Consider the following 126,190-nt stretch of genomic DNA (forward strand, 5'->3'; position numbering starts at 1 on the left):
GTATATCACAGTCGAGTCGGATACTAATCTAATAAGAAAGATTTCTAGCCTCAGTAGGAAAACAGGTAAATAACCGATGCTAAAAATATAATGAAATGATATCGATATCATTCATGTTTTTATGTATTAATATATTTGTGGCTCTTATGAATATTTTCTTACTCACAACAGTCTTGAGAAACGTTTCTCTATAATATAGAAATACCATGTTATGAAAGTATAATTTTTATAGTGTAGGAAAACAGGCATACTGTTTCATACTGTAAACTTTCAGTTTACGGGTTTATGTATTATTAGTACGAACTAAAGCATGAGCAATGCTCTCATAATAGAAAATATTTGTGAGAAAAATATCTAAAAATAAAACTTGAAGCATTTATACAAAATTACCATCAACTCAAATATTTATAAAAATTTACCATAATCTACAACCCTCATAAAATTCAGAGAAATACTTAGATAGAGATCAAGGGTAAAAAACGATTTGTGGCCCTTTTTCCCGAAAATGATTGCCAACTGCTGCATTTTGAAAATTACTGTTTCTACAAATTTGTTAGAGATTGGAAAAATAGTTCTCCCTGAGAATTATTACTCGGGAAAAATGGGTCGTGCGGAAGAAAAAATGTCCAGACCACACAAAAAATTCGTCTTTTCTTATTATATTGCTTTTATAGACAAAAACCTGTTCTTTTCCCTTGATTTTCAGTTACATCAAAGATAACTAACAGTAATATTTGAGCCGTGATAGCTCAGGGGATAGAGGGTTTACCTTCCAGTGAGGTGAGCCGGGTTCGAATCCCAGCGATAGCTGGTCGATACGAATTCCGCATACGGCTTGCACCAACCCCCGTGCTGAAGTAGTAGCTAAAACATCCTCAGTTATAGACGGATTATGGGTTAGAGTTCCCTTGTCTTCAGGCTAACCTTGCGAGGTTTTGTGGTTTTCCTCTCCATGTAAAGCAAATGCGGGTTAAATTCATCAAAGAGTCCTCAACGAAGGCAAATTTCTCCTAATACTTGATCCAGGAGTTCCATTGTCTTCTGAATCGGGTTCAAAATTAGAAGGCTACGGAGTAGAACATCAATGGTCGCAATCCCAAGAAATTGGGTTGACTGTTCAACGACGGGTATGAAATAAAATAACAGCAATATTTATGAATATACGGTTTATCTATTTATCACCAAAAATAATTTAACTTTTTAAACATGACAGGCATATATGACGAGAAGATAGTAGAAATTCTTTATTTTTATAAATATTAATTTTAATGTTAATTGAAATTAAACATCAACATAAGAATTTTATGTGATAATTTGGGGCAAAGTAAACATAATTTGGGTAATGAAATTAAAGTTGAAGTAAAAATGTGTATTAAAACTTTCCAAGCAATAGCAGGAATTGCATGTACTGATTTGCTGATTATATTTTGGTCACACACATATTGATTGCTTTCCATTAATGTCCATTTTCAATATATATTTATGATTCTCGTGAACACAAAATTGAAAAAAAAAACAGCATTTTCTTAGGAGGCAAAAAATAAGTTATTAAGAAAAAATTAAAAATTTAAAACATGAAATTTTAAATGAAGTCACAAAGGAGTGATTAAAATAATCTAAAACCAATTTTTTAGGATGACGATTAAAGGTAGTACCTGTTGAAAGAATAAAAAGAAGAATAAAATACAGTTCAAATAAGTAAATAAACAGCTTTCTTATTAATGTTTCTTCCCTTTTTCGAACTTCTCAATACCAATTATGATTGATCATAGTTTGTCAAGGTTTTAATGTTCTTCAGGTCTGTAAACTCAAATAATGTATAGTTTTTTAATCTTTAATATATAAGGACATCAAAAAACCATTAAGGGGGGTTATTACATTACACCATGGAATCACATTACATTAAAAATGTTATTTTAATAAAATGTTATCTCTTTTAAACAATATTTAGAAATGCTTTAAATGTTATAGGAATTTATAATATAAGTGATCCAACATAGGTTTGGAAAACCTGTGTCTCGAGTAAGATTTAGTGTAAGAGTAATAGTAAGTTTGAAAAAGTAAATAATGAAAAAGATAAGATACCTGATTCGTCAATGTCGGAAACGTAAAATGTATTTTGGGTTTTGAAATATTATATAACATTCTGAAGTTATTTTAAGACTAGTATTCCTTTTTCGTCTGTTAGCTTTAGCATGATTCTGTTTTGCTTTTCGCTACCATTCGACAAATTATCTTGTTTTTTTGCTTTTTTTTTCGTTTTTTTTTCTTCAAAAAAATATGATCATTTTTGATTTTTATTAAATATTTTTTTGATATTTTGCTCCATACTTAAGAATTTTTCCAAGAATAAATATTTTTTTAACATTTAAGGACACGTGCTAAAATTAGGGTCCAATTTTTGCGCTCAAAAAATTTGAAAGTTTTTGAAGACAATCAATAAAATTCGACAATCAATAAAATTGAAATCAATAAAATATTTGAGGATGTCTGGTCACCTTTATGTATATTCTTTAGTGAATGTCAAATAAGAACGTGGGGGCCTGGAGAAGCGATTTCCCCTTACGCAAGTACTAAAAGTATTTAAAAAAATGTTTCATTTGTCATGTTTTAAAAAAAAAATCTCAAACTGCCAAATTTATATTTCCAAAAATGGTCAATTATCAGAATGATCGCATACATAAGTTTTTAGAAATGAAAAAAAAAATGTAGTAAAAACTTTTCGATTCTTGGAGTTATTTTTGGAGTTTTGAGTTGCATTTAAGATTATTTGAAACTGTCTATACTTGAAATTAGGAAAAGAAATTTGGTAAGTTAGTTTTTACTAATATTTTCTTTATAATTGTTTTATATATGTTAATGTCATCTCAGATTTAATTTTAAATAAATTTGTAACTGGTCAGCATAAACAGAATGTATTTATGATTGTATAATGTAAGCAAGGACTTCAGCTTGACAATGACTAATTAAAAAATTACAGTATAATAGTTTCTTCTTTCTTTATTAAAAAAATATTAATGGGTTTTGCGATATCAGATTTATAGCATTATGCATGACTTAGAAATGTTGTTTGAATCTAAAATTTGAAATATTGATCAGATTTTTATTATCACAATAAGTATTTTTATTTAGTAATTCATTTTTTACAATGTTACTCTGGTGAAAGACACGGCAACAAAAATTTCGCATTTGCGAAACAAATATGTATTTTGAAGCTTTGCTCTAACCTAATGCAAGCATGGCGCCACCTCTTTTCAGCATTTAGAAATATTTAAAATGTTAAAAAGATAAAACTGTTCTAGGTTTTTCAAAATTCAAGGATTGGTGATTTGCAGCAAATATTACATTAAAGAAAAATATTAAGAATCTCTTCAAATACTTTCCGAGAGAAAAAGCGAGAAACAAAAATTAAATACTAAATTACGAATTAATTCCAGTTCTACAATTTACAAAAACAATTAGATCCTCGAAGAGAAAGAAGTATTAAGTCCAGAAGTAATAAAACGTATATACTATATCGCCATCTCTATGTGTGAGAGGAAACTAAATCTAATCAAAGATTGAGGCTAATTTATAAATTCAGACAAAGACAAAATAAGTAAGTAACATTTAAAATAATAATTCAAAACAGAAAAGAGCTTAAAGCATCTTAATCCAAATTTTTTTTATTTTAATTTATAAAGTCAGAAAAACAATTCTATCAAAAAACGAAAATTATTAAAAATTTTCATAAAAATTTTAATGTACTAAATGCTATAAATGTCATTAAGGCTATTAAAAACATTTAAAAAAAGTCAATCAGTACTTTCTGAAATCCAATAAAGTTTTTCGTTTACAAAAATGTAGTTGTGTATCAATTCCAAAAATTAAACAAGCATTATAATTACTCCATTTTCAATAGTCAATATTAGAAAATAGTTTAAAAATTTTCAACAGTTTAATAGCTCCCAATCCAAAGTTGCGGCTGTAACATTTAGATAAAATAAATTAGCCATTAGCTAAGCTATTTTAGACGATTGGTTTAATTTTTTTTATCAACTTTAATGTTGCAGATATAATTCCGTTGAAAAATAATTTCCACGCGTTGTGGATGTGACATAAACATATTGAAAAATAATTAAAAAAACCAACAACAACGTTGCCTTATAAAACATTGTTGAAATTCATAAAAACTATACAACTCAAATTATATTGAAATTCTAAAAAATTGTATTTCGAGTTTTCATACCATTAAAAATGTTTTCCATGATGGAAATATTAGATCAAAATATCATTCAAGATCAACTGATATAAAACAAAACTTTTCAATGAATTGCTATTTTTCAGAAGTTATTTTAACATAAATAACTTTGTAAAAAAGTATAAAAGTATTTTAATTATTTATTAATTATTTTAAAATTATTTATAATAATTAAAAAATATTGTTCTTAATTATTCAGAACAATAAAATATAGTTCAAGATCAACTGATGTACACCAAAACTTTTAAATTAATTACTATTTTCAAGAATTAATCCTAGCATAAGCGATTTGGTAAAAAAAAAATAAATAAATACAAAAGGTATTCTAATTAATTACTAACTGTTTTAGAATTGTTTAGAATAATTTGAAATATCGTTCATATTTATTTAGAATATAAAAATTTCGTTCAAGACCACCTGATGTGCAGTGTGTAAAAGAGAAAGGGAAAAAAAATGGACCACCCTGAAAAACTTTTGATCTAATGATCACATCTAACTTCTCGTTCTACGACTTAATCTTATGACTATAGAGGGTGACCTCGAATATGCTAATTAATAAGTGCAGATGGTATTTTAAGTTACGAAATCCGCCCTTTCTCTGAATACTTTATATACTTTCGAGCTTGCGAAGCATGCTTTCTTTTAACGGATTCGGATGTATGTTCTCCAAAATATAGGGGGTAGGCGTAATCTGTGAAAAATTGCCCCAATAATTTGGTTTAAATCTAAATCTAAAGTTTTATTAATCTCACTTTCTGAGTATTTCGCTATATCTCGAAGACTTTGTAAGCAAATTGAAAAATTTTTGTATTTAATTATAAAATGAGTTTGTCCAAAGAGAATACCATGCAAAACAATAACCTTTATTAAATATTTATTATTTTTGAATATTTTATTTAATAATGGTCGAGGGTATATCATTTTTCCCATACGAATAAGTTGATTTTTCTCCATTAATTTAGCATTTTAGTGTTCTTACTTACTTTCTTTCTTTTTAACTATATATATATATATATATATATATATATATATATATATATATATATATATATATATATATATATATATATATATATATATATATATATATATATATATATATATATATATATATATATATATATATATATATATATATATATATATATATATATATATATATATATATATATATAGTGATACGTAGTGATACATAAATTCCCGTAGCTGAAATATAGGAAATATGTTCGAAATGCTTTGGCAAGGAGACTGGTCCTAAGTTTGATATATTAATTTCCGGTAAAATATATATATCTCAAATTTTATACTTTGCTTACTTTGCCATATTTCGGGCACTTTTTAATTAAATTGAAACATTTTCTCATACAATTCAAAAATTATTTATCCAAAGATAATTCCATTCGGAAAATAACTTTAAGTGAATAATTATTACTTTCGATTATTTAATATAATTATAGTAGAAAATTTTTCTAAATTGTAAGGCATACAATTTCTTTATCATTTAAAAAAATTTAATTTTATGTTTCAAAATACGAAATTTGAGCAAAATCAATCAAATAGTTCTTTTGAAATCAAATTTCCAAATCACGACTTTTTTTTAAAATTCAAAACAATTTTGTAAAACAGACTACGAAGCGCATAAAGTGCTTAGTGGCAGCAGCAAGTAGGGGTTTGAGTTTTAATATCTAATCGAATAATTTTCCTGATTTAAATTAAATATTAATGTAAAATATATTTTAAATAAATATATTTTTTAAATGTTTATAGAATTTTTAAAAAACATAGTTAAACATTTTTAGGACTTTTATGAAACCTTGCTGTTTTAATATTTCTTCGAACAGATTTTAGAAAAAAATATTGAAAAATGAGTACAGCTTAATTTTAAGACATCAGTAAATCCTTTTTATGGCTCTTCAGCGTGATTAATTATGACAGGAGAATTTTTGGAATTTTCTTTCGTAACTTTATTTGGTGATTACTTTTAAGAAAAATTTATTAACGTTACAGAAATTCTCTTTTCTTTCCCCAAAGTAAAACTTTACAAAAAAAGGCAGCATTATTTTTCCACTAATAAGAAAGCAAATAGTATAAAGCGGTTGTAAAAAAAGAGATAAACAAATGAAAACCAAGAAAATAACGTCGTGGACCTCACCTAATAAAGAACACTTTTTTTTTCTCATGATTAGTCTTTTGTTCAGCATGTTTAAAGCAACAATACTTGTGTTTTTACAGATTATATGAAAATAAATATGGTTTAGTACGCAAAAAAAGATATTTATGCTTTTTTAACACTTGATTTTTGATTAAAGTTAAGTTTTCATGATTTTAATTACAATATTGGAGAACAAATTTTTTGTAGCATTTATACAAATACTTAATCTCATATTAATCGGGTAAGACATTTTTAAATCTGAAATTAGTTTAGCTTCTAAAGCTACTGTTTTTTAAATGACACTTTTGGACCGTTTTATGACGAAAGTTTAAGAACATCACATATTTAAAAGGAGGTTGCAGAAATGATGTGACGAACTTCTAGGGAAACTTCTAAGTTTTTTCTTCGCATTATCAGGATTAATATTGTATGTAAACATATACCCGGATATGTCGTCATACGCAGGTAGAGGTACTTCCTTATTATAACTGTTCAGTGGCCCACAAAGAAATAGTTCATTATAGGGATCACTTCTGATAAGTTTCGACAACATATCCTATGCGATGGAAAACATAAAAATTTTCACCTTTCACAAATTATTTGATTTATAATAAATTGCCACTGGAAATAAATTGTATCGAGTTATTTAAATCCGCGCATATTTGATTCGAATAATCAGAAAAAAGCCAATTTTTTCTCATTTTAAGCTAAATTTTTGGATTTGTGCTGCAATCTCATAGCTATTGTCTCAATAAATAGTAATCGGAGTAAGCAAAAACAGTTGGATTACTGAAACGTTTGGACAAGAATTGCAGAAAATTGTGGGTCATTAAACCAAATATGTAAAAAAAAAAAATTGTTCATGCAATGTTGAGCTTTTTTGTTAAACGAATCGTTCTCATAACCAACCTACTCTCCTAAATTCTTAACTTATAAAGGAGAGTTAAAACTTGATCTTAAAGTACATAACTTGAGCTGAAAACGCTTACGTTTTCTTTACTTAAATTACAGTTAAAGAATACATTTAATACAACTTCTTCCTCACATTGTTTTTGTCTTATTTGTTCTTCTTGAAATGTTTTTCGACCTTAAGGTTTATTTTTTCTTTCTTATGTTTTTTTACATTAGGCTTCATTTTTTTAATTTTCTTTAGTAAGCTCTTGCTTTATTTATTTAAGTTTATTTTATTTATATATTTTTTTTCTTGTAGTTGATTTTACTGTATTTTTGTTTACTACTATTTATTGATTTTTATTTTTCCCACTATTTTTCTCCGTGAAGGTTGTTCCTCTTTAAATCTTTAATGATCCGTTCCAGTTTACTGCAGTTTAAAAAGTTTGAGATTGTGCATTCAACTTTCAGAATTTAGCTAACATGCCTCTAACTGTTTATATTTGTGTTCAACAATTGGTATTCCTCGCTAATCTTTAGGCTTTACTTTAATTATTCAAAATGTTCAAGTTTGTTTACTGTTCTTTTTTCCCATTTAAGTTTAGCAAGATTGTCTCTCTGTTTATATTTTGTGGGTTCGATTTCATGGAGAAAGCGTCAATGTACAACTTTCTTTTGAATTTCTATAACTTAAACTTAGGATTCCGATTTATTACAATGGGTTCACATAAGCAGAGATATTATTTAAATGCAAGCAATTCTTTTGCAAAAAGATGCAAATAACTTCTGCAGTTTAATTTTCTTTTGAGAAACAATTTGAAGGGATAGGGGAGACTATGACGTTTTGTGCGGACACTAAAAGGTAAAAAAATCATATTATTGACTTGAAACAACTTTTAATCAGCTGTCAAATATGCTTTTTTAAAATTGTACTAAATCAAAGAAATTGAAAACAAAAGGTACTTTTGAGTATTTATCGAAAATGTCTTTGGTTTAGTCTAGTAATTTTCTTTCCCTGATTTGTAACTTATCCAGTGTGTTTTCTGCTTTTAGTTTTTTTTAAAATCATTAGTATTTTGCTTCATTTCGCTATACTGCATTTAAGTTTACAGTAGGATTAATTTTATTGAGTGATTAATATTTTTTGCTCCAAATGTGATTTTTTTCCTTCTAAGGTACTCTGGATTGTGGTACTTTTCCCATCCCAGAAGTTCTTCTTCATCATTTTATGCAATTTTTTGTTTTATCCATATTTATAAATATTTTTACGAATAATCTTTAAAACAAAATAAAAAATCTTCCTATTTTAGAAATTTTATAAACTGTTTAAGTTTTAATTTATTTAAATACCATCATGCTATTTTAGGACACATCAATTGTTTTCTTTCAAAATATTCTTAGACAAAAATAAATAAAATGTTTGTCACGAAAATCAACCCACGTGCTCTAACTTTTTAATGTAAACATTTACGGTCAAATGCGCATAAACGCACCATTTTAATAAATATTCTTATTGACTTTGTGATGGATATTTTTCACTAGTTTTATTTTTCTGCTATTTTTACGAATTCTGAAAGCATCAGGGAAACATTAATTATTCAACTAGAGTTAACACACTCTGTTGAGAAATTTTCAAACTACGCTAGTTTTTAACTGGCAAATTCATCGCTTTGAAAATTTATAATTATTTTACTTGAGATTAATCATATATTTTTTTTGATGTATTAAGTTCAAGTTCCGTAAATAAAATAAAAATTAAAACAACGGTAATAAAAAACTAGTGTTCATCGAAACAATTTGTTCATTGATTTGGCTAATGGTGTGCACATGCTCTATTTAATTTATTAAATAATGTATTATTTTTCCTGCACGAAATTGTTCTTGTTTCTTGAAAAATGTAATTTAAACATACATCGATTAAAATAATTCCCCATTTAAAAATTTTTATGCTTGGTCTAAATTGGGTAAATTAACTTTTAGAAAATGGTTTCCACGAGGGAAAATAATTAACATGCAATTTAACATTCCACGAACCGAAACAACGTAAAGTTTCATTAACGTATTGCGAGATATCATTAAAGCTGAAACCAAATAAAGGAAGAATTTAATTAACTGATGTAATATATAGAGCGATTTTAATTTAAATGAATTCCTACTTACTTAAGTCCAGTTTTATAGTTTAATTCAAGTAAGCATATTTGATAAGGATTGCATCCATTCAAATAGTTAAGATAACTGTTTTTGTAGGTACTGTTCTATGCATTTTAAATAAAAGAACATAAATAAACCTAGTCTAACTAATTTATGTAATGGCTTATGTTAATGTTTCTCAACAAGATTTTTAATCAGGATGAATACAATAAGAAACACAGTATTATGCTTTCAGCGAGTTACATAGAAATATAATTTCAATCAGATTTGGGCTGCACTTTTTATTTCTTGACTCCTAAATTTAGACTAGATTGGATTAGAGAAATTACGTTAGCAGGTGAATAACGTCTCATTCAGAACAAAAAAGCTACTGTAAGCTGGACCGGTGTTTAATTCAGACTGTTGTTGAAGAATTGTGTGGAGTACAGTGCTGGAAGAAAGTATAAAATCAATAAACAAAGTGATCAAACGTAAAAATAAATGACTTATGACGTAATAAAATCAAAAGCAAAATTAAATTATAACTAAATACATTATTTTATATGTCATAATAGAATTTAAATACAAGGTAAGTTTAAAAAAGGTTTGAATTCGGTACAATTATTACATCAGTAATCAATGTGAGATCTTCCGTTTTCGATTACATTTTTAAATCTTGCATCCATGGACCTAGTTAGAGTTCGTAAAATGTTAGTATCAATATTGTTCCAAGTCACCTTGATTATAGGCCAAATCTGTAAACGTCTCTTACTAATATCCCCCAAAGAATTTCTACCTGATTCAGATCGGTGATATGAGATGGCCACTCAAGAGATTTAAGCCCATTTCCTTTCATCCAGGCATTTAGTTAGATATGAAGTATGGACCACCGCATTGCCCTGTTGGAAGGTCCATTCTCCAGAGGTTATAACAGGAGCAATAGACAATAAATAAACTCCCAATATATTCTGATGCATAATTGAATTCATTTAGTTTGTATAAATAGAATTGGAGTTGTACCGCCAACTGCAAAAGCTGCCCAAGCCACCAAATTGACGTTTGAAATATAAGTGTGGTTCAGTCCGTAAATCGTACAAGAAATATCGATAGCCATCTGGCCCGTCCAAATTAAACATCTATTCATCAGAAAAGAACATCACCCCAATTCGTTCCTTTCTTAAGATGTTTCTATGCCAATGCTAAACGGGCATCTTTATGTAATTTAGTAAGCAGAGGTTTTCCTTTAATATTTTTGTTCGGATGATTACTAAATTGATTGTTCGGATCATTAGTAAAATAATTTCTAACAGTGCGACTGTTGCATGGTAACTGCATTCCATTTTTAATTTATTGAGATGACATTTTAACGTGACATGCAAGCTTCCAGATTCGTCTTTTTTGACTTGATGACATTTGTTTTCGCCTTCCAATACGCTGATAACTGCCTTTGCTTCTGGTATTCTTGAGGTAACTATTCACAGCAGTCTTGAACCTTTTAATTTTTCTTGCAATCTAGGAATCACTCAAGCCAATTTCTTAAAAAGCACGTTAGCCTTCGGTTAAATGCGCTCCCCTTGGCATTGAGTTGCGAGTGCAAACGACCAAAATCTGTTTTTACGCAACTCGGTTTTGCTTCGTATACTAGAGCAACCCACTTTCTTAAACAATATTCGGAATAGAAATAAAGTTATCATGCAATTAGGCTTTACATTTTTATATTCAGCAAAAACACTGATTTTTCCTATTTGTCGACTTTTTGCTTGGCTTTATACTTTCTTCAGTTACAGTAAGTTCTGAGAATCCATCCATTTGTGATGTGCTTTGTTATTTGCAATTTTACCGGGAGTATCAGTATAGGGGTTCTTTATTTTTGCAATGCTTTATACTCTCCAGTTTTGTTTTGTTTTTTATCATGAAAATCTTTTCATGCTCACTTTAAAGTATGAACTTCTTGGTAGCTCTACATCCAGTTTAAATTCGTTCAGCTGAAATGGTTACCGATAGAAAGCCTATTTAAAATCTTTATACACTAGAAAAGAACATATATTCCACAGAATAATAAATATTTTTAAAAAAAAACTGCTTAGAAATAAATACAGATTTTTTTCTGTTTTTTTTTAAATCGTTATGCGCTTGCTGTAAAAAATTCCGGGTTTTTTTCCACTAACTTTTTTCTTATATTTCCTGATTTAAAGCTGTTTCTCACCAAAAAGTTCTTCCCTGTTTTTCACCCCAATCATAAATAGGTTAAAACTGTCAATTGATATTCTAATTTACACCATACAGTTTTGCTTACCGTAATAATAATTTTTAATTTTTTAAATCATTTTGCGATTATTTTCTGCACTTGCTCTTACTTTTCAGAAATTATTTTATGGTTTTGAACATCGTTTAAATAAAAATGCTGTTTAAATTTACTGTCGAATTGACACTCTACCTGACTGACTGCCTGTCTTTACATATAATATTTCAGTAAGATAAATTACCTGAGATTTTTATGAATGGACCAAAATAGTTTTAAACGTTTTTTGAAACTTAGCACTAGAAAGACGGAAAATTAGTACACACCTATATTGCCTAAAAGCAGTCAAAATGACTAGATTGTAAATGCGTAAATAAATTTGTTTTTAAATTAATTTTTAAAATTTTTTATATTATTTGCAATTATATAACAAGCTATTAGTAAATATTAACTATAAAAAAAAATTTACATTGTACAAAAAGTCACAAAATTCTAAGAAATTGTGTCATTATATACATCATTGTTTTTCTGATTGAAATTAAAAGCAGTCAAAATGACTTCCTTAGGCAATCTAGTGTTAAATATGATTTCAATAAGTAAGATTAAGTTCCATGTGCCGTGGTTCAAGAGTGGCCTCTCCATAAAGTAAACAAGGATTGACTCCCTGCCCTAACTGGCCTTGCAAATTCTACTCTCGGCTGGCCCAGACCTCAATGTTGACATAGTTTTTTTGCTGAGATAACAGAGTTTGTTTGTTAAAATAAAAATACTTCTACTTAAAAGAATAAGCGTCAGGTTTCAAATAACAGTATTTTTCTTTGAAATGAACAGTTTATCCCTGTCACACCAACTGACCGTTTTTTTTCTTCTGTGAATTCTGTAAATCTAAGACAGGAGGAGGAGTATTACAAGACAGGAAAGAATGCATATTTATTATAGCCAAATCACGTGTTCCTAACTCATTCTTGGCGAAGTATTTCATAAGATCGAACTACCACCACTAGTCTTTATGATTTCTTGGAAGCATGGGGGGGGGGTTAGTATGGGGGGAATGAAAGCTCCCCAATTGGAGTTTTCCTTCCCCCCATACTATTAAAGCTTTGTTTCTTAAACCCTAATAATTTTCAACTATTAACGTTATTCTTCATACAATGATGATTGTTGATTAAAAAGATGCAATATACTCTTTATAAATATTAAGCTCCTGCTTACAGTGCTTAGCATGATGAAGTCCATTTATTATACCAGCCGTATTCAAAGGGCTAATTTATTATCCGAAAAAGTTAATTAACTCATGGCAATTTTTAATATTCATTTTTTTGAATTATTTTTGTTTTTATTAAATTTTAAGAAACTAAATTTGCTAAAAAAACAATTCAAAGCTCCTTTTTTTAATCTTATTTTCAATTAATCAATATGGAAAGTAAAGTTGGGGATGAAAAATCTTAACGAAAATCCCTTAAAATTAAATACTTTTTTCAACATGACTATAGAATATGACATACCATCTGTTTTTTAGGTCGTGTAATTTTCCTCATAAGCTCATTTCGCATCAAACTTAAACGTTTAACTTAACAATCTCAAATTTAAAACTTAACATTTGCTTGTTTTATCTATACAATAAATTCAATTATGAGTCGAAATAAAATAAGCAAGTATTTTCAAAATATTCCACGCTCCGTACATCGCATAATCCATGAATCACATTCAGGGAGATATTCTATCATAAATACGCTTAAGTGCATATTAATATATTTCACAAACTCATGCCTGGCGGTACTAGATAGAGACGATAAAGGGAGTATCGTTAATGTGTCAGTCACCTGTCATGGATCACAATTAGCTAATAAGATTTATTTGCTAAGTATACCATTTAGGATTAGTTCTAATCAAAGGAAAACTTCTCTTTGACGAGATTAACACTAGATTGCCTAACGAAGTCATTTTGACTGCTTTTAATTTCAATTAGAAAAACAATGAGGTATATAATGACGCAATTTCTTAGAATTTTGTGACTTTTTGTCCAATGTATAATTTTTTTTATAGTTAATATTTACTAATAGCTTGTTATATAACTGAAAAAATAATATGAAAAATTTTAAAAATTAATTTAAAAACAAATTTATTTACGCATTCACAATCTAGTCATTTTGACTGCTTTTAGGCAATATAGGTATATACTAATTTTCCGTCTTTCTAGAGTTAAATGCAATAGTGAACTATTATATTAATCAAGATTATGCTTAGGTAACATATTTTGAGCCATGATGGATGGAATTTTCACGGACACGGATGGAATTTTCTTTCTAAAATTGTGATAAAATAACGGACATCAGTTTATCCATCCAATTAACCGTAAAGTGTACGATAAAGACTATTTTTTACCTTTACGGTCTTAAAATCCTTTACAACACTCATGTCAAGGATACGGCCCGCGGGCCACATCCGGCCCCCGGTTCGTATCAATACGGCCCGCTATCGCGATGTGTTACAGAATGAAGAATCGTGTTTTTTAGAGCTTTTAGACTTCACTCGATTCCTCTACGGAAGTTTTAAAATGTGCGCACTACATTTATAAGTAATTTCAAGGGCAGCGCGTGCCTAGACAAACGAGAGAGATAGACAGTAACGCCATTTCTTAGCAACAAGCGGAATCTTCGACTGGAATATACTTAGCAGCACAACTACGGATGGCGCTCCTGCCATTTCTGGCAAACATTCGGGCGTTGTAACTAAATTAAAACAGAAAACATCAGGGAATTTTGTGGGAATTCCCTGTATAATTCATCAGGAGTCATTGGCATCAAATCATTTCAAAATGGACCATGTCATGCAACCTATAATTAAAATAATAAATTTTATAAAGAGCAGAGGACTAAATCACCGACAGTTCAGGCAGTTTTTACAAGATTTGGACGAAAATTTTTTTGGATGTCCCTTATTTCCCTGAAGTTCGTTGGCTCAGTCGAGGAGTAGTTTTAGAAAGATTTTTTCATTACGTGACCCTATTCAAGCTTTCATGTTAGAAAAAGGCAACCCAATTGATTATGACAATGACTGATGGATTGATTGTGCCTTTTCGGAAGATATGCGCGCAAGACTTACGAATGAACAATCAATCAATTCTTAAAATAATTATAACAAATATGAAACCGGACATCAATGAGCTTGTCAAAAACAAGAGAAGTCAAGTATCTGGATCCTCGAGATCAAAATAATTACTATCTTTTATAACTTTGATATGATTTTTAATAACCGTATAGTATAAACTATATAGTTAAATAAATAAAATTTTATAATAATTCAGTAAATATTTTTATTTACATCTGGCCCGCCTACATATTCTAAATTTAATATATGGCCCTCTGCAAAATTGAGTTTGACACCTCCTTTACAACTATCATGGTTCAAAAAAACATTAATAACGAACTACTTGGTTTTTCAACCATTTATAAACAGCTGTTTTTAAAAATCTTAAAAAAAGATATTTATCTGGACATTTGAGCTCGGTTTTTCGTAATGGACATTGGTGTTGGCTGAAAACTCTTCAAGTGTTGAAGGGAATGGAGGAAAAATACTGTGGTGTCAGAGCTGGGACTAAAACCCACTTTCTGTTGGTCATGAGAATTGACAGGTTAGCCCTCTCAGCTATAATATATACTGAGCAGCACGAAACTAAGTGGTTTCATTAGGTGGGCCTAATTGATGAGGTAAAATTATGGTTGTTTTACCGTATTAGGTAAAAACAGTTCATGAACATTTTTCCAAACTTAACATTTTATTTATGGTTATTTGACTGTTTTGTTTGAATATAGTTAAATAACAAATAAATAAATTGCTTCTTAAGCATTTTTTCTCAGAAATTTCTAACAGTATCGACTTATAAATAAAAACTGTAACTCGAGAACTATCTATAAATATTACGAACGAATATTAAAATATGTCCGTAAAAAATTATTTTTGGTCAATGCCAAGAAAGATAACTAAAAAATACCTAAAGAAATTAAATTTAATTTGATTTGTTCATTTACGTCGCACTAGAGCTGCACAATGGGCTATTGGCGACGGTCTGAGAAACATCCCTGAGGATGATCCGAAGACATGCCATCACAATTTTGATCCTCAGTAGAGGGCAGGGACTAATATAGGGACTTTATATCTATGGTAGAGAGGATGGCACCAGGGCTGCCTCGAAAGAAGGAGGAGTTACAGTTCAGGGGGCCATGGCACTCCTTTTGTGACGTCACGCATTACGATCCAGATACGTTTTTTCACTTTCTCTTTAGTAGTTTGAGTGTTGTCAAAAAGAAATAGCTTTATTTATAAAATTTCAAGCTCTGCTAGAAAGGGAATCTTCGTTTTAACGAAAACATTGTATTTACTTAGTAATAATTTCAAAAGAATATTAATTTAGTTATTTTTATGTGAAGTAGTGCAGAAAAATAACTTTTTCATCTATCTGCATATTTATAAGTTATCAGTTAAGTTGACTTAAAACGAATTTCAACTAATTTTTAAAAATTTCTCTTCTCCTTAAATTACGTGATATTAATTAGAATTTAATTTATTCTAATTAAACATAATTTATTTAATGCATGTATTCCAGCTTCTTTTGCATCTTAAATTACCAAACCTTTAACCTCATAAAATTTAGAGCAAATGAAATTATCATCAATAAGAAAAGTTGAATCTGAATGTATAGAGAGATAACTAGTCAATTTAATAAATGTTATGAGTTCCGTTAAAACATTTTAATTACAGATGGTAAATATTTCTTCTCCATATTACCTTTTTTTTTCAAATTCAAAAAAATAAAAATGTAATTTAACTATCAAATTGCTTAACAATTATTTATTGCAAATTATATTTTAAATCCACATAAGTTGAACAACCAACTACACTTTTTATGATTCAACTAAATCTTTATTCAATCTATTGATATTTACTAGTAAGAAGTTTTGAACCAAATAATTGGACTACTTTCAGGTAGGAGACTAGTCACATAAAAAAAACATTAATAAGAATTAATTCTTATATTGTAAAAATATTACGTGTTGAACATTTAACAAAACAGGACTATTGAAATAGTATTTAAAAGGCATAAGATTCATATTTTATAAGATACTAAAGATTGAATTTAAGAGGATAAAAAAAATTATATAACGAAATTGAAACTTCAAAAAAAAATTTTTTAAATTAATGTAGGAAAAAAAGCAAACAAGCATTTCGTCAAATGTGTAGGTGAATTTAAATGAGTTATATAAGCTTTGCAGGTACAGAATACCATAAAAATTTTTTATTCGTTCTTCATACAAACAATACTTTTTCATGATTAAACATTAATATAATTATTGATGTAACATTAATATAATTATTTTTACATTTACATTATGTATCAAGATATAAATACAAGAGATTGTCACATTAATCTAAATTATAGAAATGTAGAGGGGAAATATTAACATTGTTACTAAAAGCTAAAATTGTTTTCTTAATGTAATCATACAAAAAATAACCAAATAAGAATACAGACAAGATATGAAAAATTAAAATAACTGGCGGTGAATCATTTGTTCTTATAAATACTATCTTGCAATAATTTTTGTTTAACTAGCAAAACAAAAGAAACTTTCCAAAAGAAAACTTAAACCAGTCATGGTTAAAAACAAATATATATAATAACAAAAGAAAAGTATTAGAAACATATTTTAAGTATTGTACTATTAATAAAATGAGCAAAATTATTATGTACTAGTATTATGTAACCAATTTCATGGGTAACTACAATACTTAAAAATATTTTTTTCTCCCCTAATTGTATAAAAAATACATTGAATTCTTCTACCTAAAGCTTAAAAACTATTTACCAGTAGCATTGCATTTTTGACAATTTTGTACAATTTGTATAATACAAAAAAATAAAAATAAAAAGAAAGAAATAAAAATTACGTTTTGAAATATGTTTCACTAAAATAGCCAAACAGAAGAAATCATTCAAAGGGAAATTTTTAAGCCTGACAGTGTTGTTAGATGCTTTAACCAACTAAAACAAAATATAATTTGTTTTTTCATCACCACTCGTAAAATAACAAATTTTAAATAAGCCTTAGAAGAAATTCCTTAAAATTTTAATGAAAATGCTTAAAATTCCAAAAGCTAATATTTCTATAATTGAATCATATAACAAAGAATAAGAACAAAACACGGACAATTAAAATAATAACTAATAGTGCATTCATTATTTTCTGAAAAAAAAAACACGAAATAAAAAACAATTTTGTTATGTAATCAACACAGCATACAACACAAAGCAGCTGAAACATGGATCGTGATGCATGACGTCAGAGCTGAAGATCATTTTCAGTACCGAGGCCCCCTATTCAACTGTAACTCCTCTTTCTTTCGAGGCGGCCCTGGTGGCACGCCCGACGACCTGCACACGAAGTCGAGTACGTTACGGTAGAACAGTTTAACAAGAACCAATACCGCACACCCTTGGTCCCTATGCAGATTGATCCAAGTGGTCACACACCCGCACACTGACCGTAGCCAGCGATGCTTGACTTCGGTGATCTGCTGGGAACTGTGTCTTAACGATCAGTCTGCTGCGGGACAAATTAAATTTAAAGTAAACATTTTATTAAATAAAATATTGTACTCAGATGGAAGTTAGAGATCTTAAACTAAAATGCAGTTTAGAGATTTGAGATGTAAGAATAACAGTTTGTTATGCTTGCATGCAATAATTGGTTAAAAAATAATTTCCTGCAATATTTATAGGGACTGCATCGATGAATTATTTTTAACCTGCGAAACGTTAAAATTTCAGCACTGTATTATTACCCATTAGCAAAATGGGTCTTTGTTTGGATTTGATGGCGTCCACTCACTTTTTAACTGTGTTCAAGAGTAATAGTAAACAGCGCGCATGCGTCGTCATTGCATGCGTTTCTATGGTAACTGCTGCTGTTTTTCTTTTTTATTTCCACAAGCAGGCATTTTTAGTCCCGCAGTGGACTGATCGTTAAGACACGGTTCCCAGCAGATCACCGAAGTCAAGCATCACTGGCTAATGTCAGTGTGCGGGTGGGTGACCACTTGGATCAGTCTGCGTAGGGACCGAGGGTGTGCGGTATTGGTCCTCGTTAAACTGTGCTACCGTAAAGTGCTCGACTTCGCCCGCAGGTCGTCGGACTACCGAAGCGAGGTTGCCATCCCCTCAGCAGAGGATCAAAATTGTGATGGCATGTCTTCGGACCATCCTCCGGGATGTTTCCCAGACCATCGCCAATAGCCCATTGTGCAGCTCTAGTGCGACGTAAATTAACAACAACAGCAGGCATTTTTAATGTATTTACATAATAATAATTTAAAGTATTTTTATATTCTTTTTATTAATAGCGTATAATTACTGGCTTGGCGGTGATTTCAATATAAATATGAATGCTGAAGAAGGAAAAGTATTTTGTGACGTCTTGGAACACGTACATAGGTAGGATTTGAAAACCAATCCGACGACAAATATCAATTGAGGCAGTTTTTGCGACCCATGATTTGAAGTGTTGTGGCGTTTAACGGAGTCAATCCAGAAAGAAAAAGTGATCGTAATAAAGCGACATTTAATATTTTCAGTTTTACTGTTTTTTTTTTAATGTGGAGTAGTTACAAAATAAATATATTTTGCAGAAAAAATACTTATTTTTTCTTGCTTTCAAAATTGGTCTGTGTATAAAAAGTAACTATTATATGCAAAATGGGTGTTTAATAAGGAAATAATTTGAAAAAAGACGTTCTTTGTAAAGGGGGTTCTCCTTGCTCGCTATACTCACCAATCCCCGTGGTTGCTTTCCTATTTATTATTGTTTCTCTTTCGTATTCTAAAAAAATATTTCATTTATTTTACTTAAAATTACTATATTTTTTAAGTAAGATATTTCTTAATATGTAATTCACTGGAAAAATAAACAACTATAGGGGAGAGTGGGGTCAATTGTAAAATTTTTTGCTTAACTATTTTTAACTAGCAAAAAATCCAATATATTATTAGTATTAATTGACAGACGAGTAAAGTAGACTATCCTCTACTAGAAAAAAAAAATAAATACCTTATTTTAAATGTTATTATATTAGTGATTAACAATTTTTGACAGTCGCGCACTTGTTACAATTGTCCCCACTTACGGGGTCAATTGTAACAGTTCATAAATTCAACTAAAACACAGTTAATTATACATATTATCATAGTTGTGATATATTTTTTTATTGATCAAAATAGTAATGATATTTTAGGAGTAAAAATAATAATGAACAGAGACCTAAAGGGTTAAACGTTTAACTTTAAAGGGTTAAAAATTTTAATTTATGCTGTGAAAGGTGACAAATGAAATAATGCACATGCAACATAATCACTATTGGTGGTTCTTAAAGAGTTAAGTAATGGTTTGTAAACATAAGATTATTTATTTTCAGCTGCTACAGTCGTCCCTTTACTTATTGTTACAATCGTCCCCAAGTCGCCATTTCAGCTTCATTTGTTAAAAACAATGCTTGTTAATTAACAAAACTAATCTTTTTTTTCTTAAAATGTTCTTACATATTCGGTTAATAATTTTTATTTGTTTAAACAAAATTACTATGTTACAATATAATATTCTAACACCAAAAAAAGTACTTACGTAGCGTGAAAATATCTTTTGTGATATAACTCTTTCAAAAGAACATAAAAATGGTTGCCAGCAGGGGTGTACATGTAGATTTATTAAATACACCTAGTGCGCCACGTAGGAACCGAATCTAGAACCCGACACTCGAAATATTTGCTCTGTTACAATCGTACCCTGTTACAATTGATCCCACTCTCCCCTACTAGAAATTTTTTTTAAATTTTGGAAACTATAAGGAGAAAAAATAATGTTAAAAAACAATCTTTTATCGTTATAAGAAATTCGAATTCTAAGCGACTTATATGCCTCTTGAGAGTTTTATATCTCTGTTTTGAAAATTTCCATCTAAATGATAAGATTTATATCTGGCAATGACTAATCTCTCTCTCTCTCTCTCTCATTATTATTATTATTATTTAAAACTTTATTTAATTCTTTTTCTATTACTTTTGTTGTCATCAAGTTAATCACTAGTTTCTAAAATGATGGCCTTGACGGAGATAAACAAGCTATTCTGCAACAAGTAAATAAATAGTCAATTTTACGAAAAGGAAAAAGAAGTGAAATAAACTTCGTGAATAAAGAAGTTAACTTTAGAGCAAATTGGAATTTCGAGGAAAAAAAACTAGCTTCAAGTTCATAGATCAAAATGACCCATTGGGGGATTAAAATTTTACCTCAGTATTTGCATTCAAAATTGAAACATCATTTTTGAGTGAAGTGCATAGTCTCAAAAATGATGAGGAGAAAAAAATATCTGAGAAACCTGCAGAAAAGATTCGATCTAACAAAGTACGGCTTTATAATAGAATGCTCAAAACACCATATTTGTACACCGAAGTTCAAGTTGAATTAGGAAGTTTTATAATGTGTTCTCCGTAATAACAAATCGATGATATACTAATTTCCAATTTCAATTGTAAAATTTAGAAAATATGGTTTCAGTAACTTAATCAAGAGATCGGTAATTTTAATTTCACTTTCCGCTACATCTTAAAAACTTTTAAGTGAATACGCTTTAAGTAGATACAGATACGCACATTGCTCACTCCACCTGACTTTTGAGACTATGCATTTTGCTCAAAAATGCATTTGATGCTGCAATTTTGAATGCATAGCTTTCAAAATGTTTCATTTGCTTCGGAGTTATTTTGACACATCTTTTTTAACAGTGTGTGAATTATTTCTTATACATCATTTTCTGAAATATCAGCACCAATAATATATGTAAATAAATCGAAAACTTAATATTACACCAATTTCAAAATTTTAAATTGTTTTCTGCTACACGTTTTTATTTACAAATCTTTTAATTAAAAAAGTTCTTCAAAAAGTCATTCACAGAGGTTAGCATTTATTAATATTTTATAAATTCAGTTAAATTTCAATATAACATGACATAGCCATCAAAACGTTCTAAAATGATGTTAAAAGTCTTTTTTTAATTACCGTCATTGAACATCCGACCCAATTTTGGGTTTACGACTTGCAATGTTCAACTCCGTAGCCTCGTAATTTTCAACCTAATCCTAAAGACAAGGGAACTCCTGGATCAAGTATTGGAAGAAATTTGCCTTTATGGAGGACTGTTTGATGGAATTAATCTATGTTTGGCGTTATATAGCTATAAAAACCACGAAAATCTCCCACGGTTTGTCTGACTGCAAGAGGATCTAACACATGCTCCATATACCACTATGGATATTTTACACCAGCACTGTGGTCGAAGCAAGCCGAGTGCGAGATTCGTATCGACCAATCATCCCTCGGGTTCGAACTCTGTTCACCTTATTGGAAAGCGAACGCTCTATCCCCTGAGCCCCCACGGTTCTTATCTTCAACTCATAAGGTTTCTTGTTTAGAATAGCAAGCCTAGATTAATTTGAATCAGCATACAAGGTGCGTAGATGGTCAGGATTAAAATGTCTCGGCTCTTTTTATAATATAGGATAATTTGGTTCTTGATAATTGGTCCACTGATGTGGTAAATTTACAAAGGTTGTCAATTTTAATCTATCAATATTATGATTCAACATTGAATGCATCTTTATGAGGGCAAAAAATACACTTTCCACTTAAATTAAATATAAATAGTCAATGATTTTTTCACGCAGTTACATTTCTCACAAACGCAATTGTATACCGATGCAGTCGCATAAGGATACATCTACCTTGTCTAAACAAAACCTTGAATGAACATCTTGGAATGAGCTCTGAATAAACTCAACAAAAATACAATTCAGGTTCACTTGCATACCTAGATAATCTAGTATTTTTCTTAAGGTTTAAAAGATCATTTTCATTAAGATTCCTTTTTCCTATTTTTATACTTTTCTTGAAATAAATAGTTTGACTATCAATGTTTAAATTATTTTTTCAATTTATAAAATTGGAGAACGGTACAGAAATTAAATAAATAACGCAGTTTTAGAAAAATAAAAAATTAGTTGTTGTTGGAAACGAAATCCGAAAGACACTGCAATGACGATTTTTCTTTAAATTGTTTTAAAACATACTTTTAAAGCAAAATAAATTTTTAATAACGTTTTAACAAGTTAATTAAATTGTCATAGATTTCTTAGTATTTATATATTTCTTTAAAGTAACATTGTAAGTGCTGTAAACAGAAGTAAAACTAGTAAAATATTAAAATTAATAGCTTTTTCAAACAAATTTGGGTATTTTGAAACACCTTTCTGCTACTTTAAACTTAAAAACATACCTATAAGAATTATTTTGTTTTTTAAAACTGGAACAAAAATCGTATTCAACTTTAAGTGATGAATAAAAAAAAATAAAAACACGAACAATAGAATATAATTTTCGCCTAATAAAATCCAAGTTAGCCCTGCAGAAAAAAAATTAAAACAAAAAATCGAAAAAAGAATATTACTATTTTAGTCGAAAAACAAAACAATATTAATCTTAGTTTCTGCTTGGATGTAACAGCTATCACCATAACAAAAATATAAGAGTGACACATTTTGCAGTCTTTTGAAAACAAGTCTGTGAAAACATTCTTAATTAAGAAATTGAACGCAGTAAATGTAAGTCTCAGATAAGTAAACGCTACATCATTAAATATCGGATATCTATAAATATACAGATCTATAAATATATGAAGAGAAATATCATTTTTATTTGATACCATAACTTTTACTGCAGTTAATACAATACATATATCTTTTACTAAGCGCTCTGAAATTGCATCGATAAAAGCTTGATAGCATTCTTTAATATATAAATCCTGACAATAAATCGAAAAATAAAAATTATTAAAAAAGAACAATTCTATAGAATCTTTAATTCCTCAAATTTTATTTATCTTTTAATTAATAAAAATTCATTGATTCATATTCCTTATTATTCCTTATTTTATTCTTTTAGTTTTTTTTATCTTCACTTTTTCAGAATACTTAGCCTTTTATTCATTAGAATATTTCATAAATTGAATTCTTCAAATTTTTACAAATCCTCTTTTAACTCTTTAAAATTCTTTAATTTAAAATCTTTTCTTTTATTTCTTTGATTTCAGTTTAAAGAAATTCATAAATTTTTTATTTTTTAGAATTCTCTATCCTTAAAACTTGAAAATTCTGTACTTTTATTTATTTTCTAAAACGATAAAATTCTTAATTCTGAATCAACAAATTCAGAATTAATATATTTTTTTTATATTCGTTAATTACTTGCATATATAATGCGCTAATGGAGTAGGTCTTAAGTAACATGTCATTGAATTTAGAAATGCCATTTTCTTTAAACTTAACAGCATCAAAAATACATTTTTTTCACTGACTATTTTAATAATCCCCCAATATTTGCATACATCAAATCTTGAATATATGAGTTCTGCGAAAGTATTTCAATTTTAGTATACTTGATGTCGAATTGCTCAAACAAGTAATAACATTTTTAGAAGAAGTTTTAAATTTTATTAGATAAAACCGTCTGGTCCCCCTTAACTTGTTTTTGAAGTGCTTTTTGTGGAAAACCAAATTGAACTAAAATTCGGTCTGGAAATTCGAATGAATGGCTTAGTTTGAACATTTCAACAAACAATATATTCCTTTTAACATTAAATTTTTTGCATGAAAACAATGCTTTTCATGAAATGGCTCGAAAACGTCTTCATGTATCGGATGTCGGCTGCAGCATGCACCATAAAAAAAGGATGCTGTGTAAGAAAAATCTTATACAAACGTATGCACATGCAACCATCAGCATAATTTCCACACATGATTACTTATTAGAGAAGTGTTTTAATCATTACAAATTAAATGTCAATGAATAATTTCTATCATGAAAATGAAAATCCAAAAGCCCAAGAGTAAATTTTTTATAAACAAAAATTACATTGCAAGTGTTGTGCAATTTTTTTCTAAAAAAAAAAAAATTTTTCCCTTTAAAATTACGAAGCAAATTAGTTTTTAAATAAGTAATTATTTAACTGAAGAGATGATGAAAAATTTAAAACTCCATGACAAACAGCTGTCTCTTCTAAGCCCTATATAATAGCAAAAAATTGTTGAATATAACAATCACTCAGGTCTCCTCATCCTGAAAGAATGAATTCTGAAGGGAATGGTACTGAGAATTCAATTTTAACAAGTAAGAAAGAACTGTAGCTGAATTTTTTATTAGTTTATTTATTTTTCCCTTAGTTTTGTAATGAAAATTAAAGCATTTTTTTTCCAATTGAGCAAAAAATTAAATATGAAACATATTGCAAATTATTGAGAAAATTTGAAATGCTGTGAGTATTAATGTATCCTTCCGAAAAAAAGGTGAAACATTTTTATTTGAACCACAATATCATTCAAATCGTGTTTCACACTTTTCTAATTTTTGAATAATCAGACCTCGCTGTAGTGAATTATGTGTGGACTGTTAGAAATGTTAGAAATTCCTCTGAAGAAATATTTAAACGACAAATTATTTAATTGTTATTTTACGATATTTAAACAAAACAGTCAAATAACCGTAAATAAAATGGTACTCAAACTGTTAACTGTGAGAAAAACCGTTTGTTTACGGGTTTCACCTAATCAACAGCCAGCTGGTAAACAGCCAGAATTTCATCGTGACAATTAGGCCAACCTACTGAGACCAATTAGTTATTTGCAGCTTTGTACATATTATAGCCGAAAAGTCTAACCTGTCAATCTCATAACCAGCAGAACGGGAGTCCTAGTCCCTGCGTTGACAACACAATATTTCCTCTATTCCTTTCAGCACTTTAAGAGCTTTTAGAGTCCTGCATCCCCCAATTGGTGACTGTGGACTATTAGAATACGATACTCTCAGTCACGCATAGATGGTAACACCAAAAATCTTAACACGAAAAAGTCTAATATTTTCAAACTAGTTCTAAAGGCCTGGTTTCTTAGGACAGGACGCCGTCAGCTGGAAATCAGCGCTAACCTCTGATTGGTTCATTTGTGAGTTTGATAGTATACGTCATCGAACGCTCATCTTGAACTACAATTGCCGTCCAACTCAACTGCAGTTGGATTACAACGTGACGTTAACCACAGAAGCAATGGCGGACAACATCCAACAGCACATTGAAATCAGCCAAGATTTTGATTTTGATATTAAACATAGCTTCTTCATTAAACATAGCACTCTTCATTTAGCTCAGCTATAATGCGTTTTTTCTTGGACAAAGTCATTATTTGTTCTCTAAAGCACTGGTCGACAATAACAAAATCAATACAAATTCAAAATAAATATTTGTTTACGTTATTAACGCATGCGCAATGAGAGATAATGTCTGCGTAGGACCGACTGCTCACGCTGAGCTAACAAAAAAGTATTTTTATGTCGTCAGCTCTACGTCAACTTTCCGCTGACGCCCAGATAAGGCGCCAGTTCTAAGAAACCAGGCCTTGAGCTAACAAACCAGTATTTGTTGGCGTCAACGGGACGTTGACGTCCCGCTGACGCCCAGATAAGGCGCTTGTCCTAAGAAACCAGACCTTAAATGGTAAAAAAAAAGTATAAATTTGTATTCATGATTTTTTAACCACACTAGTAGTAAACGGTTTCAAAACCGTAAAGGTAAACCATCTTCTTTACACTTTACTGACAGCGGATGAACAGACTGCTACCGATTATTTAACAGAAAAAATTAGAATAAAAATTCTAACAGGGTAGATATTGAACCCAGCTATAGTGAACTCTCTGAGGACTCTGCAGTAAGAAACAATTGTTCATTATATCCAAAATCTTTGAAAGTTGTAGTATTATTGGAAATAGTGATTGCAATAGCACTACATAAGTTATTTTATAGATAAGTTGCTTCAGCAAATTTATTTCTTCTCGTGATAAATTTTTAAATCGAAATGCTAAATTACGTTAAAAATATTCTCCATATAACGAATTAAAAACGAACTTTTTGAAGTTTGTCTTTTAACGTTCGCCATTTCCATTTTTTTTTTATTTCTGTCACTTTTAAAGAAAGGAATTTCTGAATCACAATTAAAAATAGGATTCACAATTCAAAAAATAGAATTCACAATTCAAAATAGAAATTTTTTTACAACTAATTCGTTCTAAAATGAGCTTATTTTTGTTACCACTCGCATTTGTAATTAAAAATTAAAATTATACACTTTTGAACTAATCACATTTGCTAAAAATTCTGTTACATTTATTTATATACCCGCCAAAGGAAAATTTAAGTCCACTACAAAGGAACTACCAATTCTCAATTGTTTGCTATAAGAAATAAGATAAATTAAGCTGCAGTTAGGACGGAACAAATAAAAATGCTCGCTGTAACCGAGTGTTCACTACATGCAGAGTTCATTATAGCGGGTTAAGACTGTATAAAGCTTCATTATACACTATACAATACCTATACTTGCATACATATATATATACAATATATATATATATATATATATAATATATATATATATATTATATACAATATATATATTATATATATATATATATATATATACAATATATATATATATATATATTATATATTATATACAATATATATATATATATATATATATATATATATATATATATATATATATATATATATATATATATATATATATATATATATATATATATATATATATATATATATATATATATATATATATATATATATATATATATATATATATATATACGGAAGTAGGGTTCAATTTGGATAACACGTTAATGATTCAAATTGCAGTTTTAAGGGTTCAAAGTTTAACTGATAATTCTGTAAGTGTGTGGTTTTCTTTTGAATAAGTTTACTAATCAGTTTTTTGCGTTTAATAATATTAAAATTGAACAATGCTGCGAATAAAATTGAACAATAAAATTGAACACTCACAAACACAAAGAATTTATTTCGAAACTTTTTTTTCCAATGCCGAAATAGAATATGACCTCTCATCAAGCAGGTATCTTAAAAGCTGATTTGATGGACACTCTTTCAGGGACACCATATTAGGTGGGCCAACGTTGTTCCCACAGTAAGAAAAGGTAGTACAGAGAATGAAAGAACATCCATGCCTTGCCCGGGATTCAAACCCAGAACCTTTCTGATGCAAGGCCAGTTTCCAGACCCCTACACAGGCTGGTCGGCTTTATTACAAAACTAATTCGTAACTTTACACTTTTAAAAAAGAATTTTATGCTTTAATTTTAAACTATATATTATACTAATAAAGGAATAAAAATGAAACTAAAATAATTCAACGAAATTTAGAATTACTTTATTTGCATTTGACCATAGAATAATTTCAAAAATACTTTAATTCTGAATTAAAACTGCAGTTTATTTTTAACACTGAGAAGACATTTATTCAATTGATTTGTGTTTACAATCATAAGCAAAATATAAGTACTTAAATGCAATCACCGCGATTGATGAGCGATACTCACCATACATATATTTCAAACAAATATAAAATGAGAGCAGATATATTTTTCTATCAGTTGATTTTTGAAAGAGATAATGCATTACCATAACTGGAAAGGGAAAACTCGGATTACAAGGAGAAGTAAATATTCGCTAGAGTTAATCAGTTGAAAGAGTTAAAAATAAACACATTACAGGAAATGAACGAGGTTTTATTTTTAAATGTCGGAGTGTGTTGTTGATCGATAGAAAACACGTCATATAAATGAAAATACTTTTAGTGCAAATATTATGCTGGATTTGGCAATTACTTCACTAAAACAATTGCTATCAAATCTTAAGCTCTGTCTGAAACTTCATTTTTTAATTACACTATTTTGCCCGCGTATGTTATATAAATACATCCGGTTTGAATGGATTAACGAGACTTAATAATTAAAAAAAAAATTTTTAGATAAAAATGCAGCAATCTTTTAAAATAAAACATTTAGTATAATCATTAACTATTAACACCTGAACGACCGAATAGGTCAATTTGACCGCAAATCAACTTTGAGAAGCACCAAGTTCTACAATAACTATACTAACTTACTTCACTTTCTTGACTTTTTCCAACTTTTTGTAATCTTTGAAAACATTAAATTAAAATTTTATTAAAATAAATAGCAAACGTATGAAATGACAATTTTCCAAGAGTGACTAATTGTGGTAAAAACGAGAACTTTAGAAATTTGAGTGTATTAATTTGATTTGATTAATTGTGCTGATTTGATTTAATCAGCACAATACAGGGTTATTCATAATTCCCTAAGGGGTTTCGAAGCGTTATAGTAAAAACACGAAGACGAATAGGGCAAAAAAGAACTTATGAAATTATTCCGAAAGTTTTCAAGTTTTAATTTAAGCAGTTGCCGGTAGATGGCAGTAACATGTACCACTGAAGCCAGTTCTAGTAAATAAAAATGGCGTTTACAGGCGAAAGGAATTATGAATAACCCTGTATTGCTCCCCATTGTTTCATGCAAACAGGAATGGTGCCAAACATAAGTCGCTAAGGGACACCCTCAAGTATATTTTTACCCAATACTATATCTACTTGTTCCACTGTAACGTTTTTAACTCGTTGACTTTTTAGCCACTCACTTTTAACTTATTACTTAAATTTTAACTCGGACTTTTCACAGCTTGCCTATTTCTGCATTCGAATTTTCAATTTCTGCTTTGTTTTTAATAGCTTTATTTACACATTTATTTTTAACTACCTCTTATTTTTGGTGTCTTTATTGCTTAATGCTTTATTATGCTTCCTGTTTTTAACAGCCCCTTTATTTCTTAACTTGTGATTTTAAATTTTGATTGATTGGTCGTATTGCCAATCTCACTTTTTTAGCTGGTTTTCTACTGTTACTACTTTAATGTGCTTTACTTTGTTATTGTGATTTATAAGATGACTTTTGTCCGAATTTTAAACTTATCATTATTACTTGTCAACTCTTTGATTTGTTCACCCTAACTTCTTGGTATTTATTCTCAATGTTTGTTATTTAATTTTCCTTTTTGTAAATGGGCTCAATTAGAATGTCTACGGTCAATTATTAGGGTCCTACGAGCTGATTGATAGACCACTGATAGTGTGGGGAATAGACCATTAGACAATGCCAACCTTCATCTATCAAAAGGTACATCAAAATTGAATCAAGTTAGCATGCATACCTGCCAACTGTTCCGGATTTTCCGGAAGATTTTATTTTCATATTTAAAGTGGTGGTAATTCTATACTATTTTTTCTTTTATAATCTTAATTTTTAAATGATATTTATCACCACTATTCTTACAAAAATTAAGCACATATATTAATATGCGTTACTGTCACGGTTGTCAACTTAAGTTTTCTCAAATACAACGTATTTGTTTGCTTAAAATTGAAGTTTTAATTCCATTTTAATACCACTGGGAAAAATAATAATGGAAGGGATTAAAAGTTGGCAGGTATGAGCATGTCTTATATACAAGGGAATTAATGTTAAATAACCGTAGTGGTAGTTACATCACAGATAGTAATAGAGATAGTGATTGTCAATTACATACTCTAAAAAGGGCTTTGATGCTACCATTGACATGTTTTGAAACTTTATGATGTTTTTATTCAATGAATGAAACGGTGGGGGCTTTGCCGGGTCTCTCGCCCGGTATTGCTGGTGGGAACCTGCGCCTAATCTCCTCAAGGGGCGAGGGCTAGCATAGCGACGAGTCGATTTTACTGGGGGGGGGTCAAAATATTTAAATCTTAGTGTGGATGTGTTTCATAAAAATAAACTATTTTATTTTATTTAAAACTGTCGTTGAACAACCGACCCAATTCCTGAGATTAAGACTACTAATATTCAATTCAGTAGTCTGGTTATTTTGAACCGTATACAGTAGACGAGAAGACTCCTGGATCAAGTATTGGAAGAAATTTTGTTTTCGTGGAGGATTTTTTGATGAATTTAACCTGAAGTTTCGTTGCATGGAGAACCACGAAAACCTAACGAGTTAGCCTGACGACAAGGGGACTTTGATACATGATCCGTCTACCACTGAGGATACTTTATGCCAGCACTGTGGTCCGTGTGTGCAATTCATATCAACCAGGCATCTCTGGGATTGGAGCACGGGTCACCTCATTGGAAGGTGTACGCTCTATCGCCTGAGCCATCACGGCTCTCAAATAAGCCAATTGTAAGCAACGGCGATTTCTAGAATTTGAACTATTTCTAGAATTTGGACGATATTAGTTTTGTTAACTTAGTTTGTTTGCTTTGTCAAGTCTGCTAATTTTCCTGATTTTGTTTATAGCGTGTATCTCTTCATTTCTCGAAAGTCCTTTCTTTTGAGCTTTGCCAACTAAATGAGATTGCTAAAATGCAACTCTCCTCCTCCCTCTCTTTTATAATACTAATAAGTAATATTAGTATCAGATATAGTATTTTTCTGATACTAATAAGTAACAAACGCCGTTAATATTCCTTCTGCCGAAGCATGACAAAAAATGATTGTCATACCTGAAACTTATTTGTGAAAAATGCAAAGAAATTATGGTTAGTTGCTTTTATTTCAAATCATGTGTTATTATCTACAATGGTATGTAACTGTAACTGTTTTAAGAAGTTGTTATTTTTCCTAAAAAAAAAAGGCAGTTTTTTGTATGTTACCACCATTAAATATAGACAACACCATTAAATATAAGCTCACCGGACAAAAAATTAGTCTCCCTGGTGCGCAAGCATCGATGAATCGTTAAGTTTGTTAAATGACGCGGTGGTCAAGTGACGTGTTCAACTGCGGGCTCACTGCTTCAACGTGATCAAAGACAAGTAACCATCAGTGAGATATATTTGTTTGAAGCGAAAATTTTGTATAAATATGGGTAAGAGTAAAGATGTGATAGAGTGGCAAAAAGGGGCAATTGTGTTTGGCCGTACCCATGGTCATACGGTAAATGAAGTTGCTGGATTTGTTGGTGTTTCGATGCGGACTGTTCAATGTGTCTACAAGCAGTAGTGTAATACACGTGGTCACAAAAGACGACATCAGAATTGTGGTCGGAAAAAGATCCTGCATGAAAGGGACCAGAGCAGTGTTTCACTACTTGTCATTCAAAATCGTTTCCAAACCAGACAGGAATTGCTTCAGTTTATAAATGAATGTCCATCCCAACCTGTTAGTGAGAGAACACTGTGACGGGAGCTGCATTTGGAGCCTAACAGCTCGTAAAGGGTCATTTCTAACACAGGCACATAAAGCTGCACTACTTCAGTGCGCTAGAAGTCACCTAATGTGGCCAGTTGCAGACTGGCGGGATGTAATATGGTCAGACGAATCATGTTTTTGCCTTTATTCAAAAGACGCGCGTCTACAAGTGCTACGAAGAACAGATGAAGCATTTCATCCTAACTGTGTGCAAGGTCAGGTGTAGGCCAAGGGTGGGTCTGTCACGTTTTGGGTTTTTTTTCTTACTATGGATTGAGCCTCCTCACTGAGGTGCCCACTAACATAAACCAACGTGTTTATTTGAACATTCTGGATGATTAGATGCTGCCTTTCAATCAATATTTTCATAAAAAGTGTGTTATCGATATCCCTATGCTTCAAGATGACTAAACAAAGCTCATCGGGCTGGAAGAATCTGTGACTGGTTTTACGAACACTCAGATACTCAATTACATCTCGACTGGCCTGCAAAATCACCTGACTTGCACTCCATTGAATATATTTGGGATATGCTGGAACAACAGGTAAAACACTGAAATCAGCATCCTCGCAATTGGCGGGATTTGCGCGATCAAATCCTCAACAAGTGGTTTATACTGAATTCAACGTACCTGCAAAGCCTTGTGGATTCACTTCCTAACCGAATTCAGGCGGTTATCGAATCCAGAGGCGGTGTTATATGCAATCAAATGATGATTTTCGTGATTTCTCTAAGGGTGACTAATTTTTTGTCCGGTGTGCTTGCTACATAATGCTAAAATTATTAAAATAATTTTTATAAATTAATTTTCTATTTTTATACTGATATTTGATCCAAAAATCTAATATTTATGCTTATATTCTTATTACAGTCAAAATGACCGCAATGCTCGTTCTAGGTAGTTAAAACTGTTGGTGATTCTTGTGCCTTCGTTCGAGTTTCCATACTTTCAGTGAAACAATGACAACATGACTGACATTGAAATTTCATTTAAAATCAATCAAAGCAAAGTGGATGAAACATAATTTTATTACCAGACAATTGTATTTTTTGCTTTTACTAAAACAATTAAATTATCTTAAAATTTAACAAAGCAGTAAAATTTGAAATAAAGGAGGCACTCTTTTCTCTAAAAGTTTTATTTGTACTCTGAACTGCGCCATATCACGAATAAAACAAAAATCTGAAATGGGCTTGGAATAAAGTTTGAAATAATTTCTTGATTAGAATATTCTTAAGAGGAAGAAAATAGATGCCAAATCTATCATGCTGTATATGTTACTCTCCAGAATACATTTCTGTAAAACCGGTACTTTATTACCTAAGTTTTACTCAGGGGACGTATTCCATTACTGGAGACTAAGAAATATGTCACAAAAATCCTGGCATAAAGATGCCATTCCACAAGTAGAAACAAATGAGTAGAAGTTAAATCTGAGGATTTATATCTTTATATTTTCCACATAAAACTACCTCTCTATGGAAAACTTTAAATCTCATTTACACACACTTTTCCGGTCTTATTCTTCTGAGTATTCTCTCATTTTTTCTTCGCTACGATCATTCCTTTTTAGCGAGTGGTTCTTCAATGAATCTCATTTCTTATATCTTGCGTTTGGTGGTACGTAAGTATTATTTGTTTTTATCAGTCTGATCTCAGGAATTGTTTAGACAAGCCATTAAAAAGTAGAGGCACAACATCAGGAAAAATATGGGTTTCATTCATCACATTTGGGATCAAATATCATCTCATCAGATATAGGATCACGTAAAAGTAGAGAGGCGTAAGACAATAAAGTACAAAATATTCACTGTTTACTCCTAGAGGATTAATTAATATCCTCTAAAAAACTGAAATACATCACTTTTTAAGATAATTGAGAACATTCCAAACTAATCCATGAAGTTTAGAGTCTTTAAACAAAAATTGCTTATAAATGTCCCTATTACTTACTATTGAATGACAAAGGGAAAATCATTTTTATGCAAGTAAGGTTACTGCTGAAAAAGAATAGAAAAACCTCATAACTGTTATTTTTATTTATTTAATTGATGTACTTCAAGAAGAAATAATTATCTGAATAAATATAGGAAGTCACGTTATGTTAAAATATCTGCAGTACATACATCGACAAGAAGGAAAAATCAGTAAGAGAAACACTCCTCAAAATATTATAAAACTTTAAATGTTAAAGCTGATTTCCAATGGCATTTTAAAATATCTCTGGAATTCAGACTAAAAATTTTAAAATTGGTTATGATAATGTTAGGAAAATTCACAAGTATGACACGTTTTAAACTTGTACTGTTAATACTTTCAATATTGTTATCCTGAAAGCAAATAAAAAATACACATGACATCGAAGAAACTAAGTCTAAACTTGACTCTCCGGATTATTATTACTTTTGAGAGTAGAATCAGCCCCTGAAGAACGAATAAGAGTATTATTCTGTATTCTTTGATTATCAGTCACAGAGCTCCGGTTCGAAACCAGTGCCGAACTTGCTTTAGCTACTACCCATCCGATTCTTACCATTTCTCGACGAATATTACTATTCAGCCAACCATAAAGAATGGGATTTGTGATGGATGACGTCATAGCAGTCATGTGGCAAATCGCGAAAGCTAAGTACAGATTTTTGGGCTCCATAATGTTAGGGTGAAACTCAGCAAGCAGGTTTAATCCGTTCCAGGGTAACCAACTTACTGTGAACACTACAGATATGTTCAACAGAACCATGGTGGCTCGTGTGTTCCGCTGTAAGTCCCTCTTGAGCCTTTCGTTGCTCATATTTGACTGATCAATACTGGATGAATCACTGTCTGATTTGATTATTCTTTCATTTAAATGGGTTCGAATGTTAATATGTGTCACTAAAAGTGCGACAGAGGGTATCACGAATTGAAAAATAAGTATAGTGATAGTGTAAACACCTTTAAAAGCCGGACTTGGCCATAGTTCTACACACTTATAATAAAGATGTAATCCAGGCAAGCCAACTGGTACAGTGTCTTGGAATATGCAAATCGGTACAGACAGCAGCAGGGCTGTCAGCCATATGAAAGCAGCATTCAAGCACATTTCTCGTTTACCGTTTTTCGGGAATTGAGGATTGAAATTGATAATTGTGTTGTAACGATCTACAGCAATCGCTAATACTGTAGCAGCAGAAACAAAAATAGTCGAGGCTTGAATGAAGGGAACCATTTTGCAAAGAAAAGCTCCTAAGAACCAGCTTCTTCTAATTATCACCATCAGTGTAAAAGGCATGCAGAAAACACTCAGTATTATATCTGATACGTTAAGGTTAATGACCAAAACATTGCGGGATGATCTGAAACAGAAACAATTTTTTTAGCTTCAAGATTAAAACATTATTGCTTCAATACATCAAATTAGAATCATATTATGTTACAAAATGATGAATTATGTAAGAAACTCTTTGAGGTGGCATGTCTTCTAAACCATATTACCCAAAAAAAAGTACTAGTAAATCTTTTTTTTCCGAGTCAATCACATGTCTTATTTCAGTCACCAGAGCTGAGAACTATGCTAATCATTTATTATTTTAAATCGTTAAGTTTCAGAGGCATATTAAATTAAGATATTAGAAAAGCATTCTTTAATGAAAGATTAGGAAAATTATTAATTAATAAAATTTTGTTTCGAAAGTTTGATATAAATTGTTAATATTCAATATTAAAACTATTGTTAATAAATTAATTATAAATTTTTTTCAATAATTTAATTAATATTACAATTAATTATAATATTAATTATATTAAAGCAATTATATTATAATTATTTTCAATAATAATGATATTGATTGTTATTAATTACAAATTAATTAATATGCCAGAAAAGTTTTGTTTCAGTGTTATTTAAGCATTTCTCCTCTTAAGATCTAGTAAATTTTATATTTCAATTTGTATTGTTGCAGCATATGTTGCATATAGGCTTGTCTTATAAAATTATCCGTCAGAAAGACATTATAATTTTTTTAATATATATTAATTGGTTTTAATAATGTTAATAAATTAATCATAATATTAATTATATTATTATTAATTTATTAACATTATTAATATCATAATAATATTATTAAAATCTTAATTAATCATAATAATAATTATATTAAAGTACTATATTATAATTATTTTCAATAATAATGATATTAATTGTTATTAATTACAAATTAATTAAAATGCCAGAAAAGTTTTGTTTCAGTGTGATTTAAGCATTTCTCCTCTTAGACCTAGTAAATTTTATATTTCCTTTCGTATTGTTGCAGCATATGTTGCATATAGGCTTATCTTATAAAATTATCCATCAGAGAAATATTATAATTTTTTTTAATACATATTAATTGGTTTTAATAATGAATTAGTTACCACTGCTAGAAAAATTTCATTTAAGTTTAACTTAAGCATTTTTCTTCTTAAGAGCTAGTGAATTTTTTGTTTTCTTTTGTATTCTTGCATCTTGTGTTGCATACAAGCTTATCCTAAATATAAGTGTTCATCAGAGGAAAATTAAATTTGGATTTGTACAACATCAATGTATCATTTTTATAAGGAACAAAAGATTAAAGTTTATTATTGAAAGAATAATTAACGCTACACTTTTTTAAACATTGTTTACGTTGTAAGTAATTTTACTACTCACCTGATTTTGGTGTTAGCCAAAATAACGCTACACACTAAAATATTACTGCACAGTCCAACTGACATTAGCAAGGTATAACTTGTTATGATGGCTGTTTCAATTCCAAAACCAAAAATTTTGTCATTGGAGAAATGTTCATCCAGTACATCCAAAGCTTGGGATATGCTGAAGTTGAAAGAAAAATTGAAATTCAATTCTGTTCCATTTAATGGGAATAGAAATCTAGCCATCTTGTAATTTTCACTAGATTGCAAACGTTTCTAGAGAATTAACTTTAGAATTGAAAAACTTGTCCATTTCTTATGTAAATGAATAAAATTCTCCTGAAAAGAGTAATATTCCAAAAAATTACTGACAAATAGGTGAACAGCAAATCGTAATAGTAAATTGTTATAACAGTAAATTAATCAGGGTAATTTGATTAAACTAATAAAGAAAAAATATGATAAGTTGATTACAAAAAGTTGAATATTTTTGATCGAGATATTAGAGTAGTGAACTATTGAAATTACTGTAACGCTAGATGCTAGAATAGTGCACTGAACAGATTTAGTAGATTAGTAAAGACATTTTATCTGCACTAATAAAAATAATAAAACATTAAGTTAACAGATATTTTGAAAAATATAATAACAACAGTAAATTAATAAGATTAATTGGATTGATGAAGTTAATTAGTGAAGCTAATTTATTTGTCAAGTTAAGGGATTAGTAAAAGTAATTTGAATTAGCTGATAAGAACAATCGAAGCATGGTATTAGCTAATTTAAACTGAATATATAATTAATTAGCACTGAATTAAGAGTACAGAATAAGTATATTTATCAAAAATAGAATGTAGTTAGCTGAATAATAATAAAGAATAATGGTCAAGAACTAAATAGATTTCAAAAATAATTGAACAATAAATAAAAATAATAATAGTTTACCACACATGATTAATAATTATAATTAAAATTCAAAAATAAAAATATATTTAAAATAGTTGCTTCCTGAAAGTGACTTAAATGCATCATTTCACTTCATGAAATTAGCAAATTAATAGTTGATGGTTAATAACTGATAGTTGAAAATGGATACAAGTAGATAGTTGATAATTGAATAGATTAATGAATTGAAGAGGAATAACTTGTTTAGATTAGTATATAAAATTGTTTTAATAATAAAAGACGACCAGTTATTTAATGATTAAGTAGATTAATAATAATTTAGAATAAAAGGGATTATGAATATCTGAAGTGAATTGGATAGAAATAGTAAAGGAAATTAATAGAAAAAATCGAAAAGAATTGATAAATTAAAGAAATTGAAATAAAACTTTAAATAAATTTTTTGAATTTAAAATTAATAAATTAAAAGAATTGCATAATTTTTAAGTATTGAATGCGCAAAAATAATTTTGAACTCCATCGTGAACAAAAATCAAATATGAAGCAAAAAACTAAGGCAAAATACAAAATGTAACTTAATTCTTTAAATAAATGAAGAATGTATGACTATGCATATTAAATAAAGAGCTACAATTTTAAATAGAAACTTAAAATAAAATTTGAAGAAATACATGAAAATCATATTGTTATATCAAATAAAAAGAATGGCATTTATTTCACACATTAATAAAACTCACTTATCGGAGCAAACATTTAAGCACTTCGAGGCAAATACATGATATTTTGTTGCATATTGATTGAAAAAAATACATTAAACGCTTTTACTTTCTCTAAATTAGTTATGCTTTTATTTTCATTAAGCAAACACTAAATAAAAATACTGTATCTTCCAGTCATTTTCTGGATTCACACTTAAAAAAATTAAATGCTAATATATTTACATAATAAATATAATAGTAGATATTTTCACTCAAATGATAGGGCTTGATATTTTTTCAGATTGAAATATGATGCTTCAGTTTGCGTTTTAGTTCTTTCTCAGTAGAGATTTTAAATCTAAACATAAAACTTTATTGTCAAATAGTGGAAAATATAAAGTTTTGAAGTAGGAATAGAAATAAAATTTTTGATTCATTTTTCAGAAAAAAAATGCATGCAACAGAAGACTATTATTTTTCTACATCAAATTAAAAGAGTAAAGTATTAAATTTTTTCTTTATTTCATGCTTTATTTGAGGTTCATGTTTATGATATTTTTGTACCATCAACAATAGATTTTTTTTTTAGTTTTAGTATTAATAGATTCCAAGCAATAATAATTCCAGGTATATTAAAAATTAATAAGTAATGAACAAGAAAACATATTTTTCATTAGAAATAAAATGATATACAATAAATAATAACTAATATAAATGGTGATTGATTATAAAGCATTTTGAATTAATATTCTCAATTGAACCCTAAAATTGGCTGACTAAGGCTAAGACTTACGTATTATTTAGAACTTATTTAAGATTAATACTGTATGCATGTAAAAGAAGCCATATGTTTTAAAAAGTGAGGCCATATAAAATCCATACAGTTTTTAAAAGAGATAAGAGATAGCATTATGAAAAAATGTTTAATACTTTTATTTGTAGTGGATGAGAATAAAAGAGGTATAGAATAGTTATTGGTTTATAAATATACACCATTCTCTGAACCAATATTCTCAATTAAATACCAACATTGCCTCACAATGAATAAAATTTAGTCAATATTTAGATCTTTTTAAGCATTATACACTGTTAGAATTTTCATTTTAAAATTATAGTAAAATAACCGGTAGTAGTCTGTTCATCCAATTAAACGGTAAAGAACTATTTTTATCTTCACGGTTTTAAAACTGTTCGCAACTAGTTGAAAAAAAAACATAAATACAAAACTATGCTTTTTTTAACCATTTACTACTAGCATATTTTCAAAATAAAAAAAAGGAATTTAACTGGACATTGCAGATACAATATTTTAACAGCTTTATGATGCTGCCATCGTGAATGAAAGTATCGTGTATGCATGAAGGAAAGTATCATATTCTAATAGTTTGGACACTGTAACTCTTCATGGGTCGAAGGGAATGATGGAAATATTGCGATGTCAACTCTGGGAGTCGAATCTCTGTTCGGTCAGTCATGAGATAGACAGAGTAGCCCTCTCGTCTATAATTTGTACCATACCACAAGGAAATAAGTGACTTCTTTAAGTGATCTTAATTTGTGCTTGAAAATTCTGACTGTTTATCGGTATTATGTGAAAGCTGTCCTGTCAATAAACCATTTTTCTCACAGTAAACAGTCTGAATAACATCTAATTTATGGTTATCTGACTGTTTTGTATGAATATGGTATAATAATAATAAAACAAATTTGTAATTTCACCATTTTTTCCGAGAAATTTCTAACTGTGTACTGTAATCATAACAAAGAAGACAAATGTTCAAAAAAGCAACGTCAAATAAAACTCATAATACGAGCTTTTAAACAGAAGTATGGAACAGTATTTGGAGGGAACAAATGTTACTTTTTTGTAGCCTGATTTTTCTGTTTGCCATTAAAAATTAATTCTCATTGAGACAGTCGTGTTTATAAATCAGCGTTTATAAAAATAAAAAATAAAAATTTTTTATTCGTAAGTGTGATACTAATTAGTGATCATCAGTACGTCTCTTTTCCAAATGCTAAATTAAAAAAAAAAAAAAAACAAGTTCTTATACATTTCTAAACGCGATTAATTTTTAAATTTTCTCTATTAATAAGAAAAATCATTAATAAAATGGTCCGATTGATTTATTTTTATTAGATAATTATCAGAAATACTTAAAACTCATTTCAAATACATTACGAAACGTAATAAAATTTTTCTCAAAAGTAAATTTTTTTAAAACGCATATTGATGCTATTTTATTTATATAGTTAATAACTCTTAAAAAAATGGAGATATTAAAGTAACGAATGACAAAGATTAAACAAATTAATTCCATTTACCCAAAATTTGATCATTAAAAAGTAACATTTGTTAAAAATAGTTTTCGATTATGATATTTTTACAGGAAATATTGATTTTATACTATGTAAAAATTTCCTCATTATTTAACTGAAGCTAAAATTTATTATTATACGAAGTCGCACAAATTGATTTCCCTTTTTGTTCTATCTTTTATTGGACGATCTGGAGTTTTGTGTAATTATAAATTTTTCTCTTGGGATAAAGGCATCTTCTTCAGAAGTACTCTAGAGATTACTTTTGCTTCGTTGCATTCATGTTTGCAATCATTTTGCAACATTAGTTATTTTTCTCTAATGTTTAACTAATTCTACTTTCGCATTTTGACAATTTTCGAAAATCTATTTATATTAGTCTCTAAACAATTTTCATAAATAAAATAATAATAAATTGATTAATTAGGATAATTTAAAACATTTTACAACCTTCGTTAAACGGTCAACCCAATTTTGGGTTTACGACTACCAATCGTCGATAAGCTTCAAATTTGGACATAGCTAGAAATGCGCGTTTTCGAAAATGGAAATAGCTTGAGGAGCGCGTTTTCAAAATGGTCACAACTCGAAACGAGTGTTTACGAAAGTAGACATTGCTTTAAATGCGCGTTTGCGAAAATGAACATAGATAATTACAAAAATGAATACAGCTTAAAACGCGTGTTAGGAAAATGGTTATAGCATTAAATTCCACTTTTTAGACCAGGGTTGAGCGTTGATTACAGTACTCGATTACATCTGTAAATGATTAGAAATTATTACTACTATGTAATTGTTTACTGTAATTGCAGTTACAGGAACCTTCGTTAAACGGTCAACCCAATTTTTGGTTTACGACACCTAATCGTCGATGAGCTTTTAAATTTGGATATAGCTAGAAATGTGCGCTTTCGAAAATGGAAATAGCTTGAGGAGCGCGTTTTCAAAATGGTCACAACTCGAAACGAGTGTTTACGAAAGTAGACATTGCTTGAAATGCGCGTTTGCGAAAATGAACATAGATAATTACAAAAATGAATACAGCTTAAAACGCGTGTTAGGAAAATGGTTATAGCATTAAATTCCACTTTTTAGACCAGGGTTGAGCGTTGATTACAGTACTCGATTACATCTGTAAATGATTAGAAATTATTACTACTATGTAATTGTTTACTGTAATTGCAGTTACAGGAACCTTCGTTAAACGGTCAACCCAATTTTTGGTTTACGACACCTAATCGTCGATGAGCTTTTAAATTTGGATATAGCTAGAAATGTGCGCTTTCGAAAATGGAAATAGCTTGAGGAGCGCGTTTTCAAAATGGTCACAACTCGAAACGAGTGTTTACGAAAGTAGACATTGCTTGAAATGCGCGTTTGCGAAAATGAACATAGATAATTACAAAAATGAACACAGCTTAAAACGCGTCTTAGGAAAATCGATATAGCATTTAATTCCACTTTTTAGACCAGAGTTGAGCGTTGATTACAGTACTCGATTACATCTGTAAATGATTAGAAATTATTACTACTATGTAATCGTTTACTGTAATTGCAGTTACAGGAACCTTCGTTAAACCTTCGTTAAACGGTCAACCCAATTTTTGGTTTACGACTACTAATCGTCGATGAGCTTTTAAATTTGAATATAGCTAGAAATGTGCGTTTTCGAAAATGGAAATAGCTTGAGGAGCGCGTTTTCAAAATGGTCACAACTCGAAACGAGTGTTTACGAAAGTAGACATTGCTTGAAATGCGCGTTTGCGAAAATGAACATAGATAATTACAAAAATGAACACAGCTTAAAACGCGTCTTAGGAAAATCGATATAGCATTTAATTCCACTTTTTAGACCAGAGTTGAGCGCTGATTACAGCACTCGATTACATCCGCAAATGATTGGAAATTATTACTACTATGTAATTGATTACTGTTATTGCAGTTACAGGATATTGTAATTACAGGTATTGATCTACAGCGCTAATATATTTAGAGTTACTAATTCTCAAATAACAAATCAATAAAATAATAAAATATAACCAATAATTACTGTAACTACAATGGAAAATATTATAAAATAATTAATTAATTTAGACCTGCATAAATAAGAGTTTATAAGGAAGGCAGCAGGATTTTAAGATTCCTCTTTTAGACTTATTTTTTTCAGCAGACTCTTAGTTAGACTTTTATTTTTTACAGCTGATTACTGGAAAAGGATTTTTTATAAAACGAAAACATTGATCACTTATTTAAATTTAATTTTAACTAAACATTTCTGTATATAATTTCTAAAAATTTCTGTAGTTCGTATATCTCCATACTTACTTATTCCATCTCTAAAGATAAGAAGATACCAAATCAAAAAATCTGTATGTTTGCGTTCTTATTTGTGAGCCAACGGTAGCCTTACAGCTAAAAATAATTCCACTGTAGTAATTCTTAAAGTTAACACCTCTGAGCGCAGTTTCTGAACATCTAAATTAGCCATTTTATAACTGGATTTCTCTTCTAATTTTCAACATTTCTTACAAGAATATCATTTGACCATCATTGAATTTTAAATAAATATGCTTTAGACTATAAATAATCATATTAAGACACTGTATTTTATGAACCTAGTTGATGATTTAGTGCTCCTATTTTAAAATCGATCAGCAGTCACTAAAAACTGTAAAATATTATTTTTAGAACATTTGAGAAATTGAACATTTTGAATTTTAATCTCTACTTTTTATTTGGATAAGCTGAGCTGATGTTAGGGTTCTATCATTAGATAAAAAGTTATTCAAAGTTCTTACATTTTTTGCACCCGTTACATACAAAAGTAACACAATCAAAGGCAAATGATGATTATATGTAATTGCTGTAATATGTTTGTTTAAAATAATGTATTCTAGCTACTAGGAAATAATGTTTCAGTAGTTATAATTTTGTCAATTTTTTAAAGTCATGACTATCTTTTATTTATATTTTAGTTATATTTAACTTTTTGTTATATTACATGCATTTGTTATATTTGTTATTTATATTGCATGCATAATATTAAAAAATGTTCATTAAAACAAAGTTGAACAATTCCAAGATATCTTTTTTCTTATGTCTCATTAGTAAAAATTTTATATTTTGCAAGAAATACAACTAAAGGCTCTATCAAGAACAGTACTTATATTTTCCTGACTCATAAAGAATATGGTATACATTTAATGAACAGAAAAGGAAAGTTTAAGCAAGTGCATGGGGAGAAAAATTAAGGAAAATATTTGAAAAAAAAAAAACACTTTATAAAATCATGATTTTAATGAACTGAGATCATGTGTAAGTTTCTTTTCTAATGCCTCAAAACTTTTGTTTTTTTTATCATTATTATTATAAATCAAGTGTAACATCAGAGTAAGTTTATCGTTTATAAAATTTGCGTCTGAGGAAAATTATTATACATAACTATTATATCGAAGTTTTTCAAATATTTAACTTTAGACTTTGTGTTTTGTTTTTATTCAATGAGCACTACTTTTATTACTCATTGTCATAAATACATTATTAAAAAATGCTATAACTGTGATGTGAATTTATCATTTTATTTTGAAACAATTCGATTTTATAATTAATACTATTTGTCATGCATAAATATGCATAATATAATTTCTGACATTTAAGAACTAACTTATTTTATCATTTTCTCAATAAATAAAAAACATTAATATAAGTGGTAATCTTTTTATACCACGACCTTGGGTTGAGTGCTGAATAAAATCAAATTTTATAGACTTACCTTACACAAAACCTTAAACATAGGCTACGTAAGGCTAAGAAAAAGGACCTTGGCAATAAATTAAAGTGATTAATAGCCAATACATGCATTCCCTGGAGAAAAAAAATATTCTGACGTATATATGTCACTTGCAGTTTTGATTTCCTGATGGTCAGAGGCGTCCTGTGGGGCTTGGTCCTGCAGCCACATCCTCCGGATCATTTTTAAAATGTATTTTTAATTTTTAAATATACGTGCATTGGAAATGAAGAAGAATTCTTACTTTGATCGAACTCCATATTTGGGAAAATGAAAGATTTTTATTATTTATCATGATTGATTCTTCATTCAAGCAGTCTATGATGCTTAATATATAATTGATAACATTAGTGTGGAATAAAATACGGACAATTCAAATTACATCACCAACATCTTGAATCAACAAACCGTTTCTCATACTATTATTATAATAATTTGCGGAAACCAAGTTTTAAAGAAAACAACTGGATCGCAAACTTCAGTAATAATCTGATTCCGATATTTCAGTCCATATCTTGTACATGGTAAAATGCGTGACATAAAATGCGTGTACATGTTGTGACGTACGCATTGCATAGTGTTATATAATTAGGCTAAGTTGAGGCCTGATAGGCTTACAGGAAAGATAGGAACACCCCGAAAAAGTTCTAGTAGACAAATAAGGTGGCAGAATAGTGATCGTAAAAAAGAACATAAGTTAAACATGGACAAACCAAAATAATAATAAAAAAAACACATGTTAAAGTTACATTTTGCTACAGGCAACATACAAATACAAAAATAATGTAATCTTTATCCATTTTATTCAATTCTAACGACATTAAATAAGTTATAAGCAACAGTGTAATTCTGTGTTGGAAATGTTCTATAAGAAATAAGTCAGACGAAATTTAACGGGACGTGATTTATTTAACTCGCTTGTTGGCAGTCACGTGTTTGTAAATTAACATTTATGACGCAATACATTCAAAAGTACTGTTTGTCGAAAGATGTGCATGGATCTGCTCTTTAACTGAGCCAGTCTCATTCAAAAATAATTCAATTTTACTTTGCCACAGATTGTAACGTCTTACTTGCATGCAAAAGGATTAAAATAAAGTCTCTTTTACTAACAGGAGTCATTGAAGATTTTCAGAAGGAACTTGAATAGAAGATGTTGAAAATTCTGTTGTGATAAAAAAGTAAATCATCAATACGATGCTTTACTTTTTTATCACAACAGAATTTTGCTTGCATAAAATTTGATTTTTCAAAATTGACTTTTGATTTTGTAAAAATCAAAAATTACTCATAGATTTAGCAAGCATAAAAATAGTGACTGTTTTAACTCCTTTTTTACCATTTTTAAAAAACAGGTCTAACAGAGAAAGAGAGAGAGAGAGTTTGAGATCTTGGCATACACAATCAGATGATATTAGTAAATTTTGATCTCCAGGAATGAACCTTTGCAGATAAAACTTTAATGAAAAAAACATTCCATCAACTAAAATAAAGTACTATTTATTATTTGTTCTGTTAAGGAAATAGCAGAAAAGTACTAAAACAGAGCAGAAAGAAAGAAAAAATACTGAATGCCTAATCTAAAATATTCATTAGTTCTATAAACCGTAAGCTCAGGACCAAAGTCACGTGTACCATGACTATCTGCCCTAAAGTAAGTCCATTTAATGACCTTGAGAAATATTCTTTGTTTGTTATGGAAGTAGTAGTTCTTTATATTCAATTCGAAATAATCGTTTACGATAGCATTTCGGCAGATTCGCTAATGGTTTTTATTTTAAGGATATTGATACTCTATAACCATTTTCTCTTATTTTTTTAATTAATTAAACCAAAACACATTTTTAAAAACAATTTCGCAATATTTTGTAAAAAGTCATGATAGAAAAAAAAATTTAGCAAATTTCTCCCGTTTCAGCATCATGATTTCAAATTATGATACTAATCCAACAATAACCTGAATTCTTGGAGATTTAAAGCAAAATATTCGTAATTTACAATTAGTAAATTGTTGGTAATATGAGACTTGGTTAGGTAATATGGGATTGTGTTTTCGTTATATATATTTTTTATTATATTTCTTATTATATCATTATCTATATTTATAATTATATATTTTTAAAATTTTAATTTAATTGCTTTTATTTTAAATTCTTTATAGTAATTTTATATGTTTAGTGTTACATTGCAATAAATGCATTTATTCCTTAATTAAGACCCAATGATATGTTATTGTTTTTTTTTTGATAAATAACAAATAAATAAAAAATAGCCATTCAAGAAGTAAAAAAAAAGACCTTCTGCCTTACTAACTCGGTCATTATAATTTATCAGAGACAAATGCTAGAAAAAAATGCAACAGCCACAAGGATAATGTTGGTAAAAGAAGGGCAATATTGCCATCAGTTTTCTAAAATAGTGTTTAGAAGTGTTGAAGAATAGTATTAAGGAGAATCCAACAAAATTTTGCCTTGAATCATCAATATTTCAAATATTCAAGTAGACCTGACATTACAATTATTAAACTTAAAACATTAAAGACGTGTTGCCATTCCGGAAGAAAAAATTACATAAAAAGAAGATGAAACGAATCTCAAAATATGAACAGTTTCAAAGCAACAATTTTCAGCAGTTTATAACAATTTTACGAATCATAAAACTTCCTATGTTGATTAAATCAGCTTCATATAAAAAAAATAAGACTAAATGTTTCAAACTCAAACATAATTCATATCAGTTGAACTTCTACATGGTATCCGTTTCGAAAGATATAAAGATTCCCTGAAATATTTGATTGCTAAAATTTAACAATAGATATCAATCATAACCTGCATTTTAATTAAAAAATAAAATATTCAGTCTCATAAATTACTAATTTAAATTATGTTTATTTTGGATAATATCATAAACCAAAAATGTTATTTTCATTAAATATTCACGCGAAATTCATTTGCATCTGAATTTTCTTAAATTAAATGACCCATTTTCAAAGTAAATGAATGGAAAATCTCTTTTATGTCAAATAAAAGACTTTCACAAAATTGGACGTCAAGGATTAATAATTACGTTGTTTTCCTTTTATTTTTAATGAAAAATAAAGGAAGTTTCATCCAAGAAATTATTCTTCACGCACTGTTAAATGTAACTAATTCCAAAAGAAATTTGCGACTCCGAAATTTTTCCAGAGAAAATTAACGGTTAAAGTAATTATAATCACGGACGCATTTAAAGCATTAAGTATAAATGCAAAATAAGGATTTTAAAATAAGAGTTGGTTTAAAATTTTCAATTTATCTTGATTAAAAATTAATTATTCAGTACCATTTGTGCCATAGACTTAAATAATTATAATTACTTACATATTTTTAAAATTTTCGATAAGCTTTACTAAGTATTTGATTAAAGAAATAATAAGAAAACTTATCCTGTCTATGTGTCTTTCCAAATGTTATTTTTATTATCTCTGTTACTTGATATTTTTGTTATATCTTTCTTTTACGTGTTGTCTTTTTTTATCCCTGTTATCTGTATGTTCATCTTTTACTTTTTTTGAATCTGTTATCTGTCTGTTTATCTGCTATTTTAGTTATATGTTATTTGTTTTTGTTGTTGTTTCTAATGCCACTTGCCAATACCAGCAAGCCTGTTTGAAACAAATCAAATATAAGAGATTGCTTTACTTATTTTTCAGTGGCGCCATCTATATCCAAGAATACGACTTCAGCCACACACACACACGTAACAGAACGTTTATAGAGCAGAATCGTCCATACATCCACAGATCGTAATTTTTACCTTAACCTTCAATTTAGTACCCACAATTTAGTAAGGTATGATTTGTTATGGGAACATGAAGGACTTTGTGAATCGACAAATTTAACGTTCACCAGCCATCATTTACTACAAGGGGAGTCTTCGGTTAACCTAATTTTGGACATGGGCCCAACATCCCAACAACCAGGCTATCCCGACTGTTATCTTAGTTACCTGATTGCAGTTATTTTTAGAACAAAAGTGTTGCTTACAACTAATCATAAATTAGATGCTAAATAAGAATAAATTAGATGCAGACACTTGTTTGTGCAATAAGTAACTAAATTTTCCAATTTTTTTCAAATTCTTTTTTGTCTGACAAATTTTTTTCTTTGGAATATTATTAACATGGTTTTTTTGAAAATCTGTCGGCAAGGAAAATAAAAAAAACACAGTTTAAATGCCTTATACTCGAAGCAAAGCGGTGATTTTGAACTATATATATGTATATATATATCATCTTGCCGAGAGGGCTATCTATACCTGGGCTATAGAATGGATAAATAACTTAAATATTTTAAATATTATTTAACTTCCTTTAAAAATCGCCGATTTGGCAACATTTTTTCTACCTAGATGAAAATTATCAAAATCTCTGCCTTATTTTAAGTTTTCGCAAATTTTCGTGAGTCCAGATAAAGCAGATAATGCACAGATAATTTAAATATTTTTTTAAAAAAAAACATCACACTTGATTTTCACTTTTACTGTACTATGGCTTTTCTCCATATTAACGTTTTCTTCAATTTTCAGAATAAGACATAGACAGAGCAGCCTTTAGATAACCTGAATTTGCCTTAACAATTATGATTAATTGTAGGAAACTCGCAGCAGTTATGAAAATATAATATTATTAGGAAAAAAGCATAATTTAATCTAGCCAGGGAGACTTCAAAAACAACCTTAATGAATTCAATTAGTTTCAGTACAATTTAAATTATTATTTTTTCAAATTTTTCGAAAAGGGAAACATAAATGTAGAGGATATTGAGATAATTGTTGGAGTTGGAATCTTGATGAATTTTTAAATGCCTTTTAACAATTTGTTATGCTTTTTTTTTGCTTGCTTTTGGGACTATATTGATGAGTTTTTTAGCTATTTCAAATTAAACATTTAATTCGCTTTTGTTTTCAAAGATAAGTCTTAAAACTCTTTCGTTAAAAGCTTCAAACCCTTGAGTTTATGAAAGACAACCAAACACTCAATTAAATACTATAAAATGCAGTATAAGTAATGAGTAACCTCAGTGTTTGCATCCGCTGATTATCAATTACAGGAAATATTATAGTAATAAACATTTATAAACGTAATCCATCGACATTTTCTTTACATTTAAAATAGAATATTATTATGCATAACCTAATTAAGTTTCAAATAGCAGTTACAAAATATTTTATCAGTAAAAATTTTTCTCATTTTATTTTTAAAAAAAACTAATGAAATATAATTACTGAATTTTTTTTCTCTCGATGTGGCACTAGAACAGTGTTTCCCAAAGTGTGGTACGCGTACCCCCAGGGGTACGGGAACAGTTTAAAGGGGGTACGCGTTCTTATGCGAAATATCTTGCAACAAACGAAAATTTCAAAAAATTTAATCTAAAAACAAAGCTAGCCATGAAAATTTACGATTGCGTATTTTTCTATAGGCTATTTTTTGCAGAGTTAACAGTTAATAATGAGTGGTGTCAACAGCCAGTTGTGATTATTGACTTTTGTACAATTTTTTATAGTAAAAAATACTTTCATTCTTTAATTAGTGGTACACAGCAATACGAAAAATTTAGAAGGGGTACACAAAAGTCATAAGTTTGGGAAACACTGCACTAGAACGACCGGAGCGGTCATTTTGACTGCAAATAAACTCTGAGAGGCACTAAGTCCTAGAATAAATATACTAGCGTACTTGAGGTTTCAAGATTTTTCGGAACTTTCTGAGGTCTTCCAAGGTATTAAAGTAAAATTTCATTCGAATTAATATCGAGCGCATGAAATGACGATTTATCTAGAACAGGGGCTTAAAACTCACATGAAGCCGGGGGCCACAATTAAAAACACAAATCAAATGACGGGCCGCAACTTTATCAAAATTTTATGTAGGACTCTTTTATGTTTGAAGGAACATTAAATATTACTGTCACATTTTTACCAAGCTGTACAAAACAAAAGTATTGGATTACAAATTAAAATAAGAAGTATATTTTTAAAAATATTTCATTGCATATTAAAAAATTCCGGCTACAATAACTTTAATGGGCAACCATATTCTAAACAATTAATGTGCAACAGATAGCAAATTGTTCTGATATAAAACTTTGAAAAGGTTGGTATTAAAACTCACATAGTAGCACACAAAATGTTCAATGACAAAATTGAGGTTTGACTGCTGCAACCACCAGAAAATAGATATTTACATATAAAATTTAAAATTTACAAATGTGTGTAAATATTTGCGTCCAAACTTAGTGATTTCAAAAAGTTAAATCGGAGAATTTCTTCGAGAAAATTTCTGATACACGCATGTTAAATTATGTTAACAAAATGCGAAAAATTAAATAAAAAAGAGCAACATACACGATTATTTTTGTATTTGAATAAATATTTTCTTGGAAGCAAAGCCTGAGAAATAATTTTTTTCCTCCGTCGGTATGATAAATTTCACAGAAATGAAGAAATTAGGTTTTTATTAACGAGAAAAGTATTTTAAACCCATACAGATTTTTTACGAAAATTGTCCGCAAGAAAATGACAACTAATATATTTTAGTTCGCGGGCCATAAAAAAAGCTTAGCGGGCCAGATGCGGCCCCCGGGCCGCCAGTTGAAAACCACTGTTCTAGAACGTTCATTGCAGTCAAAAGAACAGCTATAGAGATTTGAGTGTATCACTTGGATTCAGCACACTGTTTCTCCTCCATTGTTCGTCTTTATTTTATTCGAAATTGCACCTGCCTAAATCGACACTGATTTTTTTTTCATTTAAAAAAAAATCCATCTTCTGTTTCTCTCTAATTTCCCTAATCTCCCTTGTAATTCTATATATATATATATATATATATATATATATATATATATATATATATATATATATATATATATATATAAAATCAAGAAGTTAACAAAAGAATTTTAAAAGTAAGTTTGAATGAGTGTGGCGCAAGATATAAATGTTATTAATCTCGCTGAAATTTATCACTCATGCAAAGAAATAATTTCTACTCTAATGCAGTTTTGAAAACTTTTTATAATGTGAAAAACTAACAACGACGACTTTTTGGCACAAAAGAAATGTAACATTACCGATTTTACTTAAAATATATTTTCCGATTCAGTAAATATTGCAAATAATTATTGCACATATTTTCGCAAATTTTATATTTAGTTGTAAGGTAAGTATAATTTTAAAATCTAACTGTTAATAATTCTTTCAAGCTAAAAATAATGTTTCCTACAAATCAATAGTAGCATTGCATGTTAAAACAAGATAGGAATTATTAGTTTTGAAGAGTTCTTGAAAAGAATTCTAGAGGTTTTCTAACAGTTTCTTCGAGTATTTAATTAAAATCTATGTTGTTTAATAAATAAAACTTAATTTTAAGGATGTTCTTATATATTAATGTTTCCTCCGTAGATTTTCAAATAACATGAAATTCAATTTATAAATGAAGAAATACAAAATATAATCAAGAGTAAAATTTTAAATTTACGGAATAAATTGATTAAGTTTTGCCAGTAAATTTATGTAGGAAAAAATAAAAGTTGTAAATTTATATAAACAATATTCTCTTCTTTTAAGTTTAATTTAAACTAAACTAACGTAATAAGTTTGCAAGTTAACAAGTAAAAACTAACGTAGATAACTTTTATTTCCATTCAAGACTAGCATTTAATTAAGCTAAGAAAGTTGTTCTTTCATTTAATATCTTATTTAAAACTAAACGAATTCCGATGGTTAGAACGATTTCATTTTAGCCAAGCATTTTCTTAATTTGATGTTATTTACTAGATGAAGAGTTATTTAAAAGTTGCTTATTTTATTTTCTCAATTTTCTCTACATTTTTGTTATCAATATTTTTTATTATAAATTTTATTTTTCTTCTTATGCTTTTTAAATATTTCAAAATTCAATTTAGAAAATACTGTATTTATGCACAAAAAAATGAAATTTAATTATAACAAATTCATGAGTAAAAATAACTCTTGATTTTGTTATTGCTTTCCTTCTATTAAAAATTGGCTTATAAAACCATTTTCGTATCGCTTCACTGTGGATGATATGCACAAAGAGGTCATAGCTCCTCAATATCGTAACCAATGACATGCTTATTTCTTTTATAATTTTATAACCGTTGTTGTACAGCCGACCCAATTTTTGGGTTTACGACTACTAATATACAACTACGTAGCCTTGCAATTTTGTACCCAATCTAGAAGGCACGGGAACATCTGGATCAAGTATTGGGAGAAATTTACCATTGTGGAGGACTTTCTGATGTAACTAACCCACTTTTGCGTTACACGAGGAGGAAGACCACGAGAACCTCTCACGGTTAGCTTAAGGGCAAGGGGAATCTAACCCTTTATCCGTGTACCCCTGAGGATATTTCACGTCAGCACTGTGGTCGGTGTAAGCCGGATTGGGCTTATTATCGACCTGCCATCGCAGGGATTCGAACCCGAATCACCTCATAGGAAGACGAATGTTCTATCCCCTGAGTCATCGCTGCTCATGTTGTTAGCATTTCTCGCAAGCTGTCTTTACGTTGTAGACAAGAAGGGCCGGTAAAAGGTAGAAGATCAGCCGAAGCGCCAAGTAAGGGTGGGCGCACGATACCCAGATTTAATGTTCAGTAAATTATTTATTTTCTCCTTTTCTAAAGTATTTCTTGCTTTAAGAATATATTTATAGGTCATTTTTTATTTAATATATATACATAAATAATTTTTTTTAATGATTAAAGTTCTCTAAGTAACAGTTTTACTAAAGATGGAAAGAAGAGTATGCAGCAGAAAAACCCCTGGTTCGACATTGTACAGAATGAGTTTCGTATTTTCAAGGACGAATCTTTTCAGAACAGATATTTATGGTCCAGAAAACCATTTAACTAACAAATCATTGTTCTCAAGAGAAGAGAAAAACAAGGAAAGACAAGAGTAGAACAAGAGGAGGATTGATCTTTGAGAATGACCACAATCTCAAATCTGTGTCAATTGATCATGTGTGTCAAACTTTCTCTCAATATAATGAGAATTTGCTGATGCAAATCTTATTACTTTATATAGAACACATTTCTGATTCATCTCAAAATGTAATTTAATTTTAAGGCTTTCATCTAAATCTCGGCGAATGTTTTGAGAAATTGAGACAATTTAGAAAAACAAAACCAAGAGTTTAATTTCCAAGATAATTAGATAATTAAACTAAAAACTCAACGGCGTGACAGCCCAAAGAGAGCCAAGGCCTACTGTTCCCATCTCTGTTTTCTTGACCTTGGGCTCTGGGGTGCAGGAGCAGATGTTACGGTCAGGTGGTCAGTCGAGCGCGGAACCCCCAGTGTTTAGTTCCCAAGCATACTTGGTACTCATTCATCGACCCACTGAAGGGATGAAAGGCTGAGTCAACCTTGCCCGGCCCGAGGATCGAACCAGGGACCTGTGGCACGACAGCGCGATAAATAGATAATTACCGGGATAATTATCAGGGTCTCAATAATCTATGAGTTAACAAGAAACATGCACACACTTTAGCATAATTTTAAATAACTTGTTCTTTGATATTTATTTGAAATAATTATTAAAAGATTTCTCTGGGAGTCTTTTTTCTTCTCTAGAAATATTTGATAATAGCGGACTCGATAGCATCTTTATTCATCCGATTATCTAAACGTTTATAATTGATGTATTCAGTGTTGCACGTAAGTTTTTATTCATTTATTTTTACTAATGATTTTATAAACCAATATTAGTCTGAGTAGAGAATATCTAATCTTTTCTGAAGGTTATTTGGAGCCGTGGTGGTTCAGGGGATAGAGCGTTCGCTTTCCAATAAGGTGCACCGGCTTCGAATCCCATGAATCTCTGGGCGATATGAATTCCGCACTCGATTTACACCTACCATAGTGCTGACATAAAATATCCTCCGTGGAAGCGGATCATGTGGTTAGTTTCCCCATTGTCCCGGAAAGTTTGGTGGTTTTTCTCTCCATGTAACGCAATCGCGGATTACATGGAGTTATTTCTCCCAATACTTGATCCAGAAACCCGAAATTGGATGGTCTGTTCAATGACGGTTACAAAATGAAAAATAAAATGTAAAAGATACTTGATAAGGATATTAATTTAATATATTAATATTACAATGACGACTGTCAGTTCTTTTAATAATTTGTTTTATATAATTACATTTTTAATTTATTTCAAATAGTTATTTTTCAAATAATAAATTCAATTATTAATTTATTACGAGTACGCTTTTCGCTTCGTCCTAAAAACTGTATTTATGAAAAATTTCAGGTACAGAGAGGGAATAAATTATGAATGATAAATGAAAATATAACAATCAATGAATCAGTGAATTGGGGAATTAATACAAGTCATCATTTATTAGCAGGGAATTTGATCATAGGTGAATCATTGAAGGAGACTTTAGTGAATAGCCGGATGAATAAGTTTATAAATGCATAAAAAAATTTATAAATCTATAAATAGATTTACGGTAATTGATAACAAATATTTTTCTTTCCATAATAATTTTTGGCAGAATGACGACATACTTAATAAAAACTACTACAATAATGTATAACGAAAATGAAACCGCAAAAACAACTGGTCTATAAAACTGTTTCCGACAGCTAAAGCACGAAAAAAAAAAGATTTTAATGTTTATATTCGTGTGTCATTAGAGATTATGCTCATTAGAAATATTACCTACATTAAATATTAATTCTAGATTTCTTGAGGTGATATTCTCATTAATTAAACTAACGACCCTCTTTTTTAAGTTTGAATGCATTGTTGTCATTTTAATCTTCTACACATGCTTTCCAAAATCAACATTTATGGTTGATATAGATTTTATAATTCTCTGATAAAAATATTATCATTTAAAATTTAAAAGCATTTCTTTACACACTGTTAAAATTTTCATTCTAAAATTATAGTAAAATAACTGGCAGCTGTCTGTCTATCCAATTAACCATAAAGTTTACGGTAAAAAACATTTTTTTCCTTTATGGTTTTGAAACCATTTGCAAAAAGTATGGTCATAAAACGATTAATATAAAATTATATGGTTTTTTAACCATTTACAACTAGCGTTTTTCAAAAACGCAAAAAAATTTTTTTTATCCAACTAGGCATAGGAGCTCGGTTTTTCGTAAGATAATTGTAATTAGAGAGTGCCGAACACTGCAAATTCTCCATGTGGTGCAGGAAATTGAAGAAATATTGTGCTGTCAAAACTAGGACTCGAACTCCAGCTCAGCCGGTGATGAGATTGCCAGATAAGCCCGCTCGGCTATGATATGTACGCCGTAGCATAGAACTAAGTAGCCTCATTAGGTGGTTCTAATTGGTGAGATAAAATTCAGGTTGTTTAACCGTATTAGGTGAACTCAGTCAATAAACAGTTTTTCTCAAACTTAACAGTTTAATTACCATTTTATTTATGGTAATTAGACTGTTTTGATTAAATATGGTAAAATAACCATTCAATAAATTGTTATTTAACCGTTTTTTCCGTGAAATTTCTAACAGTGCAGCATTATGACTACACTAGCAAGCCAATTCAATAAATTTTTTTAAAAAAATTATTTTTTGTGAAATTAAGTTATAGAGCTGTTTTCAGTGTCGCAGGGGGAGACATAACATCTTTATCTTCGCCAGCATTGTAGACAAGCTGGCCACCATCGATCTAAAGGCTGGGTGAGATCATAGCAACCACTGAGGAATCAAATTTAATGCTTCATAAGAACAGTTCAGTGCTGTCAAGCTAACTAACATTATTCTTTTATTCAATACATTATTTCAAACTAAATGGGAATTCTGTCAGTTCTAATTGTTTAATTTTACACTGAATATGAAAAAATGCTTGACCAAAACTACCAGGGCAAGGTAAAGTTTATCACGCTTCAGGCTGTATGGGAACAGAAGAAAGTTCAAGTAATTTTTACTGAAGCTCTTTGGTAAGGATTTTGGTAAAATTAAAGACAAAATAAAGTCTTTTATTATGAGAAATAGTTTGGTCAGAGAGGGTAGGGAAGCATATAGGAATTGTGAAAACTGTCCAGATGCACAGTTGACACCATGCCACTTCTTTGAGTGTCCAGCAATAAGTGCTAATCTGAGAGAAATAGGAGTCTTGCCGTCATTTATTGACCTTTATGACCATAACATCAAGCAAATCGCAGAAGCATGAATCAAGACTCATGGAAACATTTGATTCGGCTATGTCATAGACACGACAAAAAAAAAGAGAAAAAAAATAATTTGGTAAATGCAGCAAAATTTTCATAATGTCCTTGAAGCAAGCATCCTACCTTGAAGCAAGACATAAAAACTATTTGTTCGGTTAATTAGTTTTCAGTTTTGTATTTTTTCACTAAATGCATGATAATAAGGACTACAGTCTTGAAAACCAGAAATTTTGGTCAACTGGGACAATACGAATGGAAAAATTGCCAAATGAATAGTTTTAATACCGTATAGTTTGAATTTATTTAAACAGAATGATGCTTTTTTTTTTACAAGAAATATTTTTTGCCAGAAAATTATTCAGAATATTTTCTTTTTTCAGAAAACAGACAAAAAAATAGCATTTAAATACTTTTATATATATATATATATATATATATATATATATATATATATATATATATATATATATATATATATATATATATATATATATATATATATATATATATATATATATATATATATATATATATATATATATATATATATATATATATATATATATATATATATATATATATATATATATATATATATATATATATATATATATATATATATATATATATATATATATATATATATACATACATATATATATATTTATTATATATACTTTATTATATTTTTGTCTTATGCTTATTAAATAACAGAAATCCAAATATAGAAAAGAAATAAATATTCAATTTTAATAATATGTAGAATTTTAAATGAAAAGCATAAACTATCTAAAAGTAAAAATAATGAAAATGTTTTGACGTATTTATGTCTCTCTTTACGTGCTTCGACAGTCTTACATTTCATTAAGAAAGTAAATACAGTTCAAAATTATAAAAATAAAAGAAATTTTAAATGTAAGAAAGGAATTTTCGTCAGTCTCTGTAAGAAGAAAAAATAAGAATAAATGAAAATAGAAATGTTTATTGTTTTCATTAAAATCTAGCATAAAAAAAAAAAAATTATTTTATTTAATACGATATTTTGAGAATTCAGTTAACTCAAGTTATGCGTAGAATAATTAGATTCTAGTTGTTTCACAATAATAAACTGAGTGGATAGAATTTTTAAATTTAAAGGAACTAGAACTGGGTTTTATTAAGTAGATTTAATAGGGATTTAATAATTTAAAATGTATCTTCTTAAGAAGGTAAGAAATAATTAAGGAATGATTATTATTTGCTGAAATAATGTTTTCTTTTTATTTCAGATTCCAAACAGGATTTTTCAAGTATTCTTTACACCTAAAATTTAGATGAAGGACCTACTTTCAAAAAATTAAATTTATAATGAGAAGTAAGAACAGTACAATTATTTTTTAATAGAAAAAATAAATCTTCCTTATTAGTAAATACATTTTAATATTATTAATATTACATTCAATTAAACTTAATTTAAATTTTATTAAAAAAAAGTAATTTATTTAAGAAAAAGTAATTTATTATTAGAAAAAATTTCTTTTAAAAAGTTTAGGTATGTTTTTATTTATGAAAATAGCAAAATGTAATAAGCATCAGTTTTTACTTACATCTTTCGGTACCCTCGTTCGGAAACCAACTTATTCGAAAAGTTGATATCTACATTTAATATATTTGTATTCCGATACGTCTCTCGTACACGTTCGTATTCTGATATTTTTACTAAACATTCTGATTACTAAACTTTATAAAGTTCAATGCTTTTAAAGTACATAGCAAGTTGGTTTTTAAGTCAATCAATCAATTTTTAAAATTAACTTTACATAAAATTAATTTCATCAAAATGTTTAGAATTATCCTACTAATGTCTGTGGAAAAATATTTGCATCATATTTTTCCGCACACTTTACTGCAAATTACTACCCTAGATTTTATTAACACAACTAAATATATATATATATATATATATATATATATATATATATATATATATATATATATATATATATATATATATATATATATATATATATATATATATATATATATTATTAGTTTACAGTATATACAGGGGAGGAATATGAAACAGGAAAATCTTCTGTACAAATACATTTATAATTCCAAAAGTATTTGCATCATGCAATTTTTGATGCATATTAATGATGTTCAAAGCTTTCAGAGATTTAAGAGGCTAATAATAAATAACAAACTGAAAAAAGTCTTTTTGAACGCCCTACGCCAAAAAAGGTGGCAATGAATTGCAAGAATTATTTTGGTTATTATATGAAATAATTGGGCAATACTTCGTAAGCTTAGCTTGAAGATTTATGGAGGCATGAGCATTTTTATAGAAAAAAATACTTTTTTGTCTTATCTTTCTGTCTAACGTCTTGTCTTAATATTTTTTACTAACGGTTTTTTCCCTATAAATTTATAAATATTCAATAAAATAAAACAAAACTTTTAGATCAATTTAAAATTTTTGTTTTAAAATTTGAAAGCAAATTCGTCGAAAACTGTCTAATATCTAAGTAATTAAATTAGTTTTTTTAAACTGTGAAGGAGCGTAAAAAGTAACATTATTTTTCATAATTTTATAGTGACTAAAGAATAAATTCCGATTCGAATATCTTAAAATTTTAAAAAGTTTCAAGCAATTTTGTAAGTAATTTTTGTACTTTTTAAATGAATGTAATTATTTTGTATCTTAAAGCAAAATTAAATAAAAACTACACTACGCAATACACGTTCATACAACAAAATATGGTCATATTATGAAATGCGAAAAGTATGCAAATATGCGAAATAACGATACTTTTATGGGTGATGAACCTCAACAATGCCGGTGCCATTTTTAATGAATAATGTTCCATAATAAAAAATTAAATTTGTGGAAAAACCCTTATAATTTTGAGCTTTCTTTTCAAAAGTACAAAAACTACTTAGAAAGTAGCTTGAAACTTTTCGAATTTTTTGGTTATTCAATTTGGAGTTTTTAATTAGTTGTCAAATACGATTCTACGATGAGAAGAAAAACAATTCTCTACGTGCGTGCAATATAAAGGATCATTTTTAGTTATTCATATATTGCGCAGTTATATAAATTTTTTCTCAAATTTTAAAGCAATAATTTTGTAATTAATTCTAATTTGCTCAAAAAATTTTGCTTAATTTTATTAAATACTTTTAAAACTAAGCAAAAAGAATTAGTATTTCATTAAAATGTCTACATTTTTAAAATATTTAAGCTAGGATGGTGAAGTTTTATTATCGCTTATAAATATCAAAATAATTTTTAAAAGTTATAAATTTATTGCTAGACTATTTGGAATAGTGTGTTCAAAAATACTATTTTCCGTTCGTAATTTATTGTCAGTCCCTCAAATCTCTAAAAACTTTAAACTTCATTGATTTGTAGGAAAAATCGCAGAATCTAAATACTTTTAAATGATTCATTAAGTACTTTTTGAAGAAAGATCAAAAAATGGGTTAGTATAGATGCTTTTCCACTATTTTATCCACCCAATGTAGTGCAAATATAGAGAAATAATTTTTTTATACTAATAGGAGACACATTAGATAAGAACTTGCTACAAAATAATAGTAAAGATTTCCTCTTGATTTCACTTGCAAATTAATGGTAAACAAGAACAAGACGAGATTCCACTAATTATCATGTTACAATAATCATGCTAAAAAAAAGTTTCAACACGAATAAGGTGGAGTTGGTTAAACTACCCAAGTTTCTCGGATTTAATATTTGTTTCATCTGCAATGTATAAAATGTTTTTTTTATTTCTTCTCTAAAATGTAAAAATGTTTGTCTTTTTACAGATTTGACGAAAATCTTTCATTTATGTTTCTTAAGGAGCAGATTTTTGCTAGAAAAGTCATGAACTTCTAGTATTTTTCCATTGTCCTTAAATATCATACAGTTATCTTTTTTATTTGTTTTCCTTGAATAGGATCTTCATTTGAAATGTGACTTTTTTTTCTAATTGAACTCATAAAAGCATTGATACTATGAAATGAGAAACAAAAAAGGAAAATTGGAAATTGAACTCTGAATTTCTGGGATCTTTTCATCTGTTTCGTTACGCTAATTACTTACATCACCTGAATGATTCCAGATTATTTTATTTTTCACTGTAAAAAAAATATCTATTAAAGTACGGTAAAATGTACCTGTAATTTATACGGCAAAATCCATTTTACTGGAACATAATACGGAACGAAAATCTGATATGCCGTAGCTTTTGCAGTGATAATTACCGTAAAATCTCCGACTCACTCTGACTGAATTAAAATTTCTGTAAAAATTATTATATGGTACTTAAAGGTGAGAATGAATTATACGGAATAATGGATGGTACTTTATATACCGTAATTTCATACAGTAAGTTTTTTACATTGTACCCAGCTAAGTATATTAATCGATTTTTTTAGATATCGCGATGACTACATAAATAGAATGTATAAGATCCCGCAAAACATATCAGTCAACATACGTTTTAATTGCACCAAACAGTTAGACCTTCAAAATACTTCTCATTTATTCTACTTATATTATACTTATATTATAATTAAAAGTAAATTTTTTAATTCAAAAATGATGTTTTTTTTCTATATGGTCATTACAGTACTTTATGTTTCAACATGCAATAACTATTATATTCAATATTCTAAACTTGATATTTTTGGTGTTTACAATATTTTTATTTTTGTGTTTTACTTTATAAAGAGACTCGACGAGCATTGTTTTATTTTTTAACATTTCTACTTATATTATTAAACTACATTTACTGTACCAACCATCTATACTGTGAATAATTCCGGATTAAAAAGTGCTGGCATGAGTGTCGGGCGTCGGCATATTTCACCGTAAATTGCGGTTTAATCGGAATATGTTAGTGGACAAAAATCTGATATACCGTAATTTTTTACTGTAATAATTACCGTAAAATTGATAAGACACTCTGAATAAATAAATATTACTGTAAAAAATATTATATAATATTTCAGGTTAAAATGAATATTACGGTCAATTGGATTTTACGGGTGATGCACCCGATTTGTCGCTACTTTGTACCGATTTTTACAGTGTATTGCATTTCTTTATATTAGTTATATTCTTATTCTACTGTTCACTCTACTTAATTATTTGTTACGTCAAATAGTTTTCTGCTCATTATATAACTAATTAAATAACAAGGAAACATTCATATAGAAAAAAATTTAAAAGAAAATAAGATTTAACAAGAAAGTAACTGAATATTTATGTTAAAGTCTTTGCCTTAATACATTTAAACGACAAAAAATATGAACGACAAGTTTTTCTTTTAGTTTATACGTTTACTACATTTATGTAGAAAATAAAGCAAAGTAATTAACTGAATCAGTTTCATGAAAGTGAAAGTTATGAATATTTACATACAATTATGTAAAATAAAAATTCAAATATGCCATTTACTTCAGAAAAATGTTTTTCAATCTAAGCATTTTCTTCACTTAAAATGTCATTTTCTCATACGAGTTACACTAATGAAAAAGAATTCCATTTGAATTTAAAGTTATCTTGATCTAAGCATTTGCAATTTATAGTATATTTTCCAAATCGAAGTAAATCTTAGTACTGCATTTAAGTTTTTATTTTATTAATTTAGTTTTCGATTTCTCCGTTGTGTTTAAGTTAATTTAAATTTATAACTGCCATATATCATACCCAATTCGAATGCTTCATAAAATTCGGCTAATAAATCTCATTAACTACACAGAAATATGGATTTCAAGTACGAAAAGTAAAAAACTATTGCTTTGAAAACTTAATTATTCGATTGTTTCTTATTTTTCAATTAGACATTAAAACACAAAGGCTTCACTTGTTTGCAATTAAATAAAATACACTTTTAAACACTCAAAATAAATACGTATTTCAATATATTAAATATAATGGATTATAATACATATTTTTATGCATTTTAATACATTTTCTTATTCCCTTTTCTTTTATTAGGGTTATACTAGTCTCGTGAAAGATTTATTTACCTGGAATAAAAAAAATTTAAATATGATGTATCCATTCATTTAGCAGTCTATTATATATATATATATATATATATATATATATATATGTGTGGACTTTCTTAGTCTAACATCTCGGAATATTACATCACTCTCCATTATGTAATACTTTAAGAGATTTCAACATCCTTCTTGACATTGAGAGGCACCAGCCAGTCCAGAAGGAGAAGTCCCGAAGGGAAACTCCCGAATCTATAATTAACTCTTACTTTATACCATAGAACAATTTAATTCTTATTCACATGCATTCCGGAGACCACTGCGCGAAGGCAGCTCTCACGAGTCATGTCAATAACGTTAACTGTTATATCCTTCTATCCTTTTTATTTCTATTAAATTGATATGTTTGTTAAATTATCGTCGTTATTTACTCCTATGCTGCACTAACTTCCACACACACTTGTATATATATATATATATATATATATATATATATATATATATATATATATATATATATATATATATATATATATATATATATATATATATATATATATATATATATATATATATATATATATATATATATATATATATATAAAACTTTCTAAATTATGTTCATTTTTGTGATTTTTTCTTAATTTATGTTAACTAAAATACTTTGCCAAAGAAAGTAATTTTAAAATATTTTCTTTTTCTTTGAAAATTATTTAACAAATAATTCCAACAAAAACATTAAAGGCAATGAGTTAATTTTGGCAAAAAATGAAGAAAAAACAAAATCAACTGAGTTTCTCAATTTTAGCTATTTTTGGCTCTTGTTTATTTTACATCGCATTTATTATATTTCAAGAAAAAAGCTTGATGATAAAATAATAATGAAAAAATATAATTTTGAGCATTTATTGTGAATACTGCATTGCTGCAAAAAAAAACTTTTTGTTTTAGTTTTCTAACTAAACACAATTTTCCTTCCGCGTCTTTTTTTTTTCATTTGTTCCTTAGCGCGTTGCTTTAGACCATTCATTCTTTAACAATAATTACATCCTCTAGCACGGTCTACCACCCCTCAAAGTTCGTCCTATGATCGTAAAATCACCCTGCTTATTTAACTTTTTTGTTTGATTTTCTTCAAATATAATTCATACCTAATAAAATATTTAATAAACAAATACAGCAGCAACCAGTTTTTCGGCCACAGAAGTTCCTCATGGAAAAGCTCCAAGAATTTGAGACCCACAGCAAGATGGTGGTAATATCTATAGCATTTCGCATCTACCACCTTTATTTTCCAAACAAACCGATTTTCAACAATCATAAAATTGTTAGATTTCAAACCACCGGCAGAAACTTAGGTTCAACCAAATGGCAGTTCTGTGCTATAATTTTTGTGCATCACCTACTACTATAAGACTCACAAATTGTATTTCAGCATTTCATTATGTTTTGTTTTTATTGAAGTATAGCATCTTAGAAATTCTTACACTTTATCTTGTTATTCTCGATATATTAAGGAAAAAGTTTTAATGTTTTTGACATTTTATATCTCATTTACTAAAAATATTATTTGTTCTTTTCGTGCAAGTTTATTTTTGATTTAATTGCAAAGAAGAATGTCCAATAATTATCAATAATAATTGAACTTCATTTAAACGTAACCTAAAAATATTAACTAAAATTAAATTATTCCAAACTAAATTTGAAATAATTGAAATTTGTTAGCCTTCTTTGATAAAATATTTTTAGGAAGAACAATAACGCTTGTGATAATAGACTTTTGTTTCAACTTTACGAGACAGCACTCAATAGCTTCACAAGCTATTATCTTCATGATTTTATCATTGCATTTCACTGAAGCAAACATTATTTCCACATTAAGATGAATTTATATTTTTATTTAAGTGCACAAAATGAAAGCAAAATTTTGTTCTATTGAAGCTGCAATACAAAAGATTAGAGTAGTTCCAATTAAAATAAAGGAAATACTTTATTATTAATACTCCTTAAAGTATTTATTTTCACACCCAGCATTGTTTTTCGCTTTTAATATTAATGATTTATTATTATTTTAGTAATAATATTGAAAAATGAATGTTTCATTAACTCAAACTAAGAAATCTTGAAATATGTTCATGAAAAGTTTCTTTGTCTCTTGTTTGAGTTTTGCGATAATTTGTTTGAGCAAAAATTTTCTATTTATTCTTAGTTTACATTTTTGTGCAAACTGTAATTTTTGAAATAAAAATTTATGCATCAAGGCTCTTTTACATAAAAATAAAAAATAACAACGAGTGAAAGATTACAAAGAGAAATATGAAAAATAGTTTGTACTTAATAAATAAAATAGTGGCGTAAAGTACAAAAATATAATATTTACTCGTCAAAACTGTTACAGTTTCAAAGTAAATTTATCGCCTCTGCGCGCTTCTACATGGAGAAATAAGTTCAGGTAAAATTATCAAACTGTATGCTAATGGTCTCAAAAAATTCCATAAGACAAAGAAAAGACTATTTAAACATATGGACTTCTTTACTGTCAGAAATTGGTGATATTTTTTTTGAGAAATGAAGAAATAAAAAAAAATTTCACATGGTCCCCCCCTCTCCCTTACCGTATTTAAATCATTCATTTGAAAATTTTCCGTTTATATGGTAACGGTTTACTGGAAATTTTAGTTTTAAAAATTATAGTTCTTATTACTACACATTTATTTAAAAATACAAAACTTACATTGAATTTAATCAAACCACATTTACCAAATAATATCACATATTGTGAAACCATATCTTATTGTTAATTATACTAAAACCTTTTCCAAAACGATTCGCTTAAAATTACTAAGCTTTTTGGTGCTCTCTTGGAGCCAGAAACGTAGTAAATTTTAAAATATTCTGATTTCGGCCAATTTTTGTTTCACTGTAACAATTTAAACTGCATAAAAGTGATCCCCCCAAGAAATTATAATCATATTTATTTAACTTAGTGGGAAAAAATAATTTAGAATTCACTCACTGTAACGAAATTAGCTTATAAATTAAACACAAGCACAGCACAAAGAGAACTAATTCTAAGCCAGGGTTAGCAGAAGAGAAGCAGTTAGAAATTAAATATTATAAATTATTTATTTTAATTAGCATATGCACCTTTTGTGTAATCGTAAGGGTAGATAAATACCATTATTACATGACTAATATGCATGCCTACTAAAACAGTGAAATTCTTTTTTTCAAATATTAGGCAGATAGTGAGATAACAACAAATTTACACTCTCTTGTACTTGATAGTAAACAATCGATTGCTACCATTTGACAATTTCCACACGTACTCCCAACCTGTTTACGAGCTGTCAAATTGAAAGCAAAAATAACTCATGTATGGTGTTAAGATCTATAATTTTCTTGCAAGCTATCTCAATTAATACTATTTCAATTTTATTATTCACTTTAAAACATCACGTATAAGCACTCGATTCAGTGTTTATTTGGAAGAAAGTATTCGATTCTCACAGTTTCTGGAATATTTTAACACTAAATTCAGAGAAGAATTACACCCACAGTGTTAACAATATATCTATATTTGTATATCTCCATGCAATGTAAAGCCCAAATTTCATCTCTCAAAATTCCAGTATATTCTTTCTGACTTTCAACAAAACAATTGTAGCTTCTGATCCCGAAAATGTTCTATTTAAATTTGTCTTAGAATCACAAAAACTTCCAAAAAAGTCGAGGAAGAGAAAATATTCTTTCTAAAAAATTTCGTCTAAGATAAATATAATACAGAATCGCGTCTTATAATTTCATGGAACATGTGCTGCTTGATTTGATGTTTCTGAGCTCAATTTAGAGGGACACCTCTTTTTTATCCTTAAACTGAAAGTAAAGAGCTGCGTGTTTATTCTAGAGTTGAACGAACACTTTGCAAATAACTAAGTATTTTATATCAATACCATTTTGAAGTGAGAAAATTTTTTTCGAAATAACGAGAATTGTGTCCGAAACTGGTGCTAAATTTCTCTTTGAAGTATTGAATAAGCTGTTTATAGCACCGATTTTCGTAAGAGGAATTGAAGGGGAAGCGCTAGAAGCTTTGTGTTTTACACAATGCATTTCAATTCACGGGATGTAAAAGAAGCGGAAGGCCTGTATTTGACGTAGCTTTTGTTCCATGCTAAATCTAATGTTTAAAAATAAATATGTCTTTAAAGGTGTTGAAAAGGCACTTTTATAAAAACATTAAAGTGGATTAAATACTTTTAACGATAAAATATGGAGTATCAGTAATTGAAAAAATTATCTAATATATACTTATATATATATACTATAATACTGTAAATACTGTAAGGCTTTCTCAAAATTGAGCAAAAATGCGTCATTTTTGATAATTTCAGACACTGCCAATATCTCCGAAACAAATACATTTCAAGTACTCATTACAGTGAAACCTGCCAAGTTGACAACCCTTGTAAGTTGGACACCTGCATAAGTTGACCTCAATTATCAAGAACAGAATTTTTCCTATATAATATAAAGAAGCAAAACCTTTGTAACTTGACCACTTGTATGTTGACCACTGAAATAAGTCTATTTTGTTTGGGAGTATTATGAAATTCTATCTAAAACCCTCATAAGATGACCAAAAAAAAATTCAGAAAATTTTCTGTCATTTTGCAATGTATGCTAAAATTTTACTTGTTTGGTGAAATAGTGTAAAAAGCTAATCTAAACCCTTTTATCAGTTGACCATATGGGGTCAGTTTTTAATCATTTCTTTCATTCATTTATTGAAAACAGGTGTGTTAGTTGAAAAGTTGCTCTTCCAGTTGCAACAGAGAGCATAGTCACATACATAACAAACGAAATAATTCTTTTTTTAAAAGTTAGTTAAATATTAGAATTATTTGTAGCAAATTGAAGTTCATTCAGTATTAAACACATTTCTTAAGATATTCATTTGGCTATTTGCTAAATTGAATTTTTAAGTCAAGTGAAAAAAAAATTTAAATAGCAACATGACACAGGAAAAGAAAAAGCAAACAATGACCCACCCCCTCTATAAGTTGTCCACTTGTCTAAGTTGACCACTAAAGCAATGCACCACAAGTGGTCAACTTGCACAAGTTTTACTGCATTAAGCTACATTCAAAATCATGAAATCATTTTGAGAAATTTAAAAGAGCACAGTTGTAAATATAAAATTTAATTATTTATTATTTTACGTAACAAGGGTAGTGGAAATTTTGAATTTTAATGTATACAATGCTTTAGATAATTTGGTGATCATTTTGAACTATGCATTTTTAGAAGACAAATTCCCCTGTTAAGTAAATGTTAAAAGTAATTTAAAAAGTAAAGGTAAAGTTTAAAAATGCTGTTTTTGTGAAACTCCAAAGTTTCAATCAAATTCATTCAAAATTTGGATTGTATCATTTAAAATTATGATAAGTATTTTTTACCCTTACCTATAATAATATTTTTCAAAAAATAACATTATTTATAATTAATTATTTATAAATAAATAATTAATAAAAAATATTATTCGCATGTTTGCAATTTTTTCCATTTTTTCCATTCACTTGAAATTTTTTCAAAAAATAAGTAATTGTAAAATTATTATTCCTTAAAGTTTTTGTGATATATATATTTGTGATATATATCAAGAGAATTTGAATTTGTTCCCAACAGAGGACTTGACTTCTCCGAAAAATCATTATATATTTTGACAGGATGGGGCTGTTTCAGGAATGCTTTACTTTTACTTTGACAGATGCTACAGTAAGGCTTGTTTATGAAAAAGTTTGATTGAATCCTAGCAGTAGTTTTTGTTTGATGCCTTCTCTACTAAGGAAAATGAAAAGCAGAAGTTTTGGCATATTTGGATTCTTTTTCTATCGAAAATGTAAAAATGTTTTTTTGGCAAAAAAAAAAAAAAAAATATAAAAAAAAAAAAATAATAATAATAATAATATTTAAAAAAAAAAAAAACACTTTATCTTATTTTTATGGAGAAGATGCAGTGGCCGTTCTCCTGTGCTGAAACTAGTTTGCAAAACTTTGATTCGGCAAAAATTTCTATTGAGATGCACCAGACCAATTTAATCTAGTAAAAACGCAATAAAGGTAGTATTTATTAATGCAAACCGGAGAAGAACAATAAGATCACCGAGATGTTGAGCTAGTTTATTGAATTCGTCCATTCATAATTATTTGAAAATTTCCCCAAAGCGTGATCAACTTAAAACCCTGATATCGAGAGGAAAGACCAATTTTATCACAAATGATGACAACGCTGGACATATTTTTATTTATATATATATATATATATATATATATATATATATATATATATATATATATATATATATATATATATATATATATATATATATATATATATATATATATATATGCAAAATTCAAGTTTTTTGAATTCCCACACAGACTTCCTTTATTCATGAAATTCAATAGGTGTTTTCATCAAAAATTCAAAAATACTGTTCTTTGAAATGTTGAAAAACGTATGTAGTTAAATAATGATGCCCTAAAATGTTCTTATACCTTTTTGCCTGCCCGTAAACCGACAGAATATAATTTATTTTTGTAATAAAAAACCACAGAGGTGTTTCTCCGCCATAATCGTAAAGCCATAGTGAAGTTTTTCCTGTCTAACGATTCAATTCAAAGGAACTATAGCATAATGTTATTATAAATATACTAAAATTAATTTAATTTAATATACATTAGTTAATAAATCAAATTTATCTTACCTCTTATCCAACCAGGCAGGAGAAAGTATAAAGGATTTTCTCTCTCCACGTTGGAAATACTATAGTAAAGTCTGGGCTCGAAAAACGGCCCGTCCGCCCGTGCTCGGCGGTCAAAAATTTCCCTCGGACAACGAATTTCTCGAATCAGACATCCGCGTGGACGGTCATTTTCCCGTTAATATTCGTGATGCACTTTCAATTTTTGTTATCTTACAAGTGTCTAGCGCCTCACTTCTAAAATGACCCTCTAATCTAGAAATCCCGTACAGCAACATACTGCGCATGGTGGAATTGATGTTTTCTCTGTCTGGGAGTACTGCAGTGGTTGAAAGGGACTTTTCAGCAGTGAACTTACAAAAAAATACATTACGCAAGCGTTAAATGCAATTATGAACATCCACCTAAATGGAAAACCCCTTTCAGATTTCTGTGCAGAAACCTCTGTATATCATAGGCTTGATTGTGGAACTGGCAAACGTCATATTTGATTCATTTAAAAAACGCAGTACCCTCGGATATATTGACATTCCAGATAACTTAACCTTTATCATTTAAATTATTTCATAAAAGAAATACCAGGTTTTACTATTAGTAACCTAGTATTTCTTTTATTACTGAATAATGTAATCCTAATAGCTAATTCATTGTGTAATTTATATAAATGTTTGTGATAAATAAGAAAAAATAATATTTTTATTTATTTAGAAGCTACGGGTTAGTTTCAAAGGAGGACGGGTGCATTGTTGGACAAGCCGTTCTCGGGGACGGGTAAAATTTCTGAGTTTTTTCGAGCCCTGAGTAAAGTCATTCCAATATATGTCCTGCTTACTGATTGATACTAAATGTCAATTTTAACAGAAATTTATTATAAGTATATTGAAATGAATTAAATTAATATACATTAGTTATTATATTAATTTAAATTAATTTCAGTATATTTGTCTTAACTTTTTTTTCTGTTTTCCAACAAACCAGGAGAAACTATATAGACGTTTCTATCTCCATGTTGGAAATACCACAGTGAAGTGTTTCAACTTTTTCCTACTAGACGATTTAATTTAAAGGTTAATATATATACAAACTGAAACATATATTAGTTAATTTGACTCCATTCTATTTTGAACTTTTTTTTTACGTGGGGAAAGAATATAAATGAGCATAAAATGCTAGCGCAAAATTACTCTGATGACTTTAAGTTAAATGTAATTTCAAAACGAATTTTTTATGGAGCATGTAAAGACGAGTAATGTCTAATTACTTTTAAATGAAAATATATTTAAACTAGAAATGGGAACAATAAGTCTAGGATGTAATGAGCTTGTTTATCTAGGACCTACATTGTGTTAGCATCATTAGCTACCATAATTTATGTTTTAATTGGAATTTGAGAATGCTTCGTCATGTTTAAATTATATTTAAGCTTTGTTGTTTTAACACATGAGAAATGACTTTAGTCAGGTTTTAACAGAAGTTTGTAAGATGAAAATTCTAAGAGATAGCTCGATTTTCCATATAATTTTTAATTTGAGTGGCAATTATCTTTAACATTTTCGTTGCCAATAACACGATATCACGTGACAAAATTCTTCCCTATAGTTAGTGCCAATAAATTAGAACAAGTGGTTGCAAAATGGCATATTATCATCGAACTATTTTTGCAGAAAATATGATATTTTCTCATGATAATAACTTATTGTTTATTAAAATTATCTTATTTTTAAATTTCAAATTATAATGTTTTCCCAAGTAATAAAAATATCTCTAACTTTAACTTTATCTAAATAGATAAACACTTTTAAATGATATGTATAGTATAACCACCTGCAATCGGCTGACAATTGAATGAGTTAAAGTATTATAACAACAGGTAAGAGTTGATGAAAATCTAAATTGATACATAAAAATCTAAATAGTAGTACCAACGAATATTTGCTGAAGATTTTAATCACTCCATTATGTTAACATATTTTTTGCATCTTTCATTGTCAATACTAATAATAATTAAATTAGTTTTACACAATGAGATGCATAGGAAAAAGTTTTATGTTTGCATTTTTCTGTATTAAGACACGTCAATACTAATTAGAAATGAATTAAGAAAAAGTTAATAGTAAACATTTTATGCCTTTTTTTCTCATAAATAATTAAATTTCTATTCATTGTACTTTCATTAATTAAATATGCTTAAGTCTATTTCGGAACTTAGTAAAGTTGCGTTTTTAGAGTTGGATAAAAGAATTAAGTAAAAGAAAAATTTTCAATCTATTAAGATTGCATCGCAGAAACAAAATTAGTTTTTATGTAATTTACAAGAGTTGCATGCTTTAATTTGATGGTATTATTGAATATTTTAGTAGTTTAAAAGCATTGAAACCATAATTAGTTATGCTTTGTTGAGTAAATTTCGCAAATACACAAAAGAGTGTGTTTAATTTGACTTAATAAGTCTGTTTTGATGACATTTAGTAATGGAAACGCATAGATTTTAAATGTTAATGAAAGCAAATACGATTAGTTTATACTGTAATTTGTTTAAAACACATTAATTATGACTGTAAAAGTTATGCGATTTCTGTGTTCAGGCTAAAATATTTAACTTTACTTTATAAATAACTTTATTATTTAATATTACTATTAAATATAAAACTTTACATTCGTATAGTAAATACAATATTAACAATACAGAGCAATTCTCTGCTCATATTTTTTGCTTTTAAAAACATTTTTAATTATAGATTTTAATCCCACTCCCTGCTTAAGTAAATGTTTTTTTAATCCTATAAATATATTATTACAACCTGAAATTATTTCAAAATTCACAAGCGAGAGTCAAAAGTAAGTTTATCTATGTTGTGAATGCATCTGATCTGGCTGTAAAAATATTTACAAATTTCCCATTACAACTGTTTATATTTAACTGCACCTTCTATACTGCATATGATAGCTCGATTTGATGTTAACTTGAAAAAAAGTGCTCTTTCTCACAACTTTTGGATTATTCAATATCAAATTCGAAAAGTATGCACCACAGTTTTTACAGTGTATATGTTTTGAACCAAAAATAATCAAATGTGAACAAAATGCCTGTTTTTTTCTGAAAATTTTTAGTTCATTGTTTGATAAGTTTCAGTTTTATTGATACAAATGTTTACACTATTTTCCTCTTATAAATTTCATATATATATAATATATATATATATATATATATATATATATATATATATATATATATATATATATATATATATATATATATATATATATATATATATATATATATATATATATATATATACCGAAAAGCCATTACATTATGACCACCCTCCATCTATAACAATGGGCTCACCCACGCTTTCATAGTTTCTCGCCCAGGAACAATGTTTTCATGGGGCACATTAGGGCCCATAATCCTCATAGAACAATCCCTGACGTCTGTAAGCTACTTAAACATAGTTGCAGACCAGGTTCACCTATTCATGGCAACAGTTTTTGCTTACCAACAGGATAAAGCACAATGTCATAAGGGTCGAATCGTAATGGATTGGTTCGAGGAACTTTCCAGTGACTTTCAAGTCATGTTTTGGCCCCCAAATTCACCTGACCTTAATCCAATAGAGCATTTGTGATCCAATTTGGAAAACCAAATTAATGCTGCCACGCTACCCCCTCGCAATGTGAGGGAATTGCAGGACCAGTTGGTGAGCGCTTGGAACCAGATACCTCAGACTACCTATCAGCATCTTGTGGAATCAATGCCACGGCAGGTGCTAGCAGTTTTGAGGACTAAAGGTGGTCCTACATGTTATTAGCAGGCTGTTCATAATGTAATGGCTCTACGGAGTATATATATATATATATATATATATATATATATATATATATATATATATATATATATATATATATATATATATATATATATATATATATTAAGATATATATATATATATATATATATATATATATATATATATATATATATATATATATATATATATATATATATATATATATATATATATATATATATATATATTCTTTTTCATTTCAAAGATTTTGAATTAACTGTTCAAGATAATTGTTGCTTATAGTTTAAAGTGCTTAAATCTGAGTAATCTTTGATTTAAACAAATACTTTTTTAATGTAACACAAAAATGTCACTTGTTGACATTTTATGGTTGCTTTGTTAAGAAACTTAAACTTAGCATATATAAAACAAATTTACATTATTTAGGGTTGATATCAATATTTTTTAAATTTTCATAACGTTAATTAATATATATATATATATATATATATATATATATATATATATATATATATATATATATATATATATATATATATATATATATATATATATATATATATATATATATATATATATATATATATATATATATATATATATATATATATATATATATATATATATATATATATATATATATATATATATATATATATATATATATATATATATATATATATATATATATATATATATATATATATATATATACAGTGAAACCTCTGTTAAGCGGACATTCATGGGACCAAAAATTTGTCCGTTTACGGGAAGGGTACCCTAATAACGAAATTTAACACCGTAAATTGTTTTTAGAATATTCTCAAAGATGTAGAAATAATTAAATAATATCTACAAGGATACTGTAAATATCGACATGAATATTTATTTAAACAATAAGAAAGATAAAAAAAGAATATATAAAGAAGTTTGATATAAATGCATAATTCTGGATGCAGCTACAGATAAATGAGTATAATTTTCCTATTAGCATAGATACTCAAGTTAGACATATGATACCAAATAGGAGCGTATAACGTCCTCAGTCCGTTTTAATTATTAGGTTCACATCCCCTTACACCTACTTATCATTTGATAGGGAACATGGTTAATACCTTCTTGGGTGAGGTATTAACCATGGTTAATACCTCACATGATTCACATAAAAAAAAGTAATGCATACCTGTAAGTCATGAGGACCTATGGAGATGATTATTCACAATTGATCAGCTATCAAGTGTCTGAATAAATGTTTCATTTATATAAACACCTCAAAGATTATACTTCTGCTCTCTTTTTTTACCCCAGTTGTGTTAAATACAGTCTTCAAATTGAAAAGAAAATTAAAGAAATTTTCAATGGGGAAGAAGCATTGAGAGAAGTCATTTCAACTTGAGGGGTCTCATAACCTGCGTGGTCCAGATGAAAAGATCAAAAGATGCCGATGACAGAATTATTTCAGGAGTGCAGTACCATTTTCTCTCCTTTCTTTACAAAGATAAGGCAAGGTGACAGGAGAAAGATTGATTTTTTGTGGTGAAATAGCTTAACAATATTTTTAGTTATGAATAAGGCAAAAAGTTTTATTTACATGCTTTAAAAATGGAGAAAAGTTGCATTTTTTAGCTTGCAATTTATTTAGATAAAGTAGTGTCCGGTTTGTAAAGATAAAAAACAACGTTTCAGGACCAAAATGACTGTCCGCGTCCGGTTACGGGAGTGTCCGCTCTACGGAGAATGTACGTAATGGTTTATTCATAGAAGATTCCCGGGGAATTAAAAATATGTCCGTATTGAGAGGCGTCCGTTTTGCAGGAGTGTCCATAACAGGAGGTTTCACTGTATATATATATATATATATATATATATATATATATAAGGAAAGCTGAAGTAATCCTTTATTATTTCATTGAAAGCAAACAATGAGAAAAAAAACAGTATAAAGCAAATTAACGCATAAAGCAAGCTGCTTGTTCACATAAAGCAATAATAAATAAAACTACGCTAATTATCCTCTAAATTCCACTTAAAATCGATAAAGTTAATTTGAATTGACTTGAATTGAAATATGAATTGAAATATTTTTCAATCAAGTTAACCATATTCTATATCGGCATTCCTTTGCGAGTGTTATCGTAGTTAATTCTTTTATTTTATCCCTGAAATATTTCATGATCAGGTTACATAAATCCAATACAAACTCTACATAAGATTATTCAGAATTGTTAACTTATTAGTAGACCCGCAAAATATTTTCTGTTAAAGCTATGTAAATTCTCCACAAACGCTACTTCAGAGGAATCAGTGAAATTAATTTAAAAAAGTCATAACCAAGCTTCACCTAAACTTTATCAACAGTATATATGATTATAGATAGTTTTTCAGCTTTTTTGGCAACATTTCTTTTCACAGCTGCTTTAATTTATACCAATTATTCACTCGCGTGTAGTTCTTAGAACTAATTATCAAAGTTTATTTTGAATTTTTCAATGAAATATATCATGATGAAGCTACATAAATTCATGACGAAGCTACATTAATTCATGATGAAGCTATGAAACAAAAATATTTCTTGTCACAACTGCTTTAATTTATACCAATTATTAACTAACGTGTAGTTCTTAGAACTAATTATCAAAGTTTATTTTGAGTTTTTCAATGAAATAATGATGAAGCTACATAAATTCATGATGAGGCTACAGAAATTCATGATGAAGCTATGAAACAAAAACATTTCTTTTCACAGCTGCTTTAATTTATACCAATTATTGACTAACGTGTAGTTCTTAGAACTAATTATTAAAGTTTATTTTGATTTTTTCAATGAAATATATCATGATGAAGCTGCATAAATTCATGATGAAGCTATGAAACAAAAAAGCTTCATTTCATTTTCTAACAATTCTACTTAGAAAACTTCAGTTGTTATATGTTCTCTAATAAAACACATCATAATACTAAATATACATTTCTTAACAAACGTAGAAGTATTCCATATAAAAGTTTCTCTTATTTAAAATCAGTATTTAAAACCTAGTAATAAATATAACTTCGTGTTTCTCGAAGAAACGCACTTTGTACGGAAATATTTTTCTTGATTTTCATACATTTAGCTTTAAAGCATATTTAAAACTTTTCAGTTTTTACTTATAATGTGCATTGATTTGTCTTTCTTCTGATGTCAGGGGAAAATGAAAAAATCCAGATGCAAAGAAAAACGCGGGAATTTATTTGGAATAAAGGCTTCCTTTTACTTATTTGCTATAACGCACTGCCGACAATTTCAATACTTTGAAGAAGAAACGATTCTACAATAGAAATCTTATTATTCATCATTACCTCTGTTCAGAAACATATCAGTATAAAAGTGGATTAAAGAGAGGTGATAAAGTCGTTAATCTAGCTAAGCTATATGGAAATTGCCTTGGATTACAACTTGTAATGAAGGAGGATAACCATTGGAATATGAAGAGACTGATTTTCTCACAAAGAACATCTGTGAACCATAGTATGATCTAGAGCATGTGTACTGAAATCTGTAAGTTTAAGCTGGGTTTTCTAATTCCGTGACAAAAAGTTTCAGTGTTATTCTGCACCAGTGTAATGAAACACGCAGATACAGTGTTATAATTTTCATTTTTGAATTACAGTGAAGTAACCGGTAGCAATCTGCCCATACAATTAAGCGTAACGTTTCCGGTAATTTTTTTTACCTTTAGGGTTTTGAAACAATTTACAACTAATATGGTTAAAAAAAAACATGAACGCCAAACTATACGAATTTTTAGCCATTTACTAATAGCAGGATTTTAAAACCATTATAGAGAAATTTAATTGAACACTCTTCGTTAGGAAACGAGCATTGGAGTTAGGTTGTGGTTGAATTCTAGTTAAAATTCTCAAAGTGTTAAAAAGAATGGAGAAAACATTGTGGTCTCAACGCTGAGACTTGAACCCCCGTTCTACCAGTTATGAGATGGACGGATTAGCTCCCATGGCATGTACCCATCTGCAAGGAACTAAGTGGTTTTGTTAGGTGGGCCTAGTTGGTGCCATAAAATTCTAACTGTTTAACCGTGTTAGGCGAAGACAGCTAAGAAACGATTTTTTTCACAGTTAACAGTTTGAATACCATCCTACTTACGGTAATTTGACTGATTTGTTTGAATATGGTAAAATAACAATTAAATAAATCGTTATTTAACTTCTTTTTAAAACAATTTTACAAATTTCAGATGCGTAGTGTCATTCTGATACATTGCAGAATTTTATCATCTTTCCAGGAAATTTTTTTTTCCCAATTGCAGATTTTTCAGTGAGCAGCAACAACGTCAAGAGTTTTGCATCCTATTCATCATCGTTAAGAATGGAAACAATCATATTTCCATCATTTGTATGACCGAAATCACTTCCTGCAGTCTAAAAGGTAGATCAAACAGCAAACTTTCGATTTATTAGTGAAAATATATGCCATTTGAATCTGATAGAAAGGTATATTTTACTAGTGTCCAGTGCAATAGGTATCCAGATCCTCAAAGGCATATCTTTGTTTGATTGAGTTTAAAATTAGGTGATTGTTCTTAAAATAAAAAAACGTAAAAGTCCGAAATGAAAGAAATTTGAAAAAAAAAAGACTATTTTGACAACTAAAATATGTAAAGGAAAATAATAGGAATAAATAAAGCAAGAAAACCACAGTAGCCGAGTGTACGATGGTAGTTGTTAGCAATATACATTTCTCTATGACATATCTGTGAGGGGTGAAATAGTGCTGTTAAATAGAAAAGCTGCATACATATGAAAAATCTAGAGCATCAAGTTGAGCTAGTGTGCTAAGTTGAGGAAATATTTTCTGCCCGTTAAAATGTACATCTTGATATTCAGGGATGGAGATAAATCAACTTTTTTTATTTTGATCATGAAGAAATGTATATCCATTGACTTGAATATACTTCAATTTCAGTTACTGGTGATAACTCATTCATTCAAAGGTTAGCTAAGCAATATTTAAAAAAACATTATTGGAATACAAGGCTCATAGCAATTTGGTAGCTTTGATCACAGCAGAATAATAATACTTAAGAAGCTGCTTTGAAAATTCTTCTGATAAACAAACTAAATATCTGAAATATAGAAGACTGAACCTCACAGAACTTTTAAGATTTTTCTGGTAACCATAACTTTTTATTTTTAATAAGCGTCGTTGAACTGACAACCCAATTTTGAGTTGCTCCCAGAAGACTATGAACTCTTTGATCTCGTATTGGGAGGAATTTGCCGTTAAGGAGGACTTTTTGACAGAACTAACCTGCAATTATGTTACATAAAGAGGAAAGTCTCATAGACCTCTCCTGTTTAGCCTGACGACAAGCGGACTCTTACTCATGATGTCTGCCACTGAGGATATTTTACGTCAGCATTGTGGTCGGAGCAAGCCGGGTGCATAATAAGCATCGGGTAGTCATCGCTAGGACTCAAACTCGGGTCACATTATTTTGAGGCAAGTGCTCTATCCCGTGGGTCACCACGGCTTTGAGTATAACTATTAAATATTTAGGTATCTCCTTCCTGAATGTTTATGTTGAAATAAAATTGAAAAGTTTTCCTTACTATAAATTTTTACCTAGGCAAACACTTGGGAGTTTTTGTTGTTGGAAAACTTAAAAAAATTTTCCCCAGATTTTTTATTGATTCTCTAAGAAACTATAGTACAGGGATGGCGAACTAATGGCACGCGTGCCATTTATGGCACGTGACACAATATTCTGGGCACGCCACCGATCACAAAGTTTACTACAAAGCGTATTAACAATTAAATTGAAATTCACAAAAACAAAAAAAAACAATTATTAACAAAAAAATTTGCAATTAATTCCAAAAAACAATTAATAACCATAAAAAACAAGGATTAGCAAAACAAGCTAACAATAAATAACTAGCAAAAAAAATTTAACAGTCCTGCTTAAACTAACATCTTGCAACCTAATATAAGTTGTCATCTAATCTGCAACAACAGAGGTCACACTGATGTTACTTTCAGTTGAATTACGAGTACAACTGAGACATTGCAAAAAAAATTTTTTTTCATAGTAAATAAAGAGTTTTGAGTTGATAGTATTTAGTATTATTATTTTCCCAATAATCACAAAGTCAAAATGATTTGACGGCACGTGTCATTAAACAATTTTTTGAAAAAAATGGCACGATGGTGCATAAAGGTTCGCCACCCCTGCTATAGTACAATAAAACCAATTAAAATTCAATTTCAATTGCCATAAAAACAATATCAAACCTTCAAAGACCATTATTTTTTCAAGACCACAGAAAATCGAACCACTATAATTATTTTACAAATTAGAAATTGTAATAATAATACACTCAAAGTGGGAAGAACGTTTTTTTATTCCTTAAGACTGTTTAAATGGAAACAATTCCATTTAAACAACACTTTCCAATTTGTCACTTAAAAAGAAACAAACTCCAAATGATTCTCTAAGACATTATAGTACAATAAAACCAATTAAAATTCAATTTCAATTGCCATAAAAACAACATGAAACCTTCAAAAACCATTATTTTTTCAATACCACAAAAATTCAAACCACTATAATTATTTTACAAGTTAAAAATAGTAATAATAATAATATATTTAAAGTGGGAAGAACGTTTTTTTTATTCTTTAAAACTGTGGAAATGGAAACAATTCCACCTAAACAACACTTTCCAATCTGTCACTTGAAAAGAAACGAACTCCAATTTCTTTCCACTGGTTCTCTTTCCAATTCATTCACTTCTCATTATTTTCCTTTCACTTTTCAGGTCATATGAAATGAAAGTTCTAACATAAGTGATTGGAATGATTCATCCGAGAACATTATTACAACATCTTTTGATAGCTGACCTGCTTTTGTGGAGGCACACTAAGATAAAAGTTTATAAGCTATCTTTACTTAAGAGATAAAAGTTATATTTTCTTTGTCGTTTCAGATTTTGCTTTAACAGAATAAAAAACTCCTTTATAAGAAGACACCATGAAAGAACATAAAAATTAAATTTGTTAATGGTAGAAACTAAATATGTAAATATAATGAAGCAAAAGTTGGATAAACTTTTTATCAAAAATTTATATTTTTATTTAAGTTTTTCATAGAAAAACACTTATAAATACTCGTATGAAACTTCTTTTTTTTTTCTAATTCCCACCGGGAAATGACCTGTCGTCATTACAGGATCTGAAAGACAGATTTTCTGGCCACTTTTTCAGGGGCATATCACAGTAAGACTATCACAGTAAGGACAGATAGTACAAAGAAAGAACATAGATGCCTTGTCCGGGATTCGAACCCAGAACCTTTCTGATGCAAGGCCAGTTCCCTGTCCCCTACATAGTTCGCTAGGCACTCGCGTGGAACTTAAAAGTACAACTAAAACACATTTTTATTTTTCTTCAACAGAAAGGCAACTTCATCTTCATGAATAATTCGAATTGAGAGTAATAGAGAAGTAATGGAACTTGAATATAAATTATTATATTAGTAAAATTTTCCAAGCTAGCAGGAAACTTTATGGTAAACGTAGTGTTTTTATTTTTAATTGGTTATCCCAGAAATGATGTCAAATCAATCCTTTTTTAAACTTAAATAATATGCAAAATATTTCCTTAAAAATAAATTAAAGTATGCAAAAACATTTAAAAAAAATCTCATTCTTTAACTTGTAATAACTTGCATTGTAAATCAACATAATGTCTTTTTTCACTTTAGCCCTGTCTAAGGCTTTCAAATGCACCATTTTGTATGTGTTGAAAACTCAATTATTAGGCCAACTTTCACATGTAAAGTGTTAAAAATAGTATATGAAAGACGAATAAATCTTGTTTCAGTGATGATCTTAAAATTTAAAATACATATTTAAAAAGGTGAATTTATTTTCCTGCTTGAGAAAGCTTTTTACTCTTGCTTTTTGAATGATGATTTACTCTCGATTTCAGGCAGTTTTTCTAGCCTTGTTTTGTATGGGCGATTCGATCTCAATATAAAAGGGATATTTATACAAGCTTAACGCAAATCTTATCACTCGTAAACTAACATAGTTATACTTAACATTGTTTTTAACTTGCATGATTTTTTGCTAATCATTTACGAACCTTGTTGAACTTTGTGATGAAGATTGTTGACATTAAAAGCAATCGTACGCTGCTATTGAAGATAAATTAAGTAAAAATTGTCCTAAATAGAGTGTATGGAGAATTAACAGGACATGATTATAAACTATTTCACTGAGCAACTTATAGTTTAACCGTCTTTATATCGTCACAGGTTCTTGGAAAAAGAATGTACGTTAAATAAAAGCTATTGAATTTGGCAACTGATAAATTGACTGTTTTAAATCGTCTTAACAGAAAAATTGAGTATAAATTTACCAATAACACCGACATTGTAAAATTGTCATGAGTAGTTTTTTGCCACATAGGTAAATTGTTCATCTACACTAAAACCTGATGCTTTAGAAAACTTTTGCATTCAAGATTTCTTTAAAATTTGAATTATATTTCAGAACTTACCTAATTCCTTTGAGTTTATATATTCCTTAAAATTAGCATTCTTTCTTACAGTGATCCATTTTCATCATCCTGAACTTTTAGCTGATTCCTCCTTCTCATTAAAATCGTTTTATTGCACAAATGATGCAAATTTTAAATCTTGTGTGAATTTTAGGATACGGTATACATTAATTAAGAAATCACTTTGCATTCGAAAAGAATGGTCATGTAATCAATGACGGTATGGAGTGTTCAATAAAAATGTTAAAAACACAACGAGAAAAATATGGTCAAAACTACCAGAACTTGGTAAAATGTATCGTGTTACATGAAAACACCACATGAACAGATTACATGAAAACACCAAAAAGCTCGGTAATTTTAACCGAAGAAGTACTTGCTAATTACTTTGGTGAAAATAGTAATAAAATATCGTTTTATATTATGTGATAAAGTTTGCTAAATGTGGTAATATTTGGTAATTTTATCACTATATTTTAGAGCAGGACTTAAAAATAATTTATTCGATTAAATATATTTTTCAGTTTAGTAGTTTTTTTTTTAAATGTGTAGAAATGAAAACTATAATTTTGAAGACCAGAATTTCTGGTAAACTATTACTATATGAATGAAAATATTTACAAATGAAAGGTCTAAAAACCGTAGATTTAAATTCAATTTTATTACCGGTATTATATTTTTTTTACCAGAATTGTCATTACAATAGATACGGTAATTTTACTAGATTTCGTTTCCTTGCATAAATTATTAACCTCGGATTATGCTACGAAAAAAATTTATTTGGATAAAGTGTAACAAATTAATATTCATGAATTTGATAAATAAAATTCGTTTAAATGTATGTTTAATGAGAATATTTTAATCGCCTTAATTATTCAGAATGATTTAGATACCTTTTGCATAAAACTGAATTAAAAATAACTCTTAACTGTAATAAGCAGTATTCAGAATTAATTTAATATCGTTATCTGAAACGTATAGCAAATTCATTGTTAAAACCACTCCACTTTTGTTCCTGCCTTAATTGGAATTTTTTAAAATGCAATTAGTTAAAAATTTCAAATTAAATATTTAATATGAATGTCACATCATTCAAAATTACACAGTTAAAATTACTTTTTTGAATAAAATTTATTAAATGCTTGATTAAAATAATTTCCCAGCGTTTTTTATTTTCGAACAATTTTCTATCTAAAATTAAGCCTTAATTATTTCGCAAAAATTAAGATTGTAAATTAAGCAATAATTGTGACTCAGCTATTTAATCAAAAAGTAAATACCTTAAAATGAATTTTTCAAAAAATCCTTTTTCAAATGTCTTAAATTGGCTGAAAAATTATAATTGAAATTCTTAATAGGCAACATTCTTTGTTTGAAATAATTAAATTAAACAGAAAACAACATTATTTTGCAGTGTAATTTCTTTTAGGAAATCTCCAAAAAGGTATAAATTAACTGAGTCATATCCTATTGTCCAAAAATAAATACTGAATCTTACTTTTTAGGAAAAATTTAAAAGTTTTATGTTAAGTAGTTAAATAATGAATCCTACTTTAAAACTAAGCCTCTTCGTTCGTTTCGGGACGACTTAAATATTCTAGAAACTATTTTTTCTTTTGAAATACTGCAAACTCTCTTCGAAAAATAAGACTATATTCTTTTCTTCCCGTCTTTCTCTTTTTTATTGACAGATATTTTCTCCTCTTCACTTTTAACACTCAAATAAGTGCTTTCAAGGTAATTTTGAAAGTATCATCACAATTCAGTTTGCTTTTTAATCTCTTTAGAAATTAGTTTTAAGAGGGTGAGCAATGAAATAAAAATAAAAATTCAACTTTATTTCTCTCTTTCGTGTTCAAACTAAAAAGCTCAGGCATTTAAATAAATTTCAAAGAACTATTTAAGCTAAACTTAAATCTAAAATAAATAAATAAAAGTACTATTGTTAATATTACAACAGTTCAAAGAGGAAAAAAAAATTCTGGTAACATTAACGTACTGTTATGGTTTTATTCGGGAAAACAAAACCAAAATATACGGTATTCATACCATTCATTTATCATTTTTCCGTTCATATTTTAACGGTTTTGCTTTTAAAATTATTATTCTTATTGCCATCATTTAATTAAAATATACAAAACTAAACGATAAATTTAACCGAATAAATATTTTTACGCCAGATTCTAGGGTACCATGTTAAAACTACGTAATTTTACTTTATTTAACAATTTTATCACTTTTTTATAAAACCATATTCTATTCTAAGTTTTGCCAAAAATCTTACCAAATCGCTGTGGTAAAAAATTACCGAGCTTTTTCGGTGTTCTCATAAAGACAGAAACACAGTGAACTTAATTTTATTTTATTTTATCCGTCGTTGAACAGCCGATCCAATTTTGGGCTTACGACTGCTAATGTTCAACTCCGTAGCCTTCTAATTTGAACCAATCTAGAAGACAAGGAAACTCCTGGAACAGTATCCCCAGAAGTATTGATTTGTTATGGGAACATGGAGGACTTTGAGACTCGGCAGATTAAACTTGCATCAGTCACCATTTACTACACGGGGAGTTTTCGGCCTGTTGGGATCGAATTCTTGGACATGGGTCCAGCGCCCTACCGACCAGGCTATCCCGTTCTACAGTGAACTTTACTAAATTTTGGTAGTTTTAACTATACTTTTTCTCAGATATAGTGAAATTAGTGACACACAACACACACGCACACACACACACACACACACACATATATATATATATATATATATATATATATATGGGTCATTCTCACAAAAACAGTCATTTTCATGTCCCCAGTATATTTTATGTTTGTTTTACAGCTTACGAAAAAAAAAATTCAGGGAAAGTGTCCTTCGGAATGCAAGCTAACAAAAGAATAAAAATAAAATTATCAATTTTTATTTTTTATTTATTTTAGGTAATTAAAATATACCAATATGTCATTCCCTCACTTGTCCCCACTGCTGATTTTAAAACAGAAAAAAATTGTTTCTGAAATAAAATTTCTTTTTTTACAAATTTGTGTTTTTCATTTCAGAATACTGAAATATAGAATTCAGAAAATCAATTTTATATTTAATTTCTGATAAAAATATTAACACAGCACTATTTTAAACTTTGTCCCCAGTGTTTCGCGTCATTCCCTCACAACAATGTTCTTATCACCTGCAATCTTCTTAGAATAAAAATATTTTAATAAAAACTTCAGAAGTTAACAACTGGCATCATAGAACAAAATTGCAGTATGTTTCCATCTTCAACTTAAAGAAGCTTTGCTGTGGAATAAATTTGAATGAATCAAACCAGGTAAAAATTTTTACATTTGTCATTCCCTCATGTCATTTTTTAGAGTAAAATAAAATACAACTTCATCGAGAAAGTGGATAATTATATGTTGCTTTCTTGTATGAATATAATTGTATGTGATTGACTACAGAAATTAATTAGGCCTAACTGTTATTTTTAAATTTCATTGAATTCGTCATTCCCTCACTAGTGTATAAAGTGAGGGAATGACGCTGAAGTGAGGGAATGATTCAAGATGAGTATATTATCAAATTTTTTTTTGTTCAATCGTGCCAGCCAATTTTATTTCCCAAACCTGTAAAAACTATTAAATATATAAGACTAAATTATAATAAATATTAGATATACTTAGTATGTTATCATTTTCTAACTTTAGGTAGATGTAACTTAGATAAAAACATGTATTAAAATAAAATATCATTCCCTCACTAGTGTCATTCCCTCTCTTTTTAAATAGTGAAAATAATTAATTTACTTATTAATTAATTTGAAAAATAAATTAAAAAATTAATAAATTAATTTATTAAATTAATTAATTTATTTATTAAATTAATTAATTAATTATTAATTATTAATTATTTAAAAAATTAATTAATTTAAATATTATGTATAATTTATAGGATATATACTTTCTTTATAATGCCATTACATATTTCTATTAATATAAAAAGTTTCAGAGCTTTTTATTCACTTTACTTTTTTGGGATTTTATGAACTGAAAAATGACAGTTTTCGTGAGAATGACCCATATATAGACTGGCCTTGCACTCATTTTTCTTACTGGGGATCAATAAAAGGCTTCTGTTGAAACATATAGCTTTTCATATTTAGTTATTCCTAGTCGTACTAAGATTAAGGAATTGTCCATAAAGAGTTTTTTTTCAATCTCATAGTTACAAGATGTAAGTAATTAGTATTAAACATTATACAACAAATTTTCGGAAAAGTTTGGTAATGTAGTTCTAAAATTAAGGGAATTTTATTTAAAATAATTGCTAAATACTGTCTTTCACTCCAACTTGTCCTCAAGAGATTGGATGTTTGAATTATTGTACTATTTGTAAAAAGCTAAATTCTAAGACTTGTTCAACCCCATTACATTTATCTCGTAACTTAATACAGCAGAGAGCACCATATGAGAATTATGTGAGAATCCTGCTACGTTAATATTGCTATGTGGGTAATATACTGACATACACAGCTTTCAACAAGTGAACATGCTATTCCATACCTCTATGTGGTAGCAGGCAATAGTTGACTTCACATTGAGCATGCAGTAAGCAGAAGTTTAAAATCGGGTATTTTAATCTCTTAAATTTTATTTTATTTTATAACCGTCGTTGAACAGCCGACCCAATTATTATGGGTTTATGACTACTAATGTTGAATTCCGTAGCCTTGTATTTTTGAACCAATTCAGAAGACAAGGGAACTCTTGGATCGAGTATTGGGAGAAATTAGCCTTCGTGGAGGACTTTTTGTCGGAGCTAACCCGCATTCGCGTTATATTGACAGGAAGACCACAAGAACCTCCCACGGTTAGCCTGATTTCAAGGGTCTGTAACTCATGATCCGTCTACCACTGAGGATATTTCACATCAGCACTGTGATCGTTGCAAGACGGATGCGGAATCAGTATCGACTGGTATTTGAACCCGGTTCACCTCATTGGAGGCCAAACGTTCTATCCCTTGAGCCATCGCGACTCATTCTTTTATATTTGTATATATTCTCTATTAGGCTAACTAGTAGTGTTTCTTTGAACAAATTTTCTACTAATATAATTGAACCGGCAATGCAACAGGTATTCAGGAATTCCTGTTGCATTGCTTTGATGTTAGCTGCTTACAAATTCGAACTTTAGGTATGGACAACTAGAAAACTGATTAAAAGATTAAATATTAGTATAATACAGACTAAACTAAATGAATTAACTGAAAAAACTAAATGAATTAAAATGATTGAAAACTTCCAATTACTACTTTATTGCAAGTTACATCAATGGGACCCAATTCCAACTCATAAGCAGAACATAAACTTTGCGAAATTCAGTAAACTTTCAAAAATTTCTGTCAAATTTTAATAATTAACTGTCAATTTAGGCAACCAGCTCTCCTCTTCGAGAAAGAAGTCCAGTACTTATAATTGTAGCGAGTTAACTAATTAATTTCTTTGAGAAGAAAAGCTCACTGAGCGTAAAAATATCTTCCTTGAAAAAAGATCTTCCCGTTGAGCTGAGCATCTATCATTGGCTGAATGAGATCATACTCCTGATATATAAAAAAGTCTTCAAAATACTATTATCAGTTCTTTTATTATTATTTGGGTTTCACATAACTTCCTGCATGCGACTAAATAAAGCTTTTTAGATCAATTCGAGTGTGTACACCCTTTTCCTTATAGGTTTTAATATTTGGCCACAGCTGTCACACAGTTCACGAATTTGATTATTTTCATAGGTCCTAACCATTAAGCATCTTTCCAGCATTTCCTCTATATTGTTTACCAAGAAAAGCGAACATGCAACTTTTGTGTTTCTCAATAGATGGTAGCACTACACCACTTCACCTCATTCAACAATTCTCCTTGACTCAATTAACAAATAACTAGGGGACTCCGCCCCCTGCTCACTACGCTCGCCAACCCCCAGAACTGCTTCGCATTTCCATTGCATATTGCTTTGCAATCTTATAAAAACATTTTAACAAATTTAAATTTTGAAATGAAAATGCCAGACATTGAAATCAATTACTTAATGAAATTTATACACTTCTCTGCCCCCTTCACAATTTTATTATCTTTTCTTCATGTAGCTGAGAAATTTGGAGCTGTAGCAGAGAATATATCTCAATAAGAAGTGCTTTCCCGTTTAGAATTCCGCCATTCATTTCTCTGACGTCTGCCAGAGATATTTCGACGCCTGATAGCAGGCATTTTATTTAGGCAGCAGGCACTAAATAAATAAAAGTAGAACTAAATAACTAAGATATCGTTTTAAATCTCAAATCAAAATAATTGTTTGTAGAAAGTTTGTTTTGGTTTGAATATTCGCACGTTTGTTTTGGTTTGAATATTCGCACAATGCCATTGCCATTCTATTGTAACGAAACAAAAAATTTATCATGAAACTAAAAATTTATCAAAGGAACTAAAGATATTGAATTCTTTTTTTAAGAAATTCAGTTGCGTTTTTTTTATCCACTCTTATTTTTGTTTATCAATCTATTAATTCAGAAATGCTTTAAATCAAACGATGCTTACGGAAACAATGCTTATGCGAACCACCCGAAAAATGATTTGCTGAATTCTCATTGGTTGAAACTAAATTATTAATTTTATTAATTAATTAAAAGAAATTTTCATAATTTAAGACCTTATTGCACATCTACATAACAATACCTTTAAAACGACACCTTATTTGTTTAATTCTGTTGCGTAGTTTGGGAGTTTTTAGCGAGACAAAATATTGCTAGCCTATTAATATATAGATTTGACTGTAAAACTACATTAAGGCCCAAACTAAGGATAAAGTTTACGAGTATAATATTAATTTTCGGTCAGTGGCCATACATTTTAAGAGAAAAAATTTAGGAACAGGCGTGTGTTTTTATCTTTATCACAGCTTTGCGGCCATTATTTAGTTTTTAATACCAGTAGGTAGAACACATTTTCTTGGTCACTGAACGTAATCAAGGAACGAACAGTGAACATTGGTCAGTGAAAGTTTTTTTGCAGGGTAAATGAAATTTTAAAACCTGTCTCTTATCGGTGAACTACAGAGAAAGATTACTATGGGGTGTTCCAGAATTGAAGCAAGTTTTGAATTTTTGCTGCCTCTGTTGCAGTAAATTGTTAGCAACTCTGAAAAAGGAACAATTTGACAGCTGAGAGGCATAGGGTTAGTAAGAATGGAAAGTTATACGATACAACAACGTGTGTTCAACAATTACAACAATTCAATTATTGCATGAGGCATTTCCTGTTTGTGTACTCTCTCATTTCGGTGATCAGAATTGGCCCCCTTGATCGTGTGATTTAACACCATTAGATTTCTTCTTATAGGGTAATTTTAAGTCAAATGTTTGTGCCGAAAAGTCCACAACCACCCGTGCATTACAAGAGGAAATTAAATGCTACGTCAACGAAATTCAACCGCAATTATGCAGAAAGGTCATTAAAAATTCGACAAGAGAGTACGCATGAGCCAGCAATGCCGTGGAGACCATTCGCCCGATGTGTTATTCCATAAATTACCCTATCCTATGTATTTTATGACTCAATGAAAAAATAACAATCTAAATTCCAAAAACTGTGCTTTCTATTTTATTCAAACCTTGCGTTAATTTTGGGACACCCTTTATAAGGGAGAAAAAACATACTTTTTCAGACGCAAAACAGACTAAAATTCGCCCAGATTCCGTAAATCTAGTTGAACTAGATTGGTAGAATCTGTGCAAATTTATCTAGTTGTATGGAGCCGTGATGCCTCAGGGGATAGAGCGTGCGCCTTCCAATGAGGCGAATCGGGTTCGAATCCCAGTCAATACGAATTCCGCATCCGGCTTGCACCGACCACAGTGCTGACGTGAAATATCCTCAGCGGTAGACGGTTCATGAATTAGAGTCCCCTTGCCGTCAGGTTAACCGTAGGAGGTTCTCGTGGTCTTCGTGTTCATGTAACGCAAATGCGGTTTAGCTCCAAAGTCCTCCAAGATGGCAAATATCTTCCAATACTTGATCCAGGAGTTTCCTTGTCTTCTGGATTGGGTTCAAAATTAAAAGGCTACGGAGTTGAAGTAGTCGTAAACCCATAAAATTGGGTCAGCTATTCAGCGAAGGTTATAAAAAAAACATAAAATCTAGTTGTACTAAGAGAGAATCATAAACTTTTAAACTAATAACATTAAACTTTTATAAATGCATCTTATATAAAATTAAATCATCCATTTTGTTTTAAGACCGATACGTGTCTGATTTTCCATTTACTGCTACAGAGTTTAGTGTTTTTCATTTCTTAACAGAAAAAATATTAAAAGCAGCTCTGTATTTACATTCAAAGATATAATGAAAAGTTTCAAAAAATATTACTCTTCCGAGGTGTTTGAAAGACTTTTAAAAATCCGTTATATATATTTTTATGTGATAGAAATTTCATTTTGATTAAAAGTTATAAAGATTCGATTAAAAAAAATAAATGTCTAACTTATCCTCGCATTTATCAGAACATATTTTATTGAAGATTAAGAGGGGCTAACTCTTAAAAATGTTAAATAAGCATAATTTTTAAAATACACTATAAAATATTTCGGATCAAAAGTACTGGTACCGGTAATGTTTTCCGTAAAACCCATGTTTGCTAGAGCATGTCACGGAACAAAAAATCTGTTATTTTGTAATTTCTGTATTAAGTATTTCCATAAAATCATTGAATCATTCGAATTATGGAAATACTACTATAAATATCACGGGATAAGTTTTTACAGTACGAATGGATTTTACAATAAACTGGATTTTACGGGTGATGCACCCAAAGTGCTAGTACTTTATAGTGTAATTTCATACAGAATTTTGAACAGTATATTACAAACGAACTTTTTTGTGCTAGAGCCAATTTAGAAATTTATAAAAAATGTAAAAACAATTCTGAAAAAAAAAATGATTAGTTCTTTTTTCTTTTATTTCTTTTTACGAAAATGCGAGCATGCATATCCTCGATATGAAATTAATCTAATTTAATATCTAAAGATAAATATAACATTTCATGATCATAACTAAGCTTAAATAGCAACAGTAAAAATATGTATAATATGGATCTAAAAATAATGATTATGCAAGCTTCTTTTTAATATGAATAAAATTCTTATAAAAAAGATTCTTGTTAATATAAATAATTATGCAAGCCTCTTCTTAATATGAGTTTTTCGACGATATTTCATTTATACATTTTTGTTCAATCAATTATATGCCAAGTAATATGATTAATTATAATTCCAGAAAAATATTTTTTTATACGATTGAAGTCAAATTAAAAATATATTTTTAAAAATGCATAATATGAATATAAATGTAATGATTATGCAAGCTTCTTTTTAATTTCCTCAGTTTTTCAATGATTTTCATTTACTCATTTTTGTCCAATCATTTATGTAAGTTCTTTGTAATTATTAATAATTTTAATTTTAATCATAATTCAATTATTCTTGTAGTAAACATTCATAAAAATATTTTTTATTCAGTTGAAGTCAAATTCAACTAAATATATAGATTTTTTTAAATTGAAAAACTATTAAAACATTATTGAAAATGATTACTTACCTATAAATATAATTCTAAAGCATATAAATGGTTAAACGTCAAAAGTGAAACTAGCAAAGAATCGTCAAAACTTCGCCTGCAGGAACAGCCGGAGCTCTAATAACATTTGCCTTTATTTTTCAGAAAAGCTCGTGGACCAATCTGTTGCTACTTGGGAAGATAGAAGATAGGATCTAGAAATATGGAGCATGCGCATTAAATCGGAAATACTCGGGGGGAAAAATAAGAGGAACACAATCATCCGGATCCAGGATAGCTCTAAGCTAATGAATATTTCTTCAAACAAGTTTTCAGGAATTAAAAAAAATTTGATTCGTGCGTTTCAAATTCTATCTCGATCTTTTCGTTTGTTTCATTCCTTTTCTTGTTTTATTTTTTCTATGGAAGGAAATACATGCTTTAGTTTTTACTTGGTTGAGATACATTCCTAATGGATGTTTAGAATTCCAAAAAAGATTTTTTAGATGCCTTCAATAAACGAAAAAAATATCGTTTTAAGTGATTTCGATTCTTTATCAATTACTTCAAGTTACTTCGTCTGCAACAAAATATTTTAAATAATTTTCAGTAAAACTATTTCCTTGTGTGTAAATGTAATATGTAAAATGTATTATTTCTTTTTTTATTATTATATGTAAATTAAGGAGTGAAAAATATATTTATTACAATCAAATTACTGTACGTAGTATATATATAGTAGTATACTAGAGGGCTCCTCCCCCTGCTCACTACAGCTCGCCAACCCCCGAAAATTGCTATGCAATTGCATTTTTGTTATTTTGTTGTAACAAAATTAAAGTCGTTATCCTGGAGATTAGCTGACAATTTTTCTGCACCAACATCACATAGAGAGAATATGATAGGAATGTAAAATGTCAGAGGTCCTTATTATCAGCATTATAAACTTATATAAAACAATTTCAATACAAACAATATTATATACTTATATGAAGCGAGGAAGCAATATTATTAAACACATTACTATAGGGCATTAGCCGGAGATTAATCTCCGTATCCGAAGCACTCTCGGGTAGACTATAGTAGAATCTTCGCTCGGGTAGCCTGTTCGCCGCGCATTCCACTGTCGCGTATTGATAACACTACGATTATTTTCCCTGTAATTTAGTGCTGCTAAATTATGTTTAGCCCTATATCGCTGTTGATATCGCCCAAGATATTCACGGTGATTCATTTTTTGTAAAAGATATAAGTATTTTAAAGTAAACTCTGTTCAATATATTTCAATAATTCAATCCAAAATAAAAATCGTAATAAGATTTAGCTGGAAAGTTTAGTTGTAACAATTCTGCAGACAGCATTATTAAAAACTATTACCTTTTCACACACATGCGTTCTCAATTTTGATTGGCTGTTTTATGCGTTACTAACCGGAAGTCTTCTGTGATTGGCTATGTGCTATCATTCCATTCTCTTCTTATATATATATATATATATATATATATTATATATATATATATATATATATATATATATATATATATATATATATATATATATATATATATATATATATATATATATATATATATATATATATATATATATATATATATATATATATATATATATATATATATATACAATAATTATGCAAATCTATTTCGACATTAATTTTCAAAATATTTTGCGTTTGTGCTATACAAAGGTTTAAAAAGTTTCTAAACAACAACAAAAAAGTTGCGTGGATGTATTTGTAAAATTGTTTCAGTAAAAGTTACATACCTGAAAATTGCTATACATAAGATCTCTTAGGGAAAAATCATCCAATGAAAAACTTTGAAACATTACAATACGTGATGAATATTTTTGACATTCTCGCTGAATTCTTTTGACATTATCTTGCGGTAGATGTATCTCTTTTAGACATAGGATATTGTTGGCTACCAAAAGTATAAAATTAATCGAAGTTATAACAGATACCAGCATTTTTTTTATTTATCCCTTAAAGATACTTACCTATGTATGCACTGAGAAAAAAATTTCTAGAAAATTACTGTACTGTATTGTAATGACATTTACAGTAATCGCAGCATACTGTGCAGTAATGACAGAAAGCATACTTCTGGTGATAAAAACTAAAATATCTGGTGTTTAAACCACTCGTTGGGTATTTTTTACGTTTACATGGAGACAGTTCACTGGTAGTTATGGTTTTCTGAAAATTATATTTATTACAACACAGTATAAAAATACATAAGTAAAGTGAAACTTTAACTAAATAAATGGTTATGTCATATTCCAAGTGCCATGCCGCAATTACCAAGTTTTTTAAAACCATATTTTAAAGTAGGTTTTACCAAAAGCAAAACCATAACTTTTTTCAAGGCATTACCAACATAAGTCATTAAAATTTATGTAAAACTGTACAATCCCACTAATTTAATTAAAATAATGAATTCAACTAATGTAATTAAAATAATGAATGAAATAGGCATTCTAAAACATTGTTAGGAATTAGCTTTGCGTAACATTGTTAAATAATATCTTCGATAAAAATTGCTTAACAAACTTCTGTTACCAAAAATTATAAAAAGGCAAAAACAAGTGCATGGATCAAGCTACAATGGTAGCCCAGTAAATAAATTATTTTACATTTATTTCGAAAACTTTTAAATTATTGAGACAATTTATAGATGAACTTTATTTTTAACAATCTTAACATATAGTATGATATTTTTGACTATACATTTTAGTCACTAAGCTCTGAAAAAAACCGTTAAGGTTTAATTCTGTTTAGGACATCAAATGGGGTCAGTTTTCTTCCCCAGTGAATTATTTTTCATTAAATAAAAACTCTGACCACCAAGAGTAAAACCCATTTTGTTTTTACAGAAATTCCAAGAATGCGTACACAAACGATAAAAAAAAACTTTAAAAAAAGAGTTATTTTTAGACTATTACCTCTAAATGTTTTCCAAAAGAATGGAGGTTATGGTGGAAGGAGATATAAACGACTTTTTTGAGTTTTATGTCCTGGAAGATAAATTTTATGTCCTAGAAGACAACCTTCGTGCCTTAAGAATGACTGACTGAGTTTTAAAATTTCAGAACATTAAAAAAAGAATATTGGAAATTATACGAAGGAAAAACTATTTTCTGCATTTAATCTAGTTCTCTCAGAATCGTATTTTTTTCTCAAGTTCTGTGAAACTATCGGTGTTCGTGTTATTTATTTATTTGAAAAATTATTGATAATTGAATTCCTTATAACGGACTTGAATTGGGCAAAACGACTCACCAAAATGATTCCAATGAATAGAATTAAATCAATTTGATTTGAATCACTTTCTGGTTTCGAATCAATGATTCGAATCACTTGTTGGTTTCAAATCAGTGATTTTAATCACTCGTTGGTTTGAAATCACTTATTAGCTTTGAATAAGTGTTTCGAATCAACAGAATCAGTAAACTTTAGTAATGCGAATCCCTTGTTGGTTTCAAATCAGTGATTCGAATCATCGAACCGATGCCTCACACTATAAAATACATGGCAAGTCTAAATGATTAGTCGGGTTTAAAATTGCGTTACATTTAAGTGAATAATGTCCAGTGAGACGTTTGTTAAATGGCAAGATATATTCTTTCACTTAGATTTAAAGATTTCCTTTCTAATAGAATTTTAATGAAAATTATACCTCATTGAAACACTTTAGTTCACGCTTTTTTCAAATGATAGAACCACTACATTTCTGGTTATTCAACGTTAATCGGGTTGGAGTTCTGTCATTGCAATTTCCTCCTCCTCTAAGTTAATATCAAGGCATGTGGTTTATCCCTGTGGAGTTATATGAAAGAGAACGTTTAAGTATATCTCTCGTCAAAAACTCTACTACTGCTCTGATAGAAATGACAATTCACGAAACATGCTATTATCCAAAACGTTTTGCTGTTGGTTGTGTGTAGGTCATCAAGTGCACACACAGTAGACCTTTTAATGTGCTCTATTCCTTATAATAAGTTAATACGATTGCCTGGGAATGCTTTTTAGAGAGATTTCATTTATATAAGGTATAGAAATATTAAAAACCCAGAAGGATTAGCTCCTGGAGGGACATAATGGAAAAGTTAGAATAACAACATGAGGCGTTTTGTCCAGCCGAAATCGCTTGGTATTGTCGGTCTTGGACAGTCATTCACACCTTGACCTACTTGTTAGTAAAACCGATATGAGCTCATTTCAACCCCTTTATCAATTATTGAGAACCGATATCTATCCGAAATTCGGACAGACATGTATACTGACGGTTCTCTGGTATAGTGTTTCCCAAAGTGAGGTGCGTGAACCCCCAGGGGTACGGAAACAGTTTAGCGGGGGTCACGCGCTCTTATGCAAAATATCTTGCAACAAAGGAAAATTTTAAAAAATGTTATTTAAAAGCAGGAAAATTTACGATTACGTATTTTTCTACTAGTTATTTTTTGCAGAGTTAACAGTTAATAATTAGTGGTGTCAACAACGAGCTGTGATTTTTAACTTTTGGGCAATTTTTTATAGTAAAAAAATGCATTAATTTTTTTATTAGGGGTACACAGCGTTACGAAAAATTTAGAAAGAGTACATAAAACTCACAAGTTTGGGAAACACTGCTCTGGCGAATAGTGACGGGAGAGCAGGTGCCGGAGTTCTTTTTTCTTTTTTACAGTGATCTTTTTTCTTTCTTCTCATACCTGTTGGTACTCACCTCCCCCATTTTAAAGATGGGATTATTGCCCTGCAGCAATTACAGATACGAAAAAATACCTTCAATATAGAGCTGTAATCTTCCGGGAATTTAAATTTCCTCTGCATTACCTGGCTAACAATAGCACAACTGATAACTCTCGTAACTGATAACTAACTTAGAAATTCTAAAATTTGTGACTTAGCACGTGGCACTGAGAACAATAAATAAAGTGCACTCCTTCATGCTGATGATCTAATCCCAGACCTTCGAATATGCGCAACAGTTAAAAATCTTAGACTTTTGACGAGCCGACCAGTGGCGGAGTGGTTAGCGCGTCTGAGCGCGGAGCCGTTGGTTGCGGGTTCGAATCCCGCTCAGAGCATGGATGTCTCTTTCTCTCTGTGTTCTATGTCCTTTCTCCTTTGTGTGTGATTGTGTGTGAATGTGACCCGCCCTATAAACGGGTTTGTGGTTGTGTGACGGGGGCGACGCTGCTCCACCGCTGTGGCTTCGCCATAGGTGCCCACTGGGTAACGTGAAGCGAGCAATTAGTTCTGGCATTTTCAGAGGCCAATGGACAATAGTTCCAAGTGCCCGCCATTTAAAAAAAAAGACTTTTGACCAATCATGATTATTTGCCTGCCTACTTGCTACGTTTTAAATTTATAGATACTCTCTTGTGTTGCCCATGTGACTCTGGACAAATTTTAAATACCTATCACCTGGACTAGTGCAAAGCAGTCTGATATCGTAACAGACTGTCCCAAAAGTATTGGAGAGCTTGAGAACAATTCAGTTAAAGATTGGCATTTGTTAACAACAGCAACATGTACCAGAGACTTGGTATGTGTGTATATATATTTTTCCATATCATGATGCAAAGGTAAAGCTTGTAAAAACACGCATATGTAAGGTAAGCAAATAAGTGAAATGAAAACACTATTATGTAATGTACACAAACATGAAGTCACAATTTTAAATGTTATAAAATAATTTAACTAATCAAACTAACTAATCAAAGATAGCACAAGCAAATTTACTAAATTGAAGATGATTACACTTGCTTACTTAAAATATTTCACGAATGGAAATTATTAAACATTTAGCTAGAGTTTTCAAATATTCACATGGGCGCTGTATGAACATAAAGAAACAGTCTTTTGAAACCCTATGAATCATTTCAAATTATTTAAAGTATTGCTTATTACTTTCATTTTAAGTTTCAAAAGGCATTAAAACTAATTAACTATCTGCTCTTTTCAAGCATTAAAAAGTTAATTTTTTACTCAACAAACCAAAATTGTAGAACAATAACTTATGGAAGTAGTTTAATTAACTATGTTATTACAAAAGCATTTAAATTAAATGCAGTAAATGTTTCAATTTGCACTCTTACAGGAACTGAATGCCACGTTATTATTTAAACTAAATGCCTGAAAGGAATACATGAACAGTAATACTGCTACTAAATGTAGGGAAATTTTAATAGCAATAATATAAGCTAATCAAACAATCTAATTAATATAATTTAATGAATCCCAAAGGAAGTTTATATAAAACGAGAGATGATTCAATTAACGTATTTGTAAGCTAAATGTGTGAAAGATTCAATCAATATTATTATTTCAGCTGTAAGAATAGCTAAATAGTATTGGATATTCAAACTGAATGTGGAAAATTATCTCTTTAAACTATTGGTAAACAAAATTTAGAATTGTAAACTAAGTACATTTACCAAACAATTTACTGAAACTAACTGTAAAAATTGAGTTTTTAGTCTTCAATAAGAAATATTAGCCATTTTCATAACTGCGAGTAATGAAAACACATTTGTGTGTTATAAACACGTGTGTACAAGATAAGCATATGTGTGTAATGTAAACAGATGTATGCAAACGTTTTCATAAAGCCCTAATGTAAAACGAGACTAAATATTTTATATAGCCTACTAATCAAAAATATTGCAAACAAATTTACTAATCAAAGATAAACACTTATTTGTTTAAAAATATTTAGTGGTTGGAAATTACTATACAAGGTGGAAGGGGTTATTAATTGAAAAAAATTAAAATCTTGCTTTTATTTAACAAAATGCTATACAATGTTTAAATAAGAATATCATAGCTTTTTTTTTTGAACCTGAATTCATAATTTAATTTTTTATCCTTTGTCACTATTATAAATAACAGCAAACATATAAGTAATAAGCCGAGTTATTAATTTTGCTTTTTAATCTTCGAAATTGTTACTTCTTTATTTCCGTATTTGAGAAAAATATTACTTTTTCCGACTCCGTTTATGAGTTTTTGGGATTTATACTTAAAATAAACCACCCTAGTTAAATGTAGTGAGATTAAAATAAAATAAAAATAAGCAGAACCAATTAGTAATTTAAATGTATAATAAATTTTAAAAAAATAAAATAATGCTCAAAGACAATTTCTTCTTTTTACAAGACAAACCTTGAACTTAAGAGCTTTAAGAACGCTTAAACGGCTTTACTCATCATTTGTAAGATCTAGAAATTCTCTAAGTGTTCTTAGAAAAGGGTAATCAGAAGTTAAAAATTGATAATAACGGAGACACGAGGCGTTTTCGAAAAATAAAGATACAATGCTGCACACACACTTGAAACAATTTTAATTGATTAAACGTCCATTATAAGCTGCCATTGTCAAAGCATTTGTTAAGTCTGGGTTCAAGCTTTTGTATTCCAAACTCAAAGAGCTTGGCCGCCTCTCATACAGGGCTCGCCACGAAAACAACGAATGACTTTAAGAGAAAAGCAAAACGTCCAAGGTTACAGTCCGTGGTGCCACCGGACACACAGATACTTTTCCTTTGCTGCTATAGGTGAAGTATCTTTACTTTCCGAAAATATTTAATTTTAAAACACAGCAATCGAAAAATATGCTACATATAGCCAGAAAAATTTTATGATTTCAAACATACACAGTTGAGTTCTGAACAATTTTAGCACTGTGCAAGGAAAAAAAATAGTTCAAATAGAATAGTATAAGAATAGTTCAGTATCTCGAAAAAATTAACTTCCAGTTACTTTTCCAGATATTTTCTTTTTCCTAAAACTTGCGTTCTTCAAAAAAAAAAAAAAATGTTTTCCTTGTTTATTTTCGACACATAGGAATTTCGACGGTGCATTAACGTCTCATGATCTTTTTTTTTTAAAAAAAAGTTAATAATACATTTTCAAGGTAACAAAAGTGGTGAAAAATTAATATCTGCTGTTACCTTTTCTTTTTTGCTTACATAATTACTTTTAATCAACATCCACTGACGTTAATTTAAGACACTTCCTAAAGTAACGGGTACAAGAAAACTTCAGCTTTAGAAGGCGGAAGATGTTCAGATCTCTTATTTGTTAAAACTACGTAAAAAAATATTAAAAAAATCATAAATATGGAATGAAGATTTTTTATTTATCTAATGAAACATGCAACCTTTAGAATGCATTTTATACCTTGCATTTATGTCTCTAACAATGGGTTTTTCTGCAAAGGTTATGCTAGACATCTAAATTGGTTTTCGATATCTGATAGTAGTCAGCATTCGTGAGTTTAATCAGGAATAAAAAAATGCTATTTGTTTGTACAATAACACACAATAGTTTTTATTTGGTAGAAATCAATTAAAAAAAGTCGCAAATTTACTTTCATATTGAATGAGACAAGATTTAAGATTCATTTAAAGCAAAAAGTTGAGAGATTTATAAACGAAATGTTTGCTTTTTTCTCACTCGATTCACACTCAACGAATTTTCATACTAAGCAAATTGTCTGATACATGCTTTGGATTCGGATTCATACACGAATTCATGCCAAAATATTTACTCCAGAGTTGTTTAATCTAATTTCATTTATCCCCGTATGTTATAAATAGAAAAAAAATTCTATTTCACATCCTAAAATATTTATTCCAGAGTTGTTTCATTTATTAGCACTTATTTCCGTATGTTATAAATAAAAATATTTCTATTTCATACACTAAACTATTTACTCCAGAGTTCAGTTTCATTTATTTGCACTTATTTGCAAAATTTCATTTATTCACGTTAGGTTTTTAATTCAGTTAGAATAACACAAATTATCAGCAGCAAAAATAATGTATCTTTATATATTTCGTATAAAATTGATGATAGAAATATAAGTTAAATAAAAATGAAGGTAAAACTTTTTTAGCTGTTAAAAAAGTAGAAATTTAAAATATATATAACAGTTTTTTTCTTTAATTTTTATGGAAATTTTTTTAAGATCATAAATATGAAAAAATGGAATGCCGCAATAAATTAATTTGAAAAACTCACTTTGTATAAGAAAATCTGAAATATTTATAATTATTTGCCTTCGGACAAACACATTTGTCTGTTTTATATCGATGAAAATATATTGCTCTGGTGTGAATTTAACATTTAGAGAAATATTTATAATAATATTAAAAACTTGAAACAAGAAAAGATTAAATATATCCTAAGGGTCTTGGAGTGGCTCTTAAAGGTTCTCAAAATGCTTCCTTTGGGGACAGTTTTAACTTTTTTTTAATGTAGTGTTTATAAGTAATTAGGTTTCTTCAAGAATTGACAAGTTTTAATAGCTATCAAAGAGTTTTAATAAAGAAAATTAATGCCCAAGAAAATTAATGCCTTCTTAATGCCTTAATTTTACGAGCCATGAAATTGATTTTTTTTTTAATTTTTATTTTATTATATTCATGTAAGAATTATTGCTAAAATTGATCATTACATTTTTTATACAAATCTGATGCCCGGCTATAAGTATTTGGAATATTTGGGAAAATTGTGGTTAAAATATACGTTTTTTTAAAATACTAAATAGTAAATAATTTTAATTTAGTATGTAAATTATTTTTAAATAAATATCACTTTTATAAATATAAAGAAAAATTAACATTCAGTCTAACAGAACTATGTGCTTGCTCATTTCCGTTTAATTTAAAGACCTAAAATAAGTATTTCTTGGAGTCAATGTACTGTTCAATTTACTTAAATAATTCGTAATGCAGCTTTTTATACCGAAATTCTAACTTACTAAACGTTGATATGTGACTTAATATTTACAAGGTCGCTCGAAATAATTCGGACAGACATAACGCAAAATCATAATGTTTATTGAAATATCTCAACCAATCTTTCAAATAAACCTGGAAACATGTTTTTATTTCTGAACAGATGTTGAACAACCGAGCATCTGTGGTTGCTCAAGGAATTGCTCAATCGCCTCCCAATAAATCCCAGCGATGGCAGGTTGATACGAATTCTGCCCCCGGCTCGCACCGACCACAGTGCTGACTTAAAATATCTTAAGTGGTAGACGTATCATGGGTTGGAGTCTCTTTGTTCTCAGACTCACCGTGGGAGGTTTTCATGATTTTCCTCTCCATGCAACGCAAACGAGTATGATTTCCAACAACAAAAAAGGAAACTTCTCTAGTAGTACCCTTAGTAGTATAGTTTCCAGGAGTACCTTTGTCTTCTAGATTGGGTTAAATATATCAGGACTTAGGAGTTGAACATTGGTAGTCGGAAACTCAAAATAGGGTCGGCTGCTCAAAGACGGTTATAAAATAAAAATAAAATAAAATGTAGAGTTTACGACTATCATTGTTTAACTTAAATATCATAAGTTTGTAATTTTGAACCCAACCCAGAAGACAACTCCAAGACCAAGCATTGGGTCAAACTTACCTTCGTGGATGGCTTTTTGATGGAACTAATCCGCATTGAACTTACCTTTTTTACGACGGATTTGGATTCATAATCATCTAGAATTTAGATAGAGGGAGGGGGTGCTGCTACAGTCCGAAATGTATGATCCTAATTGTTTAATTGCTTAGAGGGTGCTGAGAGTTCGCAAAGCCTTAATGTTAATATTATTTTTCGCATAATTTGCTATCTCAAAAAGTCATATTTAAAAAATTTGATGTCTCACGAACTATTTAATCGAATTTATGTCCCTCGAATCATGTAATCGTTTGTTTGTTCATTTAATTGTTTTTTATGTTCATTTAAAATTACTTAGATTAAATTGGTGCAAAAATTTATATACTTTACAATAAAATTCATACATCTATTAGTATAATTGAATAATAAAATATTATATAAATAGTTTTTCAAGAAATTACCACTGCATAAATAAGTCTTCAAATAATGTGTAAAAACGTCTCGACTCACTTCCTTAGTACCAGATAGATGACGAAATATGTGAAACAATAAATTAACCTAAGTGAGTCTAAGCTTTCCAGCCCTTGACAACTTGAAGTTGTAGAGCGGGAAACTAATTTAGACCATATTTTCCAAGTTGAGGCTACCCCTTATTCTGAGGGTCAAAAAAATTGTCGAAAAATAGACAATTTTATTCAAAGAGCCATGGTGGCCCAAGGGATAGAGTGCTCAACTCAATGAGTTAACCCAGGTTCGAATCCCAATGATGTCTGGTTGATATGAATTCTCACCCGGATTTCACCGAAAACAGTGTAGACGTTGAATATCCGCAAGTGTAGACTGATTATGGGTTGAAGTTCCTTTGTCTTCAGGTGGACTGTAAGAGGTTTTCGGGGTTTTCTACTCCATGTAACTCATATACTAATTAGTTCCATCAAAAAATCATCTACTAAGGTAAATTTCTCCAACGGAAAATATTTGATACAGGAGCTCCTTTGTCTTCCAGACAGGACTCAAAATTAAAAGGTTGCGGAGTTGAACAGTGATAGTTGCAAACTTAAAAAGGGGTCATCTGTTCAACGTAATTTATAAAAAAGAAATTTAGAATATTTAAGCCTATGGGTATGTACAGTACACGGTGTTATACTTGTTGGCAATGCATAACAAAACAATAAAGAATAAAGCAATTCTAGTAAATTCTTCGCATCTTTAATTTTCTAAAAGTAAAATTCTCATGAGAAATTCTTTTTCAGTTGAAGATTTCATAAAACTATTTTGATATTCAATACAATAACAAATAAAGTTCGTTTTTTGAAAGCATTTTTAATGTACTTTTGTATAGTTATGCAATTTTAATAACTGTGAAAAAGACTACAAAGAATTCCAAGATGACAAAATTTTTCGATTAACAGAAAACATTCTTTTACAAAAAAAAATGAGTAAATAATACTATAAAAAATAATTTCAACTTTTTAAATTAAACTTTAGCTATTGAATTTCTTTTTCATTCAATAAATTATTAGACAATAAAGTTCTTTTTTTATTGTATAAACAATAAAGCACTTTTTCGAAAGAAAATAAATGCTTCTTTTGTAATATTACCGCATCTGATGCAATGTTTTTTTTACGAATAAAATTTTTTTTTTAAAAATAAAGGCTTCGAAGCTAAGCGACTGTAACTAATACATCGACTAGTTTTTTCAATATGTAAGTTAATGATAAACCAATATATTATAGTAATGTATTAGTTTTTTTAAAAAAAGATACATTCATGAAATAGTAATAATAAAAATAAAATATAAAGTTACAACTCTTTCGATTACGTTTCGCACATTACTATAAATTATCATATCAAGTTTTACACATCAGACGTTCGATCTATATTAGCCGACACTGGAACAAATAAAAGTTTGAATGCTGGCACGAATACTGGCATCATCCATAAAATCCATTTTACAGTAAAATCTCTTTGCACCGTAAAATGTTATACCATAATTTTACAGTGTTTATTCAATTTCAGTGATTCAGTTAATTTATGGTACTTAATACTGTAAGAAATTCAGTATATCAGATTTGTTGTTCCGTAATTTTTTCTAATGAAAATTTCACGGAAAAAAAGTACTGGCACCCTGAGTGTCGGTACTTTTTACAGTGTTGACAGTGTACCGTTTTGTTGCCACACATTGCTCCTGTTGTCTATGTGAAATTGTCCCGCAGTGGACTGATCGTTAAGACACGGTTCCCAGAAGATCACCGTAGTCAAGCATCACTGGCTGCGGTCAGCGTGCAGGTGGGTGACCACTTGGATCAGTCTGCGTAGGGACCGAGGGTGTGTGGTATTGGTCCTCGTTAAACTGTTCTACCTTAAAGTGCTCGACTTCGCGTGCAGGTCGTCGGGCTACCGAAGCGGGGGTGCCATCCCCTCCGCGGAGGATCAAAATTGTGATGGCATGTGCTCGGATCATCCTCAGGGATGTTTCCCAGACCGTCGCCAATAGCCCATTGCGCAGCTCTAGTGCGACGTAAATGAACAAATAAAAAAAAAAACTATGTGGAATTTTGCCTGCAGCTAAGTTGAGCTTCAAAAATTACTAATGCTTAGAGTTAAGCTTGTGCTTATACAATTAATAATAATTAATGATAAAAATTTATATTTTAATAACAATTTTACTTACTTTAATTATTTTATTGTATTTTTATTTTATAAATATTTATCATATAGCGATTTAAAAAAATTTTCTAATAATTTAAAAATTTAATAATTAAAAAATAGCACCTAAAATTATGAAAAATATCATGAATTGTGTCTTCTACAAAAATATATTGAAAGATTATAATTACAAAGCATAGTTAATAGAAACGAAAAATTATAAACACAACAATATTAGACTTTTTGGAGTATTGTAAACTATATCGTTTACATTTTTTGCAAGTTCAATATTATTGTGGTAATTGGAACATATTATCGTAGTGATTGATATACAGATATAATAAATAATGTAAAAAATATTTGCAGCCTATTTTGCTTCATTGACATCATTTTATTTATTGCTTTAAATATTTCATTATTAGTATATTTTTACAACTTCTCATTTGTCAAATTCATCATTAAAAAAGGACATATTTTGCTTTGTTTTTTTTTCCATTATTTTAAGAAAACTGGATTAAAACGTGAATCAATTTCCTAATACATTTCAAAGTCTAATAAATATCTATATTAGCCATAACGCTCAATAAAAAAAATTTCACGTAAATTAACCTCTTACAGTGTTTTGACTTTTCAACTTATAGGCAAATATCGCAAGAAATTAATCGGTTTGGTTTTAATAACATTTTAAATTAGACGTTGATCAAATTCAGCATCGTCAAAGGTCAAAGTTCAATCAGTTTAATAATATCTTTTTAATTTAAATGTCAAATTGAGTATTTTTCATTGCAATTAGATTTGTAGATGGAACTCTAAGCTCGTTGTTTTCTCACAAGTTAGAGCAAAGTAATTTTTCTCAAATTCAATTTCATGCCTCTATTTAAGTTGTTTAAATAACAAATAAATTTAAATGACAGTTACTAATAGTTGGAAGCAACAACAGTTAAATTGTTCTCAGTTTTATTTAGACAGAAAGTTTTAGGAAAAAATTATCAATTTAAAAATGTTCAAGAAATTTCTTTAAATGCTAAAATGTCTTGAATTTCTAATATTTTCGTACCTTTTTGCAAATTATTGTCTATAACTTATGAAAACACTGCCAGTATTTAATCATATTATTTATTAATATGAAATCATTACATTGTCCTGTAATTTGTAAATAAATATCAAATACCATATACAATGTAAATATACAATATCATATACAACACAAGAAGTTGTTCTCGTTTCTAATTCTAATTGCCAACCGGCAAGCCTGCTTGGTGAAATTAAGCGAATTTAAGGCAGAGGATGCGTTTCTTGTTTTTCAGTGGCGCCATCTGTGACGAAAAATATGACTTCTGCCACACACACGTCACAGTCCGTTTATATGTAAGACCCATTCATACATCCATTTACTCATACACAGATAGTAATTTTGACATGAACCAGAGAACGATCAATCTCCTATTCAGTAGCCCAAAGGTATCGATTTGTTATGGGAACATGGAGGACTTTATGACCCGACAAATTTAACGTGTGGTAGTCATCATTTCGTACAAAGGAAGTTTTCCACTGCTGGAGATTGAATTCACGACCTATTAAACATGGGCCCAACGCCCAACCAACCAGGCTATCCTAGGCAACACAATATAAATACAGAAAGATATTTTTTATTTTTAAACAAATGCTGTTAATCGTTACATTTTAAGATAATCATAAAATTATATAACTAAATATTTGAAATAAAATATGACTCACTTTTTTGAAAACAATCCCTTTTAAGAAAAAATAACTTATATGAAAATGAATACTTTTTAGATACACAAATTGCAAATATTGAAATTCCAAAACTGATGCCACATTTCTTATGCTTAAAAAATCATCCACAGCATTGGGTTTAAAACAAATTCAAATGTTTTTTTTCATTTTCTTAAACAGGCATTTATTTTTTTCCGTACTTCAAATTATATATCAGTTATCAGCTTATTATACTATTCTAAATTTATAAATAGCATTTTCCTCTAGTTATTAGTTTCTTTTAAAGTTGATATAATTCACCTAACATGGTGAATTCAAATTTTCGTCTAATTATCGCACAAACATACGACGTGTATCCGGAAAGTATATTTCATTTTCTTCGACCGCAACCGCAGCGGTAGTGTCACAATTCGCTGCATGCGCACACGTGTCTTCAGTTGATTGCCTATCCACTGGCGCCGTTACAGCTGGACTACGCTCCGCTTACATGTGTTTACTTGTGCGGTTACAAGTGAAATTGCTTAGGCCGATAGAGGATCTTGCCGACTGTGCAGTGTATTCTGTTAAATGGTTTTGGAGAGCAAAGATAGTTAAGCCATATGAAATTTGGAATCAGTTAAAAATTCAAAAAATAATTTTGCGCGAGATTGCCACAAATCTATGACGACGCAAAAAATGGGCTTTTCGCTGCGATTGCTGTTGTTTCTAACGCCACTTTCCATTATACCAGAAAGTCTGCTTGCTGAAACCAAAGGAATTTAAGACAGGGGGAGCGTTTCTTGTGTATCTGTGGTGCCATCCATCCAAGAATGCGATTTCAATCACACTTGTCGCATCCCATTTTAAAGGGTGGACCCATTCATTCATCCACAAATCGTAAATTTGACCACAACTAGTGAACGATTATCTCCAATTCAGTACCCCCAGAGGTTCTGATTTGTAACGGATACTTGGAAGACTTTGTGACCCTGACATATTTAACGTGCTTCAGACACCATTTACTACATTAATATAGAAACTGTTACTATATTAATATCAAAAAATTAAAAACAAAATTCTATAGATCATGCTGATTCTTAATTATTCAGTTTTTCATCTCTACAATAAAATTAGTCTTGTTGGAGATAACCAGTTTTCGAACTCAATTATTTTACCAATCAAACATACACACAGCACAGAAAGAATATTAATATGAGCTCAAACTAGGCTTAACAAAACTAAAGTGAATAGGAGCTAAATGTTATAAAAATATTTAATACAATTGGCAAATTCATATAAGTCTGATGCTGATATAAATATCATAACACTTTTTTTATAACAATTTACATGAGTAATTTGTCATATTGATCCGAAAAAAAGATTGAAATTATCAAATAATCGACCACAATTGATTTTCTTGATCCAATAATAAAGAGAATTGAAGCTTATTTAATATTAAATAGGTTATCATCGATTTATTAACTCAGCCCGATAAGAAGATAGAAACTACTAGGTAAATAATCGATTATGATCTTAGAACTTGCTCTTCTTTAGATGCTGGTGTCAATAGCTAAGCCTATTTAGACTTCAATGGCCCCTCATCTTAGCCCGAAAATTTAAAAAATTCATATCTTCAGAAATGGCAATGCTAGCTTGTTATAAACTTTATTAATTATTGATGTTATGATTTTAGTACAAATTTATGAACCCTTAATTTGGCATTAACTTGAAATAAAACAATTATTCACCTAATTTTTTGAGTTTTTCAACTCCACACTTGAATAGATTTTATGTAGTTTTTACAGTGTAAGGAATCACCCAGTAGAATATTTTACCTTTATAATTTACTACAACAATGGAATAGTACATTGACAACATTTTACAATAAATTTGACTTGAAAAGTCTTCTAAATTTTTCAAAATATAGTAGCAAATTTTTAAAAACTAAACTCAGCAGCGCGACAGCCCATGAGGGCCAAGGCCTACTGTGCCCATCTCAGTTTTCTTGACCTTGGGCTTTGGGGTGCAGGAACAGAAGTTCCGGTCTGGTGGTCAGCCGAACCAAATGTTTATGCAACTAATATTCTTAATGCCGCATTTGAATTTAAAAATCTTCTAATTGTTATACTACTTTAATAAGACAAATAATGAGTTTATTTTATTCATTTAATTAGTTGATGAAACAATTTCGCAGTATTTTAGACGGATAAAAACATTATTTTACACTTTATTTGAAATTAATGTTTGCAGATTGAATATTTATTTAAAAGAAACAACATAATACAAGTTAATCAATAGCAATGCAGTTATGAAAAAACTATTTATTGGCATATAAGATTGCTTTTATAAAGAAATATTTTTAAGCTAAAAGCCAAAAATGGGAGTTTTACTTTAAATTGACTATGTGTATTTAATTGTAAAAATTACATTCCGTATACAAAAAGAATACTTTCTTTTAATGAATCTCTATATTTAGAATCTTTGATAAAAGAAATAAATTACATTCGTAACTCCTTTTATGATCATGGAATGTTTTAACAAGAAGTAAAAGTTAAATTCCTTTCTTTAATTATAACATCACTTTTCTAAAAATAAATATTGTTTCAAAATGGGCTTTCTGTAAAAAATGAAAGAAAATCACAGGAAATAAGTTGAAAAGAACTTAGAGCGGAAAGAAATACTTAATTTTTTCGTATAATCATCATTAAAATTATTTTGAAACGCAAGAACAAATAAAACCTAAAGCTCAAACTTGTGGTGACACTTTTTTTAGTAGAGTTTTATTTGTGTCATAGAGAACTCTCAAAAACTCTCATTCTTTTAAAAACTATTCAAACTTTTTTTTTAAAAAAAAGCATAATTTCTGTTTTTTTTTTAATATTTTAAATTTTGAAAGGATTGAGTTAAAGTTCAAAATAGTTAATTGAGCAAATTAATTTACATTCCAGAATCCTCTTCACGTTTTTGTTCAATGCCATTTTTTGAACTTCAAGAAGAGAATTCAATCAATAGCGAGATGCATTTTTTATTTTGACTAATAGATTTTAATTATAATTAATTAGGGTTTTGTTCCAAGCTTTCAAGCATATTTTATTTAATTTTCAATACTAAACATGAAGCCCGGTAATCATTTTAAAATAAAAATGATAAGTTCTTTAATGTGACATCTGTCAAAAGTTTATCTTTATGTTAGACTTAGAATTTTTTTCCAAACTAAAGCTATAGCACAAAACAATTTATTTTTGTTTATTAGTCTTGATTTTCTAACTCATCGCCGGTGAACTTTTTGAGTTGTAAAGCGCACAAACTCCTCGAGAACGAAAGTGGATATTTGTAGGTTTGTTCATTTTTACAAACATGCATTTCACACTATATATACACCCCCTATATATGATTCACACTATATATGAACCCCCATCTTCATTGATAGCAAGCTCAATGAAAGATCATCTCGTGATTGCCAGATCATAAATCCATTTTTGAAGCAATCATTCCTAGTTACTTTTATTAAACGCTCATTTTGAACAACATTCAATATTTGAAACATAAACATTTTTTTAAGAACCCTAATGTGCTTTCAGATTAAAAACGCTGTCTACGACATTTGTCATAGATTTATCTTTATGTTAGAGTTAATATTTTTTTTCCAAATAAACGCTACTGCTCATGGCAATTTATTTTTGTTCATTAGACTTGATTTACTAATTCATCATGGAGGAACTTTTTACGATGAAAAACGGACAATATCCGCGTGTAAGAAAGTGGACATATGTAATTTGTTCATTTTTACAAACACGCATTTCACACTCCATACATTTAATAAGAGAACATTCTACTTCCTGATAATCCAGGGGTGAGCCCTAATCTTCATTAATAGCATGTTCAATGAAAGCTCATCTCATGCATTTCCCACTATATATACACATAGTGAGTGAACATTTTACTGTCTGACAATCATGAGATGAACCCCCATCTTCCCTAATAGCAAGTTCAATGAAAGCTTATCTCGTGATTGCCAACCCATGTATCCATTTTTGAGGCAAGCATTCTTACCTACTTTTTAAACGTGCATTTTAAACAACGTTTAATATTTGAAACATTAACATTTTTTTGAAAAACGCAATTTTAAGCTGTGTCTAAAATAAAAAAATACGAGAACAAAGCGTAGATAATTTTCTGAGTAATAATATATGAATGATACAAAATAATTACAAGGCAAAATCTAAATTTGAATGGATGGAATTAAATCTAAAATTGAAACATGTAATAGTATTTCGAATTAAGTCTAAAGTTATTAATAATAATAAATCAAAACGTATAAGTTTAACATTAATAAAATTAATAAATTAAGCAAGATATGTACCAAATATTTATAAACAAAATCTATTTAGAATCATGATTAGTTTTTTGTTTCTGTTTTTATTGTTTCAGTTTAGATTTATATTGCTTCTATTGTAAAGGGGTTATAAATGCTGCAATCTGCTCAATGAACTCTCCTTTTTCGCGCGGTTTTCTATTACTCTGAACATTCTGTTCCTTGCAATAGCATTATACTTTTATAGTTTTAATATTTAAAAACTTTAAACATATAAAAAATAATTTAAAATTAACGAACATTTCACTCGCTGTACAGCAGATAAATGCTGATGGAATTTTGAAGTTAGATATTTTGAAAATAGGCATTAATTTTTTGCAGAATGTTGCGAAATTCACATATTCCATTTTTTTAATGTCTTATATCAGCTTTACTTTTTCTGTCTTTTCCATTCCATTGATGAATGGTTTTCTTTTTAGTTTTTTTAGTATAATGGAATGGAGGATAACTTTATTGTCAGAGTTATTTTCAATTAAATGATTAAAAAAGGTCTAATCACTTAAAAACTCATGGACTGAAAGATAGATTTTCTATAGATTCAGAAGAAGAAATTCCAACCCCAGAAAGTATAAAAAAAAAATAATTATAATTTGAGAGAGTAAATATTTTGTTTTACATATTTTTAAACATTTATGCGAATTTTTTTTTAAAGAAAGAAAAAAAAATTCCTTACATTTTCTCATTTGTTTACACACGTAAATATATTCTCTTTCTGTGAAAACAAAACAATAAATATTTAGCGATTTCTTATTGCATCGCTAAGAAATGATCTCCTAAATTAAAAACCAAATTGAAATTAAATTTTCATTAATTAAATTAAAAATAATGTCATCAGAATTTGATGAGCAACAGTAAAGCTATAATGTTTTGTTTTACTGCAGCATGATTAATTTAAAAAATTGCAAAAAAAAGTGAAACTGTGAAGAAATTTAAAGAAACTGAGTAATAATATTTATTTTAACTGTAAGAGATATTTGTTTAGTTTTAATTAAATATTTCTAGACGAAATAACTGAAGTATAAATTTTAAAAAAATTATTCATTTGAAATTTTATATGAATCTATGTTCATTGGAATATTTTTTATAAAGTGTTTTGAAATTTATTTTTTTAACAATTCTTGATTCTTTCTTAATTAAAACTTCAGTAAATATTGACTATATTTCTTCAAAAGACATCTCAAAATTTTTTTCGTTGCAATTTTTGATATAATGCTATTCACGATCTCAATGTTTTGTACAAATTAAGATTTTTCTATTAAAAGGAAACAAGCTTTTTGCCTGAAGGTAACACGTTAAAAATTTGACAGACTGCCATCGTAATATGACATTTATTAAATTGCAAATTGGTGGTTTAGTTCAGATTAAGAGAAATTAATCTATGTGTAGAAACAAGATATCCGAAAAGAATTATAACGATAATTCTTAATAGAGGATTTTAATATCTTTATCTAAATCAAAGTCAGAAAGCAATTGCAATGGTGGTTCTCAATTAATATTAAAGCGACAATAAAACGCTATTGAAAGCTAACAAAACCTGCTTGATTTCATGTTAAATCTTGATATAATCTCCATATAGTTTCCCTTCTAAACTGTCTTTCAAATCCCACTCTGTTTTTCCTCTTAACCAAGCAGGGTTTAATGGTTCATTCCTCTTCATTTATCAAATATAGGTTGTAAGACTTCAAAAATGTTTTTGTGTATCCTCCTTCAAAAAAACTGTTGGAAGTTTCTCGGAAAAATGGCAAAATAGCAATTTATTTAATTGTTATTTTACCGTATTAAAAAAAACCTGCCAAATAACCATAAAACATAACAAAATAATTATTTCAGTGCAAAATTACGATATATAATTTTTATTGACTGGTTAATATAAGATAATTTCTATAAAATTGCCAACTCTCGGTTGCATTTTCACGGACAGTTGAAAAACAACACACTTAGACTTTCAAGCAGCAAATAAAAAAATAAATAAAAATATGGTGGAAGAGTAAAACTTTAATTGGATTTTTATCGCATCTTTAAACTCTGTTTATTTAACGTTTTAAATAAAACGAAATCTGTTCCAATAAATATATTATGTAAGACACATGGACATACATACATGCATATATATATATATATATATATATATATATATATATATATATATATATATATATATATATATATATATATATATATATATATATATATATATATATATATATATATATATATATATATATATATATATATATATATATATATGGAAAAAAGGGGAGGAAATAATAAGTTAAAAAAATAACAAAAAACAGTTTAAAAAATAAAAAAAAAGGATGACATTTTATTTAAAAAACCGGAAAAAAAAGATATAATCTTCTCATCAGCCCACACAATTATATCCGCAAAGCAGAGTGCTTTCTGATATTGTATCAATAAAGCCAAAGCAAAATATATTAATACAATAGTGGGAGGAGCACTCAAATTTTTTTTTAATAAAAATTACAACTAATAAAACAGAACACAAAAAGTAAAAATAAGTAAAAATAACATGTAAAAACAGAAAATAAAATAAAATAAAATAACAGTATAAAAATGGACTATAAAGCGAGTAACGAAATCAGATCAACTTACATGGACGGGAATTTTTCAAGAATGATTTAAAAATGTTTTCGCAGAAAGATTGCCAGATTACAAAATATGAAAACAAAAGCGCAAATTGAGTGTTACAATAGGTTTTTAAAGTGTCGTTCTTACTGCACTGCTGAAGTGATTTGTTATTCTGTGCATTGATTTGTTAGATACCAAGGATGGGCCCAAAATGGATGTGGGCAAGGTAATATTGTACTAGATAATTTTAAAAATTGACCATAAAATTTTTTAGAAAATAGATGTTTATTTAAGAAAAAATATAAAATGGAAAAGAGAAACATAAATTGCCTGTTTTGCAAATAATTTTAGCCACGGATTTGCACGGATTAGCACATGGAAAAATTATATAAATTTTTAAAGAAAAAATTTTAATAGATAATTTAAACACGAATTTGCCAGAAATGGATTTGCACATGGAAAAATTAACAAAGAAAAAAATTTTAGTAGATAATTTTAGCCTCGGATTTGCCCGAAATGGATTTGCACATGGAAAAATTGTATTAATTAATAAGGAAATTTTTAGCAAACAATTTTAGCCACGGATTTGCCCGAAATGGATTTGCACATGGAAAAATTGTATAGATTAACAAAGGAAATTACTTAGTAAAGGAACTTTTAGTAAATAATTTCAACCACGGATTTGCCCGAAGTGGATTTGCACATGGAAAAATTATACAAATTAACAAAGAAATTATTTATTAAATAATTTTGGAAATGAATTTACCAATGGATTTACTAATGGATTACCCTTTTTTTCATATATCTATAATTTTTCTTTGTTTTATTCTACATTTTGAACTTATCTAATGAGTTCTGTTTATTTGCAGCTTAAGCGCAATAAATGAAACTTATTGTTTTACTTAACTTTCTTCGTGTTATCTTGTATTTATTTATTATATATATATATATATATAAGTTCAAAATGAAGAATAAAGCAAAGAAAAATAATAGACATATGAAAAAAAGAGGGTGGGAAATAATAAGTAAAAAAATAACAAACAACATTTTATTTAAAAAAAAAAATAAATAAAATTAATTGTTAATAAAAAAACCGGAAAAATGTTTGTTAATAAAAAACCGGATAATACTTATTGTTTTTCTTAACTTTCTTAGTGTTTTCTTGTATTTATTTATTTATTATATATATATATATATATATATATATATATATATATATATATATACATATATATTATGAAGGCACGTATGAGACTTTATGTAACTATAAACATGTTATATAAATGTCGCAGGAATAGTTATATATATTAATTGGCATAAATATATTTAATTATTCTACATATTTAATTAAAGCGTCATAAATTCTACCTTAGAATTTTAAAAATGGACTTTTTTGTAACTTTCCAATTTCAATTATTTCAAATCTGTATCTAAGTTCTGGTTATATGCTTAAAAATATGTACGTCTTTCTAATAATGATGCAACACATGCATAAGAATAAAACATTAAAACTGCCTGAAAGGTTAATTTATCCTTAGCTAAATATATTCACGTAAAAATTAATTTTTTAATATTTAAAGTGCTATTATTGACTAATAGTAAATTATTTATGAAGAGAATAATGAGTCAGTAAGTACTCAAATGTTATAGCTTTCTATTTATGAATGTAATTATGAATAAAAATTCTTACTTAAAAATATTTTTTAAAAAGATAATGATTCATGAAGAAAAGAACTAACGTATGATCTAAAAATATATGAAATTGACGATCGATATTCATTTATATGTAAAATTTTATATCAGTAATCTATTTATTAAAATATTGAAATCACGAAAAATTAGTCAGTAGTATTTAATTCTTTTTAACTAAAAATATTCAAAATATGCTTTTAAATTAGACTAATGGTAAACCTACAAGATTAGGAAATTTTTATCAATTACTGGTTATCTATCATTGTCTTAAGTACTTACTAGAGATTAATAAAATTACTTCAGTCAAGATCTGCGGATTTCAAAAAGAAAAATAAATACAGAAATTATGTTAATTACTATCAGGAATGAAATTAGCTTTTAATCCCATTATCTTTTGTCATTCACTGAATTTCTTGTCTACAAATTATCCTATGCAATAATGATTCTCCTGGTATTGAATTGGTAAACATTATTAGCAAAATGCCCTTAGAATATATTGTAATGTCATACAATTCTGTTATTAAAATAATTATTTGCCTTTTAGTTTTTTTTTTACCTTCTATGTTTGTACATGTAACTAAAGCAACGTTCAGTTAGATTAATCAGGTTATAAAATTGTTTAAAAGCAATGTAGGAATCTTATTTTAAAAATGTTTTTTGAGCCAACTAATTAAATAACTTCAGTAATGTTACGAAAAATAAACTTTAATAATTGTATATATATTAAATCGTAATGATTGTAGGTTTTATCCTTTTTTTATGAATCGGGATAGCCTGGTTGGATTTCAGGCTCGTGTTCATGAGAACGCTCCTGCCACCAAGACTGCAATTGATGTTTATTATTTTTGTAACTTATTTTAATTCTCTTACTCTTCTTTACTTACATGATATCGCTTACTAACCCTCAATACTATTTGCAAATTTCATTTCATATTGCTTAAAACGACAGTGGGGCGAAGTATTTATAAATTGGCAAAAAAAATATGGCAATGATGTAGATTGATATTTATTGGTAAAATGAAACCTAACTTTAAAATAAAGTTAGTCGTATATTTCTATTTTTGACATCAGTCATATGCAACACTTCTACACAACGTAGATAATGAATCAAATTATTGATTTACAAATAGTAGATTGCTGCAAAATATCTCTGCTAGAGTATTGCATATTTAGCTGACTGAATTACGCAGAGCTCAAAAACAAATGTTCAACTTTCGTATAAAATAGGTAAACTTCCAAATCACAGAAGAAGAAATCTTTATGCAAGATTGTAAAAAATTTTTGTGTATCCAAAAACCAAAGATGATGGCAATTACTTTGCATCAAAAGTCATGTTGCACTAAGTGTTCTACAACTCCAAAACCCATGGATAGTTCCTGGGGCTTCTAAACACCTATAATGTTCTATACACAACGTGGTGTAAAGTAGCCACCACCAAGCCCTATGTCTGCTATTTAGTATTGCTAAAGTTTATAATCATAGTAAGATATAATAAAGACAAGAAACAATCAGTAAAGCTATTTCTACGAGACAATATATAGAAAGAATTAGTAACTTAGGTTGCTTACATACACTATACTGTTTGAAACTTTTCGAAAATTTTTTTTATTAGTTTGTTATTTCACCGTATTCAAACAAAGTAGTCAACTACCCGCAAATAAGATGGTAATCAAATTGTTAACTGTGAAAAAAAACTGTTTATTAGCTACTATCACACAATACTGCTAAACAACGAGAATTTTATCGCACCAACTGAGACCACCTAATGAAGTTTCTTCCAACTGTTTGCATATTAAGGCCGAGTGAGCTAATCTGTCAGTCTCATTACTGATAGAACAGGGGTTTGAATCCCAGAGTTGACACCACAATGTTTCCTCCAATCCCTTCAACACATGAAGAGTTTCCAGTATCCTGCACTCCCCAATTTGAGTCAAATACTCCCCATCGCCTATTACCTAACGAAAAGCCTAACTTTTATGCCCAGTTAATTTTCTTTTTTATGGTTTTGAAACCATGCTAACTGTGCATTCTTAAAAACCCTTTATCGTTAAAAAAATGTGTTTCACCCTAAGCTCCCAACTCTCTAATTAAGATAAATAAAAAAATATTTAGAGACAGTAGATAATTTCGTCATAATTTCTACAAAAAGATTAATACAATTAGTTTTTTATCTCTAAAATGGTCAAAATAAGCTATTTAATCAATAAAATAAACGCCTTGTTTTTCTGCAGCTGTAAAGTGTGAGCGACTACAAAATGATCATACCTACATAGCTAATAGTTTTCCCTAATAATTTCGTGACTGCCAAGTAAAATATTTGTAAATCTAATGAAATATGACTCAAAAACTAATGACCCTCTCAGTTTTATTTTTACATAAAAGAGTTTTCTCCTTTTTTCTCTGAAAATGTGAAAAAATTTCATAATTTTAATTTTTTTGCGTTTAATTTTTTTTCGTTCATTAATTTTTTTGCATTGGTTAAAATTTTCTGAAACAGCTGTGACGACGACATTTTAATTTTTTTTTAATATTTGGTCAAATAAGTACTTGGTCGTAAATACATTGCAAATTTACTGCGATATAATTCCTTTTTCATTGAAACATCTGATCTATGTTACTGCAAAATAATCATAAATCTCCAGGTAAAAGCATCAGTTATGCTAAATTTAGAGTTAAAAATAGTTTTTTTTTAATATCTGATTCTAAACCCTTAGTTTTAGTTCTTTTTATTAAAATTATATTCCATGATCGAATTTCATTAAGTCAACTTTAAGATTCATTATTTTGTGCTACATGATTTATATTACCAAATACGAAAGAGGTGTTTACTTTTATTTGAGACTTCTGAATTCTGAATAGCGTTTACTCAAATAAATAATAAATTTTTTATTTGAAAAAAAAATTATCAATTTTGAGTTTTTTTCGTTTATTTTTATGGATTTCTAATAATACACTTGTAAATGCTTTTGAAAAATTAGAAGAAAGAAAACTTCTGATACATACATTTAATTAATATTATTTTATTTAGCAAAATCATTTTAATCTCATAATAAATAAAAAATTAACTTCTGTACGATTCATTGTAAATTTTTAGAGTTTCTTGTTTAGTAGGATGATGGTTTGAATAATTTATTTCATTCAAATTTTGCTTTCTGATGCTTATAAGTAAAAAAAAGGGTGTTCCATGAAAAACACCCTTAATATGTATTATTTAAATGCTTATCAAATGCGTACATTTAAGCATCAAAAATTAATATGTATGCAGGAGGGAGAAAACAACTAACTCTATCGCAATGTGAAAAATCACAGTATAGGAAACGGATGTAGCAAACAGATATAATTGAAGGTTCACACTTTAAAGTGTTTCTAATAATCATCTTACAAATCATCTCTCCTTAATTCCCCAATCATTTCTGTCTTGTTGCTTATTGCAGTCACTTTTCTTCATTACAGTTTGCAGATTTACATAGCATGTTTTTTTTTTTTTTTTTTTTCAATTCCTATTGTTTTTACATTTATCTTTTCCTTTCTATTAAAGATTCTATAACCGTAAATCTAAGGTGCTCTTTGTGAAACACTCAGTACAATTAATGAAAAATGTACTTAAAATTAAAAAAAAATCCTATTAATTAAAATCCTCAAATCAGAAGAAAAATTTGTTAGTTGTTATTGGAAAAATGATAGATAGACAATAAATACTTTTAGTAATTCAAAGAGATATCTGAATCAATAAGTATTTTGCTCTAGTAAAGAAAAGGTTTCGTAAGTATATATCATAGGAAATAAAAGCACTCTCTTTTTCTTGGTAAATAATATTTCTGGGACTTCTGTCAACTGCAACTAGATTTTACTACATAAACGACCGTTGCATCAATATATATCTATGACGTGCGCATTAATGTTACCGCAATCTCAATAATCTCCAAACGTCACTACAACCAGTTGTATATTTCTTTGATAATAGTTTTGAAATATATGGAATACACAATTGAGCATATGTTTGTAGCAGACGTTGACCACCGGTCAACGTCAGAGTCTCATTTTATTCAATTCATTTCCCTTTCTGCAAATGACAATATAACAAAGTGTGTTGCTAAAATTAGAAAAAGCAGATTCAAAAAATATAATATGAAAAAACTGTGTATTATTGCAGCGCTTTCTTGCCACAACAAGAGTCTTAACTGTTTTCGTGGCATATATTGTTATAGAAAGTGAAAAAATGTTGGGCGCAAATTATAAAATCCAACATTTTATTGTTTCTTTTTTCTTGAAGTCACTCCTTTATGTAGTTTTTTTTCTTCTGTTTGTTACGAGACGTGATGATTAAAGTTGCTGATAAATTCTATTTCAGTTATTGTAATTTTATCAAATTTCCTACTGGAAATAAAATAAACACAAAATTACGTTAATATCGTTTTTTTTTCCGGATTTATTTCGATTATAAAATGTTAAAAAATTGTTTCGTGTTGCATTTTTAGAGAGAACTTTTAATGCTATAAAATAAAGATATAAATTAGTGTTTAGGTACATTTAATTTTAAAACAAAATTTTCAGAAACAATTTTTGAAGAAAGGAAACAGTTATTTTAATTAATAAAACTTAATTATACGGTATTTAAACCATTTGGTAATTTTTCCGTTCATGCTGTAACGGTTTACCGGAAATTCCAGTTTTCAAAATTAGATTACTTGCTAAGTATATTTAGTAAACAAAACAAAAAATTAAGCAGGGAATTTTACCGAATGAAGTTTTTATGGCATGTTTTAAGGTATCAAGATTAAATTTTTGTCTTTTATCCCATTTACCAAATTTTATCATACCATGAAACTATATTTTATTGTTAATTTTAATAAAATCAGTACCAAAGCGCTTCGGTATAAATTTCTAAGCATTATGGTGTTTCCATGGAGGTTATGGTAAAATTAATTATTATGGCCAGATTATTGTAAAATTTACCGTGTTTCCATGGAAACACGGTAAATTTTACCATAATCTGGCAGTTTTGACTATACTTCTTTTCTCAGAGAAATGTCTAATATACACTATTTAAGTAATTCGCACTAAACACTCACTTTGAATAATAAGTGCTCACCAAATTTTAAACTCACTAACCTTTTCTAGATATAATTTCTTCTGAATAAAAATTTTTGTTTTTGTAAATATCAGGTTCGTAGTACTCAAATATATCAATTATAAGTGAAAACAAGAGCCAAAAAAGAAATAAAGAAAGTCTTAATTTTGACCTTTATGTTTCTTTGTATACCAACAATAAGTCAGATTGACAAATGGGATTTGGGATAACAATCTTATAATTATTGGTGGTTCTTAATCTTATTCTTGTTCCATTAAAAGCAATAACAGAACATTAACTAATTGAATTAGGTCTATGGCAATTTGTGCGTACTTAATGTACAAATTAAAACATAAAAATACGACAAACATGCATCATTCCCAAATATATTTTGCATGAGACTTAAAATTATGTTGCACTTTAACAGTCTTTTATTAAAAGTAACTCACATATAGATTCAACTTTAAGACAAACTATTGGAAACAAATTTAATTTAAAATTAATTAAGTTTGGAACGTATTAAAGTTTTTTTTTTATTATTTAATATACGTCTATTTAAATACAGTTGTTCACATTGTTAAACATTTCTCGGAGCAAATGATAAAATAATATATTTTTTTTATTATTATTTTAGCATATTCAAACAAAACATTAAAATAACCATAAATAAAATGGTTTTTAAACAGTAAAGTGTGAGAAAAAACGTTTATTATCAACTTACATCTAATACGGTTAAACAACCGTAATTTTCTCACACCAACTAGGCCCACCTAATTCAACCAGTTAGTTCCTTGCAGCTTGGAACATATTGTAGCCTAGTAAGCTAATCTGTCAATTTCATGACTGACAGAACTTGAGTTCGAGTCTCCTCGTTGACATTTCAATATTTATTTCACTTCCTTCAACGCATTAAGAGTTTCCAGCATCCTGAATTCCCCAATTCGTGACCCTGGGCTATTAGAATAAAATTATCTTATTCATGCATAGGGGACAGCTGAACATAAAAACGTCTTACATTTCCCATTGTTTACGATAGATGGTACGACAAGTTAAATTGCTTTTTTACAGTTTTGAAAGCATGCTAGCTGTAAATGGTTAAAAATTGCACAGTTTTGTAACCAAGGCTTTTAAACATATTAGTTAAACTGTTTCAAAACCTTAAAGGTAAAATACGTTCTTCACTATAATTTTTACGGTAAATTGGATGGACAGACTGCGGCCGGTAATTTTACCGCAATTTTAGAATAAAATTCTAACAGCGCGTTAAAACTGACCAAATTATTATACAAAAATAACAGTTTTTTTGTCTTTCTATTCCTCAACTTTATCAGTTAATAGGATAATGTAAAAAACTAACATGTTTTCTCTTTTATAACTTAAAAATTAGAACCACTACTCTTTTTAAGAAAAATCTATTATAATTCATGATGCTTACGCTATAAATTTTTATGCAGATGAGCATAAAAATTTCTCGAAGTTACATAAATGTATTACTGACTTTTGACTAAATTTTATTTCAAAACTTTAAGTAGTTAAGGAAAACTGAACAGCGAGGGTAAATAAGTGATTTTTCAGAAAACGGAAAATAAACAACACCAAATAAATTAAATGCGTTATTAGCATTGAAATTTAAATTTACTATTTAATACCAATTAAATTCAAAAACCAACCAATTATATATCAATCAAAAACTCTTATCCATCAAATTGGGATGTAAATTTTGTTTAGGAAATTCAATGAATATTACGTACTCGCGGTTCTTAATAAAATTATTTTGTTAATTGCTTTTTTTCTTTGATTGCGTTTAGTACTTGAAAGGGATAGGTATTTTAATAAATATTAAACTTATTATCATGCTTTAAAAAAATACTATGATATGAATTTTAAATGAAAAATTTATGACGATTATTAAACATCTGAGCAGTAAATACATACATGTATTAAATTTCGAAATGAGCTGATGTATGAAAAGGCATAAACGAAGAATATTCTATGAATTTTATTTGAACAAATCGAACGAAATTGCTGTTCGGTGCTGTTCACATGGAAACAGGAAATAATTCATTCCAATGGGAAAAGAATGCATAAAACTACGAATAAAAGCAAAGTTCAGGAATGTTGGGGAAAAATTAAACACGATACTGGAAATCGGAAACAATTCACATCCATTAACAACTCATTTTGCATTCTCTAGATTATTAAATATTAATTCGACACCCTTTCCGATTAGTTGCATATTTTGGAGTTCATTGATATTTAAAATCTTGCAAATCATAACTCAAAATCATCATGGTTATAATTATGGGAATGTATAGAAGTTTCTGCAAATAAAATAATAATTTTATATGTCAATAATGCACGGAAAAATTACTGGTAAAATTACCATATTGTATGGTAATTACATATCCGGTAAAAAGCAGGAATAATTCTGGTTATTAAAACCAAAATATATGGTATTTAAACCAATCATTTGGTAATTTTTCCGTTTATATAATAACGGTTTACCGGAAATTCTGATTTTCAAAATTACAGTTCTTTTTACCACACATTTAGTAAAAAATACAAAACTGAAAAGTATATTTTACTTAAACAATTGTTTTTATGCCATGTATAAAGATAAAGTTGCCAAATTTTTGCCACATTTGCCAAATTTTATCACATATTAGCTGAATACCCGTTCTTCGAAAGTAGTGAATAAAAAGTAAATAAAGAATCACAAAATCAGTACTAAGAAATGCTACGAAATCAAGCTCAAGACTGAAATTTTTAGGAAAATTATTGAATCAGAGAAAACAACAAACAAGAAAAAAGAAACAGAAAGGTTGCATCCATAAGGGTATGTTAAATGCAACAGAATTATTTTTACCTTCGCTTTAATCTTAACATAACTAATTCACATCAATTTTTAGTATGGTTGCTTGATTTTACTCGTATGATTAGTAGACCGAGGTAAATGCAAGGAATTTAGCCCCATCTTCTAATAAAATAGTTCCTCAGTAGTAATGGTAATATAGTAGTACAACTTTTTCTTCCCTTTTGAAAATGTCAATTACCTGGTTCTTCCACTAATATTTTAAATATTATTTGTTGCCCCTATCGATGGCTTTACACTACTTATGTAGGATTTTTTTTTTGTAGTTATGCCAGCAAAATAAAGATAAAATGTATTTAGCATCAGTTTGCTGGATGCTATTGCTCGCCGCCAACTATTATTACAGTCAAAATTCACCCCTATCAAATAATTTTCTCCAGTACATATCCCTTTTGAGGGGCCGTAAAACACTTATTTTCAAAGTTTCAGCATTTAAACTGATTGGTTGGTATTGGTGCTGTTTTAATAATCACCAAATATATCAACATAATATTTTATATCTATATTAGTATATTTGGTACTTATTACACAACCCTTCAACATTTTACTTTTGTGCAAAATACATTTCTCAGTAGCAGCCAATAAAAACTGATTTAAAAATAGAATAGAATTCTTATCAGAACTTAATATGAATTTTTGAGCATGACCATTTCTTTATCTGACGTATGATTTGCTGTTAAAATATATTTTTAAGTAGTGGTAGAGCAAAGTTATTTTAATTCTAATTCATTAAAATGTTAATATACTATTTTTCCTACCACTGGACAAAATCAAAACTGCTACTTATCAAAACTGCTGCTATTACCATAATACTAATAGTACATATTAACATCAGTAGTACAATTAAGCGTCACCTGTGAATGGCGAATTTCTAAGTTTTTCCTAAATGAACTTTCTATTTACCCTTTTTCCTTTAACTTTGATTTTCGGCACATAGATTTTTTTAATTTATTTTGAATAACACATAACTTCAGTACTAAAAAAGCATTAGAGTCAATAAAAATAAGGCGATTTTTACCGGCCCCTAAATGAATAAGTCATTACTTTTGCTTTTTATTGCGGACGTTTTTTTTTACATCAACAAACGTATTACCAACATTAATTACGCATCATTTTCATTAATGATAGTTATAGGATTTCTTACGATTCTTCTAGACAAATAAATATCTTCATTCCATTACTTTTGGTTTCCAGTACATAACTTATTTCTCTTATTTCAATATGCATATATTACCTAAATCAATTAAGCATCATTGGCGTCAACAATAATATAGCGACTCCTTACGCTTCTCCTAAACAAATTAATACCACATTCCCAATAATCTTTAAATAAATATTTTTTTATTTAATTATCTTTGATTTCAAATAAATATTTTTTAAACAGGCTTTAAAGGAAATATTATGCATAAAAACACGTATGGTATCGGACAACTTTAAAAGTATAAATTTGGTGACTTTGACCACGTAATGTTGCTCATTGAATATATCTCATATAGCGAATATAAAATAATGAAATATTTTATTACTTGCAATAACCTATTTTCTATCAGATAGAGCTATAAGTTAGCTATTATCACTGATGATATCTCTAAAATTTGAGAAAAATTTATTTGTCTATAATTAAATTAAAAACAATATATATATATATATATATATATATATATATATATATATTTATATATATATATATATATATATATAAAAAACAATATTTGGTTGCTAAGATTACAGAAATCTTACCCAAGCTTTCGGTAAAATTACCGAGCTTTTCGATGTTCCCAGAGAGACAGAAACACAATAAGTTTAACCATATTCTAATAGTTCTTGCTATACTTTTTTCTCAGTGTGCTTAAGGTAAATGAAATAATTATTAATAAATGGAAACCTTGGAGGTTAAAAGTGATAACCTACGTTTTGGTAGTTAATAAATAGATTTTGACTTCATAATACACATAAATGGGCAATTTCCTATGAACACTAATATCGGATATCTGTCTTTTGACAGAAACTCGTAATACCTAAGCAGAGTAAAATTGATGTAGGATCTAATTCTTTACAGTTTAATTTTAAATTTTTATAAAATATAAGCTTTCACTTTTTGCCCTCAAGAATTTTAAGTTAATCATTAACTTGGATCATCAAGAATTTTAATTTGAGATGGCATCAATAATTACGAAAAGTGTTTTTGATTTCTTATTTTGTAACCTCTGAAGGGCCGACAAGAAAAGAAAGAAGCTCTTCGCTGGCAAGCAATTTCCGAGTTTTCGCGTACGTATGCGTACTAATATAAGATTACCATGACAGTAACACATTGAGAGTATCACATTGAACACATAAATGTGTACCACATCGAATTACATCGAGTACCACAATTACCCATTTTCGACCAAATATGCGAAACGCAGCATTTCTATAAATATATTTTTATTAAAATTCTGACATTATTTTTCAATCCTTTTGTCTGTCTGCTATTGTCTAGAGTTTCGAAGACGTCCGTAAAATATTAGTAATTCAACTGGAACACTTTCTAACTAGTTTCGTTATTTTTGTTTCTCTAACTTGAAATGGTTATGGACAATTTTGACATTTTGAAACTGTATAATTATTTCATTTAAAATTGAAACATATGTTTTTAGGATGAATTAAAGTTGCAAGTTCTGTAAATAAATAAAAAAAATAAAGCAAATGTCATAAAAAAACTAGTGATAAACTTAATAATTTGTCCATTCATTTGGCCATTGGTTCTCATATGTACAGTTTTATTTCTCAAATAAAACATTTTTCAAGCACAAAATTTTCTTTTGTGCCTTAATGAATTTTGCATCCTAATGTGTCTTATTTCGATGAAAATAATACGAAATTTTATAAAATTTCCATGCGTGGTCTAAAATGGGCTAGAATCAGATAAGCTCGCCTGATATATGATACCGTGAAGAAAGAATCTTGCAATCACGTATACATGATCACGTTTCTGAAGAAGTTAAACGTTTAAAAAAAAACTGTTTCCTTTTTCCTTATTTTTATCATTTCTTGCATTTTAGAATCTTACTTCAGAGTCTAACCTTCTTCTTACTTTTCGAATACCTTTGATAACTTTGACCTAGTTTGATAGCTTTGACCTAGTTTAATAGCTTTGACCAAGTTAATAGACAAATAGCTTTGACCTAGTTTAATAGACAAATAGCTTTGACCTAGTTTTACCCCTCTCATCAATGATCAATAACCCCACTACACTTTTCGTTGTTTTCAGTTTGATTTCGAAACAGTGGAACCTTATCAGTAAAATTTTATCTGTATTCATTTTTATATCATAGTTTTCTTATTAAAATTATATGTTTATTTTATCAACTTATAACTAGCTTTTTATTCATATTTTATGAAAAAAAATTCTTTTTTTTTTTCAATTTTTAATTTAAAGAAGTCTCAGCCGTTAGTGAAGCCTTATTTCATGCTACTTAAAGGGGGAAATAAAACTGGATATATATATATATATATATATATATATATATATATATATATATATATATATATATATATATATATA

At 28.7% G+C, this 126,190-nt stretch overlaps 1 protein-coding gene across 1 annotated transcript; it reads right to left on the reverse strand.

Moving 5' to 3' along the window:
* Positions 1-32,941: 32,941 nt before the first annotated feature.
* On the reverse strand, positions 32,942-91,438 carry LOC107452773 (neuropeptide Y receptor type 6-like). The gene is made up of 3 exons (XM_016069353.5): positions 91,302-91,438; positions 36,598-36,920; positions 32,942-35,266 (listed from the first exon to the last, which is right to left on the reverse strand). Exons 2-3 carry the CDS (start codon positions 36,825-36,827, stop codon positions 34,306-34,308), a joined length of 1,191 nt encoding a protein of 396 aa, XP_015924839.3. The 5' UTR covers positions 36,828-36,920; positions 91,302-91,438; the 3' UTR covers positions 32,942-34,305.
* Between the last annotated feature and the right edge of the window lie 34,752 nt (positions 91,439-126,190).

The sequence above is a fragment of the Parasteatoda tepidariorum genome, chromosome 5, assembly GCF_982258835.1.
Source record: "Parasteatoda tepidariorum strain Cologne lab strain chromosome 5, Ptep-v5.0, whole genome shotgun sequence".
Lineage (NCBI taxonomy): Eukaryota > Metazoa > Arthropoda > Arachnida > Araneae > Theridiidae > Parasteatoda > Parasteatoda tepidariorum.

What these genes read in the sequence shown, in the direction of transcription:
- LOC107452773 (XM_016069353.5), bottom strand. Translation starts at nt 36,827, where the DNA reads ATGGCTAGATTTCTATTCCCATTAAATGGAACAGAATTGAATTTCAAT. An exon ending in TTGGCTAACACCAAAATCAG is followed by an intron (nt 35,267 to 36,597) that starts GTGAGTAGTAAA and finishes TTTCTGTTTCAG; the next exon opens with ATCATCCCGCAATGTTTTGG.